The following is a 144179-nucleotide window of genomic DNA, read 5'->3' on the forward strand; positions in this document are numbered from 1 at the left end:
GATAAGTCTGTGTGTTTTGGCCTAACAGGTTCAGCGGAGAGGTCAATAGAAAGGTGGAAAATCTGGTTATGGCTTCTTCTATGGCATCAGTCCATTCAGCCTCTGGGTTTTTTGCTGGATACTTTTGGGGATTGGCTGGTGTATGGCTACTTTTATAGATGGCTCTCTCCTATGAGTGCCACAGATACTTTTGATGGGGAACGAATGGTTGCTGCTGACTCTTTGTTGGCACATGCAGAGAGAGGTTTCTGGTAAGAAATAGTTAACATTTGCCAGAATTGTCTGTCCAATTCTTTGGGGTTTTATCTGTAGCTTCTTAACCTTAGCCTTTTACTTTTTTGTGCAGCTGTCGTTCTTTTAGGGTAAGGACACACGAGGAGATTCAGGGAGATTTTGTCGCCTGGCTACTAATCTCCTTGTCTTTTGAGCAACTATCTCCCTGAACTGCCTCAGCGTTTTTCCCCATAGGCTACAATGAAAAGTCGCCTGCGCTAATGCACACACGGTGATGCGTTTTCAATAGTTGCCCAAAGTTGCCTCAGTGAGGCAATTTCAGGCAACTATTGAAAACGCATCACCGTGTGTGCATTAACGCAGGCAACTTTTCATTGTAGCCTATGGGGAAAAACGCTGAGGCAGTTCAGGGAGATAGTTGCTCAAAAGACTAGGCGATTAGTAGCCAGGCGACAAAATCTCCCTGAATCTCCTCGTGTGTCCTTAGGCTAAGGGCACACTAGGCGATAGCGCCGCGATTTGACTCGCGGCGACTTTTCGCCGCGACTTTTAATCCGCAATCGCTGGGGAAACTTTGGCGCTGGCGTCTATGGGGAATCGCGACAAATCGCCAGCGTAAAAACACACGCGGCGATCTTTTTTCTATTGTCTAGCGAGGCGATTTCGAGCGACAATAGAAAAAAGATCGCCGCGTGTGTTTTTACGCTCTCGATTCCCCATAGACGCCAGCGCAAAAGTTTCCACAGCGATTGCGGCTTAAAAGTCGCGGCGAAAAGTCGCCGCGAGTCAAATCGCCGCGCTATCGCCTAGTGTGGCCTTAGCCTTACCCTTAGGTATATCCACAGACAGGTAGATTGATTATAGATAGATGATACATTGAAGTTTTACCCTCACCCGACCCTAACCCACTCTCCCTCCACCAGTGCTGGCCCGCAGTTATCAGGCCGGCCCTCACATCACTAAGATAGATAGATGATATATAGATAGATAGTATATGGACAGATGATATATAGATAGATGATATATAGATAGATGATAGATAGATAGACAGACAGACAGACAGACAGACAGAGGCAAAATCAAAGGGCACATTATATTGTGCAATAGTTGTATATATATTCTATTGATTGGGCAATACATGTATCCATTACTCGTGTATATTTCAGTTTTACTGTGCATAATCTTTATAAATAAACCATGAGCATAACAAGTGTTCTAATCCGATGAATTTATTGCCTGGAGGTAATTTTTTGTGGATGTGTGAAAGTAATATTGGTCCATGAATTAAACTGATAGCAAAGACGTACCATGATGGCAACAAAAGCAAGCGGCTTACATTCATGGAGCTCATTAAAACAGTAGACACCAATAGGTAATTGTTATTCAAAGGAGTTTTAAACTCCATCTGAGAACTGGGGCTCTCACAGGTAAAGAATCAATATGAATCAACTATATCGATATAATTACCTCAAAGCACTGCGTATCTTGACAGCGCTATATAAATAAATGATGATGATGGGCTGGTGCTGAGAAATGCCAATATGTTATTTATTAAAGAATAGACTCATTTTATTATCATTATCCCTTGTTTAGGACTCTTATACATGGGTATTTGAGCTCCCCTGCGTTCTACAGAAGGGGAATGCAAGAAGAAATGCAGACCTTTCTTTCAAATGGCATTGTACTCTGAGGCTCAGGCATGTGCCGAACGCAGATGGAACACATCAAGTTGCATGAAATGCCTGTGAAAGAGGCCTTATACATGACACATTTAGACCTGTTTGCAGCAATTTATATGAATTGTTCATTCATATGTAATAGAAAAAACTCTCCAACACCCATCATCCCTCAGATCTATGTGGTAGTGCTGGAACTTGTAGTTTAACAAGAGCTGGTTAGAAAGAATTGTAAATTGCACAGTACAGAACTTGTCACATCCTTTTTTGTGTGTGTTTCCCCTCAACTCAGGAAGGTGCTATGATGGGTGCAGCAATGTTGGACATCTATGCCAAAATAATCAGAGAATTAAAAGGGTGGTTCGCCTATAAGTTATTTTTTAGTACCTTATAGAATGGTTAATTCTATGCAACTTTTCAATCGGTCTTCATTTTTTCTTTTCATAGTTTTTAAATGGTTGGCCTTTTTCTTCTGACTCACCGACCACCATCTAAAAATCAAGTGCTCTGTACGGCTACAAATTTATTGTCTTTGCTACTTTTAATGACTCTTTCTATTCAGACCCTCTCCTTTTCATATTCCAGTCTCTTATTAAAATCAGTGCATGGTTGTTGTTGTTGTTGCTGAATAAAAAGCTAAATGACTCAATAACAAAAAATGAAAACCAATTGCAAACTGTCTCAGAATATCACGCTCTACATCATACTTAAAGTTAATTTAAAGGTGAACAACCCCTTTTAAATATCATACGGTCCCTTTTGCTGCCTCCTGCTTTTTTCCCATCAGTGCAGCCTATCAGCATAATTTAAATTGGGGGTGGTGGGGGGGGAGGACTACAGGACACTAACTGGGGTGAAAAAATCTGAGATATGTAGAAGTAGCCGTTATGGTGGAGCAATTGTCTTGATCCCCCAAGTATTCAGGTGGTGTTATCAGGGAAAATATTTGTGTGGCAGGTATTAGTTTTGCTTACAGTACACATCAGAAATCTCCAGCTAGCTATCCTCCAGCTGTTGAGCTACAGTTCCCGGCTGTCAGTAGGTTTCCTGGAGTTGTAGTTCACCACAAGATGTATTAAAGTAAAAAACAAAAAAGAGAGACCGGTCAAGCTCACTGCTTATTCCTCCCTTTGCCAGGTGCTCAGTTGACAGTGTCCCCACTGTATCCAATAACAAAACTCAACGTAGACGGCACTTCTGGATAAAATTTAATATAAGAACGAACAGGTTTCGGGATCAAATCCTGTAATCATAGGTTCAAACTGATCCCGAAACGCGTTCATTTTTGTCCAGCTACCTGCTATATTAAATTTTATCCAGAAGTGCCGTCTACGTTGAGTTTTGTTATTCTCCACAAGATGAATGGTTGCAGTTTGGACATCCTTATTACTTTGAATGGGCCACCAACCTTCCTTTCAATAATCTCTACAAGGATATTGACACTAACACAGGCAGTAACCCAGTACTCCAGGCAGCATGACATTACTCACTGGTCTGGTAACATAACTGGTTTACATTATACCTTGTGGGTGGATTGTTAATGAACTGACATATATAGAATAAGAGATCTGCTTTAATCATATGGGATTTATTCATATGCAATAAATATAGCCTGGTCCACGTTGTCTACATTGTTGTATTCCCCATGGGGGGCGGTGTCGGGATCCCTGAAGATTATTTGCGGGGGGCTCGCTCGGCTGTAGGTACATCACTGGAATATTATTTGCTATATGAATGAGAAACTGTGGGAGACTCTTGTACCCTGGAATAAAGAGTGGGTCCGTAGTTTAAAAAGTCAGGGGTCTGGGGAAGCTGCATTTATCAGGAATGTCCAGCCTGCAGCATGAACTACAACTCTCACAGTCCGTCTGACAAAAAATATGTGGCAGTTGTTGCACAATATAGCATGTGGCATAAACAACTTCTGCCATCACACACTCCTCTTCATCGCCCAAAAGCAGAGACGGCTGGCAATGTGGGGAAACTACAGGCAACCTATTCGTCCCCACGAGTTGGCAGGTGTTAACCATTTCCTATCTCAAACCCCTGTGGACGTGTGTGACCAAAAGAGTTAATGTCAGCAGCTGCTTCAGCTGTGGTTACAGAGTCCCGCCCTAAAGTCAACATGACGTGCAGTCAGTGAATGGGGCACTGAGACAGGAAGGACGTACCTAACTCGTTAGCCGCCCCATTCCCCTCCTACTGCTGGGGCATTCCCACCTCCAGGAGGGACTTGTCACGTCCTTTTTTCAGTGTGTTTCCCCCTCCTCACGTTCTGCTGACTGGAAGCTGCTGTGAAACCAAATAGGCAAGAAGAAGAAGAAGAGTTTGTGCTGCTGTGCCAGGTTACTGATCCAGGAGCTTCAGTTACAAGGTAACAACACAGCAGGGAACATGAGGGTGACAGCCCCTGTCAGACACGGACTTGTCAGCTCACTGGACAGCGTGTGTGTGTGTGGGGGGGGGGGAGGATTGGTACATTCCTGTCAAACTCTGTTACATTGTAACCAGCGTAGCCTACTGTATGTACTGTACTGGGAAAGTGCTCTAGAGGCACACGCAAAGGGAAATGGCAGCATGTATGTCACACAAGGCATGTAGTAGTAGTAGCAGGGCTTGTGGTATTTCTAGAAATGCTATTTGACCTGGGCCCCTGGTATTTCTATGTGTATTTGTGCAACAGGTTGTGTTTACCTTACAATCAGAGACGCCCAGACTGCAACCTCTAGCTGTTGTTGGACTGCAACTCCCAGTCAGTGGGAATGCTGAAAGTTGTAGTTTAACAACAGTCCAAAATCGTAGTCACCTCGTCCTTCCTACGGTGCCCAGGGCTCTATCTCTGGGCCTGTGGAGCAGATTCACTTTGTATTAGTTGTACCCCTCCAGCTGTTGTCGAACTAAAACTCATTCAAGGGAGTGGGTGTGTTTTTTTGAGTTCATACATTAAATACTTAGGCACAGTTTTGAGCTGCTTAGCGTGTATTCATATACTGCCTATTCTTTTGCCAGATATTCAGCTGCAATAGATGATATCCAGAATGCTCTGGACCTCGGGTTTTCCAGATAAGGGATCTTTCTGTAATTTGGATCTCCCTACTTTGTCTAATAAAAAAAATCATGTAAACATTAATTAAACCCAATAGGATTGTTTTTGCCTCCAATAAACATTCATTATATCTAACTTGGGAGCAAGAACACAATACTGTTTTATTATTGCAGAGTTAAAAGGAATTATTTTTAGAGTTAGAGATTTCAGAGTTATCAAGGGTCGTCTTTCGAATTTGAATTTTCAATTTAAATTTTTTATGAATTCGAGTAGGGAGTTATCCAAATTCGATTAGAGTTTTTTTAAAAATGTTTTATTTGATTTTCGATATTTAGCATAGTCTGGCCATTTAAGAACTCAAATTCGACAATTTGCCACCTAAAACCTGCCGAATTGTTGTTTTAGTTAATGGGAGATGTCCAGGGATCAATTTGGAGTTGTTTGCAGCCTTCCTGACATTTGAGGTTTTTTTCGGAGAAATAAACTCAAATCGAGTTTTAAATTTTGAATCAAAGTCTATTCAAATTCAATTTGAGTTTTCGGGTCCATTCTATTCACCCGAGTTTAAAAAATTAGATTTTTTGGTCAAATTTCAAGTTCATGGGAGTTTATGGGAGTTTAAAAAAACTCACATAAATTAGAAATCTGAAATGTGATAAATCTGGCCCAACAAGTTCAGCATTTACCATTATGGGGAATGAATACCATCTTGTTGTGATACAGGTTGGCCATCACCGATGTGTAGACTTTTCTATTCTACGTGTGAATTATTATGTTTGTAAAGTGCTGCTCAAATGTGTCTATAAATGAAGGATAATAATAAATAATATATATTAGTATATTACATGCGCCTGTGAATATAGATTCTCAGTACTCAGGTAGGTTAAAATACTACTTTGAATAACAATGAACTGTTTTTTCTTACAGCCCTTAGTCCTATGACACACGCTGTATTCTCCGCCAGCATTTCCCAACTGGCAGTGAAGCAGCCAATCATAGCATTTCAGCCTAAAATGCCATCATTTTATTCACCAGTCTCTAGGAAAGACAGGTAGATTTCAGACAGAAATATGGCAAGTAAGTTAGTTTTTGTCTATATACTGTATATATATATATATATATATATATATATATATATATATATATATATATATATATATATATTCTGCACATGTGGCAAAAATCAAATGTGTTGGTCTTAAAAAAACACAATTGAACATAACTAGCTAATTGGCGATCTTAAAGCTTGAAGGTACAAGCAGGCAGAATAGTGGAATCAGTTGGCTTATATTTTTAGCTGCACTTAAACTTGTATATCAAACACATTAAAAAGGACCCTTGTTTAAGTCCCTGTGTGTAAGGGTCTGTCAGTATGTTAATCAGTATACTGTTTTGGGTCCTGCAGTTTTACCCTGAATGAACACTGGTTGCCTATGTTCCCTCTGCCATGTCTCCTCGGAATTTATTTTGTGAACCAATATTCCCATATGCTGATAAAATGTACCCCTTTCAACCACCCCCAGCCATATTGCATGTTTCTCCGTGTGGGCATTTAAAAAAGTTTTGCAAACTTACACTGAAATAAACAAGAACAATCAATAACATTAGTTTTGAAGTACTGTCATGGGTCCTTACTTACTAAAATTCAGTGTTGATGTGTTTTTCTAATATTAGTGTAAAGTGACGTTTTTCACCTTCTAAAGCAGCTCTCGGGGGGTCGCCGGCCCTGTAAACTCTTCTAAATTGATACATTTAGTTGATACATTTCTAATCTTTGGCCCTGCTAAGCAGAATCCCTGAGTTTCATTACAGGCAGCTGTTAGAATTGATACAATAGTTGCTAATACTCCAGAGATGCTGCTGAGAAATGTATCAACTAATGAGCTGCCACACTCAAGCACCAGAGACAGGAAAGTTAAACTTAGATTTTGGGAAAATGGTAAAAAAAAATAAAAATGGTAAATAATTAAAAAAAGTCTTTGGGGTAAATTTATCAAAGAGTGAAGTTCCGCCACCAGAGTGAAATTCCGCAGCTCTCCATTCATTTCTATGGGATTTTGAAAGGAATATTTATCAATGGGTGAAGTGAAAGTTCACCCTTTGATAAATACGCCTATAAAAATCCCATAGAAATGAATGGAGAGTGGCGGAATTTCACTCTAGTAACTTCACTCTTTGATAAATATACCCCTTTATTTCTGGGGAACAATCTGAAAACAATTGAACTGAAAAAAGCATTTGAAAGGTGAACAACCGCTTTAAGACAAATTTGAAGTTAGGAAATTAGAGTAAATCAGAAAATCATGAAACGATAACAGAAACATTATTTCAAACTAAAAAGTATGGTATAGTAATAGTAAAGCTATTTGGGCAGATGAACTTCTCCTTTCTGAATTTGACATTAATAATGTCAGCAAAATGTCAATAATTAAAAAAAAAAACTTGCATCACTTTCAACTTTGTACTCCAGATTTGAATGGAGAAATTTGGTACCAAATTAACTAAAGTGGTGTTCACTCGAAAAACTGCAGTATTCGTGAAATGGAGCATGACGTTTGTGAATTTGACATTCCAGTTTAACCCCTGTAATGTTTCTTCTGGTGGCCCTTCTGTTATGTATTAAGCCATAAGTAATCTACCGAATATTTTCCCATTTGTGGTTGGATCACTGGGCATAATGAAAGTGGCACAAGTCTTATTACACATCATTTTTGTTCTATAATTGAGCATGAAGGGATATGCTGGTATTTTTGTGTGAGAATCTATGCATATGATGTAATTGGTTTATTATTTTGATTGACGAAAACCGAGGAACATCGGTGGCTTTTTATTGTGTTTTATTGCCATGTTTTTCTCCAAAGAGTTCTGAAATACCTTGTGTGCTATTGCCCTTAACAGGTGTCAAAGTTTTTCAACTGTTACGGGCAAACCTGTACTCTTGGACACTGACACCACAGAAAAAAAAGAAACAACTTACTTCACCAGATAAAAGTTGCAACTTCAGGCTGTATGGCTAAAGTGACTGACCTTAGACCTTTTACTATTAAGTGAACTTTGTCAGCACCATAAAAAGATAAGAGATAATACCCTAGTACTTCAAAAGCATCAGAAATGTTTTCCTGATACAAATAAATATACCTGTTTTTTAGACATGATGGACTATTTGATGTTTAGGAGACATGTTTAAAATTGGTCATTGTTTTGACATTCCTATTGTGCCTTTATTTTAACTTTTTTAGGCTTTAGTTTGTCAATTTCTCAATAAGTGTTATTATATATCACATTGATGGCTCACAGTATGGATTGTGAGGTTTTTCAAATATTTTTGGTCAGCATTCCCCAAATACCCAACAATCACACCTACTGATGTCTACAGGAATTAGGCAGAAATGCCAGCATTGGTGATTTTGCCTGAAAACCTGAATCATATTTGATCTGCTCTACTGGCATATTCACACAGTGAAGATGGAGAGTAGGAGGACAAGTGCCTAAAAGAGAAGCTCAGTTTGGATACAGGTCCAAAGAGAAGATACTGAAATGTGAAGGAACTGTTTAACACCAATACTATTAATTCAAAACAACAGGGGTCCTAGATCAGAGCCTTAGGGTAGGGACACACTGGGCGATTTGGGGAGATTTAGTCGCCTGGCGACTAATCGCAGCGACTTTTCTCCCCGAATGCCTCCCCTCTCTCTGCGCCTGGCTAAAATGAAAAATCGCCTACGCTAATCACACGCAGCGATTCGTTTTCCGAAGTCGCCCGAAGTTGCCTCACGAGGAAACTTCGGGCGACTTCGGAAAACGAATCGCCGCGTGTGATTAGCGCAGGCGATTTTTCATTTTATCCAGGCGCAGAGTGAGGGGAGGCATTCGGGGAAGATTGGTCGTGGAAAGTCGCGGCGATTAGTCGCCAGGCGACTAAATCTCCCCAAATCGCCCAGTGTGTCCCTACCCTTAAGGCACCCCAAATGAGAGTGGATGGGGAAAGGAGGCAGAGCCAGCATGAGATTGATTAGGTTCAAAAGGATTGATTATAGCCATAGCATGAACTTTGACAAAATAGTATGGCCTAGTTGTATTAACCTTGTGGCAAAAGGATACTTTGCTTTTAACTGAGCCCCCGTGCAAACTCTACTTGCTATTTTGGTTCTTACGGCAGAGCCCTCCTTTATCAAGTCTACAGGGAATATTATGCTCCATATCCCTTTAAACTGGAGTTGAGGTCTGTTCCATTTTTTGCACCATAATAAGATGACTTTATTGTAAATGTTTACAATGTCATTGTTGATACATCAGTTGTTTTTAAATGTGAAATGATGAGGTTTATATTGGCACCTTGCATTTAACAGAAATTGCTGTGTCATTAAAGCCACGTTTCCTGGAAGCCAAAGCAAAATATCCACATGCCTGTGCTGAAATCTGAGAAAGCAAACAGATCACGTAAACTGTCGGTTGAAAATAAATGCAGCTGGCCATCTCTGCACAAGAGCACAAATGCATTGTTTCATTTAAACATTGATCATACATTCATATCGACTGAAGTGTAACGTAAGGGACGTTATTGGGCCTCATTGTGAAAGTGTGAGGCCGAGTGCAAAGTGCCATGACAGCCTGTTTCTCAGGTTGCACATTTAGGTGCAGGTCTTTGCACTTTTCACTTATTCCTGAGTGGCAGCCTGGATGTTGTATGTGGGCAATGCCTTAGTACCAGTGGGACAAGATGCAGGAGAGACTAGTTCAAGTATGACATCTCTTATTTGGAATGGTTTGGACCTCTGGCTATAAGGGCAGGGTTTTTTTCCATAAACTTTGCTTGGTGTCAGGGTTAGTAACTGATGAAACCTATTATCTCACTTAAATTCCTTTTACTGTCATATGGAAAAAAAAACAGGCATATTATACTTGCCCTCCAGACAATGACCATGGGTGATCACGTTTCCATCCCACCTCACCACATGTCCAGAGAAGAAAAATGGCAAGATGGAGTGAAGTGAAGGATTAAACCAGGCAGTTGGCATCAGTGCCGGGCCTACTAGGCCAGGCGCCCTAGGCAACCCGACCAACTACTTTGCCCCCGCCGCTCACGCATGCGCAGAAGGCAAGGACGCGCGAGTGCGCATGTGTCAACTACGTAGAATTGCGGCTACAGATTATGAACATATCGGTCCGAGCTGGGGGAAGGCGTCAGAAGAGGTACGTGCCTGGCGCCCCTGTGCCTTTGCGCCCTAGGCAAGTGCCTCTTCTGCCTACCCCTAGTTCCGGCCCTGGTTGGCATGCAGGGACTTGTTTTGTATCTTGCCATTCTAGTCCTACCTTCCAAGTAGGACAGAGTTACATTGTACTTTGACTCAAGCAATGGAAATGCCAAAAGTTTACTGTGTGGTACAGTAAGATAAAAGCTTCATGTTCCTGGGCTATGTTATGTAGATATTCATTGTGCTTGTAATTGATGTGAATAAGTCACAGCAAGTCCAACTTAATCTTTACATTAGTTCAATGCAGCCTACATTCATACGCACCACTTCTTATCTTACTGCATGCTACCCCTTCTACTATTCTTGTTCTGTTACTGATTACTCTCTGTGTGGATCTGTGGACTGAACCACACTGAAAATCCTCCCAGTTGGTGCTTCCTCACCGTTGATTTATTTCCTCTGCAGTTTGATTGTATCACCCACGGCTTCATCGATCTTTGTAATGTACTTTGCCAGTGACATTGCTGCATACAGTATAAACTCAGAGATGTTCCCTAATGGGGCCAGGCACATTAACATTGTGGCCTGGTTTACTCTCTAGCTTTGTCTACAACAATGGTCAGATAGAGTAGGGTCCAAATATCATATTTTCCAGGCAACTGGTTTTTCCCATAAATCACTCATCTTGTGATATATTAAAAACCCTTGTACTTTTTCCTGTTAACTAGACACCACAATAAAGTTAAAACTGGCAGTCATCTTTTTATGCCGAGTATCAAGGTGACAAATCTTTTTTCCAATGAGTTTTTCTAGAAATGAACGTGTAAGTGTTGGTTTATAGAAAAGCTTAAAGGTTATTGTAGAAAGCACCGCATGCAAAGAGGCCAACATTATTAAGCACGTAGACTAGCTATTGTCCCAACATTTCATTTGACAGATTTAGAAGAGCCATTCTCCTCACTTCTCTTCAGATGTGCGTCCTTGCTGTTTGGTTAGCCACACAATGGGCCAGATTCAATTCAGTGAGAAAAAGTTGTCTCATAGTTTATCAACAAAAAAAAACAAAAACATGAATGATATTCAATTCAAGGAGAAAAATGTTTCTCCTAATTCAGTTGCAGTTTTTTTCATAGACCTCTTTAGAGTTTTCAAGTGATAAACGTGAGACTTTTTCTGAATTGAATTGCATCTCAATTTGAATCTCGTTTTTACGTGCTAACCCTTTTTCTCACTGAATGGAATTTGGCCTAATGTTGTCATTCGTCCCTTAAAGGAGAACTAAACCCCCCACGGTCAAAAGTCTCCGCTGGCCCCCTCCCTGCCTCCCCCCTGCTCAGTGTTACCCCAGAATTGTGTGCAGCGGAGCTCACTGGCACCATCTTTCTGTGCTTCAGTATTCTTCGGGTTTTCTCCCTTCCCTTCAGCAATTTCCATCACTTCCGGTGCATGCTCAGTTGTCACGAATGTAGGATAGCTCCAACTGCACATGCGCCAATACATCGCTCACTTTACGAAGATTACAAAAGCACCAAAGATGGTGCCCATGATCTTCTCTGCACTACAGGGGACACAATTCTGGGGTAACACTGAGCAGGGGGGAGGTAGGGAGGGGGGCCACTGGGGACTTTTGACCGTGGGGGGTTGAATTCTCCTTTTTAACTAAAATGCTTCCTAACAGCTTTTTCTGTAGTTATAGCACCCATTTAAAAAATATAGACCATTCTCTATCATCCATCCATCATCCTAGCAGGAATTGTACAACGAAAAACTATTATAAGTGAGAGAACCTCATTTCTTGGAGACATGTGAGACTTATGTAATTTCAGTCTCACATTTCCCACACATCTTTAGTACTTGGCTTTTTAAATAAGTCACGCTGTTCCAAGTTTTCAAACAAGTGACCCCGGGTTCCAGAGATTACAGTTTCCTAGAGAGCAAACCAAGAAAGCAAACATTTCTTTGCCTTTGTCCATCTTGTTTTTAGAAATGCATTTTGTTTTCAGATGTTGTTTTGCACTTGCAGGATACTACAACTGAAATATTTCTCCAATCTAACATATATATTGATATCACCAATCATCCAACCTCAATACATTTTTCATGTTGGGTGAATAAAGTTCACACATCACACATCTGATGTAAAATAGTGTATATATTGTGTTAATTGCTTCCTAATGTAATTTTGCTACAAAATGCACCCTAGCTTTAATGAATTCACTACTGTAAACTGCACATTCCTGCCCAGTGTACTTCTACAATAAGCAGCCTGAGCAGAGTGACATCAATTGAGTCAGAATAGATTCATACAACCTTTCTTTTTCTAATCAGTGGGTGACGCAATGTCTTGAAGGAAACCTTATGCAGGGTAAAACTGTAAATTTTGACTGTACTGTGATATAACAGAATTTGCACAAAGTTTGGATGACTGATGTTCAAAGCATTTCTTGAAGTCCATCTATTTTAACATTTTCACCTAAAAAGTATTATCAGTACTAGCACATTTTCATGTTTTTCCTTTTGTTTCACCCTGGTAATTTGCCCTCCTCTTTCAGCCCCACCCAGTTTTTTCCCCTTTTCTTTCTTTTTATCTTTTGCATCCTACTACCTATCTTGCTCTGCAGTAGAACGTGTGCCACAGTTCAACCAGCGCCATTTTGAATTTCGAACCTACATAAACTGAAAAACTTTGCCCTCACACTTTAATGCCTGCTCAAGGAAAATCAGTAAAAGATAAACATTACTTATGAACATTATATGGAGAAAATCATCATCCCGATTTTGTTCAACCTTCTCGCCCATTTGTGCCTAATAAGATTTGGCCAGGAATATATGTTTGGAATAACCTAGGGCTTTGGTTACACATGCCACTTTGCCTCACTTTTTACTGACAGTTGTAAGTGACAAAGGTGCTGGATTTATCGTAAGACACAAATGCACTGTTATAAATGGGAGAAGGGCATTCAGATTTTGAGATGGCATAGATCTTTCTTTTCTCTTGATACTCTATGAGAAGTAGCAGATATGTTGCAAATATTCGGTTTCTGCATTTCCTCATCTTTTTGTTGGCTTTTATATGGTTATTCAGAAAAACAGTCACATGAACAACTGGGAAATGTGCTGGCTCCCGCATGTTTACATTTCACCTTTTCATGCTTGACTTTTAACTTGGTATCTTATTATTTTACAACAAATAAGGTGTTTAAGAGGTTATTTATATCACCTCTAAAATACATATGTTTGTTTTATACAGTGTTTTGGTTATATCACAGTTTGTAATGTTATATCAGGGCTCTGTAGATCAAGGAGCAAATATATTTGACAGTTAAACTATAAACCTTGGACTTAAAGAGACATTATGGGGCAAATTCACTAAAGGGCAAATATTTTCCTGAAAAGGCTTCGCCATACTTGCAACTTCGTTAATACACTTATGCTTAGGTCAATTTGAATAGGGCAGGTACATATAGGTCATATATATCTCTTTATTAGTGATGTTAGGGAAATTAAATGTTCAAGGAAGCAAAATAAAGACAAAAGAGATCCTCTATTTTCCTAGACATGTGCCCACCCTAAAACAAATGTGACATTCCCCTCAAATGGTTTAAAAACAATAATAAATCAAAACATTTTCAGAGTCACAACTTTTAAATATAATCCCACTTTAAAATATGAGAAAACATTTTTATAACTACGCGGCATACAGGATATGATGTCACCAAAATAATATTGAGGAGGATGTAGCTTCATCTTATCAGTTCGCTAGGTCTAAGCTGGCGAAGGAAACTCTGGTGAAAGGGGTAACGTAATGGAAAATTTACCCTTAAGTGAATTTGCGAAGTAACGGTCGTTCATCTGAGCAAAAATGCGTCTGGTGCATTGGCGGGAAACTGTTAGAGATGTACTCTTACACTAGCAAATTGTCCTCTATGCCTGTTAGTAAATTGGTGATCTCCCTGTGGATTGGATTTCTGTTTCACTGGTGACGGCCACTTCTCCCTTTAGAAAATCTGCATTTAGAAGAAGTCTATGCACCTGTCTACATGACATGCAGGGGAAGCTCTCAAAAGCATTATTCACCAGCGTCTTTGCTGAAATAAAAATTGGAACTAATCCTATTTTACATGCCAGCTTGGAGTGCGTCCAAGCATTTCTTGAGATTGCACAGTCAAACATTCACACGAGCTGGGTTTCCCTACAGTTCTGAGTTTATTTATACAAGATTTCTCATTTATCCAAGTATTTTTTGTTTGATCACTAGCATACCTTATTAAGGTTTTTGGTTAAATAAAATAATAGACACTCAAAGATGCCAGAAGGCAAGCAATGATTACTGCTTGCTGAAAAATGGAATGGGTGTGTGTTTATAGATAAGGATGCTATATTTAGTGTGTTAATGGATACTTTGGTGATTGATTTATGTTGTTGACAAATGTCTTTAGATTTATTGGCAAGCACAGCAGCAGTCTGGGACCTGCAAACCGGGTGTCAGTGCTGGACTATATGTTATGGGCAAGACATAAAGTAGGCTCCTGAATCTTTTATTACATAATTATTACATAATTAAAAACCTTTAGTGCTCTTTGCTGCTATTTTACTGCATTTTGTGCCCAAAATCCACCTGTGCAGTGAATCCCAGTTATGTATTTTACTACATGCACAGGGTGACATCAGCCTTTTCATAGATGAAGACACATGCATGTTTTATACAAGATACAAACATGTCCTGGGCCACAAAGCTAGGATCTTCTAGTGTTTTAACCTTGTGTTTTTCTATAACTTATTAATATCATATAATACATAATAAAATTCTCCGAAAATGATCACCCCCGTCCCAAAACACTGGATCCAAAAATCAGTTATTTGCATACATTATTGGCGCTGATTTTATTTTACACCAAACCAGATATTACAACCGCCATTTGTCTAGCAGTGCATCACTTTCTCCTCTGTCTAGCCAAATGCACTACAGAGCAGATCCGATAGGAGGAGCAGAAAAGCTCATTGATGATGTTCGGGAGTATCATGTGATCTGAATGTCATGGCTAAACACAGCAGAACAGGAGGTGCAATGCACTTGTGCAAGGCTTGGGCAGAATGATGCACTCGAGTGCCTTGAGAGAGTGTTTTTAGTGAAGAGAAGGAACATAGCGATTTTATATCATGTTATTAATTTTGTGTGGATTATAGACAACTGGAAAATCAATATCATGCAGACTGATGTAGTGGACACATAATGGACATTTCATTAATCTAGAATTGCTTTTGACTTTCATGCTCCTTTAAAGGCTCTATGTATCTGCTACACATAGTGAAGACAAGTTTGGACAGTTCCTGCAGTTCTCCCTTTCTTCTTCTTACTGCCTCCTGTTGGTAGTTGTGCATGGCTGTCCAAGCCTGGGGTTTCTTCTAGGTGATGTTATTTCTGCCCAGGGTTGTAGCAACATTTTGTAGGTGCTTAGGACCAGCTAGCGGTTCCCTCCTCTCGGATATGACTGCTGTTCCCTCCCTCCCCTCGGATATGACTTGTTCCCACCCTCCCCTCGGATATGACTGTTGTTCCCGCCCTCCCCTCGGATGACTGTTGTTCACAACTAAAGCTCTTAAAATTGTTATGCTACATTCATTTTTTATGTTTGTTTTATGTTTGAATGTTATCTCTTTATATCAATTCCTTTGTCACAGTTGGCAGTTTATGATCCTTGACTTTTGTTCACGTGATTACATACTTATGTTACATGGCCGGGGTAGTTGGACAGGCTGGCATTTGGCCTAGTAAAAATACATTGTTATATGTAAATAACTGGTCTATGTGTAACAATATCTGACTGTGGTTTTAGGCAAGCAATTAACCAAATATACTTATAAAGATGTGGTCAACCTTCACCCACAATTGGTTTCTGTGTTCTTGATTTATGAATATAGATGTATGTAGGAGGGGAGAGAGTTTGGTTTCATATGCATTTTCACACCTTTTTATATTGTTACAATTTGCCGTTGACACATTGTTTCCAGAAAGATTACAGTAACCATTATGTCAGTGCTGATATTGACTTTCCATTGTTGGCTTTAACACATATTAATACAAACAGTGGAACTAATTATGACTATAACAATTCATTAAATGCTTGACTGTGGATGCGGCTATGTAAAAGAGAAATGTATTGTTTAGTCAGACAAACAGTTGCTTTTCAGGTTTAATGTAGCAAATAAAATGAAAGCTTGATCCACGTCATTTGTTGAAATGGTGAATATAGAACAGTATGCATCCATTAAAGGAGAAAAAGTGGAAGTCCTAGAGGAAAGCAGTACAGAAGATTTCTTTTATTACAGAAACACTGCAGAATGTCTTGAGCAAGTTAATAGATTAGGATATTTTGAGAGGGAAACCTATAATTCCCGTTTTATTTTTTTATATGTCAACAGTCACTTCATCTGCTCCTTCCTTTCTTTATTATAATTCCTGATTGTAGTAAATGTTGTTACTTCCTGCTTTGCAGCTCTCTTGGTTTCCACTGATTGGTTACCAAGCAGTAACCAATCACTAATTTGAGAGGGGGCATATCAGTCATAACTGTTGCTTTAGAATCTGAGCCGAATACTAAGGATCAATTGCAAGCTCACTGATCAGTTATATGCCTTGTGGCCCCCCCTTAAAGTCAATGACAAACTCAGAGTTAAAGAGCAAAAAAGCAGTTAGAGAGCTGCAAAGCAGGAAGTCGTGTTCAGGCTATTATGTTACACATCCAGTCACTCCAGCCTTTATACATTACATTTTTGCCCAACTAACTATATTAGAAACATGTTTTTGTTTTGCACATATCTATTTACCCAGTTTACTTTACAATGAACTGTTCTTTTAACCTGTGAGATAAAGGGTAAAGGATCCTTCTACAGTACGTGTCGTGTAAAACAAACAATGATTCTGAGAGTATATATAGAAAATCCTGTCACAAAGCTACAAAGGCCTGCTCTTCTGTTACCAGAAGGGATACAAAGACTGTCACATGAGTAGCAGTGCTCCTCCACGCACACACTAAAAGATACCATTTTTAAAAAAAATCTAAATTAAAGTAAATATTTCGTTCCAAAGGGGTTTTGTTAGATATCCTTTGTTGGTATGACTTGAAAATGCAGCTTTGTTTCTTGTATAAATAGGAACTTAGTTTGGACAGTCAATAAAAGCTCAAAATAGAATTTTGAGAAGCAGAATAAACATGTGAATAAAATACTATTTTAAAGTTGCTACCTCTCTAACTTCAAGTCAATGGTAAAAGTAAAGGATGTTTTTGAACACAGGCTCACAGGCTATAAATACCCTGGATGCAGGTGGAAGAGCACTAATGGGAGAAAATTGTGTTCCTTAGTGCTGATTCAGAACTAAGGTACCAGTGTATATCTGTGCTTTGCACCACTCACCAAATTAAAAGACCTGGCTAGTGTACAGCAAGAGATTTGTAAGGATATTTAAACGCAAGCTGTGTGTCAGGCTGGCAGACAAGTCCTCTGAATCCTGCCAGGGAGCTTGTCATTAGTTGGCTGTATATTCATTTTATATAGATATACAGATATGGGATGTTATCCAGAATGCACAGGACTCTGGGTTTTCAGAATAAGGGTCTTTCCATAATTTAGATCTCCACAACTTAAAGGAGAAGGAAACCCCTGGGCGCAAAACCCCTCCCCTGTGTTGCCCCCCTCCCTCCTCCCCCCTGGCCTACCTGTCCCCCCGGGCAAATGCCCCTAACTTGTTACTCACCCCTCTGCGCAGGTCCTGTCCACGGAGTTCACGGGCGTCATCTTCTCCCATGCTGTCTTCTTCCTGCTCTGACCGGCGTCTTCTGGCGCATGCGCAGTAGGAGCATTTACAGGTACGGATCTCCTGCGCATGCGCCGAATGTCACGAAGTTTTGCGATTTCACTTCGTGACATTCGGCGCATGCGCAGGAGATCCGTACCTGTAAATGCTCCTACTGCGCATGTGCCAGAAGACGCCGGTCAAAGCAGGAAGAAGACAGCGTGGGAGAAGATGGCGCCTGTGAACTCCGTGGACCGGACCTGTGCAGAGGGGTGAGTAACAAGTTAGGGGCATTTGCCCGGGGGGACAGGTAGGCCAGGAGGGAGGGGGGGCAACACAGGAGAGGTGTTTTGCGCCCAGGGGGTTTCCTTCTCCTTTAAGTCTACAAAAAAATAATTTAAACAGTAATTAAACCCAAACGGAGTGTTTTGCCTCCAATAAGGATTAATTATATCTTAGTTGGGATCAAGTACAAGCTACTGTTTTATTATTACAGAGAAAAAGGAAATCATTTTTAAAAATCAGAATTTGTTTTTAAAAATTTGGATTATTAAGATAAAATGGAGTCTATGGGAGATGGCCTTCCCGTAATTCAGAACTTTGCGGATAATGGATCCCATCCCTGTATATGCACTGGGAATCATTTGGAAGGATTGACCTTAATGGACGGTTGTTTATTTTTTATTTTTTCAACCCAAATTTTTCTATGTAACTATTTAGGCATCACACAGTTTGCTGATAATAGTATTAAAATAGCTCTCAATGAAAAGTGGCCCTAATGAGTGAATAGGTTGTACTGAATTAAATGATTCCCAATTTGATGCTCCTATTCACTTATGATTGCTTTGTTCAGTTAAAAGCATAAAGAGAACTATAGAAGAAAAATGATGCATGGTCTCCCTCACAGTAATTCCTAAGGATGTGACTGGGCTAACAACTGCTTTAAAATCAAAGCACTCTAACTTCATGACAGCAGCAGGATTCAGTGGTTTTCTTTGTATTTCCTGCTTGTATTGTCTGTGGCGGTAAGGCTGGATTTTTTTTTATTTTGCATGTGATTCTTGCCTAACCACATACAGGTATAGCTGGCATTATGGGACACCCTTGAAAGGAATGTGGAAAAACGTGTATTGTTTATTATACACGTATGGTATCTGTTATCTAGGAACCCATTATCTGAAAAGCTCCAAATTACGGAAAGGCCGTTTCCCATAAACTCCATTTTATCCAAATAACCAAATCTTTAAAAACGAATTCCTTTTTTTTTTTTTATAATAAAACAGGAGAAAAACTCTGTGAATTGATTATTTCCTTCAGCCGTTAGTTTTAAGACTGCCTAGCTATCTAAAGGAAGCTGTCTTGTATTACATGTATTTAATAACTTTAAAGGGCAAAAGAACTACAAATGGGCCTTAATAGACTTCTTCTCTTTGTACTCTTGTATTCCTCACGAATTAGGCCTTCCTGCTATTAGGTATCACCTCATTACAGCACATGTGATAATAATATCATTCATCTTTCCTTTTGAAGCAAAACCATTTCTTGTTTGACCAGAAATACTACCTTCAGATCTGTGGCAAGTTTGCTCCTCCTTTTGCAAATTTATATTTAGGATGGAGGGAAGATATATTCACCTTTGGCAACACTAATCCTTTCAAAGACTGTATTTATATTATGGTAGATTTATTGATGATATACTACTCATCTGGTCAGACACCATACCCTGTTTTTTCAATGTTCTTACAATATAGTAATGCTAATAATTTAAATCCAAAGTTTTCACATACGTTTCATGAACATGCAATACATTTCTTGGATATAACTTTGTCATATGATAATAACGTTATCGCTATTCTGTATAGAAGGGAGTGTTCAGGCAATACCATCTTGCATGCCCAGTCTTCTCATCCTCAACATTTGGTTAGTAGTATACCTTATAGTCAATTCCTAAGGTTATGACGTATCAGTTCAGACTTTGTAAACAAAGGGATAGTTTTTTAGAAAGAGGCTACACAATAAAAACTATAATAACTGCATTTGTAAGAGCAACAAAAGTTGAGGGGCTCACACTTTTCAGTCAATGATGATTCTGGTCATTCTGTTACCAACCCCTCACCTCAAAATAAAGTTGAAAAGGTTTGTTATAAGCAGAAATAGATTTGAGGCTATATCCTGCATTCTAAGTTTTAGTTCTCAGTTCCACAAAATCAAAAGGACTATACAAAATAATTTAGCTATACTTGGCACTGACCCCATCCTTAACGAGATACTAGGCCCAAAATTACATTTTGCATGTAGGCACTTAGAGACATGTTGTCACCAAGCTTTATATGTAATTCAGAAACTACACCAACCACATGGCTTCCAACTAAGGGTATGTATAAATGTGGTTCTGCTATGTGTATTACCTGCAGTTATGTAGAAAACGTTTGCTTGTACTACATCAGGCAAAACATATGTTATTAAACAATATATACATTGCAATACCAAAAACATTATTTATTTAATTACTTGTAGGAGATTTCTTAAACAATATGTTGGACAAACGAGGCATACTCTAAAACAGTGATCCCCAACCAGTAGCTCGTGAGCAACATGTAAGCAGGTGCTTATTTTTGAATTCCAGGCTCGGAGGCAAGTTTTGGTTGTATAAAAATCAGGTGTACTGCCAAACAGAGTCTCCTGTAGTCTGCCAGTCCTCATAGGGGCTACCAAATAGCCAATTACAGCCTTTATTTGGCACCCAAGGAAATGTTTGCATGCCTGTATTGCTCACCAACTCTTTCTATTTTTGAATGTGGCTCACTAGTAAAAAAGGTTGGGGACCCCTGCTCTAAAAGAAAGAATAATGGGCAGATTTATTATGTGGTGTTAAAAACAGTGGAATCATTTGCCACACCGTAATATTTTTTGTGTTTTTTTTTTTAGCTCTTCCATGGGAACTTACTTACAAATAATGACAGCAAATGTGGCGTTCTCATGGCGTAAAATAACACACATCTTGATAAATTCACCATTGATTGTACACAGCTTTTTGTACTTTTTTCTGGCAAATTTCGTTTTACACAACAAAATAAATAGACCCACTAGAGAACATATACTGAGCATTAAGGAATCTACCGGTTATTTATCACAGGTCGAATTTTAGAGCTGTGTGAGCTTTTTTTAGACCTCTAATGAACTCACACCTTATATTTTTGGTTTCTTATTTCAGAAAATACTTGAATGTAAAAAACTCGAATCAGTGAAGTCAGGGTTAACAATTCAAAAATTTGACTTGATCGAGTTTTCGAGCGAAACCCACTGAAAAAAACTTGAACATCATGAAGGCTATTAACATCTACAAGTGGTTTAAGGGACCTCTTCCATTGACTCCTACATGACCGCAACAGGTTTTAGATGGTGTATTTTCAGGGTCTGGGTATAGTACATCTCAGAAAATTTGCCCCTGAGTGATTGGATAATTATCTGTGTATTGTGATTGGTGCCTTTAGCTTTAAATATTGTGCTTTGTGATTCTTCAGCCTATGACTAAGTGCACTAAGGCTTTTCCTGATTTGAGATGCTTTTAAATGATTGATAAATGATTTTTTATTTGCACCATCGGTTCAGTTTGTGCCAGCCTATCTACATATTAGGTAAAGTTTCTAGAACCTCCATTGAACTAAAGGTCTGCGTCATGTGCACCTGGATCCCCCAAAAATATTGGTGAGTTTATAATTGGGTAATATATATCAGATATTGGAGCTTTTATTATATATGCTTTTAACTTGAATGGTTTCTTATTTAAGAAAAAACTTGAATGTAAAAAAACTCGAATCAGTGAAGTCAGGGTAAACAATCCAAAAACTGGAATTGATCGAGTTTTCCGAGGGAAAAAACTTGAATTGATCGAGTTTTCGAGCGAAACCCACCGAAAAAACTCATGAATGCTATTACCATCTTGAAATGGTTCAAGGGACCTCAGCCATTGACTCCTACATGACCTTGACAGGTTTTAGATGGTGTGTTTTAGATTCTAGCTATTTCTAGGTATAATACATCTTGAAAAATTAGAAAACAAATTTTTGTGGAAAAACAACTCACATCTTAATAAATCTTGTGTATTGTGATTTAAAAGATCCCATACCTGTATTGTTGTGTGTGTATGTCTGTATATAATTACTTATTATAAATGGTTTCTTACTGAAATTCTGCAAATGTTATGATCCTCTAAGGCTGCAAACAAGTAGCTCACATCCATATGCAATAAGTAGCTCTCATCCATAGTAGCTCACATCACATGCAAAGAACAATGTGTCCTGGTCTGCAGTCTGACACCTGATATTGGCAAGTTCCTCCAATCAGTGGGGAGGAGTGTCAGGGACAGGTGTACAAAGTGCTAAGCTATAAAAATAGTAGTGTGATTGAGTGGTAATGAAGGTTACTGTTCACACAAATAGGCAGAACAGTTCTGATGCACAAATCATTTTCCTTGTTAATGCTGATTTATGGTCATGTGGAAAATGCTCCTTTTTTGGGGGGGGGATTGTTAACAACCCGTAGATTTGTGAGCAAATGACATCACCACTTCTTGCTCCCTGATGCAAGCAGTGGCATTAGCGTGCAATTCATTAGGCATTACATGCAAGTTGCAAAGATACAGGTTAGGCCAGATTTAACACTTTGCATACAGGACTCCCTATGCTTGTTTCTCCTAAAGAAGCAACTGACTCTCACCTAATAGCTTCCATTTCTGGCGGAGTGCAAATTGGTTCCCCCGAAAGGGATGCCATTTGTGCCTACATAGATTAAAAAACTTTCATACGTAAACGATCTATAATGTCTTGAAATTGTATCTTTACCAATGCTTGAATACATGCCAACTTTTCCAATTCACATATATAGAATCTTTTGGCAACACCCTGACCTGCAGAAACCAATTTCAGATCTTGCCCAACGTCTCTTCTCTTGGCAGCCCTACTGATTTTTAATTGAAGAAATCAGAACTGTCCTTAAAAAACTGGGGCATTTGGCAGGTATAGAAGTATGCAACTCCCCAGAGCATTAGTTAGATTCCATTTATCACTCATGGGCTGTACTGAAATCTGTGTAGCACACCATTTAGAATATTCTGTCCATTACTGTCCTTTAATTAGGTTAGCTTTTAATGTGAGCTTCATTTTGTTTAAGGTTTGATAGGGTAGGCTACAAGAAGCATACAGAGTTATTCCTGCTATAAAGACTTCCATTTACCCTGTATGATGCAGTTAGCTCAGCATGCTTCATCTGTGCAGGGCTGCTAAGTCACACCTCATCTGACATATAGTTAGAGAAAGAGAACTCGGTAGGAGGGCTGAGGGTGGTGATAAGAAAGCCCAAGGGAACATTTTCAGATCACAAAATGCCAAAGCACAGGATTCCTCTAACAATGGCATTGGTTATGTATATATTATTACAGTCAGACCTTGATTTTCAGTTTTCCTGAATCTTACAGATTTTTTTGTGGCCCCCACCAATTCTGATGCATTTCAGTGGTTGCTTTTCCTAGATTTTGCACCAAAATGTTGTCCTGTCTTTCTAAAGATGTATATCCTCTGTTTATAATGCTAACCTCATTCATATCTTGCCCTCGGTCCTTCTGTACACAAGTAGAGATGTACCGAATCCACTATTTTGGATTCGGCCGAACCCCCGAATCCTTCTTGAAAATTCGGCCGAATACTGAATCGAATCTGAATCCTAATTTGCATAAGTAAATTAGGGGTGGGAAGGGGAAAACATTTTTTACTTCCTTGTTTTGTGCCAGTCACGTGATTTCCCTCCCCACCCCTAATTTGCATATGCAAATTTGGATTCGTCCGCCAGGCAGAAGGATTCAGCCGAATCCTGCTCAAAAATGCAGAATTCCGAACCGAATCCTGGATTCGGTGCATCCCTAGTACATAGTAAATTAGTTTGCATACTTATTGCATTAGGTTATGCATCGGACTTTCAGAGAGGTCCTGAAATGGTGGTCCATTGACACAGTAAAGTAAATAAATATACTGTATCCCTTGATCACTTGAAGCTTAAAGCTGGCCACACATTCATTTGTCTTGTAGGTTGCCAAGCGAGTAGAACTCAACCTGATTTTGGCACCTGTGTAGTGGGCTATATTTGGACAGATCCAATCCTTGGCCTTGGGTGTCAATGATTGGATCCTACTACTGGGACCCATCCAGAGAGGACTGCATCAACACATCAATGTGGTCATTACTTAAAGGGATTCAGGCAGCCCCAGATGCCTCAAACATGGGCTGATAAAAGCTGTCAACTTAGCCCCCTCTTAACTATGGGGCTAACTATGTATGGCCAACTTTAGTTGCTTTAAAGGAGAACTAAACCCTAAAAATGAATGGCTAAAAATGCCATATTTTATATTTTTGAACTTATTGCACCAGACTAAAGTTTCAGCTTCTCAATAGCAGCAATGAGCCAGGACTTCAGACTTGTCACAGGGGGTCACCATCTTGAAAAGTGTCTGTGACACTAACATGCTCACTGGACAGCAAGCAAGGTTGGTTCTCTAGTACTCAAAAATAAACCCTAACCCCTCTCAGGCAGTACTGATCAGCTCTTAAATTCCATGTTGCTAACACCAATAGAGTTTTGCTTTATAATCTTTGCACCTTGAACTTGAACAGCACGTTCATTGCTAGGGGTGGTCCAGTGTTTGAAATATAAGCACAAAAAAGCAGTAGAGGTGTGACGTCAAGTGAAACCATAGGTGCAAGGTACTGTACACTAACAAACACTTTGCACAAGAGATGCAGTAGACTGTGTGCAAATAGAAATGCCTGCTGTTTATTATTTCATTCTCTTTAAAATTAAATGTTCAGCTGTTTGTGCCCAGAGTTTATATAAGTGCTTTTAAGATATATATTCAGTTAGTAACCATTTTAATAATGTAATATAATTTATAACAGAATGTTGTAACAACAAAACAATTCCAGTACAGTTTCCTGGTTCTATTTTATTACAATTGTATATTTGTAAATTACGAGAATATTATTCTCACTATATAAGAAGCACTAAAGGCTGAATGAATTGCAGTGTGGAAGAATCATATCAGGGGGGCAATGAAGGCTCCAATGGGTTCTAGGTGAACACCTAGATTGTAAGCTCTACAGGACAAGGACCTCTTTCCTACTGTGACTTTTAGCACATGGCACTTAATCTCTGTATATTTATACTTATTAATGACTAAGCTTGTTACTGATGCATCATTATGTTTGTCCACCCTGTGTACTTTTCTAGTCTGTAAAATTGTACGGCACTGCGTAATTATATAAATTTATACAAAAATACACATGTGCCATGCTGCCTGTTCCACTGGCGAAGTGGACACGTCTGTCATTGCTACATACTTTTTGGAGGCAAATATTGCAGTGTCTAAAATACAGCACAGATTTTAAAGCAGAAAAACTGAAAAAGTGGTATTACCAAGTATTTTGAGGGCCATTTGTTCCCAAGTCTAGCTTTCACCAACAGTACCCAATTTAGGCAGCTCTGCTTGTACTGTGGATCTGCCAGAATCACAGTTCAACCAGTTCCTATATAGAAGGGACTGTTCTGTTCTGATTGGCAGACCCAAAAGAGGGTGCGGCTTACTGAAAAATAGGTATGGTTTAATTAGCCTTGTCGTGTTCCCACAAAGAACATTTGGTTAATTACATGTTGAAAACCAGCAATATATAGTGAATAAAGTACCCCCTCTTGTAAAATATAAGGATATTATAAGTTACCGAGGAGTTTCATGACCATATAAAAACACGAGGCCGAAGGCCGAGTGTTTTTATACAGGTCATGGAACTCCAAGGTAACTTATAATATCCTCATATTTTACAACTGGGGGTACTTTATTTATTATAATACACAAATTTTAGTGAGTCATGTGACAGAAATTACATCACTACTCACCGTTTATAACTGATGACATCACTACTCACCGTTTATAAGGATATAATTTACAAGATATTCATGGCTTTTGTGTATTATATTAAAATAAATACCAGATAAACAACATTACCCCACATACACACTGGCACATGTTTGTTTCATTTGGGTTATGTTGCAGCAACATTTTTATTCTTTCTTAAATCTCTTATATGTAACAAAGTAGGTGTCATATAGACATGTCTTGTCTGGTTCATAGCATTATTAATAGACTTTAATTATCTAAATTATTTAGATAGAGACAATTATCAAAAGGTATATTTAAAGGGATCCTGTCATCGGAAAACTTGTTTTTTTCAAAACACATCAGTTAATAGTGCTACTCCAGCACTATTCTCAAAAGAGCAAACAGATTTTTTTATATTCAATTTTGAAATCTGAGATGGAGCTAGACATTTTGTCAATTTCCCATCTGCCCCTGGTCATGTGACTTGTACCTGCACTTTAGGAGAGCAATGCTTTCTGGCAGGCTGCTGTTTTTCCTTCTCAATGTAACTGAATGTGTCTCAGTGGGACATGGGTTTTTACTATTGAGTGTTGTTCTTAGATCTATACCAGGCAGCTGTTATCTTGTGTTAGGGAGCTGTTATCTGGTTACCTTCCCATTGTTCTTTTGTTTGGCTGCTGGGGGGGAAAAGGGAGGAGGGTGATATCACTCCAACTTGCAGTACAGCAGTAAAGAGTGATTGAAGTTTATCAGAGCACAAGTCACATGACTTGGGGCAGCTGGGAAATTGACAATATGTCTAGCCCCATGTCGGATTTCAAAATTGAACTATGTACTATATGTTTGCTCTTTTGAGAAATGTATTTCAGTGCAGAATTCTGCTGGAGCAGCACTATTAACTGATTCATTTTGAAAAAAAAATTTTCCCCATGACAGTATCCCTTTAAATCCGAAAATGTTATGTGGATTTACAGAGAAGCCAATAATTAGAATTATCTATACACTGTATATACTGTATATATATATATATATTTTTTTCACTTTTGTTCTCCTTTCATGCTAACCCAGGTGATTAACAGCCTTTATTTACCCATGGTTTACCCATTTCATTGCCTCTATAAGTTCTATTCTCTATCGCAAACAAGCGTGGTTAAGTAAAGTGCATAGGAGATTTTCAAAAGTTGCCATTTGTATTTTGTAAGCAAATAAAGGTGGCTTCATAAATATTTGGAATGCTGTGTAATCTATAACTTGTGCAATAACCTCTGGTATATTTGAAGGCACAACTGATGATTTCATTATTATGAGTAACATCAGAACTATGTTGTGTGCTGGTATTTTCCAACTGTCTGATTTTTGCAACCTTTAACTGTAGCTTTGTCTTGTTCATTGTGTAGGAGAGCAAAAAAAAAATCCATTTGTGGGTGAGAGTGGTGGCACAGTGTTTAGTACAGATGCCTTGCAGTGATGGGGTCCTAGATCACTATTTGCAAATGTTTGTTCTCCCCATGTTTGCACAGGTGAAATGACTCCTGATAAAATTAACAGCGGTGTAAGTGAATGTGATAGGGACCTTAGAGTGTAAGCTCCACTGGTGCAGGGACTCACAGGGTGATGTATAATCTTTATGCAACATTTTAGACTATATTGGTTGTAGATATATAGAAGAAGAAGAATCAAAAACATATACAAGCTTTGGACTATCCAAGTTACAGGTAGTTAAATCACTGTATTTGTATAAAGTTGTGAAGAGGCACTTGGACACACTCTGGTTTTCAAGTAATGCTTTAGGCACTCTCTGGCCAGTGTTTACATCTACAGTAAATAGCTGTGGTGATGTTAAGATTACATACGTATAAAGCAGCTTTTGCTGAATAAGCATGTTGTACACTTTTTTATTGAGGTTATTTGCATAACTGAAACATCTTTGGGTGTGAGATTTGGATCATCTCATAAACACAGTAATTAAGTGGTGACACACTATGACCTATGAGATGCTTTATGTCTATTGGTGGCACTGTCCAGTCCCTTTGACCTGTCATTATTCTTACAGGAAGAATAATTGCACAGATATGGGATCCACTATCCGGAAACCTGTTATCCAGAAAGCTTTGAACTATTGGATGGCCATCTCCCATAGACTCCATTTTAATGAAATAGTTGTTTAAAGGAGAAACAAACCCTTAAGAAAAAAACAGCCCCCTACCCTACATAGACCCCCCTCCCTTCTCCCCCCCAGCCTAGTTGCCCCCTGGGCAAATGCCCCTAAATCTTTACTTACCTCTCCATGCAGATTCTGTTACTGACCCTATCTGAAAAACAAATGCTCTGTAAGGCTACAAATTGTTATTGCTAATTTTTATTACTCCTTTCTATTCAGGCCCTCTCAGTTCATATTCCAGTCTTTTATTCAAATGAATACATGGTTGCTATGGTCATTGGGATCCTAGCAACCAGATTGCTGAAATTGCAAACTGGAGAGCTGTTGAATAAAAAGCTAAATATCTCAAAAACCACTAATAATAAAAAATTAAACCGAATTCCAAATTGTCTCAGAATATCACTCTCTACATCATTATAAAAGTTGATCAAACCCTTTAATCCTTAGTGGAGGCAAACAATGCTATTTGGTTTAATTCATGTTAACATTATTTTTTTTGGTAGGAGATTACAGAAAGATCCCTTATATGGAAATCTCCAAATCCCAAGCATTCTGGATAACAGGTCCCATACCAGTAGAATGATGCAGAAAATGCTTCTGTTTGTTATTGCCAGTTGGCAGAATAATTATTAAAAATAATTTTCTCAGTTTTGCCTTAAAAGGATAAACAGAATTCCAAAGGGCATTTTAATTACCTATTCCAGTTAAAATGATAATAATAATAAGATGACATTTTTAATACCAATATTCTGATGATAAAATTCAATAAGTGTTGGGCTTAATTAAGATTGCACCACATTGAAGCTGCATATTCATGTACTCACATATAATGCTATGACCCACAGCTTTGTGAATGATATGGAGATTAAATCTCAACGGAAAATGAATTTGAGTTTGCAATTAAAGGAGAATTCAACCCTTTAAGAAAAAAACCTGTACCCCCCACCAAACAGAGACCTCCCTGCCCCCCGGGGAAATGCTCCATACTTTATACTTACACCTTGGCGCAGATTCTGGCATCGGAGTTCCACGCAGCCATCTTCCCGGTCCTCGGCAAGCTGAGTGGGAGATCGGCATGTTGGCGCATGCGTGGTTGGAGCAATTTACTGGTTTGCGAGAACTGCACATCTGGGGTTGAATTCTCCTTTAACACCCTGCCATGCTCTTTGCAAAAGGTTGTACATTAATTTGTCCCCAGCAAGTGCACTGCTGAATACCTCCCAACATTTTGGAAATAAAAAGAGGGACAAAAAAGTTGTTGCGCTAATTTTTTGACCCCACCCATTTTGTGGCCACACCCCCTAATTACCATGTTCATTTTACAAAATTTGGCAGTTTGTGAAAGCTTGAACATATTTCTGTTTTTTTTTTCCAGTTATTACAGTTTTGCTAATGAAGGTGAATTGCCCTTTAAGCTGTGAGTCTAACTTTCCCCAAGGGACCTGTTATCTTATATTGTTACAATTAATTATTTGCTTATTTTGAAATTGTTACAAAAGTATCTTATCTGTTGCTGTGGCTGTTCTGGGCTCTCTGCCAAAAGCCAATTAAGTTAGAAACTTTCTGGCAGTTCAGTGCAGAGAAAAACAGGACTTTCCAGTACAAACGAGGGTCTGCGGGTTGGGCTGTCAAAAGAGGGACTGTCCCTCTAAAAACGGGACAGTTGGGAGGTATGCTGCTGCCATGTTGAGAATCTTGCCTCAGGCAGCAACACCCTGAGGGGTTAACAGGGGCAGCAAATAGTCACTTCTGTTAAATTAAGAATCCATTCCAGTTTGTGCTCTCAGCACTAGTGAAGTAGCCCCCCTCTACCTGCTTTGAAGCTAAAATAGTAAGTGAGGGGAGGAGAAAGGCACAGAGTCCTGAATCGCCCCTGGTTCCCAGCATTGTACCAAATGCCAGCTGATAATAGCACTCTTTTTCTTTTCAGTAGCATTGTTTTTATCATTATGGCAGAGGGAGTAAAGGACATTTGAAAAGGAATGATTTCTGCATGGTGGATAGCTCTGTGAATAGACATACAAGGAGAAAGAAATGAAATGAAAATATTTATTATTTTTAAAATCCAATAACCTTGTCAAAAAGAAAAAGATGAACAAGGTGAAAAGAGTATGAATAAAGGGTGTGTGCATTGTCAGACTTCTGAATGTACAGCCAAAAGCACAGATAATAATGTTAAATAATGCTGCTACAAGTCCTTTACTACGCTCCTCTACCGACCTACTACTTAACTCTTCTCTCATTACCTCCTCACATGCTCGCATTCAAGACTTTGCAAGGGCTGCACCCCTCCTCTGGAACGCTCTTCCATGGTCTGTCCGACTTTCTACCAACCTTTCTGCTTTCAAGAAATCTCTGAAAACGCACTTCTTTCGAGAAGCCTACCCTCACTCTGCTTAACTACCAAACGCAACACCATATTTTCACCCACTTAATTCGATCTTGCCCACACCTTGTGTATTACTCCCTTCCCTTTAGACTGTATGCCTATGCATAGGGCCTGCCTCACCTTTTTGTACCTTTATTTGCTACACAATATGTTGGCGCTATATAAATACATGTTAATAATAATAATAATAATGTACTTTTATGTAAGTTTGTCCTTAGCTGTGCTTCTATTCCCTGTTATAACTAACTGTTTCCACTCTTCTTAAAGTCCTAAAGCCATCTCCTGTTGCATACTTGGCATGTCATATGTAACAACATTCACATTCTAGAACCTTAGAACCATTCGTTCTTGGTTGTGCAGAGTAACATGGCACATAGATTACATTTTGCGCAGCACCAAACAGAATGAACAGGATTTGGCAGATGGTACTTAAATAATTTTGCATTTATAACACAGATAGCTTGTGGTTGGAATGGGATTTTATTTCTCAAAGCATCTGCAGATCACCTTATCTTCTTTCTTAGAAGTCTTGCTATAGAGGTCGGCTTCTGATGAAATTGGTAAAAAAGGAACTTACTGATCTTGTCTTAATACTGGCCATGTATCCACATATTTTTCTTAACTGAATCTTTCTGCGTCACCCATTCCAACACCTGTAGATTTTGGTATTTTGGTGCAGGAACGGGATCCTTTATCCTGAAACCCGTTATCCAGAAAGCTCCAAATTATTGCAAGGCCATCTCCTATATACTCCATTTTAGCCAAATAATCGAAATTTTCTGAAAATATTTCCTTTTTCTCTGTCATAATAAAATAGTAAAGGTATGAGATCTGTTGTCCAGAATTTTCAGGACCTGGAATTTTCTGGATAACGTCTACTAGAAAATCATGTAAGCATTAAATAAACCCAATAGGCTGGTTTTGCTTCCAATAAGGATTAATTGTATCTTAGTTTGGATCAAATACAAGCTACTGTTTTATTATTACAGAGAAAAAAGAAAAAAAAATAATATATTTGGATGAAAAGGAGTCTATGGGAGCCTTTCCATAATTCGAAGCTTTCTGGATAACGGGTTTCCAGATAACAGATCCTATACTTGAACCCTGTATGTGATCCAAACTAAGATATAACTAATTCCTATTTGCTTTTTTCAATGTTCAGATGATTTTCTAGTAGACCGAAGGCATGAAGATTCCAATCACGGAAAGATCCCTTATCCAGAAAACTCCACGTCGTCTTGAGTGTTACGGATAAGGGGTCCCATACCTGTATAATGGAACCAAAGCTGGCTAAGACAGGAGTGTCCATACTTTAATGTGAGGTCTACTTTTAGTGATGTTGTCCCATTATGATCTACATCCATAAAAGCATTGTTAGCATTCTGTTCTGTGGAAAATATTACTTATATATTATAATGATTTATGAGATCATTTAACAAACAACTATTCCTTATGTAGCCTAAACATATAAATATCTGAATGAAAAGCATGAAATAGGAGGGTGATTTAGACAAGCTGTTGACAGTGTCTTGAGATCTACTGATCACCAGCTAAAGGTCTACTGGTACATCCCGATCTACCTTTTGGGCACCCCTGGGCTAAGATGGCAAACAGGACTGACTGATGATATAAGTTTTTGCAGTGTAGGGTCTGGAACTAATTGCAACTTTGGCCATGTGCGGCTAACAAGATTGCTCTGTTAACATAATATAATACAATCTTGCTGTGTTATGTAATAACATATATTTAGCAGCTGGGGGTATATACCAAGGAAAAACTTCTTGTGTCTATGAATAATATAAATATAGATATTGGTATAGCATTTTTTTTACTGAAGAGAAAGCAAAGCAGGAGAGAAATAAATCTCTTTCATTCATGTCACGGATACCCTTGCTTAATCAGATATTTACATAACAGTACAAATTCCAACTTTTAAAATAAATATATAGTCCTCCCTTAAACCCCTGAACTTACAGTAGCAGGAAACTTCAAATGCTTTATGCTTTGGGAAGGGAAGCCCTCCTTTGAAAGGTTATGGAGATGAAAAGTTTGGCATAATAAATATATATTGATATTCCATTTGTTTGTTGCATATTCCTCAAATCATGGCACAAATATTTGTGTAAAATGTGTAAAAATGGGAGTTTTACCTTTAATTTGCCCATAGTGGGAGATGTAAGCTGCAAAGGAGATGTTATTAATCAGGGAATGGTTTCTTTGTTTGATGGGTTTTGCTGCCTGGCCCTGAAAGCTATAGTGTTCTGGAAGGAACAAGCAAGCCAGACAATCCATTCTAGTAGTCCAGTCCGCATGTTGGAGCTCATTTTTCACAGGAAGGCTGTCCTGTGGAAAGGTATTTAATTGTAGTGAGAGTGTTAGGAAGGTCTCTCTGAGCAGGGCACAGAACAGAAATGTTACCTGTCTGTGTTCGGAACTCCCAGAGGGGCTGGGGTGCTTCCTGTCACTGCAAGGAGCACAGGGAGATGTGACCAGGTGATTGAGAGTCAAAAGTGATTGAATAAAGTCAAAAGGTAAGACAGAACAGAGGCTTTTGAGCTGATATGCCGGGAGGGGAGAATCAGCAGAACTTAGGGGTATATTTATCAAAGAGTGAAGTTAATAGTGAAGTTCCATCACTAGAGTGAAATTCTGCAGCTCTCCATTCATTTCTATGGGATTTTTATAGGCGTATTTATCAAAGGGTGAACTTTCACTTTCACCCATTGATAAATATGCCTTTCAAAATCCCATAGAAATGAATTGAGAGCTGCAGAATTTCACTCTAGTGGCGGAACTTCACTCTTTGATAAATTTACCCCTTAGTGAGAAGCCCAGAATATTCCCGAGTGTGGAAGCCACCCTGTATGGTGAGAACCACAGAGGAGGGAAACGTTTTGTTGCGTGCTGTTGAAATGCTGATGGACTGTGTACCTGTGACTTTATGTTGGAAAGAGTTTGCCAAAATAAACTGTGTTTTTGCCTAAAGATGCGGTGTCCCTGTCTTTATGCTCCTGGTCCTCTGCTTACCTGCCTACCATAGCTAATTTCCCCCAAAAATTATGTGAACAGCCAGCCAGCTTGTCACAATATATATGAGAAAATAATTTTTATCTTCAACTTTCTTCTGTGACTTTTGGTAAGCTCTATGGGATGCTTAATAGTTCATTTTTGCTGGGGTTTTTTAAATTTTTTTTTTCGAGATATACCTGGATTATCAGTATGGTAATATGTGTTGTCTACTGCAAACAGCCATGCTGTGTGTCAGTAATGCATTGCACATTAAAGTCGAATTCAAAGTAAACTTTATTGTCATCTCAGCAGTATGAATACACAGTGAGACTGGACAATGTGGCTTCAGCTAGTACAGATCACAAAAAGGCACCTAGAATACATAATAAATACAGTATGTAAACATTTGAAATGAGCAATAAGCTGGAATCAACTACATAGAGTAGGTACATCTGTCAGTGACACACAGCATGAACATGTTGGTTGCAGCTGGAAAAATGTTAGGTTGAGAAACATGAAAAAAGGATAAAGGCATGGGCCCCAAAGCTCTCAGTCTGTGTTTATTTGGCGAGCTGAGAGAAGCAGGTCCACTCCCTTCTGCACATGAGTAAAGCTACTGACAAGTACAGCTACTGCCTCCGCTAAATGAAGTGGAACTCTTGAATACTGCAACCGCCTACTGGTCTCCAACATAAATTCATCAGTAAAGAATGGCTAATGGATCCTTTATAGTGAGGGATTGTTTGTTGTGTAAGGGGGACAACATCAAGTGCATTAAACTATGAAGCATTAAACATTGTAATACACAAGGCATGTTACTATTTTAAACTACTGCGAGACTGCAAGGTAATGCGTGCATGAAAAATAGAAAATCAGCTAAATAAACAGGTTGTTTTCCAACACTGGGCAAATGTACACCTGGCCATTACCCACTTTCCCAGTCGCTGCTGGTAGCACAATAAAAGTAAATATTTGATTGATTTAAAAATTCTGTGCTGTCAGAGCAGATTTTAAATGGCAGTTACTGTAGGTCAGATATATTGGTGTGCTCTCTTTGCCCAGACAGTGCATTAGAGCTAACTGCATGCAGAGAGACCAATTGCAAAGGAGGATAGTGAAAAGTAACTTGATAGTTTTACAAATGGTACCGCATTTTTAATTGTTTGTAGTTACAATATATTCTTATTTCCTTTAGACAAAGCTTATGTTACATTTTTTAAGCGATAGTTCTCCGATTATAGCCGGGCTCATCCTAGAGTGTCTGCTTGCAACCAGTTATGTGATGTGTACGCTACATTTGAGTTGCCTGTAAAGCTTTACAGATTGCTATTGGATAGTAAAGGGTTAAAGGCTGGTATGTCCATTTGGATGCATCTGTGACTTATTTGTCACTGTATACAATTAACTTTATATACACAGTACAGAGATCCAAATCTCACCAATCATGTAAATGTGTCTGACACATCATCCAGAGACTCATAAACCAAAAAGCAACCACTTGAGAGTATTAACTCGATTAATGTGTTTAATGCACTATCCCATGCCTTTTACTTTCATTAGTATTCTATGCAGTGTGCCCACATCTACCTCTGCTACAGAACTAATACCTGATAATTAGTGATGGGCGAATTTGCGCCGTTTTGGTTCGCCAGAAAATTCGCGAATTTCCAGCGAAATTCGTGAAATGGCGCCGGCGTCTCGTTTTTGACGCCGGTGCCCGTTTTTGATGCCGGCGCCTGTTTTTTTTTTTTACATCGGCGCCCGTTTTTGACGCCTAATTTGTTTTTTTTTCGGGCAAATTTTCCCGGGCGTTTTGCAAATTTATTCGCTGGCGGCGAATCGCGCAAACTCGTCGCGAATCGCGCAAATTCGTCGCGAATTTGCGCCTGCTGAAAAAATTCGCCCATCACTACTGATAATGTTTCTAATATATTTCATTAACAATAAAATGTAAAGAATGTTAATTACACTGTTTTGTTTTGTATTTTAGTTACTTCTGTTACCAGTAAAATTGGAGCTACTGGAAAGTCTATTTTCTGGTTAAAAAGGAATTTCTTCTTGTTAACTGATACTAAACCTGTTTACTAACACAGTGAAATTGAGAAAGTGCAAAATTCAGATGCAAATCACCATGTTTTTTTTTTTACCAAGGATTCCAGTGCTAATTGCTTGTGATACACCTGGATCTGGATTAGGGATGCACGGAATCCAGGATTCGGTTCGGGATTCGGCGTTTTTCAGCAGTATTCGGATTTGGCTGAATCCTTGTGCCTGGCCTAACCAATTCCGAATCTTAATTTGAATATGCAAATTAGGGGTGGGAGGGAAATCACATAACTTCGTAACAAAACAAGAAAGAAAAAAAAATATTTTCCAATTTTTCCTTTCCTGCCCCTAATTTGCATATTTGCATATGCAAATTAGGCTACAGTTCAGTATTTGGCAGAAAATATTCGTGAATTCGGCCGAGTCCAAAATATTAGAATTGGTGCATCCCTACTCTGGATACAAATTAGAATCTGTTTTGAGAAATCTCGCTTATGTTATGGAATACGTTTTTTACCCTGAATTTGTGTTTAATTGGCACCTACTGTATTGTTGAAACTGCAGAATAATAGAGCCAAAAAATGTTCCTAGGGAGCACAGTGCTACCCACACTGGGAGGGAGCTCCCTATTTCCCCCAGGCGGGCTTTACTAGTCTGCGCCTCTGATTGGGGGAAAATTTTCCTTTTGATAGGTGCCATTGCTTCCAGTGACATTAATAAGAGCTTTGGCATCCGATTCACTTAGCACAAGTCAGTTGTGACTTTTTAATGGAATTCATTTTATGTTACTCAGTGCACTTGTCCATAATTAATCAAAGCAGGGTGCATTGGTACCCACTGCAAGTACCTTTGTGAATAGAATCAATACATGACCACTTTTGTGTCCATTTATGGAATAATTCCACACAAAAATTAGAGCGCTCACCTGTTACTCCATCAACCTTTTCAGGTATCCGGTGCTAAACAGCATACAAGGCCCCCTGCGAAGAGCCAGTACAATTGCAACAAAGTCCAAAGTAGCTGTAGCACACAATTCAGTTTGGATAATGCAAAAAGTGACTTTTATTGGCTCATTGCAGACTTCAAAAACATGGCAACGTTTCGGCCCGAAACGTTGCCATGTTTTTGAAGTCTGCAATGAGCCAATAAAAGTCACTTTTTGCATTATCAAAACTGAATTGTGTGCTACAGCTACTTTGGACTTTGTTGCATTTATGGAATAATGACCTATGATAACACAATGGGCACATTTACTAAAGGGCGAATTGGGAGGGTTTTTTTTTTTGGTGAAAATTTTCCAAAATGACAATTCCCAACGAATTCTCCAATTTGCTAAAAGGCGAAGAGGACAATTCGATAGCGAAAGTTTTGCCCTGTTTTCGCCAGTGAAATATTCTAGAGAAAATCTGGCAATTTATCTAAGTGCGAATGGTACCCTTTTTGCCAAATTGTACTTCACCAGGTTCAGGCAGGCAAACTCCCATTATAAAGATAGAGCAGCCACTTTAAAATCACAATCTACATTGCCCTTTCCATGCTACTTTTCTCCATGGTGAAAATTCTCTAGAAATTTTTCCCCACTACTATTGTATGGGGAAATATACTGGCAAATTTTAGCAGAGAATTTACTCCAGGAGAAAATTCACCACATTTCGCTTTAAAAAGTAAGCAATGGAGATATGTTGTGAAAATACACCTGGTGAAGTGCGGTGAACTTTGGTAAAGAAAAAAATTCACACTTCAGTAAATGTGCCCCTATATATCATGGGTCTTGAAGAATTCATACATAAACAAAAGACAGAGACCAAAACATTACACACTGCTTGGAACATCTGCGGTCATTTCTTTCATCTATTTACATGCTAGGTTTTTTTACATCTTTTTGTTTTCTCAGTAACTTTTTATCCATATACTAAAACAAGCTTTACGAGAATAGTGACATTCTTTTTACTGAGTCTAGGAGCAAAACAATTTTATCATTTTTTAGGTTTGCTCTTGTGACAGAGGCCTGCTCAAGGTTGGTAAATAATTACCCAACAGAAACCCCTATTAAAGGCCCGGGAGTCAGTTTATCACTGCATTACAGCTCGTTTGCAATGGCCTTGGTGCTGGTAGCTATATATGGGATACATACAGGTGGAAACCTATTAAATTTTAGTTCAATGTGGGATAAATTGCTTTGGCAACTTGAATGCCCTAAGAAAGTTATGTCTGTGCGCACTTTTACACACATGTTTTGCAAGCCTGTTCTAGCCAGGAATGCCTACATGAACATTCTTCTTCTAGTACAGTAGTTGAGAAAATGTGGGGCAGGCTAAGTTAAGGAGGCCCATCCCGGGGGCAGATTTACATAGGGTCGAATATCGAGGGTTAATTAACCCTCAATATTCGACTGCCGAATGTAAATCCTTCGACTTCGAATATCAAAGTCGAAGGATTTAGCGATATTCCTACAATTGAACGATCGAAGGAATAATCATTAACGATTAAATCCTTCGAATCAAACGATTCGAAGGATTTTAATCCATCGATTGAAGGATTTACCCTCGAACAGAAAATTGTTAGGAAGCCTATGGGGACCTTCCCCATAGGCTAACATTGGCCTCGGTAGGTTTTAGGGGGTCGAAGTATTTTTTAAAGAGACAGTACTTCGACTATCGAATGGTCGAATAGTCGAACGATTTTTAGTTCGAATCGTTCAAGTCGAAGTCTTGGTCGAAGTAGCCATATTCGACCATTCGAAATTCAAAGCATTTTTTCTTCTATTCCTTCACTCGAGCTAAGTAAATGGGCATTTATCAAAATGTAAGTTTAGAGCTTAATTAATAAAAACTCACCCAAGATCTATTTGTTCCTATGGGATTTTTAGAACCATATTTATCAAATTGTGAGTTCTAACTTTCACTCATCGATAAATATGGTTGTAATCCCACAGGAACGAATAGAATATTGGTGAGTTTTTATTTATTATGTTTTAAACATTTTGATAAATCTGCCCTTTAGAGTGAGATTTGAAGAATCGCTCACATAGATACTCCTGGAAGCTCATGGAGGGTGACGTTTGTGGCTGACTCCTATTTGCTGTCCTAAATATTCTTGGAACTGTGGTTGATAGTGGGCGTAAGTTAAGCAGCTGAGGCGCAAATGGTTTTGGGTGCATGCGGCTGTGTATGTGAAAAGTATCTATTCCTGGATGCAAATAAAAAAAAATATGGAGTAAAAGGTAATAAAGAAAGAAAAAGGAATAAAGAAAGAAATTATAAGGTCTAACAAGAAACTAAAATGTACTGTATTTAATGGACATTGAAATCCAATGCAATGCAAAGCATAGCACTGTGGGCACAATTCAGCCCTGTGCTGAATGCCTACAGTTGGCAGATGATAAGTGCAGGGCCCTGTTGCTCATTGGTACTTCATAACTTTTGTCTGAATGGCAAATGCAGGCAAAGCTGTATTGTTGGGAAAGGCTCCAATTCCAGAACACAAAGACCTGTGGCCACAAGTGCAAAAGACATGGTGGTATTTGCTATTGTTTTGCACAGGGCACCCTGCCCCACACAAGGTAGACTAGGATTATTAACTCAGGGAATTCTGAACTGAAAGGGAAAATGTTATATTTTGTCACTACTGCAGTATACTGAAAATTTGTCTTACCTGAAATTTTCTTTTTCTTTAGTCCGAAAGGCAGCACATCTATGGGTTAATAGCACCTGAACCCAAACCTGGTAGGACAGAGAAAAAGCTCATTAATTAGGCATAAAAACCCCCCAGCCTTCGGCCCGCCCCTCGAGTGTTGATTTCAAAGCTCATACAGGAAACTAGACACAAATGATGCTCAAAATATTTTTATTAGGGAGGGAAATCTGTGCTGCCTTTCGGACTAAAGAAAAAGAAAATTTCAGGTAAGACAAATTTTCAGTTTTCTTTGCGTCCTACAGGCAGCACATCTATGGGATTTAGCAAGCTAAACATCCTGGGTAGGGTCCTGGACTTGGAGAGCTGTTTCCAGTATTCTACTGCCGAAGGCTGCATCCTGAGAGGCTGCTAAGTCTAATTTATAGAACTTTGCAAACTTGTGAATACTCGACCAAGTTGCTGCTCGACAGATATCCTCGATGCATATAAAAGATCTTTCTGCCCAAGAAGTGGACATAGCCCTTGTCGAGTGCGCTTTCAACTGTTCCGGAGGATCGTTGTAATTTATTTCATAAGGGAAAGAAATAGATTTCTTAATCCAAGACGCATAGTTGGCTTGGAAGCTTTTAGGCCCTTTCTTTTACCAGCAAAAAGAACAAAGAGATGATCCGAGTTCCTAAAAACTTTTGATCTTTCGATGTATACTGAAAGGCATCTGTGAACATCCAATTTATCAAGCGTATATATACTCCCAAAGGGATATGTATAAGAAGAGATCAGCGCCTGTGGCAACAGAAATTAAAAACAAGCATAGCGTAATACGTTCATAATATAGGATATCACCCCGTGCATACACTAGATGTTAAATAGGTGTATTCTCCCCTTTTCCTTCAGGTGACTGTTAGTGGGGCTTGGGACCTGGAAGGAGCGGCGAACCCTGAAGGAGGGACCAGAAAGGGCTTCTCGTTATATGCATAATACCACAGCAGTGGTTTGTAAGTAGGCATTTTACATAGAAGGTGGAGGCATTTCACCTCTGGAATACATTTCGGTTCACAGGAAAGGCATCGTCTTTTCTTCACCCCTATTGCTAATTTATCCCCCCACTAACAGTCACCTGAAGGAAAAGGGGAGAATACACCTATTTAACATCTAGTGTATGCACGGGGTGATATCCTATATTATGAACGTTTTACGCTATGCTTGTTTTTAATTTCTGTTGCCACAGGCGCTGATCTCTTCTTATACATATCCCTTTGGGAGTATATATACGCTTGATTTTGGACTTATATACAGTTGAGAGACTGTGAAGGGGTCGGCAAGAAATAATCTAAGAGACTGACATTTTTTAATTGGCTGCATCTGTAAGCTATATATTGTTTTTATTGTTTTAACATCCAATTTATGTAGCTTATGTTCTTCATCATTCTCTAGTGACTGTAGAAAAGCTGGGAGAATTTATATTCCTAGAAGGTGGAACCTTTGGCATAAAGAAAGGTAATGTTCTCAAAATCACCTTCTCTGGGAAAAAAACTGTAAGGAGGAACTGCTCCTAAAGCTTGAAGCTCTCCAACTCTTCTTGCTGATACAATCGCAACTAAAAAAAGCCGTTTTCCAGGAGAGGAATCTGAGCGGAATGGATTGAATAGGTTCAAAAGCATGCTCACAAAGTACAGAGAGTACAGCGAGAACCAAATTTAAATCCAAAGGAGATAGTAATACAGAAATCTTCGGCCTAAGTCTGAAGATAGCTTTAACAAACCGCTTGATTAATGGTTGAACTGCTATATTCTTATGAAGCATTGCGGATAGTGCTGAGATCTGCACTTTAATGGTGTTTGGTTTAGACCTTTGGAAAAACCGTCCTGTAAAAATTGAAGAATAGAGGATATCGATATACTTCTTGCAGCTAATTTCTTTTCTGAGCACTTCTGAAATATTTTCCATACTCTGGTATATATCTTGGACGTGAAAGATTTCCTTGAACAAAGTAATGTTTGAACCACTTCTTTTGAGAGTCCTTGGTCTAAAAGGCTCTCCTTGTCAAGTTCCATGCTGCAAGTCTCAGCCTGTTGGGGTCTGGATGTTTCATTTTCCCTTGAAGAAGAATATCTTCCCTGACTGGAAGTTTCCAAAAGACCCACTTGGATAGATCCATCAGATCTGAGAACCATGTCCTCCTGGGCCAAAAGGTAGCAATCATTATTACAGATGCTTGATCCTGTCTGATCTTTCGTAGTACCCTCTGTATCATGGGAATTAGGGGAAAAATGTAAGCCAGACTGAAAGTCCATGGAATCGACATTGCATCCAAGAATGTGGGGTTGTCTGATCTCCTTAGAGACTCGAAGATTGGAAGCTTCCTGTTTTGACTTGAGGCCATCAAATCTACCTGAGGAACTCCCCACCTCTGCAATAGTAGATTGAAAACTTGAGGATGTAGTTCTCACTCCCCTTGATCCAAAGATTTTGAGAGCATCTGCTAAGGAATTGTTCACCCCTTTGATGTGAACAGCTTTCAGGAGACTCAAGTTGTCTTCTGCCCACTGCATGATTCATTGGCATTCCTTCATCAAAATACTGGATCTGGTACCCCTTTCTTGGTTCAAGTAGGCTACCGTCACTACATTGTCCAATTGAATGAGGATTTCCCGATTCTTTATCAGGTGAGCAAATTTTAAGAGAGTCAGACGAACTGCTCTGAGCTTCCGAAAGTTCGACGACTGAATTTTCTCCCAGTCCAACCATTTGCCTTGGACTACTCGATCTGATAAATGGCCTCCCCATCCCTGGGCTGACGTATCAGAAACGGAGGCATCTGAAATTAATTTCCCACCGAGAATACTCCTGGACTCAACCACCAGCTGATTTCTTTCTTCAGTCTGGCAGTGACTCTGAACTTCCTGTCCAGACACTCCACTCGTCTGTTCCATTGGCGAAGAATTTCCTCCTGCAGAGGTCTCATATGAAACCTTGTCCAGGGAACTACTTCTATTGATGATGTCATAAGACCTAAAACTCATTGCCAGACGAATAGGAACAAAATGGCTGTGTCTGAGTTTTCTTACAGCAGACCTTAGAAGGGATCGCTTGTCTTGGGGAAGAAACACTTTCATTGCCCTTTCATAACCAGACCTAAGAATCTCACGGAGGTAGATGGTCGCAAATTCGATTTTCATTCGTTTACAAGCCAACCATGACTCGCCAACACAGAAAGGGTCAGATCCAGATGGTACTTTATCTGAGAAGGAGATGTTGCCTTCAGCAGCCAATCGTCTAGATATGGAACTACAAACACTCCTTGTTGTCTGAGGACTGCTGCCAAAACTACTATCACTTTCGTGAATACTCTTGGTGCTGAAGAAATTCCGAAAGGAAGTGCTCTGAACTGTAGGGGATGTAACTGATTGTCCAGAAAAACAGCTATCCTGAGATATTTCCTGCTGTTTGGATGGATTGGTATATGCAAATATGCGTCTTTCAGATCTATTGTGACCATTATGTCTTCCTCTTGAACAATGCTCATGGCTGACCGGATAGTCTCCATTCTGAATTTTTCTTTTCTTATAAATTGGTTGAGGTACTTCAAATCGATTACTAGACACAACCGACCATCTGCCTTGGGAACCAAGAAGACTCTGGAATAAATTCCCTTTCCTTGTTCTTGAGCAGGAACTGGTTCCAACACCCTTTTCTCTAAAAAAAAATCCTCTATGGCTTCTTCTAAAGCTTCTTGTTTGATGAGATTCCTCTTCCCCTGATTTAGACAAAATTTGTGAACCGGAGGAGTGTGAAAAACGATAAAATATCCTCTTTGAATGATACTGAGGACCCAGGAATCTGTTGTTGTTTCTGACCAAATAAGGAAAAAATAGATGAGTCTACCTACTCTCCCTTGATTTCTGGCATCAGCACTCTTTTGGTTTTGATTGAGATGAGTCCTTTCTAGGCCCCATGTCTGATGCGTTTCTGGACCTGACAGACCTTCCTCTGTTACTGAAGTCTCTTCTTCTGTCCCGATTTCTGAATCCTCTATTGAAAGAGGAAGCATTAGGGAGGGACTTCCTTGAAATGGGACAAAAAAACGGTCTCTTCTGACTCTTTGGTTTGTGGAAGGGTTTTTCCCTTTCCAGACTCTAAGCTTTCCATCAGTTTATCTAGCGAAGACCCAAACAGACGGCCAGGTTCAAACGGCATAGAGATTAACGATTTTTTTTTTTATGCCAAATCTGCCGACCATGCCTTCAACCATAAAGCTCTTCTGCCCACTGTTGACAGAGCCATGGTTCTTGCCCCCAATTTCAAGGTATCAATCGCTACATAACATAAAAAATCTGTGGCCAATTTTATGGGATACATCATGTCCAGAAGGTCGTCTCTTGAGGTACCTGCATCTATTTCTTCTTCCAAATTATTACACCAGAATTTTAGAGATCTTGAAACTGACACTGCCGACAACGCTGGCTTACAAATACTTGAGCCAGCAATGTAAGACCTTCTAAAAGCACACTCAGCTCTACGATCCATATTGTCTTTAATGGGCGATTGTTCTACCGGAATAGTGGTTCGTTTCGAAAGTCTGGCTATGGACACATCAACTTTAGGATCTAACGGAAACATAGACTTAAAACGTTTGGAAATGTCTGTTTTTTTCTCCGGATCTTGCCACTCCTTCTCCATTAATTAGTGGTTAAAGGACACCTTTATAGCAAAGTGGAACAAATTTTCATACGCTATTCGGTGCGTGTATGGTGGGAAAAGAGCCGACCGATATTGGCAGAAGACTTGGATCGGTTGATCCAATTGGGCTGATTGGTCTGGACGGAAAATTTTGATTGGGTGCCTTTGAAGGCACCCAAACATCGGCCATTGTTAGTGCAGAATCATCAGCTACAGGTAGAATTCTATTGTTTCTACCTGTTTCTACAGTGTGTATTGAAACGAACAAGTTTTCTTGGAAATAACTTTTCCACGAAAGATAGTAATTGTTACGTATATGGCCACCTTTACACTGCATTTTTTCCTGGTCATAAAATACACTGTGTGCTTTATTTGTGTCATTTATGGTACCAGTATTAAATGTATGTTTGCAAATGCAAGGAGTCTGACTGGTAAAATGGGAGAGCTGGAGGTGCTGGTGCTGAAGGGAAAATATGATGTGATTGGTGTGGCCGAAACATGGCTGAATGAGTCACATGACTGGGCAGTTAATATCAGTGGCTATACTTTGTTTCTGAGGGACAGAGGCAATAGAAAAGGAGGAGGGGTATGTCTGTTTGTTAGGCAGAATTTAAAAGCTTATATAAAGGAGGAGGTTATGTTAGAAAATGAGGGGGCAGAAGTCTTATGGGTGGAGTTTTTCACCAATTGTAAAGAGTCCAGCAAATTAATTGTAGGTATATGCTATAGACCCCCTAATGTAAGTGACGAGGAGGAGGCTAAGCTCCTGATGCAAATAGAAAAGGCTGCTAGTTTGGGTATAGTAATGATAATGGGGGATTTTAATTATTTAATTATTGACTGGAGCAACAGTACTGCCAGATCAGTTAATGGGAACACGTTTATAAACTTGTTGCATGACAATTTTATGGCACAGGTTGTTGAGGAGCCTACCAGAAAAAATGCTATTCTGGATCTAGTGATCTCAAATGACCCAGAACCTATAGCAAATGTGCAAGTCATTGAACCCCTGGGTAATAGTGACTATAATGTTATATAATTTAATGTCTGGTGCAAAAAACAAATATATACTGCGGCAACAAAAACCATGAGTTTTGGAAAAGCTAATTTTAGTGGCTTGAGGGCTGCCCTACAGAGCATTAATTGGGACATTAAGTTTTCAGCTAAAACACAGAACAGAAATGGTTGTCATTTAAAATGATATTAAATCATTACTGTTCTCCATTTATTCCCTTAAGGAGTAAATGTAGAAGCTCCAAGAATCATGTGGCTTAATACAGAAGTAAAGAAGTTAATAGGAAAGAAGAGAAAGGCATTTAATAACTACAAATCTGTTGGGACAGAAGCTGCATTTAATGAATACAAAGACTGTAATGAATGTTGTAAATCAGCAATCCAGAAGGCATAGAAAGGAAATGAAGAGTTAATTGCGGTGGAGGTGAAAACTAACCCTAAAAAGTTTTATTAAATATATTAATAGTAAAAAGATGCAGGTTGAGAGTGTTGCTCCATTAAATAACGGTACCAGTATGGTTGTAACAGATACAGAAAAGGCAAATGTGCTAAATCAGTTCTTTTCATCAGTGTATACAATAGAGGAGTCTGAGTTCCCAGGCTCACTTTATAGCTGCATTAAAGGAAAACTATACCCCCAAAATGAATACTTAAGCAACAGATAGTTTACATCAAATTGAATGACATATTAAAGAATCTTACCAAACTGGAATATATATTTACATAAATATTACCCTTTTACATCTCTTGCCTTGAAGCACCATTTCGTAACTCTATCTGTGCTGCCTCAGAGATCACCTGACCAGAAATACTACAACACTAACTGTAACAGGAAGAAGTGAGGAAGCAAAAGGCAGATCTCTGTCTGTTAATTGGCTCATGTGACCTTACATGTGGTTTGTATGTGTGCACAGTGAATCTTACGATCTCAGGGGGCGGCCCTTATTTTTTAAAATGGCAATTTTCTATTTATGATTACCCAATGGCACATACTACTAAAAAAGTATATTATTATGATAAAGGTTCATTTACATGAAGCAGGGTTTTACACATGAGCTGTTTTACTCAGTATCTTTTAATAGAGACCTACATTGTTTGGGGGGTATAGTTTTCCTTTAACGGCTCAGCTCAATCTAGTCAGTGGCTGACTCAGGATATGATTCATAAAGCTTTAATAAAAATTTATGTAAACAAGGCTCCAGGGTCTGATGGCATACACCCCTGGGTTCTAAGAGAGCTTAGTTCAGTTTTACACCAGCCCCTATTTCTGCTTTTCTCAGATTCACTTTCATCTTGTATGGTGCCTATGGGTTGGAGAAAAGATGATGTTAAAAAGGGATTACGATCTCAGCCTGGTAATTATAGGCCAGTAAATTTGGCATCTGTGGTGGGCAAAGTATTTGAAGGCTTGTTAAGGGACCACATTCAACATTTTATCTTAGTCAATGGCATTATGAGCAGCAATCAGCATGGCTTTATGAAGGATAGGTCATGTCAGACAAATTTGATTGTTTTTTATGATGAGATAAGTAAGATGCTGGACAGTGGGGGCCAGTAGATGTGATCTATTTGGATTTTGCCAAAGCATTTGATACTGTGCCCCACAAACGGCTGCTCTCTAAACTAAGGTCTGTTGGGCTTAATGAAGTCGTTTGCACATGGATAGGAAACTGGCTACAGGATCGGGTACAGAGGGTGGTTGTTAATGGGACATTCTCTGCTTGGAGTAAGGTTCTTAGTGGGGTCCCTCAGGGCTCGGTATTGGGTCCACTTTTATTTAACTTGTTCATTAATGACTATGGGGAGGGTATTGTAAGTAATGTATCAGTGTTTGCAGATGACACAAAACTATCCAGCCCAATTAATTCCATCCAGGATGTGGCATCCTTGCAACATGATCTTGACAACCTGGCAATCTGGGCAGCTAAGTGGCAAATGAGAGTCAATGTTGATAAATGTAAAGTCATGCACCTGGGATGTAAGAATATCCAAGCCACTTATACCCTTAATGGGACTGCACTAGGCAAATCCATTATGGAAAAGGACCAGATAAAAAAAATAAAAACTAAAAGGTTGAACTTGATGGACGTGTGTCTTTTTTCAACCTTACTTACTATGTTACTATGTTATTTGTACTAAAGCCAACTCCCTCCCATGGAAACTTGCCTTCTACAGATACTGACATCCAATGGGAAAAAACAGAATGCCTGAAAGTGGCTGTTAAGTGGGACCCAGATTCTGTAAGTGGCTTGTTTATCAAGGGTTGCACTATGCAAGAATTGGGTCCCATTCTTAAAGCACCCACGTCTGTTCTAAATGAAGAAAATGTAGATAAAATAGAGATGACTGTTAAGTGCTGTGTCTGTGTCATTATTTCTCTTGTACATTTAGTTTCTCTACTTTGATTTTTTATTTGTGCACTTCCTCAGTGTCTAGGCTACAAACACATCGGAGAGTGTAATGAACACAGGTAACCTAGAACATTGCGTCTCAAGTGTTTCCACGTTTTCATTTGGAAATCAGAGCTAATAAAATGTTATCGAGAGCTGCACAGAGATACGCAAAGTCTCATTTGGCATTGGGCAAAGTGTAATATTTGGATGCAGTCGCCTTGTTTTTTTTACCCAGAATGCAGGGTTCTTCTTCCCAGAATCATAGAGTTATTGCTGGAATCCATTTAAAATTCCGATCTGTTTCACCTCTAACCACTTTGACTATAAATTCTGGGGTCAGAGTCAGATTTTGATGCACAGGTTCATGCGTGATAAATTTGCCTTTTAAAATAGCTGACTCTGACACAAAGCTGCATGTGGAGAGACTGATTGCTGTAATTCTTTTTGTTTTTGGTACCGAATTTTTGATTAATCCTGTAATTTTTCCTGCATTTACAAATGGGAAAAACACCCAAAATCTGAAAGCTTCAATTAGAGAAATATTTTACAGTTGGAAAAGGGCAATTTATTTCTAAATGACCTTGACAGATTTTAGATAGTAAAGTTTTTTTTTTTAATGAATCAAAGTTTATTGGGGTTAAAATAATTAGTAGAATCCCTGATTTTTAGTGCTAAAAAATGCAAATCAGGTGAATGTTTGTAAATCGGCCCCTTAGAGTAATACAGTGTCTTGTATTGCAGCTTTGAGTTTGAAAGGCACAGTAATCTTTGTATGGACTTTGTCAGTTTTCCTGAACTCTTAACTGACTTGTTCTTTGATGGGTGGGGTGTTTGCTGACATTGTAGAATTACTAGAAAGCACAGCTCATGCATAAAGTTAATTAGAGACACCACAGAGTTTTGCATATTTCAATAAAACTTTACTCTCTAAGAAAACACCTTATTAGCTTTCCGTCTTTATGAACCCCCCCCCCTCCGAAGGAAGCAGTACAGATTTTGTATGCAGCCAGATGATGTACATATCTGTGTGTGGCCCTCCTAATGTGCTGTAATCAACTGGGCCCCTCTGGGCAAGTAATACTTTTACAGCATGTGCCTAACCTGTATTAATACAGTAACTGGCTGACTAGCTTTAACACTATGTACAGAAATATGGCACCTTATAGTTCCTTAACCCATGTGTTTTGTGTGTTCCCATGGTGGTTTTCATGTTTTGGCATAATATTCTATTTTGAACTGTATGGGAGATATTTACTAAAACATAAATTTATTTCAGCTTTTTATTAAGACAAAGTCGACCTCCCATCCAAGCATATAAATCATTTATCAATAATTCTTCTCAAAAAAGTCAGAGCGAAAAAACATTGCTACAAATCGAGCGTTAATTCAAATCGTATGACTTTTTCGTATTGACGTTCCGAAAACTCGACTCGATGAAAACCAGATCCCATACCTGTGTTTGAAATTCTATAAGTAATTTAAACATTCTGCTGGGAAGCCAGTGTGGGAATGAGTTGATGCAGCAATTAACTTTGCTGCCGACTTTGGTGAAACTATATATATATATATATATATATATATATATAGATATAGATATATATATATAATACACAGAATTATATTCTTATAAATGGTGAGTTCTGATGTCATCAGTTATAAACGGTGAGTTCTGATGTCATGTCTGTCACATGACTCACTGAAACTTGTGTATTATAATAAATAAAGTACCCCCAGTTGTAAAATATGAGGATATTAGAAGTTACCTCAGAGTTCCATGACCTGTATAAAAACACTCGGCCTTCTGCCTCGTATTTTTATATGATCATAAAACTCCTTGGTAACTTATAATATCCTTATATTTTACAAGAGGGGGTACTTTATTCACTATATATATTTATAGGTATGGGATCCGTTATCCAGAAAGTACAGAATTAGAGATGATTTCCTTTTTCCCTATAATAATAAAACTGTACTTTGTACTTTATCCAAACTAAGATATAATTAATCCTTATTGGAAGCAAAACCAGCATATTGTGTTTATTTACTATTCACATGATTTTATAGATATGAAGATCCAAATTAGGGAAAGATCCGTTATGCGGAAAACCCCAGGTCCCGAACATTCTGAATATCAGGTCCCATACCTGTATATATAGAATAGAATTCCTATATTACTTTAATTTGTATTTTTTTTTTTATAACTCATGTCCTCACCTTCTGCTTTTTTAAATTATACAGTGAAATTAGCACATTAGTAACTTCCTCCAGGCCTAAATGCAACATTATAACTCTAGCGTGCAACCAGCCGATACCTTCTTCATAAGCTCAGTTGACCGTAGCCTTTTGTTTGTAGTTATATTCTAAACCATCACCATGTTTGCTCTCTCGTTCGTCGGTTGTGTGTGATTCATGCTTGGGCTATAGCGTGCCTGTTCATGATGTTCACTTGCCAGTAGAACTGGTTGCTCAGGACTATATCATGTGACTGCTTTCATGGTTACAGGTGCTTGACATAGAGAAAAGAGTTTTATATGCAGTCATGCAATAACATGGACCTGCTGTCAGAACTGCTAGGAAGGTTGTGTGCCTGTGTCTATAAACTACATTCTATGTACCTCAGTTTCATGCACAATTGTGGTAGCTGGGATCTTTTATAACACTATATTCTTATTTTAACTCCATTTTGTTTTGCCTCTGGGGCTATTTCTGACTTTGCGGATATTACAATACTGAATTACTATTTTAATGGGGAGCAAGACTAGACTGACTGGAAGTTTTTATGCATTATTTTTATCTAATGTGATTTCTATCTTTATACAATACGTTACACATTTCAGTGAATCATGTCATACAATTGAAATCATTAATCCTTGTAAACAATGACATCACTAAGCCCCATTTCTGTATTTTACAGATTATTCATGGCTCTTGTATATTATTATTTATTTGATAATGCCAACTCACTGCAAATTACTTTCCTTTGATTCATTTACAAGAAAAATCAGTAATCATGGTTATTTCCAGCGTGGGCTGATCTGGATTCAAGTACATTAAAGAGTTATTGTAGCACCGGATAAGAGTAAATGAAATTCAAGCACTAAACACAAAAGTAATGTCTCTGTTCCGTATTAGATTGTTTACCAAATTTGCAAACTAAAGTGTGTTGTCACGAGAGGAGGCACTTGGTTGGGGAGTGGACTATGAATTGTAGCTCAGTTTTGTTGGATAGGAAACTGTCTCTCCTGCATGGCTCAGTAGACCACCACATCAAGGGTTGCCATCTGTCTGATTTTGACCCCGACAGCCCGGTTTTTTGAAGGGCTGTCCTGGTCAAAACTAGCTGTCCAGTTTTCCAAATTAGGAAGACGGTGCAGGATTTCTTATGATTGACGTGTCGATCGGCCAACCACCGATTCCCATGTCATAGCTGTGCCCTTGACATTGTGACCCACCCCTGCCATATCACAGACTCGCCCTCATTACATTGAGGCTCCCCCCCCGCCCGGAGTTCCACAGGTGGCAACCCTAACCACATCTGTATAGACACATTCCAGCTATATATCCCTATTTATACTACTTCTTCTGTGTTTTCATGCATACACACATAGATGGTTCAGAAAATGTCTGATTTTAGACCAATAAGATACATAGATTTCTTGCATGTTCAATAAACACAAGTCTAATGGGGTGCAGATCATCATTCTGAAACGATAAAGAAGGGAACACTAAGTTCTGACCAGTGAGTATACTTTTCATAGTTTCTCTAAACTCAGCTCTGAACATGGACCAGGACTGTGCACTGTGCAGGAGAATCAACCTTGAACCTGAAGTAGGCCTTCCGGCAATCTGCAGGGCCATAGATATGGAAATAAAAGCAATTTTTATTGAAAAAAAAAGTAGGGGATCCATAGAAAAGTTGAATGAAATAAAGATAAAATAACAAAATAGGCTTTATCCTATAAAAGTGCCCCAGAGCTTTTTGTACTTTTATACTATGGCCTGTTTAACACCCAATTCCAACATTACGGGTGAGTTGGTTTACTACCTATCTTGTGTTTTCATGAAGTCTTTATTTGGTGTCAAAACTGAAGGTCCCTCGCATAGAAAGTACCCGGTTTGCATGACTGTCCACTGGTTGCAGTGTAATCCAAGCTTTCAAGATTGTACCAGGAATGGGTCACAATAAACTGTCTGCCCCCTTGTAATATACCTGGAATATATTTGTTATATAAAGATTTTTTTCTCTCTTTATACTGAGTTGTAAGGGAGTTGTGGTTTATAGTTTAATTGCGGTTCTAAACTATTCTATTTGAAAAATACCACACCCAGAAATTATAAGACAGCATTCCAGGAAAATTCCGAGTTGGGACTCTGATGTCCTTTCCTTCATTTCATCATAACATAGGTCCTGACCACACCTCACTTTATTTGACACATTTGTTTGGTGATTTATATGCGATCATCAAGTTTTTCATGTCAGTCTGGGCTTCAGCTCAACAAGCGCAGAAGCCAGAGTTTGGTGTCACTGATCCTAGAAATAACTGATGAGCTTTTGAACCCAGAGACACACAATTACAAAAATCTAATTATAAATTCTCTGGTGAGATGCTACTTTGTACTAGAAGTTTATACCGCAACTGATACCGAACTGATTCATTTGATCACCAAACAACAGAAGTTGAAGCAGATCCAAAACCACCCACATATTTTATGCTGCAATTCATTCCAAGGAGGCTGAGATACCAATAACCCAATGAGTTCTGCATGGGTTCATGCAAAGGCTACAGCACAAACCGTTTTAGCTGTATCTCAGGATCTAGATCACTAGATTATTACCTTGTGTAAGCCTACATTTTCCTATTCATACTTATTCACCCTTAGTTTTTTGAAAAAATATGGTACATGAAAAATGACAGCAAGCTAGCTGTGAAGAACTTCCCATTGTCATCGCTAGAAAGCATGGGCAATAATCAGTAGGTTAATGGGTGAGCAATGGTGTTTCTTATTGGTATCATCGGGAACAGATCCATGGCTAGTAGTGCAAAGTTGCTGCTTTTTGGCAAAGTGATTACTTCATTTTACTTTGGATGACTTGATCTGCTAAAACTTTATGTACATTTACGGTGAAAAAAACAATGTTTGTCTGGGTATTTCTCCTTCCATCACTGGTCAGAGCTTCTTGTTCTGGGCACATGTACAGTCAACATAATGGCAACTTCGAACACAACTACAAGATGATGACTGGTGAACAGTTGAAGGTTTAGTCGGCATAGAACTTATGTATCCAAAACATTTATAAGCTATGTGTGATCATCTCTTTGACATGGCTGGAAACCTTATTTAACTTTTTATTTGTTGTTATCTTTTTTTAGTTATGGAATTCATGGCAGCCACAACATCTATCTCTGATACTGACATGGAGTTTGATAAAAATGTCCCTCGCATATGTGGAGTCTGCGGGGACAAAGCTACTGGTTTCCACTTCAATGCCATGACATGTGAGGGCTGTAAAGGATTTTTCAGGTGAGCTAAATATTAATGAAATTATTTATTTATATTTATTGTTATTTTTCCTTTAGTATTGTAATATACAAGGTACAATTCCCCCCCCCCCCCTATTGGCTACAGAGGGAGTTTTAATATACAGGTTACAGAACTCTGAGTTATCACCTACTCACCTCATTCTTTTCTGCATTCATAATGCCTACTTTTTGATTCTGAGGGAAACTCCAATATTATCTGTAAAAGTTCTGAATTTAAAATGGATATTAAACAAAACATTTGCTATTCAATTATACTTCAATAATACCTGTACTTCATACAATGTATAGTAGACAGAATATTAGGCTGTGTGTTGAAGTAAATGTGTAGATCAGTCTTTTTTAGACCTCTTCTGCTGCTCATAACCAGCATCCAGGTTTTACCCGTTTTAAACCTTACTTCTGATGTTACCAAAATATATCTTCACAGAAAAACGAATAATAATAACTGAATGCAATATTTTGTTAAATGTGGACATACTCTTGTGTAGATTTAGCAGTAGCTACAGCCAAGAATGGGAAGTGAATACTCTCAAACTTCATCAGCTTTTGAAGTAGAATCTAGAATTAAAATCAGAGGGAGCATTATTGCTTTTTAAATTGGTATGTCTGCTTTTATTGCTCACTACATGCATTGGAATAAAAGCCTGGTGCTGATTATATCTGACACCATATTAAGAACCATGCACGAACTGTACGTGTGTGTGTATATATATATATATATATATATATATATATATATATATATATATACTCAAATAGAAATGATGGACAGCACTCGCAGTTATCATTCAAACTTTGTATTAAAGAGTAAAAATTACATCACCATAAATGTGCACATTCATAGCAGCGACATCCAATTACTTTAAGCACAATAGAGTTCCTTATAAAAATAAATACAGATCATAATCTTTATTGCAGCCATGAGAGTGAAGTGTATTTAATTTGTTTATCCACCACTGTTCTCTCTGCTTTAATTTTAATTCCTGATCACCTCCTCTTTTCCACGGAGGTATCATTTCCAGTACCATAAACTGTAACTGGTCACTAGTGTGTCCCTGTTCTTTAACATGCCTGGAAAGTGGTAGTGCCAAATTGCCAGATTTTATGGTAGATTTATGTTGGGAGATTCGCGATTTAACTTTCTGAACAGTTTCCCCAACATATAGTTTACCACATGGGCATACAATCACATACACCACAAATTGTGACAAACAGGTGTGGTAGCCCCTGATTTATATAAAAGGGTAATATGTAAAGGGTAATCAGATAACTCATGCTCAATAAGCATTATAAAATAGAGAAGAAATATACAGTAGGACTATTTTTGAACCAAGGCCTATAGCACATTGATTTCAAACACTCATTTTTGAAGCACTTTATGGGGCAAATTCACTAAGATCCGCAGTTGCGCCAGCGACAGCTTCGCCGCACTTCGCCAGGCGTATTTTTGCCAGCGCTACACAAATTCACTAAAATGCGAATTTGCGCTCAGGGAGGCGAATGGTAGCGAAGTTGCGCTAGCGTTAATTCGTCAAGCAAATCGAATTTACGCTAGCGATGCCTCATTTGAATACGGCGCCAAGTTCAATGAACGTATATGTAGCAGCAAATACATTACACTACACAAGCCTGGGAAAGCTTCATAAAATAAAATAGAGTTGTTATTTTGCCCTATACATGTGCCCACTGTATAGTTTAGGTGCCATATGTTAGGAAATGTAGGGGGCAAGGAGGGTGCCCCCAAAAAAAATGTATGATTTTTTTCAGCCTATCACCCTTAAAAATGGAAAAGACGCCAGCGTTTTCTGGGACTTAGAAAAAATTTCAACTATTTTGGGACTTAGAAAATTTTTCAACTTTTTTTTTTTTTAATACTCCTTTCTACTCTATTGCACTTCGCCTGCTCTAACCCGCGAAGTAAACTCTGGCGAAGGAGGTCACGTTCAGAAAAAGACCAATGTTAGTAAATTTGCATATTTTCGCCCCCTTCGCCAGAGTGCAACTTCGCCAGCGTTAGGGTGCAAAGTTGCGCTAGGCTATCATCATCGCTGGCGAATTTTCGCCAGGGTGACTGATAGTAAATTTGCGAAGTTGCGAAATGACTTAGTCACTTCGCCCTGTAGAGAATTTGCCCCTATGTATATATTTGGAGAATATAAATATATGCGTGTGTGTGTTCAGAAATGCATCACATGAAGTAATCCTTAACCCAACTAGCTAGACATCAATTAAACTTGCCCTTGATAGTGGCTCATTTACTAGTTAGAGAGGCAGGGAGCATAGTAACATAGTAATTTAGGTTAGGCAAATAAAAACCCATTTGAAGCCTCTCCAATTTGCTTCAGAGGAGGAAAAAAGTCCTTCCTGACTCCAAGATGACAATCAGATCAGTCGCTGGATCAACTTGTACTATGAGCTATCTCCCATAACCCTGTATTCCCTTACTTGCTAAAAAGCCATCCAACCCCTTCTTAAAGCTATCTAATGTATCAGCCTGTACAACTGATTCAGGGAGAGAATTCCACATCTTCACACCTCTCATAAAAAAATTTTTTTTTTTAGCCAAACCTCCTTTCTTCTAATTGGAATGTGTGCCCTCTTGTCAACTAGAAGCATTAAAGCATTAGAGAGGTTATATATCTCCCCCTTATATATTTATATATAGTTATCCTATCACCCTCTTATATATGTCCCTATATATGTCTTGTGTTCTGACATGGTGTGACAGAATTCAACAAAACTTTCCAAGGACTATCCTCTCATCCAGGAGTAGGTCACCTTTTGTGCAAAACATCAGGTCTCTGCATGCAGTATTGTTTCATATACTGTTGATTGGGTCATGGATGGCAAAATAACTTTTTTTAAGGCCCATCTTCTTATCCAGGAGCTGGTCAACAATTGCTTCTTGTTCATAAAACATTGGGCTGTTAGTCTACCATACAACTCTGATTTCTGCATTCCATAAAGTATGGACAACAAAATATGTACCTAGGAGTTTTCAAAGCCAATGAACTTCACAGGTCTGATGATTTATCCAACAAGATTTCTCCAATATTAAGGATGTGCAGTCTTATTGGACAGATTTTCATGCATGGGATTTCAGCATAAACGTATGTCAGACTGAATCACAGCAAATTAAAAATATCAGAAATTGTTTGTCTCTATTTAGAAATGACTGGAATGTTTGAAACATTTCTTAGCAAGTTCCCCTAAATATATTGATATTAATTTGCTCTGAAGGCAGCTAGCCTTTACTGTTCCCCCAACAGCATGCAAGATTAATGGAAATGGACTTGGCATGAGAATGTAACCCTAATCCCTTTCTCAGTAAGCTTGATACTGGATCATGTATACCTGAAAACATGGATGAATACAGTGTGTCCACTCCCCGGCCTCCTTAACCCATTCTTCCAAGATGTTACAGTTGACCTGAGAATTTCAGTCCGCACGGGCATTCATCAAAATCTTCAGAGCATTTGCACATATGCGGCTTCAAGTGAAGCTGTGCACACGCAGTGACATTCCCCAGGCTGGCCTCCCTTCAGGTTGACAGCTCTGTATATGTGTGTATATACAGTATATATATAACAACAGAGGTTGCGGCACTCACAGGATACTCAAATCCTGTGGGTGCCGCAACCTCTTTTGTTATTTTATATACTCTTTGCTGCACCCAGTTACAACCTTTGCCAACAGTGTGCACCTTTGTGATCAATAAAATATAGTATAGTATATATATATAGAGAGAGAGAGAGAGAGCGAGTTGGAAAACAAATAATATATCTCAATATTTTTAAAGATGGTTGGAAAGCAAATAATATATTCCACTATTTGTAATAAAGGTATGACACGCAGAGGTTGCTTTTTTCCAGTGGATTTTATTTGTGAGATTAACAATGTGCTCTATGGCAGAATAAAGTCTTACCATTTTTTTGCTTCATAACAGCATAAGTGTTTTTTTCTAGAGGTTAAAATTGAAGTTTAAATTGTGTACTGTTGGCATTTTGTCTTGTAAGATGCAGCATCCCCACTGATTCTGTTTTGCCCTAAAATATTTTCTGGATAGAGGAAATGGAAGGAAACTGGAGAACATGCAGGTGCAATGCCTGAGATGTGCTGCAGTCAGTGAGAAGGCCTGTACTGTAGATGGGCTGGGTCACCCATAGGGACACCACATTATCAGAATTTTTTTTGTGTTGCTATATAATTCCTTTCAAAAAGGTCAGTTACTTTTATACAGGTATGTGTTTGCACACATAGAACAACGGGCTCCTAGCAGAAAGTTGGGTAGCTTTTTTTCCACAAACATAGGCCCAAATAAAAATATTTCTGTTCTACCCTAACACCAGCCCTACTATATTGTAATAGCTCTCTATTTAATGTCTTTGTCCACATTTTTACATAGATTTGCATATATATATATATATATATATATATATATATATATATATATATATATATATATATACTGTAGATAGCTGCCGTAATCATGCTTTATTCCAAAAATTATGTGAGTCCCTCCAAAAATGATATTGAACCAATAAATTAAAAAATTAGAATATATTTATTACATATTGACATATCAAACAGAGACCTAATGCGTTTCATGCCTGTTGGGGCACTTACTCATAGGCTCAAACTGCTTCTTCAGAGTGGAATGAAAATCACCTCTCAAATACTGTATATTCCAGTTTTAAGGATTTGTTATTTGAGATTCACATTAAGGCTTGTAACATACAAGGACCAAATGCAAATACCTATTATCCCTGTTAATGTATGTACCTTGCAGGAAGTGGCCTGCAACACCTGACAATACAAAGTTTTTTGTATGTATTTAAATATAATGCCCTGTTCCATTAACTGGGAAACATTGTGTGTTTACTTTAGAAGCTCTAATATAGTTTACATAAATGATCTACTATATATCCATGGGGATTGCCATAGCAAATAGAACCATTGCAGAATACAATAGTTTGAGTAGAAAAACTAAATGCGGGGGTCAAAAGTCATCCACTCCCTACAACTGAAATAGAAAGAAAGAAATATTCTATTTGCTGGTGCTGGGCAAATAGATATAATCTATAAATGCAAACAAAAAAGACTTTGTTGGCCCATAAATAATTACAGTATGTGTTGTTGCTTTGTTTATGAGATATTTGCCCAACCTGTATGGTTGTGGATTTCTATTACCCCTATTGTTCTTTATAATTAGGTAGGTGAGTACAGGTATCAACTGCTGGAATTCAGAAAGTGTTTTTTTCATTTGTGGAATATGGTTAGAAGGTCCTATGCCATTTTATATTAATTTTAAGTCATTATGAAGAACCTGCTTTATCTTTATACCATATGTGATCCCCATCCAGTGGCTCATGAGCAACGTTGCTCTCCAACCCATTAGATGATGCTCCCAGTGGCCTCAAAGACAGAGCGACTGCACCAATGAGGCTAGTTGAGAAACTCACCTCAGGTGGCAGTCCCGCAGGTTACCACAGGACAGCAAAAAAAAACACTCCTAGTAAATTTAAGAGCCGAATTTCTGGTTTACAAACCAAAACTACAGCTCTTCTAATACAGAAAGCGGAAGTGAGCTGTCTGCACTAGCAACGGGACTCCCCGGACCCCCTCCAGCACCAAAAAGCAGGTGCTTATTTTTCAATTCCTGGCTTGAAGGCAAGATTTAGATAAACCAAGCATTTAGTTTGCTGTCACTCCACATAGGGCTACAAATATCCAATCACAGCCTTTTTGAAACCCCAGGAACTTTTTGCATGCTTGTGTTCTTCAATTTCTTTACATTCAAATTAGGCTCACGCAGGGCCGCCATTAGAAATCACGGGGCCCTGTACAACAACATTTTCGGGGCCCCCTGGGTCCCAACTACCCTGGCGCCCAAGCCCTGCCTCAGACCCCATCCACTCCACATCACAGTTAAAAGACCACACAGACATCAGCGCTAAAAAAGCTATAGATGGTCAGGCCCCCCTTATATGTTTAAAAAAAAGCATTGGCGCCAGGGCCGCCCATAAAAGTTTTTTTAAAAAAAGCATTGGTGCCAAATGACTTCAATTCCGGCTGTTTTCGTTACTTCGGGTCTTTTTGCCGCTTCGGGACTTCAATTCCAGCTGTTTTCGTGACTTCAGGTCTTTTCGCCGCTTTGGGACTTCGGCTATTTTGGTAACTTCGGGTCTTTTCGGCGCTTCGGCTATTTTCGCGGCTTTGGGTATTTTTGCTGCTTTGGGAGTTTGGCTGTTCGGCTTTTCTGCACTTCTGTATTTTTGGCTGTTCGGATGGCCGCAAGATCTTCGGCGTTGGCAAGGGGTGCCCGGCTCTTTCTTAACTGCAGCACTGCCTGGGCCCGGGACACTTGTCCCCCCCCCCCATGGCAGCCCTGGGCTCAATGGTAGAAATGGTTGGGGACCACTGCTCTATAAACTGCAGCTTGCACTTGGCTGTTGCACTCATCTCCATCTGTTAATTGTGAGTCTGACCATTACCAGCAATCTCTGTAAAGCCAAATACAAATGCCATGAATGAAGAAGCAAAAACGGCAGTTATCCCATTAGTTCTGTTTAAAGTGCAGACATGAACAATACTTTAATGGAAAATATCAGCAAAGTTCTAAAATCATAGTCACCATTGTGCCTTTATCACAAAATGTACATGCAGAAGTGCACACTATCAAAACTTGTTTATGAAAGTCTAAGAAAATGAGTAGACGAGCACAGGCTTCAAAACCCACTGCTCTTTCACAAGCATCCTTATGTGTTCAAGTCGTACTTGAATGACAACTGAAGGGCTGCAGGCAGAGTATTATTAATCATCTTGTCCTACTAGCCTGTAGTCATCTTGCCAACTACTCTTTACCTACCTACATACACCATTCTAGGGGGTCCCAGTTTGTGCGGGGCTCAGGGCAGTGCCTTCTCTCTGCATCCCCTTTATGACAGCTTTGCAGTTGGAATGAGAAAGTGTCTATTATTCCTGATGCTTACAATGTTATCATTTCATTGCTTGGAACACTACCAAATGGAAGAACCCCAACTGGCTGACACTATAAGTAGTAATACGTTTCCGACTCCTCTGGCAGCGAATGGAGTTCATTGGTTTCACAGAAAAAAATCTTGTGTGTTGTTTTTATATTTCTAACCCCTGTTCATGTGTGCATTAACAGCATTGCTTATAGAGCGTAGAAGGTACAGTGTTTTTTTGTACTTGCTTAATTCTGATTTATAAATTGATGGGTAATTATATGGGTCAAAAATATGAGTAGGATTCATCCTTGGAGGCATGTTCCATTTGATTTCTTAATGCTGTGTTTATATTTCCAAAATTGACAGATGCGATAAACATACTGTAGCTTTAATGTTAACTATACCAACTGGGAAATGCCTCTGTCTGAATGAATTAAAGCCACAGTACATTACCTCCCTGTGATCAGTTATTTGGTTTGATTGATTGATTGCACATAAGTATTTTTTTAAAATTTCCCCTTGCTGATTTTCATCAACAGAGCACTTTGATTACTCAATTTTTATGGCCAATCTTGCAAACGATGAAACATTATTTTGCATTACAAGTATGTTGCTTACAATTTACTCTTATTCATCCATTTGTTTAATATGTTAAGGGTTGGTTCAAGATAAGACAATATTGAATATGTGGAAAGGAATAACACATTCACAGACTGATTTATGTAGGTGCACAAATGCAGTTAGCAGTAGCAACCACTCGGGTCTTTTCTTTATTTTCTAACTTGTAATAGAATGTTTTAACTAAGTGCTGATTACTACTAGAACTACACTTGTGCAGTTTAGCACCTATGTTTGTAAATTTGTTCCTCTGTTGGAGAGAATCTGAGAGATGTTTCCATTCCTTATATGTCTTATACTAAAGGGTCCTAGCTTTTTTCAGAATAATCCACTATATAACACAACAGACCCCTGTTCAAATATAGTATATTTGAAATGAAACTATTGTGAAAATTATTTAATATAAGCTAAATCATACTGATATAAATATAATCAATTAAAAAAATATTTCCCATTTCTGAAATAATCAAGTTTATCTTGACTCCTCTTTCAGCATCATCTTCTCTTCAGTAAGGAGTTGGGCGTTAGATTTTCATTGACGTTAGATTTTCATTGACCGTTAGATCCAATTTATGTTTCAGGGGGCTCCTTTTCTTAGCAGATGTATTAGCGCTGACTCAAATAACTGAAATAACTGATTCCAGCACAAATAAAATGGGTGTTTTGGCACAAATTCTGTATGTAGGGTATTTCTGGTGATTTTGATTCAGAATCCAATGCAATCACATCAGAGCTGACTCCTCCTCAGAATGATTGGTCAGCCAGTCTACTCTCAAGTGGCTGCATTTCTTTAGTGATTCATCATCAGTTATTTATATAGCACCAGCAAGTTACACAACACTTTTCATAAATTTTTATAAATTGTAACAGACAAGGATTACTGAATAAAAATAGGATCAGGGGACCCTGCTCTTTTTCCAACATGGGTCTACCGTAAAGCATCAGTCATTAGATTTCTGGTAGCAGGGGTGGACCATGGATAGAGGCTGCACTGTGAATTTCGACCATTTTAGGAGATGTCCATTGCTGCCAAATGTTGAATTATGCAACAAATACTGTAGTATCTCTTAAAACTACATAGGGATCACCACTGCTTTTGCCCATTGCATGGATGGCCAGCACACAAAGTTATCAGAAATCCTACACTGGAGATTGTTGCTTCTCTTATTTATTGTCTTTAGTTCCCTAGATTCTGGCATAAATGTCAAAAGTTCTAATATACACTTTCACACTAGTGATTAAAAGCTCTGTGGCTCCTCAGGAATGTTCCAGTGCAATACCAGAGAAATTACAATAGCATGTGCTTTCAGCAGCCAATAGTCCTTCTTAGCATTGCGGTGACTCCTCTACAAACACAAAAGTAGTTATTTTGAATCAAGTTGAAACTTTTGGAGATCATGATGTGGAACTAGCAATTGGCTAGCCAATCCTTGCCCTCATTTTGGGTTGAACTTGTTTTTCCAGCAGGCTGATGGCAAAGACGTTCTTTTATCTCTTGTGTACAGGAATAGTACTGCACCATCCTGGCACTCTACTCTGTTGTTGTGCGGTTGCAATTTTCCTGTTTACTTTGTATACTATTTTTATTTCTTCCTCTGTTAATATATTTAATTTTAATATCAAGAAATAGTTCAGTAATAACAAACATTTTAAATGTCTGCCTAAATTACTTAAAGGACCAGTAATACTAAAAATTATCAAGTTCAAAAGTATTCTATACCCCCTCTAACAATGCATCTACCCTGCACAATAGTTCTCTTCCAGTTTTCTAAAAAGGCGATAGGGCGACTTCAGTTGTGCCAGACACTTTCTTGGATGCTCCACAACAGTTCCCGACATCACCTACCCAAACCGGAAGCCAGTTGCTAAAGCTTTTAGAAAGGATTTTAGTTTTACTGGGCCTTTAACATTTTTTAACTTCCTTTTTAGATGCAGCACTGCAGGGCATGAATGGAAAGATGGCTGTGTACTGTTGTGTACATCTTTCATTTCCATTTCTAACATAGTGTGTGAGAGAGATCCATTTGTTGGTGCTGCTTGAGTGATACTATCTGGTATAGAGCTATACATTGAAAACATTGTTAATGCTTTTCTATTCACTTGTCAAATGTACAATTGACAAACTTCTTCCACGATTCATAATTATCTGTCCTATTTGTCCCACTCTCTGGACATAAGAAATCATAAAGGATCAATTGTGAATCAAGTCCACAGAACAGGACAGGACTTGACATATTTTTAGCATGGCAGGCAGTTTATACAAAATATATAGAAGACAAACCCCTGGTATAGTAATAAAGGTATAGTAATGTACCAGTACAGATATTGGGGTTGGGTGCCAAACAGCAAACATGCAGCTATAGGGAGAGGAAAACTTTTAATAAACTAAAATGGACTGGCACTGCAAAACTACTCCAATCAAAAAGGCCATGGTGTAATCCTTTACACATTTATTGCCTTAAGGCACCTCTAAATCATTAAACACATAAAAGACTTCTTATAGTCAAGTACATGAAAGACTTGTATACAGGTATGGCATTAATTATCCAGAATGCTTGGGAGCTGGAGGGTTTTGCATCACCATACCATAGTATGCTAAAAATCATGGAAATACAAAATAAACCCAATGGAATTGTAGTTAAAAAAAAATTTTGCTCAAAATTGAGTATATTGAAGATAAGGTTTCTGTAATTCAGAGCTTTCTGGACAATGGGTTTCAGGATTAGGTATCCCACACCTGTACTTTTACACTGCACCTTTTTCTCTGGAGTATTTTTGGAGTGCCAGTCCATTTGACCTCTTTACAATGTCAGCCAGTTTACTTTGCATATCCAGTAGCAACAGCTATAAGGACTTGAGGCAATCGGACATAGAATACTTAATTGGCTTGATATCAGGTCTTGTTCCACTTTACCTGCCTTTGTGCTTTTTACTGATATGCATGTTATTATCAATTGTTTCCATCAGGAGAAGCATGAAAAGGAAGGCTGTGTTCACGTGCCCATTTAGTGGTGAATGCAGGGTAACTAAAGATAACAGACGACACTGCCAGTCCTGCCGACTGAAGCGTTGCGTGGATATTGGCATGATGAAGGAGTGTAAGTAAATAAATCCAACTAAGTCATATTCATTTAAAGCCTGGTTTCCTGTCAACACAGAATATGGTAAATGTTAACTTTGATGTTAAGGTAGTGAAGGTTCGGGATGTAAAGGAGATGCATGGGTGATTAGGGGTAAGTAGGAAACATAACGGAGGCGTGGACACCAAAGGGAGGATGAAGAAAAGGGGACAGCATATTGTGGGGAGATGAAAATTGTGACTTGCGAAGGTGGCTACTTCTTCAAACATACATTTCCTAGTTGAAAGAAATATCTTTAACAGGCATAGTGAGTCACATCCCAAATGCACCTAAACTTGACATTTATAGAGGAATTATTTCTGTACCAATTTTCTGTTTAACAAAGCATAGTGGACAGTTTGGTTTTACTATATGCCTTTTTTTGGCAACAAACAAAGAGTGACATCATAAAAAATCATTTGCCTCCAGCGCCAATTTAAAGGTGAAGGGAAGTATTTTTCCGATTGGGGCTGCCAAATGTCAGGCACCCCCAAGTGATTGTATATACTTACCTGAAACTCCGGGCCGATGCTCCTATCGGCAGAAAACTGCACCGCCCGGTGTTCTTCCAGCGAGCACCACAAAACAATCCTCTTCCAGCTTATTCTTTCGCATGCACAGTAGAGCGAAAAGCCGAAGTTTAACTAAAAAGTCAGCTATTTCGGCTATTTTGTGCATGCGTCTGTCCTGGAAAATTTGAAGAAAGAGGAAGCCAGAAGAGGATGGCTCTGTGGTGCTCGCTGGAAGAACCCCTGGCCGGTGCAGTTTTCTGCTGATAGGAGCCCCGGCCCGGTGTTTCAGGTAAGTAAATACAATCACTTTGGGGTGCCTAACATTTGGCACCCCCAAGTGGAAGAAGACTTTCCTTGGGGGTAATGTAATATTAGCAATTTACACTAGGTCTAAAAACCCATAGAAAACAATATTTCAAGCAACTGACCAGTACATTGTAGCCTCTGATATGTTGCTATGGATTTAAAGATCTAAGACAAACTGTGTGACCTATTTGTGTGCAGAAGTTTGCTGCTATGATGTTCATTTGGTGGAGCTAGGAGCGGGCTAGCTTTCTGAAATGGCGTGGGAATGTAAGCCGACATATACAGTAAAGCTACTGTGGAAGAAAGTGCAGCAATAAAGCAGATATAAGTAATAACAAGATTAATGAACCATTGGTGAGTTCTGTGGGCCAGCTCATCTTGATTCTGTCTAGTAAAATACTGCAGAAACTTTCTCTAGTAAAAAATGCCTTAAAGAAGAAGGAAAATAGAACTGAGGGCACATGACCTTGATCTCATAGCTTACACCACCACTATCATCCTTATCTTATCTAGACTTCTTAAATCGGACAAAATATGAATATTTATAGTCAATCTAATACTATGGTCCACTGGCTGCATAACTTGTTTGTCCACATTTGATGCCAAATTGGAGTCAATCTGTTGGGTCTTGAGGATTGTAAGGTAGTCTCTGTTGTCTCCTTTTTTACTCGAATGGCACTACCGAGAGATATGTGATCACACTGTGACATTTCCAGAGTGGCAATTGTGCAGTTCAGCCCACAAAGAGATACTCGTCCACTTTATCACATTATTTTGCAGCCAGTTTAATTCAGAGTTTACTTCCAGCGCCAAATGATTAATTCAGTCCTTCTCCCTGTCATAAAATGCTTGTAATTCCTGTCTAAATGTATATTAATTTCACTTCCCACCTGCTGAGCATTAAAAAAAGCAATGGTACAGCAAAGTATCAGTTCTTCACAAAGAATTCTTTATACTTTAGTTAGCGTATAAATTAACTTGCTCTGGAATTAACTGGTAGCATTTAGCACCTGTCAGTAATGGTTGAGGAAATTATCACTGGTCAATTATTAATCTGAAGCTAAAAATAAAGCTTTTAGTTATCAAGTATCCAGTCTGTATACTCTGAAATTAATGGACATTTAAAACCATTTACCTTTTTTATTTTCCCTGTGAAAAACCTTTTAGTTGCATGTTGGACTTTGCTTTGTTATAAAGCCCATTTTTGCTGAATGTGTCTTCAGGATGCTTTGGACACATTCTAGTGCATATAGATTAGGAAATAACAGACTATAATTATATGACATCAGTCTTGGGACTAATTTTAGAAGAGGCACATATTAAATCAGACCTTGCATGCAAAGAAACCTGAAGATAGTTTTACCTTCCAACTGGGAAATAAATAATGTAAGTGCATTTTAATGCCTAGTATTATAAAGACTAAACTTTGTTATTAAGCTGTCATCAAATTTCCTTATGTTCATAGCTGTGTTGCAACAAAATAATTTTGTTTTTTTTTCAAACTGACTACAATTGCTTAGTGGTACTTAAACTCTCATAACAATGATTTGCATTTGTTGCAGCAGAAGTGCCCACTGCTTATATGCATATGTCATTCTCATTCTGCACAATTTTGTCCACGCCACAAATTTATAAATTTTTAGTTCAGTAAAGATAGAATTATCATACACTCAACAGTTCCTTTACCTATCTGTAATAAAAATACCTGTGCGGCGGGGTCGATCGCCGCATGGTCCAGTTCTGGCACCATCTTGCTCCTCTAAGGGCGCGCGCGCGCCTCCGTGTTTCTTAAAGGCGCAGGTGCGCTGGCGTGATGACGCCAGCACGCATTGGCGCCAAATTCAAAAGTATAAATAGTGTGAAAGGGCTTCCAGAGTTTGCCCGTGATAGAACTTTGTTCTTGTGGTTTCCTGAGCTTTGAGCGTCTGTTTCGTATTCTAATCTGATTATCCGTGTTTGACCCAGCCTTCTTTCTGACTATGCAACAATCTGTATCCTGACCTTTGCCTGCGTACGACACACCTGCCTGGTCACACTACTGGTGAAGCCAAGCCGAGACCAGGGTACTTGGCACTTGTTCTGGTATTGCGTGCCGGTCGTGACACTATCTTACTACTTGCAGAGATGTCAGTGGGGTCACAGCTAATTGTGGTAACACCACCTCCATAAGTGCATTGCACTCCTGGTACAACAGTACTCCACTGATAATCACATCTCAAGCATATAAGGTTTTATAAATATCCATGCAAATGAACCGTAATAATTTATTTTCCGAGTTCTGCGACATAATGACATTTACAGTCTTATCTAAAAAGCATTTAATCACCTGAGCTGTATTAGTGCATTTTTATGAGACCACAAGGTATGAACATGATTCTTCTGTTTATTTTAGTTTATAAATGCGTTTCTAAAATAGGGGGATATTAGTAGGGAATATTAATCATTTTCGGCACTCATATTATATGTAGTCTTCTGAAAATCTTGTGAACACTGGTAATATTTTTCACCACTTTAAGAGCTGGAAAAATAACATAAATGTCTACCGGAATGATGGCAGAATAAGTGGCTTTAAGACAATATCCCATTGCATTTTATGCTTTCATAGTCGTCAAAGCAAGCATTTTAATTGCAGCTTTCTTCTAAAGGAAAATAAAGAACGCCCGCCTAGTGGTTTTAGAGTTTTTGAAACCACGACTAAACTCACTTTCTATAAAACCACGAATAAAAATGAAATTGGGTCTCCTGTTCAATATGAAAAGAACTTTTATTATACGTCTTTTTATATGTGGGTGACAGGTCCACTTTAACTGTCTGACCTTTCTGTGTTTCTTTAGTTATCTTGACAGATGAAGAAGTCCAGAGAAAGAGGCAGATGATAAATAAGCGCAAAGAAGAGGAAGCGCTGAAAGAGTCCATGAGACCCAAAATTTCAGAGGAGCATCAGAAAGTTATTGATATACTTTTGGAAGCCCATCGGAAAACCTTTGACACCACATATTCCGATTTTAATCAGTTTAGGGTATGTGAATCCCTTTTTTACTTAATGTGGTGCAATCCACTTTATTTAGGAAGGATACAAATTGACATCATTAGATATTAGCTATAGCTTTATTTTCCTAGCACCATATTATACTCAGAAAAAACATTGTCACAGGTGTGCTGTTGATCTTTATAAAGGTGAATGGTTCAGAATCTTGTTTTTTTTTTTTTTTGGTTGTGCCAAAGGATAGTATAGGGATTCTTTTTTCATGATTCTAAAAGGGATTTTCCAATGTAGAAGTTGTGCCTCTTTGTAATATAATAACCCACCCTCTCTGTCTCTACCTTACTCCCCTCTCAATGGGCTAGGATTTCTGTAGCCCTTTCTATAATCAAATGTGAAAAGCCATCTTGTACCACTCACAAAGAGCTATTTTATTATTGCCCCTTAGTGGCCATGCACAGAGAGCATTTGTGTCTGGAAAGCAATGTGCAAACTACAGGGCTCCATTTTTGTGCTTTTTTACTATTTTTAAAATTGAATCTAGTAGCACATCAGGGTATACCTTGGCCTTTATTGACACATCCTAATATTCTGAGAATAGATGCTTTATTTACTTCTGTGTGGAAATAAATACTAGTGACTACCATTTCTCTTTTGCAGCCACCTGTGAGGGAAAATATATGTAAAAGGATCACTAGATCATCATCTCTTCATACACAAGGCTCTTCATCTGAGGATTCTGATGTCTTTAGTTCTTCTCCAGGTACTTCAGATTGCTTTTTCCCCATTGTAGACTGGCTAAACCAATTACATTGATAACATTTGTCTGTGCAGAGTAGAAACATGATCAGCCATTTAGATTGGTTAATTGGTTTGGTCTGAGAATGGAGTTTAATTCAAACAGATTGAGTTGACTTGAAACTTAGAAGGGCTACTAGAGTAAACCAAATGTATAATCAATAGAAGACATTAGGAGACAATACAACACAGATCTTCAGTGTGGGAAGTTAATATTGTGGGGGTATATATTAAAAAGCTTTTGATGGTTGAGTGGTGGCAACCTCTTTGGTCTAAAAATTGAGAGTGTGCAATGAAAATATAAAAATGTAAGCATGGTTGCACTTGATGATAAAAAAATAGTCAAATAATTTGTTGAGAAAGTGACATTGTTATTATGGAGTTTGATGAGCTTCCTTAAATAGAACAAGTCCTTACTTATGAAGTTTCTCTAGGTTAATACTGAGATAGCAATATAATTAATTAGCTAGTTATATGTTAGATCTGCCCATGGACAGACTTCAGCTGAAATGACTCTTCTGCCAATGTACCAGTGGTCCAGCCCCATGTGCTGACTGCTATCTTCTACTATGAAAATATAGCTTATAGTGGTGCAAGCTACTTCATATGTTGTTACATTGAGTTACTTGGTCACCTGTTTAGCACTGTTTAGAGATGGACGGAATTTCAGATTCTCCCTGGGGTTTCAGGTCAATGATAGATGAGTCTACTTCGGGCAACTTCAACAAATATGGAGGGCTTCATATGTTTTCCAAACAGAGATTTACATTACATTGCCAGTGAGAGAGAATTTAGAAGAGATTAGTCAGATGCAGAAGAGGAGCGATAAAACTCCTTGCCTGTCATTGCCCTGAGTGTAGAGGCAGCAGAATATCATCAAGGAAAAAGAATAATTAAATGTTCATGTTGATAGGGATATAATTTGGGTAATGAGTAAAAACGAAAGCTTATAAGCAGTTCTTATACTGGAAAACATGCAACAACAGCCAAGCACTAAAGAGTTAATCTGGAAGCTTCAACCAACTTCAAAACTGCTTTATAACCAGGGCCCAAAGTGAGCCTTATAGTTTTAGATAAAGGAATTAGATACATTTGCATAAATACTTACCTACCCTATGTTAAAATTTGTAGCAATGCTAAATGGTTAGGGGGTAACCTTAATAATGGCATATTGCTAGTAATCAAATAATTAATCAAACAATAATCCCTCTGCAATGAGGTCATATATCCGCAGACATGTGTTTTGTGTAATGAGTATATCATATAGATTGTGAGTTTAATTAGAAATGGGTATCTTCAAAACAAAACAACGATGGTGTACTAGATACTTCACAAGGTTATCATATTATATTACTGTATTGTTTGCTTATAGAGCATCAAAGATTCAGTGTATTATGAAGTATCCAGACTATCAGAGTATCTTAGAGTGCTCTCCGCATCATCATCTCTCTATTATGTAATGAATATAGACTGCATCTTTGCAAGGCACAGCTGTAAAAGAAAGAAACACGCTAGCCCTGCTTTCAGTTACAGCTGTACCTCAGTGCTGAACAGAATTAGAGAAATGAATGTTTACCAAACCTGGAAACTTAATGATTACGGTCACAAACTGTTCTTCCCTGTGGTAATTATTATTAGCCTTGCTTTACACAAAACCTATATTTATTTATACAACTCTTTTTAATTTCTTTTTTTTAATATGTGCAACCACTCCCTAGTGTTTGCATGTGCTTTACTTGAGGGCATAGTTTGTAACCTTGCCAATATGACTAACTCTGCGATTATCTGACCCTAACAGATTTATCTGAGCATGGATTATTTTTTTCTGGTTCGCTCTTTGGTGACTTTGGACATTCCCCTATGGATGGTACATCTGGTGAGCTGTCCATGCTCCCTCACCTTGCAGACCTTGTTAGTTACAGCATACAGAAGGTTATTGGATTTGCCAAGATGATACCTGGATTCAGGTAACCTTTATTAAAGGCCTCTATTTCATGCAACAAAACTTTCCAGGAACTCTTACCCATACCTTTGCCATCGAATTTGCTAAATTCCAAATATATATTCAAAAGTATAACTTATTAGGGCAGGTTTATCAAAATGTGAGTTTAGAGCTTACCACAGAAATATTCACCCACTTTCTATTCATTCCAAAGAGATTTTTAGAAGTTTATTTTTCAGTGGGTGCAATAGTTCACCATTTGATTAATTTGCCTCTAAAAATCTCATAGAAACGAATAGAAAGTGGGTGAGTTTTTCTGTGGTGAGTCCTAATCTCGCTTTCTGATAAATCTGTGCCTTAATGTTGAAATTCAGAGTTTAAAAAAAGACAAAACTTTAAGCTGAAATTTTCATTATTGCACGAACCACCTGGTTTACTTGCATTTTGAAAGAAAGAAACAAGTTTTTTATCACAAGCTTCTTTTTGAAGAAAAAATTGTTTGCTATCAAACATACTGTTTTTTTTTTTAATTAAAAAACGGTCTCTGAGCCCATATACATTATCCTACCATAAAGAGGAAGCCAAATTATTGAGTTACGTAAGAATAAAAGAATAATTAATCCTAACAGCTAGTGAAAACAGATACATTTTTATATATAAAAAGTGATCAGGATTTTTTCCTTTGTTATTGTAATAGGGACCTTATTGCAGAAGACCAGATTGCACTGCTGAAATCGTCTGTGATTGAGGTTATAATGCTACGATCAAATCAGTCATTTTCTTTGGATGATATGTCCTGGACTTGTGGCAGTGAGGACTTCAAATACAAAGTTGATGATGTGACTCAAGGTAAGGAACAATATACTTCAAATACAAAGGTTATGATGTGACTCAAGACAAGGAAATTTATACTGAAGAATATCAGGAACATTATTATGAGTCTTAGTTAAATTCTTAGATACTGCTGGAAGAATATATCATGCCTCATATTCACATCTCAGCTTGTTAAAGTTCAATAGTTAGTAACAGTGGGATGTAAGTGTAGGTCAATGTAATTTAAGACCGTTCTTATATGCAGTGGATTATTTTTGGTAACTATTCTCATAATCTCGCAATAACATACCATAACATAGTCCTGTATACTGTAGTTGTGCTTCATATAGGGCAATATTGCTGGCATAGATTAGTAGAAGTTTAATGTTTTCCAAAGGCTTATGCCAGAATTTATTGTTCATGTTCTATGGTTCCATTTATGGTACCTGTCTGGCTGGGCATGGCCCCAGTTTTGTCATCCCACGCCTATGACACAATAGGTGTAGGAGATGATATGCAAAGCCAATGCCAACCCCTATAGGCACATTTCTCAACATGCAGAAAGGCTGGTCACTACCAAAGCCAGTAATCCATCCAAATATTCAAGAAGAATGGGCTATACACTGCTTATGTGTGCACTATGTAACATTTATTGGACTCTTGTATAGTTGAGATACAAATTGTAATCGTTCTCAAAGAAAAGAATGAGACCCTTCTCTCTTGCAGACTGATTTTTTTTCTTTTGCCTTTTCACTAGCCTTCTGGGAAAAAGGACATTTTAGGTGTTCTGGATAATGGATCCCATACTTATTTATCATTGCTGTACAAAGCAACAAAGTAGCCTTAGTACTAGTCTGATGATCAGCATGATCGGTACTACAGCTGTTTGCAGTTTAATTTCCCCTTAGTTACACTATCATCTCCATTACCTGCCCTTTTCTTTTATTTCTTGTATATAGGTCTTACCCCTATACATTTATATGTAAACTAGAAGTATACTATAATTCATCAAGAAGATAAGTGGTCATTTAAAATAAGGAGCTATTAAGCTATAAGTATATAGTCATCACAGGACTTTTCCAGTAAAGACAGCTATCCCTGACTCAACCTCCTCAAAAAAGGCAGACGTCCAAAGGAATGTAAAACTGCACTATTGTGCAATACATTTTAATTAAACTTTGAAGGGACAAAAAAAAACATTCCACCCACTATATACATTTTTTTATCTTGTTTATTCATGATCATATTTAATATTTACAAGGAGAAAAGAGGCTTCTGAGCTGAGATATTCTGCCTAATTATAAGTCTCCTGCCAGACACACTGCGTATATTGGGAAGAGCACAGCATGTGGTGACCCTGTAGTGTTTACTCTGGACACACTTTTGTTTAATAGTGGGTGGAGTGATTGCTTGCCACCCATTAGTTCCAGTAAAATTTATTGTACAATAGTGTGGTTTTGTGTGCAATTTCCCCCTAGATTGGTGAACAGAACAGTATTGAAATTAAATCAGTATTATTGTCTTGCATTTGTTCTATAATTAGCATTCACACATTTTTATACATGTTATTGAAACCTTTATAACAGGAAGTGGGAAATGGGGGAAGACATCATAACTGGAAGTCATTCCATTTAAAGTATGTCAATACACTTCCTGTTCTGCTTCCTTTCATTTGCAGTTTCATTTGCAGTTTAAGGGGAATGTAATAAAAGTCGATAACGGAAAAACTATTTGCAATGCGAAAAGTTATGCCTTTGTGCAAAGAAATTTTGCTTTGCGTCAGTATAGCTTTTGCGAGCCCGGAAACTGTTTAGCGACCACGTCAAAAGATTACGACACCTTCAAGCACTTCTTAGGAGTGCGCAGTGTTGCTGCGTAAACATTGACATGACATGGTGACCTACAATATACTGGCAGCATTAAAGGGGTTAAAATTTAGCTAGTATTACAAAAACTTGATGTCTGTATTTTTCATTGGATAAGCTGAATGTGAATCGACATGTTGCCTAGTAATTGGCTTACCTAGGCAATACGTCTACTCACAAGTTTATCCTTAGCGTCATCTTTGTCAAGAGGTTAAAACAGAGATCACCACATAGGGGAACTACTCTCTATTCTCTTTTGTAGGATTTTACAGGTGTAATTATTAATGGCAGAACTTATACCTTGATAAATTAAGAGCAGCTTTTTTAAGCTATTGTTCTAATGTGGTACAGCATTTATCTTATTTTTGCATTTTAGCCGGTCACAACATGGAGCTGTTGGAACCTCTTGTAAAGTTCCAGGTTGGCTTAAAAAAACTGAACCTTCATGAAGAAGAGCATGTTCTCTTGATGGCCATCTGCATTCTCTCTCCAGGTTAGCAGCCTGCATTATTATTTGCCAGCCCTTAAAGGGGTAATTCACCTTTAAGAATTGATAAGAATGATAAGTTCTAAGCAACTTAATTCATTTAATTGATCATCATTGTTTATTTTACATAGTTTTTTTTTAATTATTTGCTTTTTACTTCTGACTCTTTCCAGTGTTCAAATGGGGGTCACTGACCCCATCTAAAAAACAAATGCTCTGTAAGGCTACAAATGTATTGTTATTGCTACTTTTTATCACTCATCTTTCTATTCAGGTCCTCTCCTATTCTTATCCCAGTCTCTTATTCGAATCCGTGCATGGGTAATTTAGACCCTAGCAGCTAGATTGCTGAAACTGGAAACTGGAGAGCTGCTGAATAAAAAACTGAAACACTCAAAAACCTCAAATAATAGAATGAAAACCAATTGCAAATTGTCTCAGAATATCGCACTCTACATCGTACTAAAAGTTAATTCATAGGTGAACAACCCCTTTAAAGCTTTAAAATATCCTTTGTGTTGCCGGATGAAGTTCATTTTAATTAATTTCCCTTTCTTCTGTGTTATTTTCAGATCGCCCAGGTTTGCAAGACAAAGGCTTAGTTGAATCACTTCAGGATAGTCTTTCCTCTATTCTTCAGACTTACATTCTTTGTAAACATCCACCACCGGGGAGTCGTCTCCTATATGCTAAAATGATCCAGAAACTGGCCGATCTGCGCAGCCTAAATGAAGAGCATTCCAAACAGTTACGTTCTATCTCCTTCCTGCCGGAGCACAGCATGCAGCTCACTCCACTTATGTTGGAAGTGTTTGGCAATGAAATCTCTTGAATTCACTTAACTTAGAACTTTTCCTTTAACTACGAATGTAAGTCAATTGCATTGTATAGGTTGTAATTACAAAGTTGGGCCCTAATTCCTTCTGGTTTCTGCTCTGGGATATCTCTGGGAGTCTTTTGCAATCACAAGAAAAAATGGGCACTGTTGTATATAATGCATGGTGTAAAAACTCTCATCATGACATGCCAAAATGGTTACTGTGCTATGTGTATTTCGCCGCAAATAAGGTGGTTTTCACGCTCTTAACTTTATATATTATAAGCTTTGATTGGTGATGTGCCTTCTTGTCAAATATGTGAATTTAATATATTTGGCTATAACGTGCCTAATCATAAAAAAAAGCCATTTCCTGCACATATGAAGTTGCAAAGGACCACAGCCCTTTACTAAATGCTAACAGGGTTCCCAGGGCCTTTAGCCATTGAAATATCTGCACTAGTCTGGATACCTTTAGCACCAGCACTCTAAAGCTCCCCATAGACGCGACGATTCTTCTTGCCGAACGACCGATTTTAGGGAAGCCCGACCAATCCTTCGAAATTATCGTGCGGTTATTGGGATTCGGGAAATTGATCGGCCAGGTCAAAAAATCTATGTCGGCCCCAGTGCAATCTATCTATGTTTGCAGGGCCAAGCAGGCAGCTCCCCTTTGTTTTCCTGGCAAATTGGTCTTTTTAGTTGATGGTCAATTCGTACAATCGTTCTGAGAAGATCGTGGTCTCACGATCAGGATCTGATCTTTTAAAAATCTCAACATCTATGGCCAGCTTAACCTGCACCTTCACTCTACTCTTCTGTGAAGTCTCTTTCTAGAACTTTTTTTTTAACCAAAGAAAGAAAAGATGGTCTAAGTCTACACATATATATATATATAAAACAACACAAAAATATGTCAAATGCCTGGGTGCAGGTTTCTTTGCTATTTGGAGATATATATATATATATATATATATATATATATATATATATATATATATATATATATATATATATATATATATATATATATATATATATATATATATATATATAGGATATATATAATATCAATCATTTGCCAATATGTATGAATATTTTTGAATACAATATATTTTAAGAATATATTTATAAATATATTTTGTAAAAGAATTTCATTTTCCAGCAAAAACATTTTAAGAATTTAAAAAAATTCATTGCCTTAGTGTACTATGGCAAACAAAAATGACCCTTGTTAAAGCGCCTTACTTTTTTGTGTAAGAAGTCCAGATAGAGCTAATTACTGACCTTTTTAAAAGGTACTTTGTCATGTATTCTTGCTCTCTTTGAGTGCACCAATGTTCTAGAATGGCCAGCACAATATGCATGGGACATATGAGCAGTGTCTCTTGAGAAGTGTCTGTTATATAAAGTCCCATCTATTTAGCTCCTTTCTAGACACCCTCATGTGTTTCTAATGTGTACACATGAACATAACAAGTGTTTTGATGAGGCGGGCAAATGGTGGGGCTTGTGCCATACTTAGTGCTGAGGGGTGGTTTTATTTATTATACAATAAGTATATTACTACAGGCTAGAATGGTGTATATTCAACTTTTACATGGAAAATCCATCCCAACAGATCAGTGTTCTTTACTATTTATGTATCCTGTTGGGAAATTAGAGCATGTTCCTTGATCTGCCAAGTGCATGTTCTGTCCTTACCTAGACCAGGCCCTGTATCCACTTTATTCCGTTATGTAAAACTAACCTTACCTTTTTACTGTTCCGTTTCATTACTATGACCAACCCATAATACAGTTTAGTATAGTCATATAATTTACTATGTAGGCTAATAAAGAAGCTGAGCTCTCAAAAGATCTGTCTAAATGAAGTGTGCTTTTCATGAAAGAGAAATCCACCTATAAACCAGAGGCCCTTTGTCGATGAACTCCAGTTTAAAGGATTTAAAGGCTTTGTAGGAATTCATATAACTGAAAATAGTTTTGATATCCCTAATACACATGCCAAGTCATTAAAACCTCATCAAAAGACCCTTTGCTATATGAAGACTCCTAGGATTATTTGCTACCTGATAGAAAGGCTGCTACTTACTTATTAAAACAAAAAACTAACCTTAGACAATATATAAACCTTTATTGCCTTACTTTCTGTGCATGTTTTAACTGCTATAATGTTATTTAATTATAAGTAGGGAGTCTTAGAAAATAGATTACAAATAGCCCTACATCTCTTACAATGTTATCAATGTCTGTAACAGCAATCTTTTCCCAAAGTGTTTTTGCTAAAATGCCATAGCAGGATCCAGTGGGTTATTCACCTACACAATGCCAAATATAGCTAATGTGCACAGTTTAAATGAAGTGGGGGCTCAGCTGCTTAATGTGGTTTCCTCTTATGTACTGAACCTTTCAATTTTCAAGCACGGGCTGAATTATTTCCGCTGGCGTCATGAGCCATTTAACAGCTGCGAAGGGCCAATGGGACAGAAGCAGCTTCTTTCAATGCATACAATGTTAAAGTGGAAAGCATTAAGGATAATGTATTGGAAGATTTATATAAAAGACAGAATTCAACATTCTTGTATGAGAGTTATGCTTAAAGAGATACTTTTTTTAAAATTCATTGGCGTTCTTTGCTGATAATGACACCTGATTTTCTGATCCTGACTCACTGGAAGTCAGATTTTAGCTGCATTCATCTCGCAAAGTGCACAGCTAGCCGACTTCCCGAATGTTCCATAGTGAGTCAGACCAGAAATGTCAGGTGGTTGTATAATCTAAAATCAGGAGATTTTTTTTTATATTGTGTCTGTTGTTTACAAGTACATGAAGTGCTTAAAGTGCTATTTTGTCTTCAGTATAGATCATAGAGCTATGGAATGTATTTTGGTAGGCCAAGGATAACTGACATGAATGTAGCACTACTGGAGCCGTATTGCATTGCACTGGGCAAGTCTAGCAGTAGCTGTGAAATCTCTATGGAGAAACGGGGCTGAGTCAAGCACGCTATTCACAAAACAATGTGGATGTCAATGTCTCATCGTTCCAACAAACCATGAAAAGAATGGCTGCAAAATTGCACATGTTGAAGGAAAAAAAGATATAATCTTAGTATCTAGCTGCCTGAAATATTTATTTATGAGGCATCTCCATAATTATATATATATATATATATATATATATATATATATATATATATATATATATATATATATATATATATATATATATATATATATATATATATCCAGACAAGCCAACAAACCACACTCTCAGGTCTTCTTATCGTGAAAAAAGTTTTTATTTTAAAGTTTCGGCTTCCAACTTAAGCCGTCCTCAGGAAGTGGTGGCCGAAACATTGAAATAAAAACTTTTTTCCCGATACGAAGACCTGTGAGTGTAGTTTGTTGGCTTTTCTCGACATTGACTGTTTTTTTAGTGCACCAGCTCATTGTTTGATTGTGCAAGGAGTATATAGTTTAACTATGCTGACATAGATCAGTACTGATGGCAAGACAATGCTTAGTGACTTTAAAAACAAATAAGACTCAACCCTGCACCACTTGCTGAGTATCTCAAAGAGGATATAAAGGATTCAGTTGTGCCTGAATCCGGCAGAATTCCTCAAACTGAGATCATCCGGAACAAAAACATAAAAAAATATAGAGGACACTATCCTCTAAAAACCATATATGTACATTGCACTTTATTAAGTGCCCCAGGAGTATGTATACAGCTACCTAGGTATAGTATTGGAGGATGGATTATTTATAGGTATCAAAAAGTACTCTTTTAAAGAAATAACCATTTTAAAGACTTACAAACAGAATTTTACTAGGAAAAACATTATCTTATCCAAACTATTTCCTGACCAGCAAACAGATTTAAATACAGTGTGTTCTCAATATAACCTTTCTCCCTTGATCATTGATTTAATCATAAACCATTAAACAATTTAAATTTTATCCACTTGAGGGCAGTGTATGCAACCAGAATACAGACAACTTCACTGCATACAACTTTAATTTTTAATTGATGTTTAATTTAATGTTAGATTTCAGTAATAGACATTCATATTTTTTGGAGGGAGGAATGCAAAGTTCCCCCATCTTAACCCAAATCCTTAACATTTGGATTTGGCTATATACAGAATCCTTTACAAAATATTTGCCTGAATTATTAACCAAGTCTGGACCCTAATTTCCATATTCAGATTTGACAACAAGAAAACAATAAATAATGACAGCAATAAAAAATCCAAATATTTTTAGAAAAGAATTGTGCCATCCAGTTGTCCAAAGCTTTAAAGTCACATGACTTTAGATCAAGGGTTTGGATTAAGTTCAGCTGAACACATAGGATCTCAAATCTTGAATGAAGTGCCAGGATTCGGCCGTAAACAGAAAAATTGTGTATAAGAAGATAATATAACGTAGCCATATCAAGCTCCTGGTGTTCCGAGGGAAGAACTTCACTGACTTCTTTGTGTGATCTAGTGATGAGTGAAACTTGCTTTTGTCACTTCACCAAGTGCCAAAAAATAAAATTCATAAAGAAATTCTTTAAAAAACTATTTTTTCAGCAAAACAAAATGCACGGAGAAATGATACTACTACTACCATTGATGTTTTTTTCATGTAAAAAAGCTGATTATCCAGTGAAAACAAAGACACAGAGAAAATCGAATAAGGTTTTTTTCTGCGTTTTTTTTCTTTCTTTCGTTGGTATTGTGGATAAGTGGCCCAATAAAACATGGAGTAGCACTGACCTGTAACAGCAGAAATGTAGTTTCCCAGGACAGCATGCATATATATATATATATATATATATATATATATATATATATATATATATATATAGCGCGTTGGTAATGAAACTGACCTTCAGATCTGTACAGCACATCTAACAGCTGCCATATTTATTGTAGTAGAGATGTATTTATCAGGCATGAGATATGTGAAACACATGGCACCCACCATTGTAACCATGCGATTGTGAAACAAAAGCCAGTATGCATTTGCTTGAGTGCCATAAGCTACAAGTAGCAGGCCATGCCATAGAGCAGTGATCCCCAACCAGTAGCTCGTGAGCAACATGTTCCTCTCCAACCTCTTGGATGTTGCTCCCAGTGGCTTCAAAGCAGGTGATTATTTTTGAATTCCTGACTTGGAGGCAAGTTTTGGTTGTATAAAAACCAGGTGTACTGTCAAACAGAGCCTCAATGTAGGTTGACCATCCACATAGATGCTACCAAATGGCCAATCACAGCACTTATTTGCCACCCCAAGAACATTTTTCAAGCTTGTGTTGCTCCCCAACTCCTTTTTCTTCTGAATGTTGCTCACAGGTTCAAAAGGTTGGGGATCCCTGCCATAGAGGCTGCTTGAAATAGTCTGTGCTTTGTAGCTTACTGCCATATTGACTTTTGTACATTTTGGTTTTAGAAAACTATAAACATCTATATAAGTTATATGTGCCTTTCTAACTTGCACACATATGTCATGAAGTCTTTCTGCCCTGTTCTATCTCAGCTTCTTTATGGAGGCCTTACACTAGTGTTGTCACCTTCTGTATACTAGAGTTGTATTTGATATATGATTTATGGGAATTGTGTCTAAACAACTCTGCCGTACAGCTGATATTCTCTTGCTTATGTCTAGGGACTCTGTGCCAATGAGTCTAGTTGAACACACCTCAGGTGGCAGCGCCAACCAGGGGAGGCAAAAAGCATCTCCTGGTACCTTTAAGAGCCTAATTTCCATTTTTTAAACCAAAAATGTGGCTTTTCTAGTGCAAGAGAGTGCAATTGCCCCCTGGTCCCCCACGCAGGAAAGATAAGTGGGCGAGGGGGGGCAACATTGCAGGAGCCTCCTCAAAAACGCCCCTGCTTACAGTATGTCCATGTAATAAGAATTTTAGGAGAGAATTATTTATACAACAGATGTTTCTGTAACAGATATATTACACTACTGAACACAAACTTGAAGCTAAGAAACATGACGGAAATAAAAAACTGGATATTTTAAGAAACCAGTACCTCTGTGTGTGTGCTGTTTTTAGAAAAACTGCTCCCATCAGCAGGCAATATACGTTTAATAGCACGTTTGGTGACTACGCAGAGCACAGCTCTCACTGGCATAAGGGGGCCTTGGGGCACAGAAGATATAACTTTTAGGGGGAGACAGCTGTATAGTGGGCAAAAAACGAAGCACTTTATTTTTTGCACATTGCCCCCTGTTATATTGAAGAATTTGGGGCAGATTCACTAAAGGGCGAATTGTCACCAGCGACTGCTTCGCAAACATTGCACCACCTCGCCAGGCGCAAATTCACTACCACCTTTATCAGCCATTATCAGCCGATCATTGGCCTGAGGGGTGTGGGCAAACAATCAGTTCTTCTCTATTTGACACAACACCTTGCTGACTTGCTGGGGAAGGATCTGCTCATTTGGTTTCCATATATGAAGCCAGTTCTGCTCAGATCACATTAGGAGGAGATTATGTCTTGTGTGACTATTGCCACTTTCCAGCAAAGTCCTGCATGCCCTTGTACCCAACATCATGTAATGACAATGGTTTATAACTGTGAAGTTAGTTATAGAATGGTCAGTTCTAAGAAGCCTTTCAATTGATTTGCCTTCTTCTTTTAACTCTCACCAGTCTCTGATTCAAATCAGTGCATGGGGTAATTAGGACCCTAGCAACCAGCTGAAACTGCAAACTGGAGAGCTGCTGAATAAAAGCTAAATGATACAATAACCACAAATAATAAATATGAAAAGCAATTGCAAATTGTCTCAGACTATCACTCTATCAGACTAAAAGTTAACTCATCGGTAAACAACCCTTTTAACTGTTCTCGTCGCACATTAGGCAGCATTGTAGGTAATATTCGTTGTATAACACAGTAATATGTTTAGGATATGTGTTGCCAGACTTCTGTAAATAGGGTTTTTCTTCCTTGTAAATATGCGATTTCGCTCATGTGGATTATTCCTTGTAAATTCAAATAAAAGTGAAATATAATAACTAAGATGCCTATATCTCTATAGAGGATACGTTTTTAATATATTACAGAGTTGTGTATATTTTACAATTCTCTGTGAAGAGAGGAAAAAGAAGTATAATTCTATTTTGTTGCCGCAGATACTATAGATTGACAGGTTATGCACTTTATAAGTTGGCGATCGAAAAAGCAACGTTATGTCACAATGCAGAATGATTACCGCTAATATGTCGATGGGAGTCTTTCTTTTACAATAGATGTATCATAAAATAATCTGATGCTTTTGTCTGTGCGATGCTGTTGATAATAAAGTGTGTTTATTCGTGGCTCTTGTTATTATTTGACATGATTCCTGATTTTTCATAATACAGATGAAGAGTAAGCCTTGGGGTTTCAACAAGTTCTTTTTTCGGTATTTTTAATTTGTTTTGACTAGGGATGCACCGAATCCAGGATTCGGCCATGATTCTGCCTTTTTCAGCAGGATTCGGATTTGGCCAAATCCTTCTGCTTTGCCGAACCGAATCCTAATTTGCATATGCAAATTAGGGGCGGGGAGGGAAATCTTGTGACTTTTTGTCACAAAACAAGGAAGTAAACAATGTTTTCCCCTTCCCAGCCCTAATTTGCATATGCAAATTAGGATTCGGTTCGGTATTCGGCTGAATCTTTTGCGAAGGATTCAGGGGTTCGGCCGAATCCAAAATAGTGGATTCGGTGCATCCCTAGTTCTGACCCTAAAACCTTTAGAGTATTAAAAAATGTGTAAAGGACCCTAATGGGGTTATGTAATAAAAGGCACTAAGTTTGCCCACGCGCAGTACCCTACAGCAACCAATCAGCAGATAGCATTTACTGGTCACCTGTTTAAACGCAAGCATCTTATTGGTTGCTATTGGTTACTGCTCTTGAGCAAACTCAGTGCCTCATAATACATATGGGAATAAAGGAGAAGGAAAGGCTGAGCTTACTTGGGGGTGCCAAATGTTAGGCACCCCCAAGTGATTGTGTCTACTTACCTCACACCGCGGGCCACTGCTCCTATCAGCAGAAAACTGCACCAGTCCGGAAGTTCTTCCTGGAGCACTAAAGAGGGCTTGGCTTCTTTCCTCATGACCACAGGGCCACAAATGTAGAGTAAAAAATCTCAGTTTGTTAGTTTACATTGAATAATAAATATCTCCTAAAGGCCCTATGCATTTGTGCCCCTAAAGCACTTAGTCATGGACTGCGGCTAAACAAATTTCCTTCTGGGTAGTAACCCATGGAAACCAATGGATGAGCAGTGTTTATATATGGCATCCACGTGTCTATGGAACTTGTCTGGATCTGTCTTTAAGGACCAAACTAAATGTTGAAGTTATAAACTTTCCAAATGGATCATGGAACATCAGATGAGCACATTTCATTTGCTAAAATTTTTAGAGGCTGTCCAAGGGAGCCATCTTCTACTTGAGTTCATACAGTATTTTGATAAGTGGCCTGGAAAGGTCCTTTGCTAATGTAACACCAATAGTAATGGTAATCCAGACTTACATCCAAGTCATTTCATATTCACTAAACGTACTTTCCTTTGTAAAGCATCTCTGTATAACATGTAAGGAACTTCTAGTAGCTTTAATTCACAGGCAAAGTGCCCTCATTCTAAATTACTACTCAGGTAATACCTAAAAGTGATGTATGGTTTTTATGTACTTGACACTTTTTAAATAAATGACATTAGAACATTTTTCTGTAACATGATTCAACATGGTATAGGTTCCCATCACTACAGGTGGGTGGTTACAGAGACAAATAACATGGTTAGGTATATGGATAAGATATGTTACAGAGAGAGCACTGCCAAGAATTATAGCCAGACTTTTCCCTGAATGGATAGGAATGAATGCCATTAGAGTTTGTTTATTTCTGCCTTTTAGATCATTAAATCAGAATTATGGTTATTTTTACATCAGCATGTTCTAGCATATGGAAGAGTGACTTGCCCAAGGACATTATGAGTTGACTCATGAGGTGAGCTGAGGATTCAATGAGTTCAGTGATGTATTGTAAGTGTAAAGAATAACAAATTAACTCTACACCTGGGGGCACATTTACTTAGCTCAAGTGAATGAATAGAAGAAAAAATACTTTGAATTTCGAACGTTTTTTTTGGCTACTTCGACCATCGAATTGGCTACTTCGACTACGAATTGAACGATTCGAACTAGAAATCGTTCGACCATTCGATAGTCAAAGTACTGTCTCTTTAAAAAAAACTTTGACCAACTACTTTGCCAACTGAAACCTACCGAGGTACAATGTTAGCCTATGGGGAAGGCTTTCTTGCAAATTTCTGATCGAAGGAATTTCGTTCGATCGATGGATTAAAATCCTTCGAATCGTTCGGTTCGAAGGATTTAATTGTTTTTGATTATTCCTTTCGATCGAACGAATAGTGGTAAATCCTTCGACTTCGATATTGGAAGTCGAAGGATTTAACTTCGATAGTCGAATATCGAGGGTTAATTAACCCTCGATATTCGACCATTGGTAAATGTGCCCCCTGGTGTTCTGTCAGGAATAAATAAGTATGTACATCTACTGGATAGCTGAACTATCTGTGTGCACCATATGAATATCTTAATTGTTGAATAAGAGAGGTGCAAGCTGTTTTGCCTTACAATGAGCGACGTTTTTCACCAAGGTTTGCCACAAAAACGACTCCCATAGACCCCAATGGGTGAAAACATTTGTCGTGAGTCTAAAATTTGTCACGCGTCAAAAACATAGACTTCAATGCATTTTGGAAAATTGTCACCGTTTTGTGAATTTTTGGTGAAGCGAAATGGGTCAGATTTGCCCATCACTAATTCCTAGTGATGGTGAATTGCCAAATTGCTCTGATTATTGCACTAAACAATTATATGTACAGCTTGTACCAAAAAAAATTACCCCAGACTTTGTTTAAAGGAGAAGGAAAGCTGACAAGGCAGTTTACTGGCAATATATTAGCCAAAACAGTGCAAGTTAGAACACTATATATTTTTCTGTAGAATGCTTTATCATACCTAAGTAAACATCTCTAGAAGCTCTCTCTGTTTGTTTAGAATAGCAGCTGCCATATTAGCTTCATGTGACATCACCTCCTGGCCAAGTCTCTCTCTGCTCACTCATAGGTCTTCGCTCAGATTACAGCAGAGAAGGGAGTGAGAGAGAGAGGAGCAAACTGAGCATGCTCAAGCCCATGCCCTGGACGTTTTAGCTGAAATAAGGAAACCTAATACAAAAGCCCACGTGTACACAAAAGAAGGAAACAAATGTGGTGTTTCTTTTCACAGAGGACTCAGAGCAGCATTACTTTGAGGGGTTACTGGTGTATATAGACCTTTCTGATAAAGCTTACTTAGTTTTTACCTTGTGTTTTATTTTGTCTTGTTTCCAACACCAGAAGTACCTACCTTGCCTATCTTTGCTTGCCTTGCTTACCGAACCTGCAATTAGTGCTGAACTTACCTACCTTGCCTTGCTTGCCTGTCTTACCTATTACCAGACTTGTCTGTTCTGCCTCAATATCCGCTTTAAGGTGGCCATACACATTACAGTTATGATCTTTCCAATCATTAATTTTCATTACAAACTTTAAGAGCTGAAATGTACAGGTAGAAACAATAAAATTCTATCTTTATCAGACTACTCAGAAATATCCCCTTTGCCAAAGTCCGGGCGCCTCCAAAGGCATCCAATCAAATCCATCTTGGACAATCGGCGAGACAAACAAGATGTTTTCCAATATTGGCACCTCGTCTCCCACCATACACACCCAAAATATTGCACGTGTTTGGCCACCTTTAGGGGTATAGGTTTTAAAGGTTTTTTTCTACCATGACTAAACTCACTTTTTTTAAAAAAAATTCCCCTCATTTATTAAAAAATCTGAATACAAAAGTCTAAATGAATAAAAGCTTGAAACAAATACAAATGTGATAAATTCGAAATCCTTGTTTTTGTAAGAATATTCAGGTGATGGCAAGTGAAAAAAACCTCGCTCCCACTGACTACTATATGACCTCACACTGAAGAATTTGTTTAGAGTGTTTCTTGGTTTTCACGTAATAAATCGAGAAAAAAATTAGTGGTTTAGAGGTAACATCAAATTTGATTTGGGTAAAAGAAGAAAAAAAATACTAACTTTATTAAATCGGCCCCTTAGAATGATACACAATTGCAGGTGCTCCAGCCACCTAACCCTATATGTCCTAAAACAATGATAGGAGAGTACTGTAGAATAAAAAAGAGAAAATTACAATTAAAGGCAGACAATATTGTCAGTACAGGTATAGGATCCCTTATCCGGAAACCCGATATCCAGAAAGCTCCGAATTACGGAATGGCTGTCTCCCATAGACTCCATTTTATCCAAATAATCCAAATTTTTAAAAATGATTTCCTTTTTCTCTGTAATAATAAACAGTTGCTTGTACTTTATCCCAACTAAGATATAATTAATTCTTATTGGAACCAAAACCAGCCTATTGGGTTTATTTAATGTTTAAATGAATTTCTAGTAGACTTAAGGCATGAAGACCCAAATTATGGAAAGATCCGTTATCCGGAAACCCCCAGGTCCCGAGCATTCTGGATAACAGGTCCCATACCTTTATAATTTACTTGATTCATAAAGAACTTTTCCCTACACATTTCCCTTAAAACTAGTACTGTGAATAAAGAGAAGAAATAAAATAAAATAAATGACAAATTAAGAGAGCAACCTTTTTTTTTCAATCATTATATAGGAATTTCACCCCCAAAGTGTCCCTAAAAGCTTTGCTTAATATGTCCCTCAATGACCAACAATGATAATTACCTTTGGAATGGCAGTAGGACAATGAAGAGGGAGACCCCACTTACTGCAGCACATATTCATGATGCTAATTAAGAAGAAAGTTCCCTCAAAAAGGGAGAATTATGTAAATGTATGTAAAGGTAGAAGTATGCTTTAACCCTTTAATCAAAGACTGTAAAAAATGATCTCTGTCTATACTATCACCAATTTTATACTTGTGCCTGATATGAAGAACAGAAAATACTTTTTCTCATACAGTAACTTTGCAGTTCTTCTTAATTCCATTGCATTGGTCTCAGAAACACCACATTTAGGAGATTGCACAATGCGTATTCGCCCCAAACAGGAAGCTGTCTATGTCAGAAGTCACTGAGCTCATTCAATCATTTCCAAAATAACATTTCATAATCTGCACTTTTACTGGGTTTTAGGGACCTGCTGGGGGTTTCCAGGCTCTATTCGCTTGATAGTTTGCCAAGCTATGCCCAGAAATGAAAGAAAGCCATAGAAGGACCGAAAGTCTGGAGTATGATGTACAATAGATTTGATGTGACTCCTTTAACAGTAGTGTCCATACAACTTCTCCTGTTACTGAGAGGCTCTGACTATTCCCTTTAATTTACAGTAAGCTGCAGGTGCCAAAAAAGGAACTTTTGTGCAATATTTTGGAAACGGCGTGCCCAGTGAATTGGGTGGGTCATAGATTTCAGTATCAATCATGTTAGCACATTTTAATTAAAAATTTAGGATGAGATGTTGTTTTTTTATGTTGTGTTAAGTGTTTGCATGCACATTGTGTTGTGTGCTCCTCTCTGTATCCACAGTGCCTGACACACAGTGTATAGGGTACATTGACTCCCCCTTTGGTTTTATTATAGTGGGAGGTGTATTATCTGCTGTCAAGTCATAAACAATACAAACCTATCAAAATTCAAACAAATGTTCCATCTAAAGGTAACATGTATGTACGCAGTGCATATGAGGGGCCACACACAGTTTGACATCCTTTTCATTGTTCCGATCATCTATTATGAAGCATTGCAGATTGAATTTTTAAACCTGCCCCAATCCCTGAACGAACTTGTATCCATAAAACATAGATTTTGCTCATGATTGGCAGACCACCTTACACACACAGGTAATCCTACAAAACTTTGTTTGGAACCTTTGGCATTTGCCCTATTGTAACTCTTATCAAATTGCCATCTACATAATAGTAAATATTGTCATTTGACAACCTTTTACGAATGAAAATTCAATATAGCTCCATTTCATGGAAATGAGAAACTTACTAAATATAATCAATTAAAACTTCTGACAGTGTCTGAAATAATCAACTCTCCCCCTCTCAGCATATGTCTCTCTTCATTTCCTATTCATCGAAGAGACGGTTTTTGATTGACCATCAGGTTTAATACATTTTTTGTGGGACTCCCTTTGCCGAGAAGATGTATTAAATCTCTTTCAATTATAAGCGACTCCAGCACACATTCTGCATGTGGAGAGACAGGATTTGTGCTGGTTTGTTATTTCAATGGCGTTAGCTTTAATGTATCTTCTAGGCAAATGGAGACCTAACTGTAAATTAAAATCTGGCTCCTCCATGAAGAGGGAATGAAGAGATACAGATGCTGTGAGGGCGATAGGGTTCCTTATTTCCTTGAGGTGAAGCTCATATTAAATCTGACTTCTCTGTGAAGAAAGAATGAAGAGAGGTAGGTGCTGTGAAGGGGATAGGGAAGAGTAAATTGATTATTTCAAAAACAGGACTGCATTTTTAATTGATTCAATTTAGAAAGTTTATTTGTGAGGTTGTGTTACAAAAAAAATGTATATTCCAAATGCAACAGGAAACAGGAAGAAGTGTAGGAGTAAAACACATAGCAATGCCCTGTCATTGACTGTTGAAACCCAGCATGTATGTGTGCCCTTGGTTTGTGTGTGAGCACAATGGGGCAAATTTACTAAAGCGTGAAGCGGCTAATGCTAGCGCAAATTCACCAGCGTGACTTCATTTCGTTATTTCGCCGATTTACTAATGGGTGCTGACGTAAATTCGCTAGCGAAGTGGACCTACTCTAGCGCTACTTCACACCCATATGCCAGGTGAAGTTGCACTATGGCAAAGGGACGTAACTACGCTAATTCACTAACTTGCGCATTTTACTGAACGTTACCTCTTGCGCCAGACTTGCCTTTGCCACCTTAGACCAGGCGAAGTGCAATAGAGTAGATAGGGCTTGCTTCAAAAAAAAAGTTGAATTTTTTTCTAAGTCCCAAAAAAACTTGTGTCTTTTACTTTTTTAAGGGTGATTGGCTGAAAAAGATCGTAAATTTTTTTGGGGGTACCCTCCTTCACCCCTACATTTCCTAACATATGGCAACTCAACGATACAATGGGCACATGTATAGGGCAAAATAACAACTCTATTTAATTTTATGAAGCTTTCCCAGGCTTGTGTAGTGTAATGTATTTGCTGCTACATATACATCTATTGTACTTTAACTTGGCGCCGTATGCAAATTAGGCATCGCTAATGTAATTTTGCTTTGCTTGACAAATTAACGCTAGCGCAACTTTGCTACCTTTCGCCTCCCTGAGCGCAACTTCGGATTTTAGTGAATTAGCGGCGCCCTGGCGAAGTGCGGCGAAGGCGTCGCTATCGTATTTTCGCCGCTTAGTGAATTTGCCCCAATGCTTCCTGGGTACCAGAGGGAAAGGCTTTACTGCTTAAGATGGCAGTGTTTCATCAGGAGATTATGAAATGTGATATGTTTTTACAGAGACCTGCAATGTTCAGGGGTAGAATGTCCCTTCAAATTGTACACTATGGGGCCTATTTATTGTGCTGTGTAAAACATTGGAGAAAAACATCACTGGTGATGTTGCCCAAAGCAATCAATCAGCAATTTGATTTCAAAAGTCACCTACACGTTAGAAAAGAAAAGCAAAGAACTGATTGGTTGCTACGGCAACATAACCGGTGATGTTTTCCTCCAATGTTTTACACAGCGTAATAAATAGGCCCCTATATAATGTAAAATATTTTGCAAACCTAAGGCGAATAGGGACCAGAAACCACCAGGACATTTAAGAAATCCTTATAGTGCTTTCCAGCTGGTGGTTGAACCAGAGATAAGAATAGAAGATAATAAAGTATTGTCAGCACATAGCTTGCTGACTCATGAGGCTTGTGATCTGAGCCTGATTGTAGCAAATCCAATCTGCACTAACACCCAGTCTGGGTCAAATCAAAACGATATCATTGCCATAAGTCTGTGGCAAATTTAGTACAGCCATGCTGGTTATTAGTGGTGTATTGCAAATCACAGCAAATCAGACCAGGTGAAATATGTCAACGTACTGTATATACAGACTGGTTGTACAGCATCCTTAGGCAACTGCCACACCAGGTGGATTTTAAGCCCCTACACTCCAATCAGATTCTTGAAGGGATTCTGTCATGATTTTTATGATGTAGTTTTCATTTCTAAATTACACTATTCACACTGCAAATAATTCACTCTACAATATAAAATGTAATTCCTGAACCAGCAAGTGTATTTTTATTCAAGTTGTAATATTGGTGTGTAGGCAGTAGGGTTGCCACCCGGCCGGTATTTTACCAGCCTAGCCGGTAAAACACCACCCAAGGCCGGGGTTGGTATTACAAATTTACCGGCAATGTAGCTGCCGGTAAATTTGTAATACACTTAAAAAAAACCCGTGGCCTGCACCCAGCCTGCTCCAAACTTACCTTTTTCCTGGGCTTCTTGCCAAATTCGCGCGTTTCGCTCCGCCCCCTTTGACGTCACAATCCGGCCAGCCAATGGCGCACCCCGGCCCGCCCCCTTTATCGTCACACCCCCGCCCCCTTTAAGACCGCCCCTCCACCTGCCGGTAAAGGTTATTTTAAAAGGTGGCAACCCTAATAGGCAGCCATCTCAGATCATTTTGCCTGGTCATGTGCTTCCAGAAAGAGCCAGCACTTTAGGATGGAACTGCTTTTTGGCAGGCTGTTGTTTCTCCTACGCAATGTAACTGAATGTGTCGCAGTGGGACCTGAATTTTAATACTGAGTGCTGTTCTTATATCTACCAGGCAGTTGTTATCTTGTGTTAGGGCACCACTATCTGGTTACCTTCCCACTGTTCTGTTGTTATGCTTCTGGAGGGGAAAGGTTGGTGGGTGATATCACTCCAACTTGCAGTACAGCAGTAAAGAGTGACTGAAGTTTATCAGTTTATAGCACAAGTCACATGACTGGGGGCAGCTGGAAAACTGACAATATGTCTAGCCCCATGTCAGATTTCAAAATTAAATGTAAAAAAAAATCTGTTTTCTCATTTGAGAAACAAATTTCAGTGCAGAATTCTGGAGCAGCACTATTAACTAATGACAATATTCCTTTAATGTGCCTGCACCCAGAACCTCTGTGTTGGCTCAGGTGCACAGAGAGGATTTCAGCTCAAAACATGCGGGTATCAGAATCCACTCCATGTGCCTGCACCCTGGGCCGACGCAGTGGTTTCAGGTGCAGGAACATCAGAAAGCTGATAGGAGAATGGGAGCTGAGAATCCACCCGGTGTGGCTGTATCGTATGGTTAAAGTATTTCATTTATACAATAATTTGTGGGGATTTAGCAAAACACTTGGGTAATGCTAGAACAGCAAAGAGTTTATTCTAGGTCTAGTAACTTGTAGCAACTAATTGGAAGTTTGCTTTCAAACAACACATCAGTAAATTGTACCTGGTGGTTGGTTCCTATGGGTCGCTAGTAATGAAGCAAATCTATTATCTGCTATTATATTACGCAAAAATGGGTTTTAGGCAAGGGATTTATCTAATCTTCCAGCAGTGAGCATTCAGGTTTCATAGTAGCACAGTGCTCCATACATAAGCTGCCTGGAATGGTACAGGCTCCTGTGTTGGAGAATGTTAAAAACGCAGTATAACTTTGTGTAAAGTTCCAACAGTGTTGGGAGTTGCTACAGCTACCTGTTACCAGCAGGTACTCCAATAAACCCCATCTTCAGAAGTGCCGTCTGCTTCCTTGTAATCAGTCAGAGCAGACTTGAAGAGGGGAATTTCAGTTGCATTGAGTCAATTTGCTTGTGGAAATCCAGAAGAAAACAGCAGCTGGTTTCCTAACTTGCAAATGAGGTTTTCTAAATGGTAAGTTTTATTGGGAAATTTGCTGTAATAAATGATATTACCACTTGGGGGAAGTGTTGCCTGCATTTTGGCAAGAATCCTTAAACTCAATTATGCAGGTGACTGGTTAATACTCTCTCACCCCAGCCTTTAATCTTCTGTTGTTGTGGTGTGCTGTGTGTCAGTGTTTATTCTGCTTCATGGACAAATAGGCTGGAATACCACTTACCTTCAGAAGTTTAGGACCGTTAGCGTGTATTTTTTTAAAAATCATTTATAGATACCTGCTACTGCGATATTTTCGTCAGCAAAGACACCAAAGTGATCGACATTTCCATCCTCTCCCATGATCTCCGTCTGCAGTATGATCTGAACTTTGCCCCAGGGAAAAACGATTGGATCAGCCCAGTTTGGATTGTGTGTGGTTGGCCAAAACAGGCAAAGATCTGCTCAACTGACAGCCTCACTAAGTAAGGAGATATTACAATGTATGCCCAGATTAATTCCCATGGGAACATCAGGAATGGTTATCTTGCACTGCTCCTCTAATTCTCTGTCTGTATAATCAATATTTATATATCCAGTACAACATTATGGGGCAGATTTACTAAAGGGCGAAGTGGCTAACACTAGCGTCAATGTGCTAGCATTACCGCCCATAGGGACGTTGCCAATTTACAAGCGGGCGCCTATTCACTAGCGAAAGAAATAGACACTATCGTTTATTCGCACTCTACCACCAGGCAACTTTTTGCTCTGACAAATGGACGTTACTCTGCAAATTTATTAAAATGCAGATTTTACTGGACGTTACCCCTTTCGCCAGCTCAGACCAGGTGAAGTGAACTGGAGTACATAGATCTTCCTCAATCATCTGCTACTTACATCATATTATGTGAGTGGAAAAAAGCAACAAAGTTCAAAAAATGCTGGCGTCTTTTCCTTTTTTCAGAGTGATAGGCTGCAAAAGTCCTAAAATTCTTTTTTGGGTAACCAGTTTCCCCCATACATTTTCTAACATATGGAACATTAACTATACAGTGGGCTCATGTGTAGGGCATTATAACAACTCTATTTTCTTTATTAATGTTCCCTGCACTTGTGTAATGTAATGTATTTGCTGCAACATATAACATAAAGACCTCCATTCAACTTTGAATTTCCCGCCGTATGCAAATTAACCTAGCGAATTTGCGTGAGGCAGAAATAAACGCTACCGCATCTTCGCTTTGAATTGCTCGCTTTGCCAAAGTAACGCTATAGAAAATTTGCCAGCGTCCGGTGCCAAGGAAAAAACTCCACATTTTAGTAAATTAGTGTTGTTTGAGCGAATTTTCAACTGGCGAAGTGTTGCGATGTCTGCGAAGCGGACGCTGGTGAAATTTTGCCGGTTAGTAAATCTGCCCCTATATATAGTTGTTGGTCACTTATAAATCCATTTAGTTTTGATGATATTATAAACCTAATAAACCTGGAAAGGTGGCTCAGTTCAAAGAATCTGATTTCCATCACAGACACAGGTACCTACTAATATACATACTGGTCATCTGGATAAGTCATATCCACTTGTCTGGGCAGACTCTTTAACTTCAGGGTCTAAGATCTGATCTCATGAGGATCATGGGCTAGAATATTGTCAGGGCTGTCATTTAATACCTGAAGTTCTCCTGAACCTTATCCCTGTTCCAGACCAGTATAATGTCCCCAAGCTGATGAATCTTGGAAAGAATGTACAATCTACGGAACAGTACTGTTTTGATGTTCCTCTAGGGCTGGGAATTCTATTTGCATCCTGTTGATTACATGTCACCCATAGCCATACTGATAAGTGAGTGTTACACCCATGGTAACTGTGCATATCTTATAAGTCCTTCACCAAACGTGAACTTGTGAGATAAACTCACACCAACCACATACTAGGAGTTACCAGCCACAGCCCACCGTCCATTTCTGTTCTCAAGGTCCCTCACTAATTCTGTCAAAGTCATTTCTTACATTAAATATTTTACCTATTCGGATTTAATCTTTTTCATGGAGTTTATGCTATATTATGGCATCCGAAAAAAATAAAAATTCCCTTTTTTCACACAAACACCATATTTATTTTGTATTGCTGAAAAGTGTAAAATCATTGCTTAGTCCCAGTGTCAGACTGGGGTGTTTAGGGCCTGCCATGACAATGGCCCCCACCCCATTTGCGAATTTCCCCTTCTGCCACCAACCTATGCCTACACCCAATTCCTACACCCAATTCCTACACCCAATTCCTTACACTTTGTGGTGCTCACCGCATCATATTCCTTACACTTGCACCCCCCACATGCACATGCCGTGTTGCATCACTTTTATTTTGCCCAGGTGGAGTGCACATGTTCCAGACAAGGAGCAGACCTGGGTCGCCAGGGCCCACTAAATTTTTTCTCGCTTTCCAGCCAGCCCAGTCCGACCCTACTTAGTCCCATATCAAAATAGTTAGAATAAATAACCCCAGTACTGGTATCCTGATAACTGGGGCTCTACATAAATAGTATGTCATTATTTGACTGCAAGATATCTATACTGTAGATGCGGCTGGGCGGCATACCGGCCCTCAAATTTTGCCACCCTACCTCGCCACAAATCTGGGCCTGTATATATATATATATATATGAATAGTTGTGCCGTTTGGCATATAACTAGTATACAAATTCAGATTATTTTTGCTAAGTTTTTTTATATTTGCAAAAAGAGTTACAAAAACAAGCAGCTATGTAATTAGTATGTAAATACTGGTGATATGTACAAAATAATTCAATTGCTAAATCTTCACAAAGGCTTATTGACATTCTTCTAGCCTTACCCCAGACTCTTCTGGCAGAAAGTACCTCACCCTGTCTGGTTTAAATCTTCCTCTTTTGGTAACTCCCTCTTTTTAACAAGAAATTAATTTGCGTGGGAGCCTAGAAGTGTTTATATGCATTCATCAAATCTGATTTTACTTTGCAAAAAAAAAAAACAGTTTTGACTATTTCCTTGTATAATACACTAAATAATTTTTGTATTTATGAGATTCTTACATATACCACAGGCTACCCTCCTGTTCATCCTTCCCCATACAAATAAGGGATTCATTAGCTGATCAATTTGAGCGATTCAATGTTTTTTCCTTAGAAGACTTGATTCATTCAAGTTTTCGGGTTGTTCACATTAAATTCACTGATTCGAGTTGTTTCCATTAAATTGGAAAATATTCGAGTTGTGAATTAATTTGAGGTGTAAAAAAACCTCAAAAAGTTCTAAAATTCAACTTTTGATAAATTACCCCCTTAATGTATGAAGAGCATTCTGGATAACAGATCCTATACCTGTATTTGTTGATGTCAGTGAACAGACTCCCTTGTACAAAAGTAGGACAGTGAATAAGGAATGAAGAACCTGTGTGGAGAATCCCCATTAAAGATGGCCTTATTAATGCTTTTCTTCCAGTTCTCTAAAGTTACATGGTGTTAGCCATTGGACAGAAAACTATGAGTAGAGTGTGTATTTTAGAAAAGCCCATGGGGAAGCCACATCTTTGAATCTCCAGTCAAAGGGGTAGATTCACTAAAGGGTGAAGTGGCGCTAGCAACTTTTCGCCAGAAATCCAATCTGCATCGCCAATTCACTAACAGGCACAGACAACAATTCGCAAGTGAATGGGACCGTCGCTAGCGAATTAAGCTATCTGATCGTATATGCTACTGCTATGCCTGTAGTATTCCATTACTGATAAATTTGCCTACCCACATTTCAGAGGGTGAATTGGCAGTCCCCTGGCTCATCGAGACTGGTATTCTTTTGCATTACATCACTATGGGAGATGATAAGTAAAGTTTTTTTTGAATAAAGTAACCCCGATTGTAAAATATAAGGATATTATAAGTTATCGAGGAGTTTCATGACCATATACAGGTCATGGAACTCCGAGATGACTTTTGGGGGCACATTTACTTAGCTCAAGTGAAGGATTAGAATAAAAAATACTTCGAATTTCGAAATATTTTTTTTGGCTACATCGACTACGACTTCGAATCGAACAATTCGAACTAAAAATTGTTCGACTATTCGCCCATTCGATAGTCAAAGTACTGTCTCTTTAAAAAAAACTTCGACCACCTACTTCGCCACCTAAAACCTACCGAGCACCAATGTTAGCCTATGGGGAAGGTTGAGGGTTAATTAACCCTCGATATTCGACCAATAGTAAATGTGCCCCTTAATATCCTCATATTTTCCAACAAGGGGTACTTTATTTATTATAGTACATAAGTTTTAGTGAGTCATGTGACAAAATGACATTACTACTCACGGTTTATAACTGATGACATCACTAGTCACCATTTATAAAGATAGATTACAAGATATTCATGGCTTTTGTGTATTTTATATATATATATATATATATATATATATATATATATATATATATATATATATATATGAAGGCTTGAGCACACACTTAGAAAAAACTTCACCTGGGTGCAAAGACAGAATGACTTATATAGTAATAGAATGCTGATGCACACCAGGATTTTCTTTTCAAAGTTACTTTATTTAATCGACGTTTCGGTCCACGTCTGGGACCTTTATCAAGACACATTTCAATACAAGTGAACACATTATATAGAGACTCACCCATCTGTGACCCTTCACCAGACCACACCCATTTCCAATTACACGTACACATGGGTTAATACGTGTAATTGGAAATGGGTGTGGTCTGGTGAAGGGTCACAGATGGGTGAGTCTCTATATAATGTGTTCACTTGTATTGAAATGTGTCTTGATAAAGGTCCCAGACGTGGACCGAAACGTCGATTAAATAAAGTAACTTTGAAAAGAAAATCCTGGTGTGCATCAGCATTCTATTACTATATATATATATATATATATTAGGGATGCACCGAATCCAGGATTCGGTTCGGGATTCGGCCAGGATTCGGCCTTTTTCAGCAGGATTCGGATTCGGCCGAATCCTTCTGCCTGGCCGAACCGAATCCGAACCCTAATTTGCATATGTGCATATGCAAATTAGGGGCGGGAGGGAAATCAAGTGACTTTTTGTCAGAAAACGAGGAAGTAAAAAATGTTTTCCCCTTCCCACCCCTAGTTTGCATATGCAAATTAGGGTTCGGTTCGGTATTCGGCCGAATCTTTCACAAAGGATTCGGGGGTTCGGCCGAATCCAAAATAGTGGATTCGGTGCATCCCTAATATATATATATATATATATTTTATATATATATATATATATATATATATATATATATATATATATATATATATATATATATATATATATATATATATATATATATATTGAATATAAAGCTCCCTGCTCCAAGGCCCCAATATACCAAAGCTGTGATATAGAACTCTAGAAAGAATGTAAGCAAGAACATATGGTCACCATATAAGATTGCAAAAGGGTCCTTAGGTCAAAGTAAATTTGTATTATTAACTACTTAGATCGGTCTCAATATTTTTGTGATAACTGATATATTACGTTATGGCATCCTCCACACTTGAGTGTTACTGTAAGCAAACAAAACCCATAGTTGAGGATGAACAAACGTATATCGTATTTACAGTATATCATATCCTTGAAGTCAGCCCAGTATGCGAGGCAAATGTAGTGTAGGAGATGAGAATGAATCTACTGGGATTTATATGATGGGCAAATGTACACAAGATTTGGAATAAAACAAATACATAATTGATATTCTTTACTAAGATTTATGATGCTATTTAAAAGGAAGTATGGTTAAGAATGAAAAATTTACTGTATACTATTCAAAGTTATAGAATATTATTTTCCGTGGCTGTATTAATGTTTATTGAAATCTTCTTTCCTATAGAGTGCACTTATTCCGAGCAGTTATGTACACTGAGTAAGCCTACGCAAGGAATTCCTTCCCTGTAGCTTAATTCTTTTGTAACCTGTGGCACAGATAATGAGTTTAACACAGGCTAGAGTTTAATTCCTGGTGTCCACATCCATTCAGAATCCATAAACCATATTTTCATTTAAATAAATAATACTGTAGTATGGCATATACCCTTCAACACTTTTTATATTACAGGCATGGAATATATTTTTCCAGAATGCTTGAGATCTAAAGTTTTCTTCATAAGATTTATTTCTGATATTTGGAATACTTATACCTTAAAGGGGAAGTAAAGTCTAAAATAGAATAATGCTAGAAATGCTGTATTTTGTATACTATATATAAACATGAACTTACTGCACCAGAAGCCTAATTAAACAAATGATTTATGCTTTCAAAGGTGGCCACAGGGGGTCATCATCTTGTAACTTTGTTAAACATCTTTGCAAGACCAAGATTATGCACATGCTCAGTGTGGTCTGGGCTTCAGTTGGGAGGTTAAGTTTAGGGATCGTCATAAATTAGAGCAACAGCACAGGTCAAATAATATCTGGCATAGAAGCCGATACAGCAAGACTGATTAAAAACAGAATATGCAGACTGCACTGGGTCTACGGATACTAATCTCGACATGGTTGCCAGCTGCTCTACAGGGAAACAAACAAAGCTGCTTGAGTTCTGGGAAGTAAGGTGGGGGGTGTATATAGTTTCAGTGGGGGTGTGTGTGGGTATGTGCGCTGGGATTCATTTAGAGGGGTTGAACTTGATGACTTTGGTCTTTTTTCAACCCAGCTTAACTATGTATAGATGGTAGTTATACCTTCAGTTGATATCTCATGCATTTCAGTAAATAAAAGTCTTGGTTCAATGAAAACATTCATTACAATGGTTTTCAGAATACTGTTGAAGATCAACAGGTAACGTAAAGCAAATGTACTGTATAAACCGTGAGTCTGATGGAAGTACCCAGTACAAATCTTAAGACACCTGTCACGATTTGAGAGCCGCCATCATTCTCTAAATATCTTCCTCAAGGTATACACTACTCACATACAGGCCACCATAGATTAGGATCATTCTATACAAGACCTAAGAGAACTTGCTGCTGTTAAGGGTGGTGAGGGTAGGTAAGTTACAGATGGAGCACTGAAGTCACCCTACAGGTGTTTGGTCATGCCTTGTAGTCTCGCCCACTATTTATTACCTGAGGGCTCCCACGGGAAATTATTAAAATCCTCACACGTCATGGATTATTTACAAACATAGGTACTAAATTTCAGAGGTGCGGTTGACCGTTACAACTAATCACATTTTATTTTCATATTCCCATTTGTAAACTAATTCATAAGAAGCTGATTGGTTGTTTTATAGTTTTAATGGGAAATTATTAACCAGATTTACACACTGTTGGTGTTGGTGCATTCTTCCAGGCAAATTTGCTCAGATTTGCGCGGATCTCATACAGATAGAGATAAGGACTGGACTGGGCCATGGCAGGACATTCACCTTTTTATTCTTAAGACATTCAAATGATATTTGTCCTGCTGAAAGAATCACAGAATCAGTTTATTTGCTGAATTACTGTAAATATTCAGTATTTCCCTGTATTTTGCATAATTCATTCTTCCTTCTGTTGCCCAGTCTCTGTTGATGGTTACCACTTAGTACAAAAAATACAGATCCATTCAGATATAAGAAGCTGTATACTGTGTTGGACCAATTCTCAGTTATTTCCCCCATGAACATGCTTTGTGTTAATTTTAACACAAATGTGTTGGAAAGATAGTTGTCAGGCAAATCCTGGCTCACTAAAATGAGACTGTTTTTTTTTTTTTATAAACAAAGCCGCCATTTCCAGGTGGTTCTTTACTTTTGAATGTTTTTAAAAAATCTCTAGAATATTACACATGAATTTGAATCACTGTTCAGATGACACAGTATGGTATGAGCTTAATATAGTCTCCTGTCCTCAGGGCCATTAGTAATATTTCATCCAAACATTCCAGTCACATGTTCCATCCTGTTCTTTACTAACAGAAACAAAGAACTTACAAATTAAATACAGACTTCCACTTTAATTTAAAAATAAATGTTGGAAATGACAAATAAGCAAACGTCAAACAGGATGGACATCTATTGCCTCAGGAAGGCGAGGTCATAATATTATAGGATATGTGTGTATTTTTTACACACATTTTACATTTTATCGGCAGCTTTAGGCAAGAGCTGTATGGATGAATTTGCATTTGCCACAGAGAACTAAAGTCTGATATTGATGGCCTCTTATAGGGTCAATGTAAATAGAATAATTATTTTGATTTTGACCTGAAAATTCACAAGTCACATGGTGCTCACTGGAATAGGAGACAACTGAACTCCTTACACTCTATCACATGCAAATATTTTTCATCTCCAGGGCTCTTGAGTTTTAACAAACTTTATTGACAGCTAATTATCTTAAGTAGTCAGGCACACAAGAATCTGATGACTCCCCAAAAAGTATGTAGAGTTCATGTATGGACTAGTGAAAGTAGATTTGTACTGTAGATAAGATAAGAACAACCAGTTATATTGAGTATGGGGTGCTGTTTGTCCCAAATACATTCTGCATACAAAAATATTCCTAGTACACCGTCTCTCAGGGTACTTAAGTATTTGTGACCATATACACAGATAAAAAATATACAATATACCTATTTCTATATAAGAATGAGAACAAAATCGGATTTGTGCACAAAAGGATATCATTATATAACAAAATCCATTCTGTCAATCTTGCAACCTGTCCCAAAAATGTATAACATCCATGTAACAAATGCAGTTATGTTATGTAATGCCTGCTATAGAGGGCTCCCTCTAGTGTCCACTGTGCTGCACAGCAATAAACATGAACAGAGAAATAGGTATTTTGTATACTGTTTATCTGTAAATACAGTCACAAATGCTTTTGTACCCTGAGAGACATTCATTCTGTGTACTAGGCATATTTTTGTACAAATGTATTTGGGACAAACAGCACCTGAATTGAGCCCACTTGGACTGTCAGCTTCAGTGTAAGCTTCATCTTAACAATTAAGCTGCCTCTACCAATGATGTCCCAAAATAAAATTTCATTATAGCAAACTTTTAAGACCAAATTCACCTACAACTTTTTGTCTGGACTCTCTTCCACCCTACTGTCTAGTCTCTTGGGTGTTGAGGTGGTGGGCATGATAAATAGTGATGGGTGAATTTATTCGCTAGGCACGAATTCGAGGTGAATTTGCGCGATTCGCCGCCGGCAAATAAATTAGCGAAACACCCGCGAAAATTTGCGTCAAAAAAACAGACGCCGGCGTCAAAAACGAGACGCAGGCGACGTTTCACGAATTTTTCGCCGTTTCGCGAATTCGCCCATCACTAATGATAAACAGTTGTGTAGGTTATCCTTATGGGAAGTGGCAATAAATGCCTTCCAACCCCCACTACAAAACTTTTGACAACTGGGAATTAAGTTCATAGCTATGTGCCTATTGGTGTTTTGGGAAAAAGCTGAGGACAAATAATAAGAAATCCATGGATTGGCACATAATTTGGATTTACTTGTTATTTGTTTCAGCGAATTCAAACAATTACCCTGCACTTCAATATTTGGATCGGCTTGTTTCCTTAATGCATGTTTTATGGCACTTATACATAATTTTGGTGCCATTGTTTATTTTAGCTAGGACACGGTGTGTTTGCAATTTTTTTAGACAGCACAATGAAAAATAATTTTTCTGCCAATCAGAAAATAGAATGACAACCAAAAAAAAATGTACAGTAACCTTCCCACTCTAACAGCGAGAGTTAACTGCTTTCTTGTTACGGTCACCTCATTGCTATTTGTTTGATAACTGATTTGAAATTAAGAAAAATAAAGCTAAAGCAGATGTATGTGGGACAAAAATAATTTTGATAATTTTTTTCCATAGCCTTGGCTCAGTTGCCACCTTCATACCAGGGAAGATGCAACTTCAATTATTATTTGCCCAACATTTGTGGTAAAATAAAAAAAAAAAAACTCCTTCACAATTACCTTAGGATTTAAACCTATTTTTCTTCAACAGGTAGGGTTGCCACCCGGCTGGTATTTTACCGGCCTAGCCGGTAAAACACCTGCCGGGGCCGGTATTACAAATTTACCAGCAATGTAGCTGCCGGTAATTTGTAATACCATTTACAAAATCCCCTGCCTGCCAATGAAAACATACATTTTTGTCGGCTTTGGGCGGAAGACCAGCCCCTTTTGTGACGCTACTCCACATGGCCAGCCCCTTTTGTGATGCTACTCCCCATGGCTCCGCCCCTTTGTGGCACCCCTAATCGGATCCGCCTCTTTTCGCATCACGCCCCGCCCCTTTCTTTTCCGCCCCCCCGCCATGGCCGGTAATTTTTTTTTTTTTTAAAAGGTGGCAACCCTATCAACAAGGCACCCTTAACTTATGCAAACAATCCTCTCCACTGGATATCACAAATAAACCTTTCCCAGGTTAATATTACTCTTCTTTTTCTATCCCCATATTTTTACATTTGGCTCCTCTCCCACTCATTCCCATGCTATATTGCAATATTGAACTGCTGTTATTTTAGGGGTAAAACTCCAAATTCTTGAACGAGATAGTTTGAATGCACTCAAATATTTATGAAAAATTATCCACTGATAAAATGACAGCCAATATACAAGCAGCATATCTCTTGTTTTTCTCTAGCTCCACTATAAACCATCTTGAACATACTGACTATGCCAAATAAAAGATTGGATCATACAAGGACCATCAACTAAAAAAGCATGGAACTACCAACTGTAAATGTATTGCTCTCATTTTAATGCAGTTTACGTTAAACCAGTAGAACTATGGGGTGCCGTTTGTCCCAAATACATTCTGTATACAAAACTATCCCTAATACACAGAATGAATGTCTCTCATGTTATATAAGTATTTGTGACCATGCACAGATAAAAAAATATACAAAAGACTTATTTCTATTAAAGAATGAAAACAAAATCTGGTTAGTGCACAAAAGGATGTCATTATATCACAAACTCCATTCTGTACAGTTTAACAAGCAATCTGTCTCACAAATGTATAACCTCCATGTAACGGACACACTTATATGCAGAGTTACTTACAGAATGAATTATGTAAAAACAAAGTTGAACATAATATATAATAGTGTAACTAACTAGTTCTTGTCAAGCTAGATTTGACTGACAAAATAGATATCTGTGACAGAAAGCAAGGTTTTATAGTACAGGATTCATTCTTTCCACAAAATGACAGTTTTGTTTCACAAAACAGATAAAATAACCATTCTGTGAAGCAACACTGTCAGTCACATTCCTGAACCAATAAGAGCAAAGCTTATTGCCATATACAAACAAGATGAGAAGTGGCCAGCTCTGCTCCACATGGCTAAGGCAAAGTATCTGACTTGCTATAGAGGGCGCCCTCTAATGTCCCCTGTGCTGCATAGTAATAAACATGAACAAATATGATCATTTTAGGTGATATGACTATTCTTATTGTAGTAACCTGCTTGTGTGGCCATTTTGGTTAAGGGCATTCCTGCTGTTTTGCCATTATCTTATGACTTACTCCTGTTCCTCTTCCTGTCTAAGCTGAGAGCAATAATGGGACAGGCCATACCCACCTGCCATCTTCTATTAAATGTACTAGAAGTTACTGTGCTTGTCTGGCTGCTTTGCCTGACTCTGTTTTGTATATGATAGTTAGACTCCAATGTCTCCTCCTAGCTGTAATCTTGCACCAATTAGCTTGTAGTAGTCTCTTAATAATGTGCTTAGCTATAGTTCAACTACTACATAATAGCTTTAGCCAGAGACTTGGGACTGATCATGTGCATCACACATTGTGTATAGTATGATGTGTAGGTTATATGAGCAGCTACTCCTGAGTACTGTGTGTAAACAAAAGACTTCAGGACTTCAACTTCACCTCCTTTCGTGAATTCGGGTCTTTTCACCGCTTCGGGACTTCAGCTTCGTCTTTTTGGCACTTCCGCATTAGGTAATATGTGAAATGGCCGCATGGCTCGGGCGCTCGTAAAGGGGACCCGGCTCTTTGAAAAATGCAGCACTTCTGGGCCCCCCTTCAGGCCCGGAACACTTGTCCCCCTTGCTGGCGGCCCTGGACATGCATGTGACATGGGCGCAGTTGTGCTCTCTGCTCTAGTGTTGTGCCCCCCTCGACCCACTCTGATGTGAAAGGGTTAAGCACTGGGCAGGTAAGGGGACGGCATCATTAGAGTCTTTTGTTATAAATAAATATAAAGCATTGTATAGCTTGTTGCTTCTATATAAATAGATTATGATCCCCTAAAATTGCCCCTGCCTAAATGACCCCCTTTTGTTTAAACACAGTACTCAGGAGTGGCTGCTCATATAACCTACACATCATACTATACAGAATGCGTGGTGTGCATATGATCAGTCCAAAGTCTCTGGCTAAAGCCATTATGTAGTAGTTGAACCATACCTACCAACATTTTGGAAATAAAAAGAGACAAAAAATTTTTTTGCATGTAGTGCAGAATTTTTTTTGACCACACCCATTTTGTGGCCGCACCCCCTAAGTACCGTGTTCATTTTACAAAGTTTGGCAGGTTATAAAAATTTGAAAATATTTCTCCTTATCTAAACTGTTAAAATTACTTATTTTCTTATCTCAAAATTGTTACAAAGTATCTTAGTTGCACCTGTTAGCTGTACTGGCCTCTCTGCCAAAAGCCAATTAAGTTAGAAACTTTGTTTCTTTTTCTGGCTGTTCAGTGCAGAGAAAAGAGGGACTTTCCAGTATAAATGAGGGACCTCAAGTTGAGCTGTCAAAAGAGGGACTGCCCCTCTGAAAAAGGGACAGTTGGGAGGTATGTGTGCACATGATCAGTCCCAAGTCTCTGGCTAAAGCTATTATGTAGTAGTTGAACTATAGCTAAGCACATTATTAAGAGACTACTGTACTACAAGCTAATTGGTGCAAGATTACAGCTAGGAGGAGACATTGGAGTCTAACTATCATATACAAAACAGAGTCAGGCAAAGCAGCCAGACAAGCACAGTAACTTCTAGTACATTTAATAGAAGATGGCAGGTGGGTGTGGCCTATCCTATTATTGCTCTCAGCTTAGACAGGAAGAGGAACAGGAGTGAGTCATAAGATAATGGCAAAACAGCAGGAATGCCCTTAACCAAAATGGCCACACAAGCAGGTTACTACAATAAGAATAGCCATATCACCTAAAATGATCATATTTATGTTTTGCATACTTTTCTTTTTCTACAATCATTATAAGTGCAGCATTATATTTCTCAGCCATTTGTAAGAACTTCCATTTATGAACCTGTAGTGTTTAACAGCAGCTCTTTTAGGAAAGGTTTGTTCATGTTTATTACTATGCAGCACAGGGGACATTAGAGGGCGCCCTCTATAGCAGGCCAGATACTTTGCCTTAGCCATGTGGAGCAGAGCTGGCCACTTCTCATCTTGTTTGTATATGGCAATAAGCTTTATTCTTATTGGTTCAGGAATGTGACTGACAGTGTTGCTTCACAGAATGGTTATTTTATCTGTTTTGTGAAACAAAACTGTCATTTTGTGGAAAGAATGAATCCTGTACTATAAAATCTTGCTTTCTGTCACAGATATCTATTTTGTCAGTCAAATCTAGCTTGACAAGAACTAGTTAGTTATATATTATGTCCAACTTTGTTTTTACATAATTCATTCTGTAAGTAACTCTGCATATAAGTGTGTCCGTTACATGGAGGTTATACATTTGTGAGACAGATTGCTTGTTAAACTGTACAGAATGGAGTTTGTGAAATAATGACATCCTTTTGTGCACTAACCAGATTTTGTTTTCATTCTTTAATAGAAATAAGTCTTTTGTATATTTTTTTATCTGTGTATGGTCACAAATACTTATATAACATGAGAGACATTCATTCTGTGTATTAGGGATAGTTTTGTATACAGAATGTATTTGGGACAAACGGCACCCCATAGTAGAACAACATCAATAGTATAGCTCATTGCCCCCCCCCCCCATGGTGTACATTTATACCAGTTAAAAACACAAAGCTTCACTGAGGTCAGTTAGGGGCACATTTACTAAGGGTCGAATATTAATCGATCGATCAAAGGATTTTACTTCGATCAAAAAAAGCTTAGAAAACTGATGGGGAAGGTCCCCATAGGCTTACATTGTACCTCGGTAGGTTTGTAGTCAAAGTTTTTTTTAAAGATACAGTACTTAGACTATCGAATAGTCGAACGATATATAATTTGAATCGTTTGAGTCGAAGGTCGTAGTAGCCTATTCGATGGTCGAGGTACCCAAAAAAATACTTTGAATTTCGAAGTTTTTTTCATTCGAATCCTTCACTCGAGCTTAGTAAATGTGCCCCATAGTGTAGTAATAAGCCAGAGAAATGAAAATCAGATATAGCAATGCATAAATGAATGTTGACAGACACCAAAGAACAAAAATTGCATTTGTTTTATATTATAGCAGATACTTCCTTAATAACATGCTATGTAATTAATTACTTTCTTGCCATTGTAGTCTTCAAATATGTCTATGTGGTTTCCTTTTTAACCAACTATCACTAAAAATAAAAATAAAAACCAAATGATCTAACTATAAGAGAGAAGTACAGATAATTTAAAAAATGTGGTGCTTTTTATAGACCAGTGGGTCATTTTCTCACTGTATCTTCACTGAATGTTAACACTAGCTGGGTGTGATACTATTAACTGTCCTCTTTTGGACCATTCAGACTGATTAGTGTCCTGTCTTCCAGCCATATTCCGCACAAAGCCTTGGAGGTACTTTAAGTACACCACCCGCATTGTCATTGCGTCTTCATTGTTTTTGTTCTACTATTCCAGCCAGGACAAACAGTTTCATACCTAGAAGTTGCTTGGCTCCATACCAACCCCTTAAATCTTGGGAATAAGACATTTTTCATAAAGGGTATCCCACAAGGCCCCTAATAACTCCTGGGACCCCAGTTGGTCACAGGGTCTGCATCCTCTACAGTTACTGTATGGTCCTGACAGCACACAGTGGAGATCCCTGGACACCATCTCATTCAATAGATCCCTGGACACCATCTCATTCAATAGATGTCCTCATCACTCTGATGTCTACTGTCATTTAGGGAAGAGTGCAAAGTTCCAAAGGAGCTAAATGATATATGCTAATGAATTCTTATTTGCAGCCTCCAAGCTTGTAGGTGGAATAATAATGAAGAATGTTATGCAAGAATCACTGTGGAACAGATTTGTTGATGTTCTCCAGCAAGGCCAATGGTTCTATTTTATAGTAGGCCAAAGTATCAATATATTTCCCTAGTCTGGCCACAACTACATCCTTTTTCTAAATTGCCTCTCTTGCAGAAGGAAAATAAATATTTTCTTTGCAGTTTTTTGAGAGGGCATGCCACCCACATAATTATTATGAATATTGGGATCACAGCACTTAGGAGGTTAGTTATCAAGGTTCGATTTATCTCAGTATTTTTAAGTTCGAAATCTGAGCAACTCCAATTGCCGGAATGGACCTTATTTATGAAGATAAAATAGGGTCGGGCAAACTTCGGAGCTTTCCCCGAAAATTCAGAATTGTTTGTGGTTTCTGCGCAAAATACTACGAAAACTACAGAAAAATAACAAACTCATCGGATATCGGTACGGACATCAGCGCAGACACTGGAACCTTCCACATTGATTTATACAGGACCTCGAGAGCTTTTAGATGCCGGGGTTACGGATTCTGAGTTTTTAGACCTTCGGACTTTAATAAATCGATAAATTTGTAGGTTTTTTTTTCTTCTGAAAATTACGTATTATTTGAGGTTCAGCTATTCGGACCTTGATAAATAACCCCCTTAATGTTCAGGGTTATGATAATGCTTTTGAAGCCAAAGGGATTATCAATAAAAATTCAGTTGTCTTAATAATTTAATATTACCCTTTATTTTGGAAGTTTTTTAGAATCTCAAGTAATTTCAGTGCTGTACTACATGTGCAGTATTGTCATTTTCTGTTGTTTGATAAGAGTTTTTGATCTAGATAGAAGTTTAAAAAGGCCCCATTTTACCAAAAACACCACGACAAATGTAATGTAATAGGGTGACAACTTTGTTGTCATGTAATCCATGCCAACCCATCAGCAGGTAACAATAGCTGGGCTCCTGTTTGAAAGCAAGCTTTTGATTAGTTGATATCGTTTTTTTTACTTTTAGATTAAACCTGGTGCACAAAGCTGCAAGCCTTGCCAAATATTGCATTCACTTCGTTTCTAGACATTTTAGAGGTTTAAAGAAATCGGAGAAGCGTACAACTATTTAACCTTTGATTTCTGAATTTTTTTTTCCCCTGTAACAAAGGTGACTCCCCATGGGACATATCGTGAGAAATGTTTGTCTTTCCCTCATTTTTCTGCACCAGTGGCACGAATCACTATTCAGGTAATTCATAGTCTTTGAAAACAAAATTGGTGGCAATACAAGCTAACTATCTGATATTGCCTGACTTTTTATCTTTTAGTTTTTTTAGTTATTATGTAGAGAAGAAGTGGGTGTTAAAATCCTAAACTGCATAGTTTCCACTGTTTATGGTTTTTCTAAAGAATAACCGCAAGAGAGATCTGTTCAGTCTGTACTACTCTCCCCGTACAGGACCAGAGTTTAGACCAGAGGTTTGGCAATGCACCTGAGGCCATTATTGTGTGGGGGGCTTGGTTGGCAAGTTACATAAATCACTCTGTCTTCCCTTAAATCAGCTCCTCAGAGATTAAAGAGGGCTAAAGATAAAAGAAAATAATTTAAGTGACTTGGTGGAGATTGCTGGAATTTAAAGAAACAGAGCGGTACCAATCTCTTATCTAAATGAATATATGCTATATCAAAGGCACTTGCTATCTTAAACTTGAACAACTCTCCCACACCCCCACCTGCCCTTCCCCATTCCCCAGCCCTCTGATGTTTACTTGAATTTCTCGGTTTTCTATATTGTTTTACTACAATAAGAAACCATTTTATTGATCCTGCTAGATTGTCTTCACTTGGTGTTCCATACTATTGTAAAACTTCAATAAAAATCTGAATTTGAAAAAAAAAACAACGTGAAGTGAAAAACGACTTTCTATGATAAGCAGATAAATTATGCAATCCATATGAATGAGCGGCAGCACCGTGGCATCTATGTCAAGGCATGCCATGTATTAACAAATAAAAATTGTAGTACGGAAAAAATAATACTGTATGCAGGGCCACAGTTAAAAAGAGGGAGAGCCTACAAAAGATAAATAAAAAATCAGAGATGTCCAAATCCCATCAACCTGAAGCAAGAAGTATGAATTTTTTGAAAATCCACTTTCTTTTATTAAGGCCAGTGAGACTTTGGCTGTTGTTGTGCTATACCTGAAGGGCTGTTGGTTGGGCAGTACTAATATAAAGTGGTGATTCTTTCACCATCTTGTCCTGCTATACCTGTTCTCCCCCACTCCTCTTACTAACAACCACTGTACCTTAAGCAGCCCCGGGCCACTTGCCTCTGATTTCACCACCCTAAAAAGAGCTCTGTCTCTAAGTAAATGAGCAGCACCATTATAATTGCAATGTTTCACCTTCCAAGACCCAATATTTGCACAGAAAGGGCCATCATAAAGAAATGAATAATTATGAATTGGGATCCCTAGATATTCCATAAATCTCCATATTGAGTAGAAATAAATTACTCTTACCATACCCTATGGAGGCTTGTGTCACAAAGGGCAACTTTGCAGAGGTAAATGAACACCAATGGAATTTCTAAGCATAATCCAATATGTTGCACATGCCCTGTTCTGTAAGGAATCTGCTGGGGTTGATGAAGTTTGGAAGGTGAACAATGGATGGGTAGCAGAGAAAGATATACTTAGGGGGTTATTTATCAAAGTCCGAATTTATCTCAATATTTTCTGCTACAAACTGTGATCAAATTTGCTTTGCGTGAAAAAACTGATTTTCATGTTTTTTACAGATTTTTCATTCGATTTTTTTTGGAATTTTCACCTGAAAACTCTGATTTTTGCCCGAAAACTCCAAAAACTTTGGGGTATTGCACAAAACCCAGCATACAATCACTGGGACTTCTCCCATTGACCTATATGCAACCACGACAGGTCTGAGAAGCTGGATTTTCTGATTCTGGCTTTTCCATCCTCGGGGTTTAATAAATTGCGAAGAATTTGTGATTTTTTAAAAGTCAGATTTTATAAAACAAAATCACGAATTTTTCGTGATTTTTGCATTCGGTGTTTAGTAAATAACCCCACTAATGTTACCATTAGGTGAGAGTGGCCACAGTAAATTACACCCATTGTATTTGTTATTGTTGAGTTAGGCAGGGCCTTTATGGTATAGAGCTGTATATTTTAAGTCTAGGGGAGTTGGAAGGCCACCCTTTGTATTTATTCATGTCTGTCCTTATTTGACATCTGGGATGGAACACTATATACACTATACTGTGCTGTATAATACTAGTTTCAAATACATATCCAAACCCATTATATTTTACAGCAGACAGCTAAGGAGGCAGAAGAGAGAATGACACAAATAGTAAAAAAGGCCACAACGTAATACAGAGTACTTCTATTTACCCAAGAAGCTAAATGAGTGTTAACCATCCCTATCTTGGTAGTCATTAGCTGAACCTACTCAGTGAGCCTATCCTTTGCATTAGTTAGAACAGAGTGGACTAAGCACTAGTTCTGACTCATGCGTAGGATTGGTTACTTGACACCAATAATTTAGATTTACTGTGACTTTTAAGGTTTTGACACAGGGGCACTTTCTCCACAGGTATATTTCAGCTGGTTGCAAAGTACCTGAAAGTACTATCTTTATTCACTTGTTTGGTACTGGAACTTGTCTGCCCCAAAATCACTAAAGCATTCCCAGGCTGAAAAGTACCAGTGCCAGTGCTATCACAGGTTCCCCAGGAAAGTGGATGGGAGCTGGTAGTGGCAGATTTGGATGCTTAACCAGCTCCAAAAAAAAGTTTGGTCTAAAAACCAACTCAGCTGCTCTCATTGAAGCTTTGAAGCCTACAGATTAGAGACATTTATCATGCACCTGAAAGAGGTTCCAATGGGGAGATACATTCCATTCAAATGTCGAGAGAAAAAAACGTAAAGAAAAATTAATACCGATGAATGTGACAAAATGTGCATAAGAATGTGTTGCGGTAAAAGGCATATTTCTGGCTTGAGTATTTATATTGTTCCAGAACTGCAGTTCAAATACCAAGTAACATTCTCTCACGCCTACTTATGAAAACACTAAAAATAACTAAAAAGCTCCACTAACAGATTCCAGAAAGTAAACTGATCCCTTCTAGCTTTTTTACTTTGATATAGTTAGTCTGTTTGTAGTGCTCACAAAGTAAAATTCAGTAAATTTTAAATGTAAGGCATATTTACATATCTAGGGCTTAGCTTTCTCTATACGTGCAGTTGGGGAGCACCCAGTGATCACATCCACTAAATGTTCCTTGACGTTTTTTCTCTGGGAGTAATCGTTTTAGATGAAAGCAACCGATGGCATAAGATTTTAAATGCGGTTGCACCATCCTGAAAACGTTCAAACGAAATGCCCCACGAGCGTAATGGATGGAGAACACATGAAGGACTGCACATGACATAGCAACCTTTCTTTTGTTCCCATCCATTGTTGGTCCATTTGTGGAGGTGTGTCTGAAAACCATGACAATAAGGATATTGGTGCCTAGATATACCAAGCCTGCTGTCCATGCTTTTATAAAATGTGTGTCTTTGTGGAGAATGAGAGGTGAATTAATTATTGATAGTGAATAATTAAGTCACGTTTCAAGAAGTGATGCAGAAGAAGGAGACCTACAAGCGCCTCACACTAGCACTAAACACCCCCTGAAATTGAGGACAGGAGGCCAGTGAAGTGAAGAGAGGCTGGTGAGACTTAACCAAGCTCGTGGTCAGACAGATCCGGGTCATGACAGACAGTGGAGATTCAGAAGGATTAGCAGGCAGAGGTCAGATCAGGCAGCAGACTGGCAAGGATCCAAAACAGGTTGAGTTATAACCAAAGAAATCAGAATAGTTTCCAGAGAAGGGCTAAGCGTAGGCAGTACACCACAACAACCAAGTGCCACCATCAGGGCCAGAAACTCTTTTAAGGGGAAAAGGACGCCAAAGTCAAAGCAGAACTGGCATCAGAAAATGCACGGGTTGTTTTGGAAAGTACGCAAGTTGTGTCAGAATGCATGCATTGTTGCATCAGACCTTGTGCAGTGCCCCTTCCTTTCAACCCCAAAATATATTGCCTCTAATGACTGTTTGTTACTAGTTGTCAGCTGTCCTTTGGCACAATTAGAATCATAATTGCAATAAGGCCACTTTAGATAGATGTCTTCAGATGCAACATGTGGGACATTGCCATTATGGTTACTATACAAACCATATAAATAGTAGGGCTAGTGTTGTTACTATATTACCAGTGTACTATGAAGAGCTGTAACACAGGGACAGTACTGTTATGTGCAGAATATATAAAGATCTGAGATAGCTCTGTTAAGATCTGTATAGAGTGATGCGTTGCATCTATTAGTGATGGGTGCACTCCTCAAGATACTGTATCTGTCTCACTTCACTTTCGCTTGCATTTTATAAACAAATGATTTAATAACCATTTGGAATAATTAAAAACAATCCTTGTACTTGCATTCCTCCTGCTCATGGTTGAAGAGAACGATGTATTCAAACTTGGTGTTATTGAATCAATAAAGATCAGAGCAGAGAGACAATGTCAGGTGTCCCACTTAGGGTTCCACCCCACAGTCTAGGAGACACTGCCTTACATTGAGGTGCAGTCACCATGCTTAAAGCTCTGGTCTGTTGTATGCAAGTAGCCTGTTTTGTTTCATGCAAAGAACCATCGTTATGCTTAGCATGTCGAATCGCTATCTGTTAAAAGCAACAAACCCACATACTATACTGAGTTATTATATAGGGAGGTATTCAGTACTTCACACAAAGAATGTATGTAATTGTGCTTTTGCCTTTCCCATGTTTACATTTTTGAAATTTTTAATTTGTTATATCAGCAGTCAGCCCTTGGTAGAAATAGTTCACAGCCCGTTGTCCCTTACATTATCCCTGCATGCCTAACATAATGTACAACATTTCTAGCTTACTAGCTTTAGTTCTCCTTTAAGCATTGCCTTTTTGTTACTGACAATACATCTAAACCCAATTTGACAGTGTGGTGCAGGTATAAGCTCTTCTTTAGTCCTCTCAAACTAATTTAGTTTATACTGTTATTTTATGGGTCATTTTTCCCATACAATCTCATTCCAGTAGGAAAACCCATTAGCAAAGGGGAATATCTAAGCCAACGCTATAGCAATCCTATGAGATTTAACATACCTCATCCCATATTGGCCTATTAGAGAATCATCAATGATATACAGTTGATTTGGCCAAAATGGAGACAAGGATCCATGCTCTCCATGGCTGTCTTTGTAGTGTTCCAAACATTCAGGCTGACAGTCTTAGGACCTGGAATTGCAGAAAATGAAGAGACTGCATTGGCAAACATGGTTCCTAAGGGAAAAATGAGTCTTGTTGTAATTTGTTTCCAGTGGTTAAGACTACAAATAATTACTGGAGGAATAATATATCCTGATAGCCTTTACATAAGTATTAACATTATACCTGTTACAAACCTGTGTCTACTGTAGCAAATGTGGGCAGTAATGAGGAGGGAGCTTCAAGGTTTGGAAATCACCTACTGCCATGCTAAGGTGGAGGTATTTGGTATATGTTATGGGTGAATCACATTAAACTGATAGACTGGTACAAAATGCAATATATTGCTCCATCTGTGCACCCCCTATAACCCAGATCTAGAATGCTATATGCTACCCCCTTATTATATTCAAATGTAGAATACATGTTACATATCTTTTATCACACAGAAACCCAGCTGTTGAGAGAGAGGTATGTATGTATAGTGATAAGAATGCTGCAGTCATGGCCCTATATCCCCAAACCATGAACCTTTCCTACCTGAGGGGGCTGGTAGCCAATATCTTTCTTTTTTTATAGAAACACTGGAAATCTAGCTACAAAATGATTCTCAAATACAATTCTTTTTCTGTTTCTTAATGTTATTTAGGTTGACCTTTACCCTGGACTGAATGGTCCTTAATGCAATATTTATACTATAGCAAAAAGTATAAACGACTCTCCTTGGTATAAAATAATATGATAAATAATATATCTTAAATAATTCAGATTAATTTTGTGTACATTGGTTTTCTTGAGAAAAGGCCATACTGGGATTGATACTATGGATGACTACAATGGGATTTAGTAAGACTTTTGAATGCCCTGTTACTTCCCCTGTCCTCAGTAATATGTTCTTTCTGACATACATCTTAACCCTGTGGCAAATTATGGATTTTTTGTCAGTTTTAATCTATAAAAATAATTGCTCCATATGCATCCATGATTACTCAGTGGACACAAACTTTGCTACTAACTACAGTCAGGCCCCAGAGGAAGCTATTACACCCTAGTGTAAGCGCTGCTATACAGAAGAAACTGCTAACCCAGAGTAAAGTACTATACAGAGACAGTGATGCCCAGTGGAAGAGCTGATAAACAGGAGAAACTGCTTCCTTAGTGTAAAGTAACGACCCCCAGTGTAAGTAAGCTCTGAAATATAAAGGTAATGACTATTTCACCGTAGCATAAAACAAACTACCTGTTTAGTCTCACTGTGATCAGCATTTCCAATATCCTTGGTTCAGATGGGCTGCAGTGCTCTCTTCCATCCATCCACACAGTTGATCAAGACCTGTGTCACAGTCATGTTGCTTACAGCTACAATAATATTATATTATAATATAAAGCAATGCTATTGCTCACATTGCACGCAGATGGGAGTATTTCTAATGATGTGTAAATGCCAAGACAATTTCTCAAAACTCTTGATAGTATCCCTCTGGTAAATGCTATGCCACAGCTGAAACCTTCAATGTGAGTCGTGCAGGCCGCTAAAAGTGAAAGATTGTAATCTGTCTTGATCAGCATGCTCAACTATGATGACCGTTCCAATGATATTTACTCAAGTGTAAAACCTCTTTGCTTAGAATTTAACACCCAACAAGAAAATAAAGGAAAAATAAGTACAGATATGGGAATGCCACTAGATCTGCACCTAGGGCCTAGGGTTGCCACCCATCTAGTTTTGACCCAGACAGGCCCGTTTGCAGAAGGGCTGCCTGGGTCAAGACTGCCTGCCCAGTTTTCCAAATATGGAAAGCCGGGCAGGATCCACCTGGATTGACATGGCAAAAAACAATTGATGATTGCCATGTCATAACCCTGCCTCTGTGAAAGCACTTGCCATGTCCATGATTTAACAGGGTCGCTCTGTGATGCCCCCCCCGTGATGTCAACGGTCCACCTTCCTGGATCACAGGCCAGTGAAAGGTGGCAACCCTACCAGGGCCATATTTGCCATATAGGTTCCCAAGGACCCATGCTTAGGAAGGCTGCTTTAGGGGCCCTTGGGTGCCTATAAGGTAAAGAAAATTTATTCCAAAAAAGAAACCTCCCCAGTTTGCAAATGGAAACTTGCGGCTTAATCCGGTGGCATAGCTGAGGAGTTTGGAGAGGGGATACTTTCATCCATTTGCAGTGAGATTTGCCAGATTTAAATGGTATTCCTTTTACCTGTCCTTGTGATATATTTTAGGCTGAAATACAGTAACTTTGATTTTGTTACTGGGGCTCTAATGTAGTTTTAGTCTTACTTCTCTAAAATAAGAACTGTAATGAAATGTTTCAATATTTTATATTTTCTCAAGGGGCTTGCTTGTGAATGGGGCATTACTTTACCTTCTCCAGGAAGTCGACTGTAATAAAATGTTGTAATATTTGTTTTATAATAATCTTCACGAGTGCCTTACAAGTGTGCCTGCTGCTTAATTCCATGCACAGAAATATTCGCTATATTTGTTATTTGCTCTTATTTATTGGAATGGAAAGTGCTTCCTGCATGCCACTCATTTCTTTTTCCAGTAAATCTCTAGAATAACAGTAGATTTCTCGTGCATGACTGAGTCATTTTTTATTCCCTTCCAATGGACTGGTATTTCAGAACACAGCTTCACATCTGACAAAAAAATAAATGTAAAAAAAAGTTTGCATGACCTTTAAATTGGTCTTTATTATTTTTATAAATTTTGTTATTTAGATTTTGAATTATTTGTTCTTCAACCTCCTTTCTGATTTCCAATCAGGAAAAATCAGCCAAAAATCTTTTGCTATTTGAGGTTAAAATTGTATTGTTATTGTTACGTTTTATTACTTATTTTTCTGCTGAATAAATTGCTAAATAATTGTAAGATGCTAGAAAATAAAAGAAGACCAACTGCAATTTGACTTAGACCATCAATGTCTACATCATATTAAAGGGGAAGTCCAGCTTCCAAACCAAAATTTGATAAAGAGGTCCACATAGAAACCCCTAATATATCCATCATCGTTATCAGTTTCTTCAAAAAGTATGAATAAATGCCATTTTCTATGCTGAAATCCAGCTGTTTAACAGTTCTTTTCTTTCTGCATCATCTGAAATCCTGGCAGGGAGGACTAAAACACTGATGTTACAAATTGTAATCACTTCTCCTAAGCTTACAGACAGCATGCAGGAACTATATAACCCACAATGCATTGCACTGTGATTCCTTTTTGTGGTATTTATACAAATGGCCTGTAGATGTCACTGTGCTCACTGTTCATACTTTCTATACAGCTTGTGGTGTTAGAGTTGCTTACTAGTGATGGGCGAATTTATTCGGCAGGCGCGAATTCGCGCAATTCGCTGCCAGCAAATAAATTCGAATCGCCCGCGAAAATTCGGCTGAAAAAATTCACCCGCGTCCAAAAAAAATTTTGCCGTTTCACAAACTTTTCGCCATTTTGCGCGAAATTTGCGAATTTTCCGGCGAAACTGCGCAAATTCGCCCATCACTATTGCTTACTGTTATGTAATGGCTGCAAATTCGCCCATCACTATTGCTTACTGTTATGTAATGGCTGCATGAGCCCGCTAATAAAGCATTGTTATACTCTACTCATCCTCAGCTACCAAAACATAACAAATTGGCGACAAGATGTCTCTTCTACCTCTGCAGCAGCCTGCACCTTTCTCCCAAACCCTGGTGAGCCTACCATACCTTTTACTGCTTGGATCCGTATGTTTGAAAATTACATTATTGCTGCTGACCAAGGGGAGATTTCTGCTGCTAGAATGCGTGCTTTACTTATTCACTGCCTGGGAGCAGAGGGACAGCGTATATTCTATACATTACCATTACCTGATGATACTTATGAAACTGCTCTTACTGCTATAAAGAACTTTTTTGTGCCAAGAGTAAATGTGGTTGCTGAAAGATATAAATTCCGACAACGTGGACAATGTAATGGCGAATCCACAGAACAATTTGTAGCAGCTTTGAGAGAGCTGGTTGTTACCTGTGAGTTTGGGAATCTAACAGATGAAATGCTAAGAGACCAAATAGTGGAAAAAACCAAACTCACCACCTCGCATTAGCGAGAGACTGCTCCTAGAGCAGGATTTAACCCTTGCAAAGGCTATTACAGTTGTTAGCCAAATTGAAACAGCAGTGGCAGAGGCTAAAACTCTCAGTCAGGGAACTGCTGGAAATGTACAGATTGTGAATTCAGCACTGTGGCCTAATAATGTACAGTCACAGGCAAAATACAGTGGTAAGGAAAGGGATTCACCTACACTGCAAAACCGTGCAGCAAATACAAATAGAAAATACTGCTTTCGCTGTGGTTCTGCACAACACACTGCAAATCATGTTACATGTCCTGCAAAAGCTAAACGGTGCCGCAGATACAAAAACGTAGGACATTTTGCTTAGGTCTGCCGTAGTTCTGCTAAAGATGTTCATGAAGTCACTACTACAAATGTTACAGTATTAAGTGTGAATAAAGCTGGTACATTTATTCCAGACAAGTTTATATGCACATGTCAGTGTCAGTACTGTTTCTGCTGACAAGGGACACTCCATTAACCTGATGCTTGATACAGGTTCAGCTGTTTCTATACTACCAAAGGATATTTTCTTGAAATACTTTGCAAAAGATCCGCTTGTTGCACCTGCCCTGAGACTGGTCAGTTACTTTTAGGATCCAATTCCTGTGTTTGGTTGCTTGCCAGCGACTGTAAAATTTGAATCAAATACTGCAAAATGTGACTTTTACATTGTGAATAAGGGTACTGCTATACTTGGAAGAGATCTCTTTGCTGCATTAAACCTACAATTAGTTGATGGTCTCATTACTACAGCACTAGTGCCTGCCACACAGCCAGTGTCTAAAATTTCACCACAAAGCAACACTTCACTGGGTTGTGCAAAGAACTTTGTACACAAAGTTAAGTTGAGACCAGATGTAAAACCAGTACCATTCCCTGATTCAGCATGGGAAAAACTTGCTATTGATATTGTGGGTCCTTTTACAGATGCTCCTATAGACTGTAGATTTGCTATAACCTTGATAGACTATTACAGTAAATGGCCTGAAATTGCATTTGTTTCTCATATAACATCAGCTACAATAATAACATTTCTGACTACAGTCTTCAGCAGAGAAGGTAATCCAAAGGAGTTAATATCAGACAACGGACCACAGTTTGTCTCATATGAGTTTGAATCCTTTCTGAGTGAGAGGAATATTGTGCACAGGAAATCTTCAGGTTATTACCCACAAGCAAATGGAGAAATCGAGCGATTCAATAGAAGTCTGAAAGAAGCACTACAGACAGCAAATCTTACTGGGAAATATTGGAAAGTATCTACAACAGAGTTCCTACATAACTACAGAGCAACGCGCCATGCAACAACCCAATCATTTCCAGCTGAATTATTACATGGCAGATAGATGCGCACTAAGTTACATGTTGCAGACATCAAACTTCCACAAAATACTGTGCCTACAAAATCATCTACTGCTGACATTGTGAAATGTCAACAAGCCAAATGCAAGGCTTATTCTGACAGAAAACGTGGTGCAAGAGAAGTACACTTTCAGCCTAGATCTTTAGTCAGAATTAAGAAACCAGGAATAGTGAAACAAGGACAATCTAAATTTACTACACCACTTGAAGTGAGACACCAGCGAGGACCATACACATATGAACTATCTGATGGACGCATATGGAATGCTAGTCGTCTTGCTTCTGTTAGATATTACTTTGGAGAAGCTCCATTTGATGAAGGACATTTGACTACTCCTGTCAGCTGCAATAGGCCTAAAGAAAGTGAACCTATAAAGCGTACTGTGAGAATCAGAAAACTACCTGCATGGACCATGGACTTTTTGATGTGAAGAATGTATAATATTGTTTTAAAATGCATACTGTTTAATTGTTGCTGTTTATTATAGTTGTCCAAATGCTTTCCTACTATAGGGGGAATATGTGGTGTGGTGTATACAAATGGCCTGTAGATGTCACTGTGCTCAAGACTTATACTGTACATACTTTCTATACAGCTTGTGGTGTTAGAGTTGCTTACTGTTGTGTAATGGCTGTATGAGCCTGCTAATAAAGCATTGTTATACTCTAACCATACTTGGCTACCAAAACACAACACTGTTGATACAAAGTAACAGTAGTCAGCTAGCTCAGCAAAGTAGTCAGAGAGCAGGGGGCTAGGCTTAGGGAACTGTTCCAAACCATTTCAAATCATGAAAAGTCTACATATTTTTTAATTAATGTATATTGCAAAGTTGCTTGAAATTGTATTTACTTTTCAAAAAGCTTAAGTTATGTTTTTGTGGAGTTCTCCTTTAAATTTAATTTTAAAAAAAACATGGTGACTTGTGTCTGTTTTATGCACTTTGGCCCCCCTAGTTATAAATAATCCCTACTAATGTACAAAATATTACATTTTACATTAGATTCCCATCTTCTACACTAGAAGATCATAATCTGTAGGTAGGACCCCAAAATAGGTTTAAAATAGTGAAAGAAGTAATATAGGTATGAGATCCCATATCTGTAAACCTATTATCCAGAAAGTTCCAAATAAGAGGATGGCCATCTCCCATAGGGGCAAATTTACTAAAGGGCAAAGTGACTAACGCTGGTGAAAAAGAGGTAATATAGGTATGAAATCCCATATCTGGAAACCCATTATCCAGAAAGTTCCAAATTAGGAGATGGCCATTTCCCATAGGGGCAAAATTCGCCAGCGTGATGTCATTTCATTACTTGGCGTAACTTTGCTAGCGAAGGAGATAGACTCTAGCGCTACTTCGCATTCTTACACCAGGCGAAGTTTCGCTCTGGCGAAAGAGCGTTACTTCGCAAATTCACAGAGGTGCATTTTACTGAACGTTACCTGTTCTGCCAGTCCTGCCTTCGCCAACTCAGACCAGGCAAAGTGCAATGAAATGTATAGGGCTTCTTCAATTTTTAGTTTTTAGTCCCAAATAACGCTGGCGTCTTTTGCTTTTTTCAGGGTGATAGGCTGCAAAAGTCCATAAATTTTTTTTTGGGTACCCGGGCTCCCCCATACATTTCCTACCATATGGAACATTAAGTATAGACTGGGCACATGTGCAGGGCATTATAACAACTCTATTTAATTTGTGTTGTGTAATGTATTTGCTGCAACATATACGTCCATTCAACTTTAACTTCCCACCGTATGCAAATTAGCCAACGCTAGCGAAACTTCGCTTTGCTTGGCACAGTAACGCTAGCACAGCTTCCCCAGAGTTTGGCGCCCTGGATGCTACTTCGTATTTTAGTGAATTAGCGTTGTCCTGGTGAATTTACACCTGGCAAAGTGTTGCGATGTGAGCGAAGCCCTCGCTGACAATTTTCGGAGGTTAGTCAATTTGCCCCATAGTTTTAAGCAAATCTTATTTTTCCCTTGTTTGTTATAGTTAATACAGGAGCTTCATGTTATAGCTCCCATCCTACACAGCTTTAGTCAGGTGATCCCACTGGTGGCCAGTAAATGGGCAACCATATTTGGGAGTTTTAACCTTGAAAGCAGCAAGTAAGTTGCAGGTAAAACTTGTCTGTGTGTAAAATGTATAATAAAGCAATAGAATTCTTAATGAATCAAATGAAAGTGAGTGTAGGACTGGCCAGAAATGGGATGACTTTGACGTAGTTGGCCAGCTTAAATATATTGCAATATATGGACAGACATATTTTCCTAGTAGATTAATGCAGTAACCCCCATATGTAATATAAGGCACTACGTTTTCCCAGGAGCAGTAATCCATGGAAACCAATAAGATGCTTACATTTAAACAGGTGACTAGTAAATGCTACCTGCTATGGGTTACTGCCCCTGGGCAAGTGTCTATTATTACATAACCTTAAAAATGTCTTATATAAATTAATAATGAGTTGAGTGCAGAAGACCTCTTGTCTTTGTCTGTATGAATGTTGTGGTCACACCCTCGTTACACCTAATGGTTTACAATTTAGTGTTGAGGACAGCTTCCCCTTTTTTTGCTATTTGTTTTTTAAGTTGGAGTTCACCAATTGATCGATACGTTTCGATAAAATTCCATAGGAATGAATAGAATGTGGGTGGGTGTTTATACAGTGAGCTCTTATCTCACCCTTTGATAAATCTGTGTAATATTGTAATGCAGGAATTTATTTACACTCCAAAAGAATTAAAGAATCCCTGGGGCAAGGGGATAGATCACTGTGCATATACTGATTATACATAGTGTTTATGCAGAAAAGGAATGTTTTTATACTCACTAAGCTCATATATATTTAGTACTTAGTTTAATACTGCTGCAAAACAGGGAATAGTTTTCCGTTAACAAAAGTGCAAAAAGAGCTTACGGTGCTGTTCACGGATGTCATTCCAATCACCAAGCAGTATTTCATAGGATATGCTATATTTTCCTTAGTATACGTGAGTAATTCTCATATCCAAGCATTGGCTTTAAAGAGAGTGTGGAAAGCACTGGGTTGGGTTCAGCTAAAAAAAGCATAGGAGAAATTCCTTTTTATACAGCTGGCAAGAAATTATTTTACATTTCAGTTAAACACAGCGAGAATTTTTTTTTGTGAACCTGTGATAACTTTCTCCCATTGATAAGGATGAAGGAGGTTGAGGATGATCTCCCTCACTTCCTCTGTGATACCAGGAATTCATACCACACCCTCCCCATCTGGAGCCTGACATCTTTTTGTGCTGTAAACTGCATCGGTTTCAAAGAAGCCACAACTTGTAGTTTATGAACTCTAATGATCTTTCTGCATACTTATCTTGTGATATGTGTGACATTATGGGCCTCAACATGAAACTCAAGAAACAAATTCTACCTACTCGTCCTTTTTGTATTTATTCCTGCTTGTTCAAAAAAAAAATTAAAAAAAAAAATATATATATATATATATATATATATATACTGTATATAAATTTATATATTCATATATATATATAAAGAGCAAAAAAAGCCAGCACAGCTCGTTTAAAAAGTCTTGTTGCCTGGGTGCTAACAGCAAAATAGTAATGTATATCTGGAAACAGGCGAGCACACACAGGTCTTAATTGAAAAACAAAAGGTGTTTATTAAATAAAAAAAGTTTTTTGTTTAATAAACACCTTTTGTTTTTCAATTAAGACCTGTGTGTGCTCGCCTGTTTCCAGATATACATATATATATATATATATATATATATATATATATATATATATATATATATATATATATATATATATATATATAGACAAAGGCTATTATATCATGGTGGCAGTACTTTTACTTCTTTAGCTGCTCACAGTAGACAGATGAGCATTCACTTTATAAGGGTAGTAAAGTACAAAAAGCAGAAACAAAAAAGCGTTGACATTGACCTTTTCTGGACCTTAAGCCTATTATCAATCAGAAAAAGAAATGGTGAATATAGAGTGCACTTAAGGGAAGTCTTTTATGGTTTGGCAGAAACGTGGAAAGGGTCAATTCAGACAAAGGCTAAGACAGTCTGGATGGTTACATAGAGAATGCAACAGAACATCTAGTCATTCCTGACCTGGAGGTCAACAATCTCTGATATGCTATTTTTTTTTCAAAATATTGGATTTTAGCCACTTTCTTAGGCAGAACGCTGTTACACTGCAGTTCTTTGCCTCAGTTGGGACCTTGCAGAAGTGTTGGAGGAAGGGTTTCCAGACTGGCCGCCAGTGGCTCTTAATCACAAACAGTAAATCTATTACAATGGGTAGTGCACCCAGTATACTAGATTCCTCAAAGGGTGCTACAAGGGATTACACCAGGGTTGCTAAGCCCTGAACCCCGCCGGCACTCGCCAGGCCTCTGATCCGACTCCCCCGGTACCTGATGCGCTGAAGGTAGGTTTAATTTATGCATCTTGGCAGGTGGCGGCAGTCCCTGTGGGCAGGGTGTTGAGGTGCTGCCATTCGAGGGGCCCCACATAAAATTTTAACAAATGCATTGAAGTCAATAGGCATTTATCCAAATTCATGGTCTATGGTCATTATTTCCTTGTGCCTAATGCACTGAAGTCAATGGGCATTTACACAATCTATTTGATACTGCCCCATCCTCAGAACCTTCAATCAGTTAATCAATTTCTCACATATAAACCGAAATGAGATTTTAAATCAGTGAGAATCAAAACAAGAGCCGCTTTACTGAGTGGGTTATTTACTAAACTCCGCATGCAAAAATCTCAAAAAAATTGTGTTTTTGTTTTTTTTTTTGTTTATAAAATTTGGACTTTTCAAAAATAGTGAATTTTCCGTAATTTATTAAACCCCGAGGATGGAAAAGTCTGAATTAGAAAATCTGGCATCTCAGACCTGTCAAGGTTGCATATAAGTCAATGGGAGAAATTCCAATGATTTTTTTATGTGCACTGGGTTTCGTGCAATACCCCGAAGTTTTTGGGCAAAAAGCATAAGAAATCAGAGTTTTTGAGTGAAAAATCTAAAAAAAAACCGGATACGTTGGATTTTTTCCCGCAAAGCAAATTTTTGGGTAAATTTAATAATAAACCCAAGCTGATTTGATCGGAGCTTGTTGCTGAAAATGTTGAGATAAAATCGGACTTTGATAAATAACCCCCTATATGTCCCATAGTTCAGCTGGGCCTGTTGTCCCTATTGTTACAGCCTGCTTTAATGGACAGGGGCACAAACACAAGTGAATTGTACCAAAAGCACCTAAGAGAAAATTTGAGAACAGTTGTTCTTTAAAAAAAAATAGAATTGTTCATGTTGTGTAAAAAGATGTGCTGTGTTATATCAGACAGTTTAGGAATTAAGGAATGGTATTAGAAGGATTTTGTTCTCCAGATTTCCTGAAGGAATGTATCCCAGAAATCACACCTGTTTTATAGCATCAGTAATTTGTGTTTTGTAAAGTTTATTCTGAGAATATATTAATTTGACGTCCCAGAGTGAATCTGAGTTTTTGGCAGCATAACAATTCTGGAAGGACACGCGATATTTTGAAGATAGTCCATGACTGGAGCCCAATGACTGGTAAAGAAATGTAGGGAAGCAGGGCAGGAGGACGATAGAAAGGTTGGCCCCATCTAGGGTTGTCATCTGTGCGGATTTGACCCAAAAAATTGGTTTTTCTTTGGGGTCACAGCTACCTGTTCGGGTTTCAGCCTTGTTAAACCCGAACAATAATCTGGCCAATGACCACCTCTGATGTCAAAACCATGCCCACTCATGCCACCAAATGTCATAACCACACCCTCATATGTTACTGCTCACCCCAATATCATCACCCTACCCCCTGGCTTGGTTTTTGCAGAAATCAAAGGTGTGAACCCTAGCTGCATCCCTTTCCTTGGGGAGTAATTATCCAGGGGAGTCTAACCACGGGCTGGGAAGTTACCTGGGCAGTTGGCTTTGAGGTGGTGGAGGACCAGGAGCACAACTGCCTCCATACTAATGGGATTGGAAAGCCAGTTTGTCTTGACTCTGAGCCCCAGGGGTGAAACCGACCCAGCCTGTTTGACTACGCTACTTGTCTTATCCTGAACTGTACCTTCTGTCCAGAGACTTTGATAACGATCACGCCCCCTTTGCTCGTCCAGAACCTTTAAGACCTGTCGGCATCCAATTAGCTGAGGGCTCCTCCCGAAGTTAAAGTGATACTGACACTTTCCTATAAAAATCATAGGAACGTGTCAGTATGAAGAAAATGCTGCACACAAAATATTTCCCATCAAAGCCGCCCCAGCCCAGCAAACCCGCACTCATCCGACCCTCCGACCCACCTAAAAGATCTCTTCAACTGAATTGAAATGCTGACTAAATCTCTTCAACTATTTCCTACATCTTCTGGTTTGCTTCACTGACGCAGGGCTGGGGGTGGCGCGATCCTTCCATTGGCCGATTACATATCACAACTGGACTTAAGCCTATGGAAGGATCGCTCAGCCCCCAGCCCTGCATCAGTGAAGCAACCCGGAAGATCAGTCAGTGCAGGAACCGATTCGGCTGAGAAAGGTGCGCAGGGTTGGGGCGGATTTGCGGGGGGGGCCTTTGCAGGAAATATTTTATGTGCAGCATTTTCTTCATACTGACACGTTCCTATGATTTTTATAGGAACGTGTCAGAATCGCTTTAAAGGCGGCTGTTAAAGGCAGAAGCAAGAGCCGAGACCAGGGAGCCTAGCACTGGTTCTGGATTTAGGGTGCCGATTGTGACACACGGTCTAATGAAGACTATCCTATTTTTTGGTAGGATCTCTCTGAGAGAGAAAGATTATTGACTGAGTCATACAGCCAGTCTTAATTGTAATTACTAGTGGATAAGTCTAGCCTAAAAATGAACATTTTGTCCTTACGTAAGATAATTAAAATGATTATTAATGATGATTAATTATCCAGTGCATAAATTGAATCAATGTTAGCTAAAAAATATCTTGTTGTTCCATGTGGTTACATCTTGATTAAGTCTTTAATCAACTGAAAATATATTGCATTATCCATTCTTAGCTTTGGGACTGAGAGAAGTTTGTGAAGCCCCATAAATCCTGGAATCTACCTTTGGGGATATAAAGTAGACAAATAGAGGAGTTGTTTAAAGGAACAGTGAACATCCATTCTGAATATAAAGGCTGGCTGTATCTTTAGAACCAAACAAGTAATGACTTTCTATGTGGAAATACTGTTGAATCAATAGAATTCTATTAGGCATGAAACAGATCTAGATTTAAAGGTAGGATAAGCAGGGTGGTATTTTGGATCCTCGTATTTTGGATCCTCGTCCTACCACTTAGGGAGTAGAAAGCATCAGTAGGCTTTCCTGTGTACTGAATCCAAATGAGAAAAAGGTAGACAAAGAAGAATAATACATAAAGGAATACAAGAAGAAGGATAAGCAAGGAAGTAATGACAAGATAATAGGTAACCAAAGAGGTCAAAGTACAGAGGACCTGTGATCCAAGGTTTCTTTGCCATCAGCTTTGTTTGAGGCGACCATCTCCCTCATGCACCCTAATGAACGTTTGGGAAAGATAGATTCTTATTGAAATCAATGAAGTGGAGAGTAGGTTTGAAGATCTTAGATATACAATATAGCATTATGCCAGCATAAATTCTGATTTTAAAAACAAGAGAACTTAATGGTTAAAAGCAGAATAATTGTAAGTACCCTTCAGCTATATTACCTGCTTTCCCATCATGTAATGAAATAATCAGTAAGGCACCTACCTACTTTACAGTTCTGCCCCCTCAGCCTGCCACACATGCAGCAAAAGTAGAAGATGGCCGAATGGAAGCATTGGCATGCAGGGATTTCCAGACCATACCACAACCTGTTCAAAATTGTTTGTGTAACAGAAGTTGGGGCTGCAGATATTTTAGAAATGAGAAATTCGAAATAATCTTTCCTTTATTTACCTTGCTGACAATGAATAGCTTGTTCTGGAAAGAGTAAATGATGTGGTGTGATTTGTAGTCAACATTGTAACTGAAAATAAAAGAAAATCTGGGAAATAAAATTTCCATTGTATTTTTTTTTTAATATTTATTTTGCATTAGTATTATACATTTCTCAATTGCTAGGCAAGACTTATAGAGGAGGGGGTTCCTGACAATGCAGGATGGCTATCTAATGACAAAAAAGTTACATGCAACCCCCAGCTAATATCTCCTAAACATATCTAACAATATGATATGCCCTTTACTTCGTTTTATTTTTGTAGTATTTTAGAATTGTCATAAATTTGATTAAATATGTTTGGAGTGTGAATAAAGGTAGAGCAAACATTTGTTCATATTTGTATTAATCTGTTACCTGTAAAAGGGGAGCTAGAAATGGTAGAAAGGGTCCTATTAGTACTAATGTTTGTGGTGATAGATCTAAATGTATCTCCCCCATTTCCTAAAGCAACTAATTGAAGCAAACATAATGATTGCAGAGTGTCTACATAGATGCAGGGTGTAAATCTGAGTTAGAAAAAGTGGTTGAGTTGTTGAAGTGTGAGGGAGGTTGAAGTGAAGGGAGATTCAGAGAATCTGGAAATTCCTGAAGGTGTGAGTGGTAGTTATGGGTGAGGAAGGGAGATGGAGGTCACGTACAGAGCATCAGTTACATACATACATTCCAATTGTTCTGTTGATGGGCTGCTGGGGGGAAGGGAGGGGTTTATATCACTCCAACTTGCAGTGCAGCAGTAAAGAGTGACTGAAGTTTATTAGAGCACAAGTCACATGACTGAAGGTACATGGGAAACTAAGAACATGTCTATCCCATGTCAGATTTCAAATTAAATATAAACTAATCAGCTTTTTTGAAAAAAAGATTCAAGCTGGAGCAGCACTATTACCTGATGCATTTTGCAAAAATAAAACATGTTTTTCCAGTGACATAATACCTTTAATATTATTAATAGCAATGAGTCAAATGGCCAGCCATTTGCTAATCATGTGGTACTGCCTTCTTATTATTTTTTCCAGCAGCCTATGATATGTTTAATTTAATCTGTTTTTGTAAATGTTATCTTTATATGCCAGATAATTCTGTGTGTGTATTCGTGTGTGTGTGTATGTATTACAAAACATGCACGACAATGAACTTCCCGGCATAGTATGTGGTGGTGCTTATCTGGCCATTCTTCCCAAGCACTGTATTCTGCACTTTTTTAGGCACATTACATACTGTGCATACATACATAGTGTAACTGTTGAAACTTTTTTTCCCACCAAACATTATTTAGTGCTCTGGGAATTCATTTAAGGCTTCAGAAAAGAGGAAATTACCTGACAAAGTCATAATGTTTTCAAGAAGCTTGTGGTAGCACGTTTCCTGTCCTTAATAATTATGCCACTTGGCTTTCCCTTAGAATTATGGCAGTCAACATGAAATTCATTTTCTCACTTTTAAACTGTTAATATGGAGTTTACTTCTCATCAGTGTTTTCCATTGCTTTGAAGGTGAGGTATTTGATGATCATTGATTACCAAATACTGACTAATAATGTATGTAGAAGTGTGAAATTGCCCTTACTCTTGCCCAGGGGTCCCCAACCTTTTTTACCGGTGAGCCACATTCAAATGTAAAAAGAGTTGGGGAGCAACATAAGCATGAAAAAGTCCCTTGGGATGCCAAATAAGGGCTGTGATTGGATATTTGGTAGCCTCTATGTGGACTGGCAGTCTACAGAAGGCTCTGCTTGGCACTATACTTCGTTTTTATGCAATCAGAACTTGCTTCCGAGCTTGGAATGCAAAAATTAGGCACCTGCTTTGAGGACACTGAGAGCAAAATCCAAGGGTTTGGAGAGCAACATGTTGCTCACAAGCTACTGGTTGGGGATCACTGCTCTTGCCATTACTCTTAAAGGTTTGGAAACAAACACACACTTCTTATCAGTGCAGGGTAATGAAACATTTTGTACATATAATACTATTAATGTTTTTGAAGCCATCTATCAAAAGGATGGATTTATTTTATTGTCTTGAAGAACAACCCAAGTCCCAGGCAATCCATAATGGGTTCAATACCTGTAAAAGAGTGATTGTGTGAATGAATCCTACTGTCAATACTGACCTAATTACTTAGCATAAAAAGAGCCTGAATATTTTTCTGGGTATTTCAGATACACCCATGATTTTACAGTTACTCCCAGCAAGCAAATATTGGTATTCTTTTATACAATTACATGGTCCATTTGAGTCATTATCTGGAGTAAAGCAACCAAATGTTTGTCGTTCTTTACAAATTAATTCACTGCTTGTTCTACCTAGAAAGCTTTTTCCACAGTTGATTGTTGTCTCTTAGTGAAGGATGGGGCATACGCAGTGCCATTTTCAGAAGGACAAGCAGGCGATACATTATATACCATTGGATATGATCTGGTAAGCTGTATGGGGTACACGCTATATTCTAGCAGATAGTATCTGGATATGATCAGTATGGGGTACACATTATATTCTAGCAGATATGATATGCATATGATCTGTAAGGGGAACACTATATTCTAGCAGATAGTATCTGGATATGATCAGTATGGGGTACACATTATATTCTAGCAGATATGATATGCATATGATCTGTAAGGGGAACACTATATTCTAGCAGATAGTATCTGGATATGATCAGTATGGGGTACACACTATATTCTAGCAGATATGATCTGGATGGGGTATAGGCAGTACATTTTTTAGAAGGACAAGCAGTAGATACACTAAATGCTAGCAAATATGATTTGTAAAGTATAAGTTATGGATGAGAAACTTGAAAAAGACACAACAAGTAAATTGTGGTTCTTTGGCAATGTACAGCTCTCCTCCTGATACTGATCTACATCTTCCAACATGTTTCATCACTGGCTGTTTGCTAGGGTATGCTTGAAGTTGTGGTTCAGTTACAGCTAATGAACTAGAGTTGCCAGAGACAGACATAAAGCCATATGATATAAATGGTATCATAAATATTAACATTTTTTTAAACTCACGATTTATCTGTTGTCTTCTCAGCTGTTTTATGTGGCCTTTCTATTCTTTTTCCTGTGCTTTTCCCTTTTGACAATCTCCTGTTCTGTCTTTATCCTCTGCTTCTATGCCTATACTTAATACAATTCTATAAATAAAAGGACTAGAATTGATTGTGTGCATTATAACTTCTGGGGCTGTGTTTGCAATATAGGTGCCCAAGGGTGGATGTTAATAAATCAAAAAAATCCCCATGTCTAGTGCTGGGCACTGGTTGCTAAATCTGGAGTTGGACCTGATGAAGAGTACCTCCTCTCTTTTGCAGTCAGTGTAAAGACTGTCCTGTACATATGCTGACTGGGGAGGGGGTGGGCAGAGACCCAGTGCCCAGGGCAATACCAGACATAAACACAGTACTGCTTGGGTCATGCATACAGGTGTTGCAGGACATGTGATGGAACCCAAGCCCTACATAGCAGCCTACTGGGACCAAATACTTGGGTCATGCTCAACGCCACATGCAGACATTTATTAACAAGGGAGGACTGAGACCATGTGAAGACATTGGGGGTCATTGAGGATGCAGGTATGTAGGGGCAATAATAAGGAGACCCTGTAGCTCTGGAACCCATGGGTCTCTAGATATACCCCTGAGACCAGTACTCTCAATATATATGGAACAGGATCTGGAAATTTGCAACCCCAGAGTGGGGATAGTATTTTGACTGTCAATCAGCTTTTTTGCAGGCAATAGTTTAGATGTAAAAGTGCAACTTGAAATATATAAACAACATTATGTGTATAGAATATAATTTATAACAATATACTATAATCTAAATATTGCTGAGTTAACAGGCTGTGCCACATGTTAGAACTGAATCTGAAGGGGTATGTCCCTTTAACATGATGCAATGCAAATATTAGGAAACACAACAAACACTAGCACAGTGAGCAGTGGCATTTTGACAGTCTGACAAACAAAGATCAGAATCATCAGGGACGAATCTAAATCTGTCCATAAGGTTTTAATTAAATTAATGTTTTCCCTGCCAGAGATGAAAAGAGCTGGAGCTCTAAAACTGAATTTCTTTATGTCTATTTTTAAAACCTTCTTTAAAAGTCACTTATGCCTCTGGGGGATTTTTGTTGAATGAATTTCTGTACAACTATTTCTGCCCTTTGTTCAAAGTCATTAAAAAACAAGACATTTGTGATGATCTTTCATGGTACTGCCAGATGTCAAAGGTTATTGAGTATTGTGTTCCAGTTTGATTTGTATAGGAACTAAATTTAACATATGGCACATGAAGTGGACCTAAGGACACATTGACATGACACCACATTCCAAGGTTTGCCAGGTTGCCATGTATAATGAAATGCTGCTAAATGGGCCGCCCAGCATTATTGATTATTTAGGGACATGATTACATTTATTGTGTTAGACAGAACGAAGCACCAGTTAGGTTACTCTCTGTCCAGTCTACAAGCAGTAATCCTATAGAATAAGAAACGGCCTGTTTAGGTTTTTTTAAGCAAACCATCTCAGAAATTGCACAACAATTGGAATCATAAGTTTGGTTTGCCCTGCTTTGGCCAATAAATTGTGGGTGATATGCAGTGGGTGGTGCATCAGCATATAAGCCACAGTCACTCCTGTTGTTCCAACAGTTTTTTTGCTTTGCACAAATGATCAGAACAATAGAAAAGGGTCCATTCTATGGGGCAGATTTACTAAAGGGCGAAGTTGGCTTTTCTAGCAAAAATTCACCAAAAAGACAATTTACAGGGACATCACCAATTTACTAAACAGTGAAGCGGACAATTTGATAGCGAAAAAGATAATTTTCGTGTCATCTTGCCAGACTAATCAGGCAAACGATCATTACTAAGTACAAACTTTCCAATCTGTTACCCTTCAGGATATACCTGGTGAATTGATAAGATGCAATATCCTTGACACTATTATGTCAGTGACATCATATCCTGAATGCCAAAAAAGTCATAAAATAAGACAAAACACTGGCATTTTAATGTGGGATATTTTTAAAATTTGTAACTGTTAAATATATGTTTTTTAAAACGTTTTAACCATTTGAAGCTCATGCCACATTTGTTTTAAGGATGGGTTCATGTCTAGTACAATAGAAGACCATTTTTAATAACAAGTGGCCACTTCCAGCAATTCCACCAACGCCACTAATAAAGACATATATATGACCTGTATGTACCCGCCTTATATTATATATGGAAAAAGTCAGAATCAGAAAATCCGGCATCTCAGACCTAGTGAGGTTGCATATAAGTCAGTGGGAGAAGTCCCAATGATTTTTTGATGTGCAGTGTGTTTCGTGCAATATCCTGAAGATTTCTGCGTTTTCAGGGAAAAAAGCACACAAAATCTGAGATTTTGGGTGGAAAATCCCAAAAAAATCGTGAAATTCAGATTTTGTCTTGCAAATCACATTTTTGAAAAAATCTAATAAATAAGCGGAAAAAACCCTGTGCGGATGTAATTGGAGTTTTTGGCAGAACATGTTGAGAAAAATTTGGACTTTGATGAATAAACCCCTTAGTATGATGTAGAAAGTGATTTCCTGAGACAATTTGAAATTGATTTTCTTTTTTTTATTACTTGTGTTTTTGTTGTTTATCTTTTTATTCAGCAACTCTCCAGTTTGCAAATTGATTTGAATGATAGACTGCAATAACAATAAATGTGCAGCTTTACAGAGCATTTGTTTTTTAGATTGGGTCAGTGACCAACATTTGAAAGCTGGAAAGAGTCAGTAGAAGAAGGCAAATAATTAAAAAAACTGAATTGAAAAAATGAAGGCCAATTGAAAAGTTGCTTAGAAAAAAAATGTTGCTGCTAGAATTTACTGGTTTCATTAAGGGTTATGCTAGAAATGCAGGCCCAGGTAAGTACATTAGTCTTCCATATTCATGACTCATAAGCTTTTCTGCTTTATATTTGTTAGACATCTGGCATCTACTGTTGCCTCTTCTTCTAAATATGTTGTCAATCACAGGGTGACTGCATTTGTAACAACGCATAGCTAAAAACAAATGTATCTGTATTTAAACCAGCATTTTATGAAAACATATTTACAGTGACGGCAATGTGTATACAAGACACGGCCTAGAGAGAGACAAATCCTAGGTGACATCAGGGAGCACTTCATGGCAAATGTCATGTCGTTCAAAGAATAAAGCATTTTTCTGTTTTGCTAACATAGTAACTGGAATTAACAATATATGGCTTAATGTCAACGTTTTTGTTTTCACGGTGTTCTCTGTTTATTTCATTTTCTGCCAGAGCAGACAAACATGTCTCCTTGTTTCTGAATGAAACAAAGGCAACCGGATCTTCCCCCAAATAGTTTCCAAAGTATCCAAAATAGATTGCTGTTCTGCAATGTTTGGTGAAAACAGGAAACGCCATTCCTTCTCTGCATTAATGTTCACTCTGTGTGGGAGAGGCAAAATAATCAGATGTTCTTTATTTTGTACATAACACCACAAGCCCACAAGCTTTACTAAGTGAATCCAGTTCCATAGAAAATTGAATCCTGTCTGTGTGTGCCTCATAAGGGTAAAACATCAGCAGCATGCCCAGTTAGCATTCTTTATGGTCTTTATGCCACATATCACTGCGGCATCAATGTACAGCATTAAAGCTTTTCCATATACAGGTATGGGATCCGTTATCCGGAAAACAGAAAGCTCTGAATTATGGAAAAGCTGTCTCCCATTGACTCCAAATAATCTCAATTTTTGAAAATGATTTCAGTTTTCTCTGTAATAATAAAACAATAGCTTGTACTTGATCCAAACTAAGATATAATTAATCCTTATTGGAAGCAAAACCAGCCTATTGGGTTTATATAATGGTTACATCATTTTCTAGTATACTTAAGGTATGAAGATCCAAATTACGGAAAGATCCATTGTCCGGAAAACCGTTGTTTAAAATGGTATTTTTGCAAACCTAGAGTCCTTGTAGATGATAAACTTGGCTGTAGCAAGCAATGCCAGTCAGCAGCATCAAGGGCAAATAAGGTCTTGAGCTGTATTAAAAGGGGCATAGAGTCAAGGGAGGAGGGGGTCATTCTTCCACTGTATAGAGCACTTTTAAGGCCCCATCTAGAATATGCCGTACAGTTTTGGTCTCCATCACTCAAACAGGACATTATTGTATTAGAGAGGGTACAGAAAAGGGCAACTAAGCTGGTAAAAGGTATGGAAAATCTTAGCTATGAGGAAAGACTGGCCAAATTGGGGATGTTCACATTGGAGAAGAGGCACTTAAGGGGTGATATGATAACTATGTATAAATATATAAGGGGATCACATAATAATCTCTCTAATGCTTTATTTACCAGTAGGTCTTTCCAGATGACGCAAGGTCACCCATTCCGATTAGAAGAAAAGAGGTTCCACCTAAATATTCGGAAGGGGTTTTTTACAGTGAGAGCTGTGAAGATGTGGAATTCTCTCCCTGAATCAGTTGTACAGGCTGATACATTAGATAGCTTTAAGAAGGGGTTGGATGGCTTTTTAGCAAGTGAGGGAATACAGGGTTATGGGAGATAGCTCATAGTACAAGTTGATCCAGGGACTAGTCATTTTGGAATCAGGAAGGGATTTTTTCCACCTCTGAGGCAAATTGGAGACTTCAAACTGTTTTTTTCAACCTAACTTACTATGTTACTCTGTTTAGCGCTGCTTGAGAGCTGCACTAATCTTCTTGGACCTTTTTTTAGCCATTCAGACTTATATAGGTTTTTGAATTATTTTTCTAGTAATTGTCCGAAAAACTGTCATTTTTAGAGTTATTGGAGGTTTTCGTGTTTTTTAGAGCTTCAATCAGTGTTTTTTTCCCTTTGTACTTTTTTATATATTCGGGTGTTTTTAAGAACTTTCATGGCTTTTGTGGTTTTAGAGAAAATGAGTTGAATCGTGGTTTCAAAAAGCTCTAATACCACTAAAATTTGATTTTTGTAAAAAAAATGGGCCTTCACGTGTCAGATATAAGAAAGTGTATTCAAATTGAGTTCAGTATCAAAGTGTGTACAAGCCAATATGGCCAATTCCCATTTGAGATGGCCCTAGTGCAAGCCATACCCTGAATGAGACATTAAGCTCAGATCTCTCAGTATGCTATGGCTCTTTAAACTCACCCTCTTTTCTATTTTCCAGGTACAATCTATTTTAATGTAGTCAGGATGTTTTCCTGATTAGACATTTTTATCATTAGAATATAACTATATCCAACTCCACCATCCACCTCCCATATACCACTGGCTGCCTGATCTGAAAATAAAACTACAGCTACAGAAACAGTTTTTTTGGATGAACTAAAACAGAGTTAGAGAAACGCAATGCCTAAAACTGTGGTTTTATTACATTTTTCCTTCTGCAGCCCTCAGTTACCAGCTTATACCAAGCCCCACATTAAGGGTCTTTGAGTCAAAGACAAAAACAACTTGAGGTTTCAAGGGAGACAGGAATGTTGAAAGTCATGAACAACGATGGACAGACAGTAGAATATACATGAAGACTTGTGCAAGAATCTGAAGAGCAAAGCCAATACTTGGCAATGATAGGGAGCCTGAGCAGGACTGGACCGAATAGACAGGCCATCATTATTTGCTGAAGATCACTTTTGTACCTTCACTGGAGCCAATTCTACTCACACCTACATGGCAGCACAACGTTTCACAATCTTTTCTGCCAGCCATGCATTTATGGGAGTTTGCAAGCAGATGTCCACAACACTGGTTGAGAGTTTGCCATGCATTCAAAGCTACGAACAGGATGGAGCAGGTGTAGAAGCATGACTGTAGCAGGTGAAGAACAAGACAGACTGCAGGACAAAAGTGAGTGTAAAAAGAACAGGACAAAGTGGGCGTAGATAAGGGCAGGAAGTGATGAAGGAAAAGGTAGGACTCACTTTAGCGATAACCCTAAACAGCCAATAAAACTGCTGAGATTTTAAACGCACATTGGAACACTCTAAAAACCTCTTGTTTTATTCCAGTACAGTAATTGATACAGCAGTATAAGCTCCAGGAACTAATATTAGGGATCAAAAGCATGACAATGGCACAGGCGTTAACATTCCATATTATCATTGCCCTGCCAATTTAACCTAGTAGGAAAACCTCCCTTGTGGACCATGGCGCACAAGTAACCTTACATATTGAATCATTAAATCATGAAAGTTTGATATTGATATGTGTTCTGAATTATGCATATATAATGATTTTTCCACAGCTGGGTCTTCAGGGAAATGTTATAAGTTATGAAGAACCAAGGCCATACTGTGCATTCAGGAGCAGTGTCTGCAAAACAGCAGGTTAGCACAGCAAAATAACAGATTCTTGGCTGCATTCTCACAGTCAGGGAGAATCAGTGGAAAAGGGAAATTTATGAGTATCTTTATTTCTTAAATACCTCTTGAAAACTGGCTTACACCCCTTAAAATATCCCAGCAGGAAGAATAGCATATCCTCATGCCATAAATCACCTTCATTCTAAAGGGATACAGGTAAGGGATCCGTTATTGGAAACCCATTATCCAGAAAGCTTTGAATTACAGGAAGGACATCTGCCATAAACTCCATTTTAGTTGAATAATTTATTTTCTATTAAGATTATTTCTGTTTTCTCTGCAGTAATAAAATAGTACCTTCTATTTGATTCAAACTAAGATACAATTAACCTTATTGGAGGATAAAAAAACCTATTGGGATTAATTAATGTTTATTTTTTTTTAGTAGAAGAGTTATAAAGACCCTTTGTTTGAAAAACCCAAGGTCCCTAGTGTTCTGGATAATAGGCCCATAACTGTACTTCATTTAACTAGTCAGTTCCATGTAATGGAACACTAATAATCTTGAATGTGGCCCCATATTTGTTGCCAAAATATCAGTGGCTCCCACATGAAATGCTTCTTATAAAAGCCATACATGAAAACTCTCTGTTCACAAATTCAGACCTTAGTAGCTAAAAAGCTGGAAAACAGGAGACTCTTCATATATTCTATAAGGCTCTTTACATATTAAATCTACAAGCATGACCTCTTGAAGGTGCTGGTCAGTCCAGATGAAAGGTCCCACTGGAGTGTCCCTCATAGTTCTTTACTATCCCCCCCCCCCACTTATGACATAACCCATTGTTTAACCAGAGGTTCAAATGTACTGTAGGTGCTGCATAAAACATTTGTTTGTGAGGTACGTGGTTACTTGGAGGACCCCTTCAAAGTGTGATGGGGAAAGGAGACCTTCCATCCATACCTTCCATTTCTAGGGAACCAATTGACTGTCTTACTGATAATTCTCGAGCTCCAGTGCAAAAACCTGTGTTCAGGTGATATATTGTTCCCTCACTCCTCCCTGTCTTTTTAATTCTCCTTAAGAGGGTGGAATCTTCCTATTGGTACCCTTTTGAATGCATAGCTCATAAATATCTATAATGAGTTTTCTGCATACCACTGCCTACCTCTAATTGAGACAAATGGTGGAAAATGCAAATTTTTCTCATTGTTAAACGGTAAGCTTTTCAGTTGTGAGTGCAGTATAAAGTGATATGGCAGCAGTAAAGCACTTGGCATACAAGATAACATCTGACATTGTACTTTGAGCATGTGTGTAGGTTCTCAATAAGAACATGCATTGTGCTGGCCTGGGCTATAGACTGAGGTTAGTGCATACTCACCACACTGAGCTTTTTCACACACGTCTCTCATCGTAATATTCTTGCCACAGATCTGCTGTGCGCACCTGGAGGATGCATAGTCTTATCAGATGACAAAGCCTCATCTTGGCATCCAGCAGCTGTTGTGGTTGAGAGAAATGAGATTGAGCCAAAAGGCTCGATTACATTTTTTTTTTCTTGTGAAAGGGACAGTTGCAAAATGAGGCAGAATCTATGAATGTGGTTTTTTAATCCTCCCAAAGTTTGGCTTTTCCAGACCATAATATTCTTCAAAGTTCCTTCCACAAACATACACTTACGTTCTCAAGAAAACTATGGTAAATGCACCACAACTTGTAGTATCTGCAGAAGATTGCTTACAGTTAACAGCTTGCTGCAAGCCTTCACAGTAGAGCTTAAACTTTATGAGACGCTGCATGGTGAAAAATCTATATTGGGGTAGGTACAGGGGCGTCACTACAGAGGAAGCAGACCCTGCAGTTGCAGAGGGGCCCAGGAGGTAGGGGCCCCACAAGGTTATAATTCATAAACAATTTCAATAAATATTGGTAAAACAGGTCAACCTTAAGACATTTTAGGAGCCTGAAAAATAATTTGCTATGGGGCTCAGTCATATCTAGTTACGCCACGATTTATTGTTAAAAAAAAAAAGCTGAAGTCAGACATGGTTAATTGCGCAGACAAACTTGGTGGTGTTAACAAACTTCAGAGCTGGCATACTTGCTCTTTTTATAGGGAAACAATCTACAATAAATTCTAGTTTTTACTTTACCCCACTTTTTAGTAAGATTTGTAGTTCCTATCAGTTCCCAGTCCTCTACTTTTTCCCTCTCTCAACAACATTTCCCTTCTCTTTATTCTTACTCTGCCCTTTACCCTTTCTCTTATGCATTCATCCTTTCATCCTCTCCTTTTGTCCTTTTATGACTTTTCTATGGTTTTTTTATCTTTTCCACTTTCCATTCTACTTTTTCAGTGTCTTGTCGATCTTCTTTCTCATTTCTCTTTCTTTACTTCTTTTCCCTTTCCTCGTTGTCTTCTTCTAATCCCTCCATTCTTTCTCCTTTTGCATTAACTTTTCTCACTTCCATTTTCTATACACCCACTTTCTCTTGCTCACCATTCATTTTTTTAAACCCTACTATCACCCTGCATACTCACCAAAGGCATTGCTGTGTACTGGCCTACCTTTGTCTACCAGGGCTGGGACTAGTAGTAGGGATAATAGGCATATCCTTAGGGTGCTACTGGGGTGGGTGGTGAAGTGCAATATATTAAAAAAAATATTAAACAAAACCCTCCTCTACTGCTGAACAGAGTCCACCCTGGCTTCAGAAAAGTGCAATTGGGAGCAGCCCTTGGGGTACGGTAAGTGAGGTGGGTGGCAAATGGGCATAGGACAAAGTGTACTTGTACTGGGTGCCAGTACCTCTTAGCCAAATTCTGTTGTCTACACTGGAGCAGTGAAGGCCACCCAGGTTGGTAAAATAGGCACAACAATCTTAAATATCCCTCCTGACTGACAAATCCATGTGTGATTTATGGTAAGTACATCCAGCATACATCAGTGTAGGGACTCATAAGTTTCATGACCCCTATGGCTTCATTCCTTTACCAGTGCCTCATTTCCTTGTTGCTGTTTTAAAACCCATGTCACCATTTGTATATGTAACCATATTGCACCCTTCACTACCCCCACCCCAGTAGCACCCTAAGGATGTGCCTATTTTGCCTACGCCTCTAAATACCAAGTTCATTGGCCATATCCATATATGGCCATATCCTGCAACACTGAAACATAGTTCCTTGCAGGTGGAGGTCCTTCCTCTTTGGCCTGTACCAGTTGATCTGGATGGATGATCTATTGAGTCTGGAGTCAAGGCCCCAGAAGTGGTAGGCCCTAAAGGGACAATCCCTTTAGAGAAGCTGGGGAGCAGGGGCCCTGTGAATGAGGTCAGCTAGTGTTCAGGGTAGCAACTGCTGTACCACACTCTAGAGAGAGTGAATCAGTGAGCTTTAGTTCCCCCTCCAAATGAAAACCCAGCATCCATACACACACCCTTCCCTACTTTCACATAAATTCTATATACCCATACCTATACTAACTATTAAGTTTAGTATCACAATAGCCTTTGATATTATGTCTGTCCAAAAAATCATCCAAGCCATTCTTAAAGGCATTAACTGAATCAGCCATCACAACATCACCCGGCAGTGCATTCCACAACCTCACTGTCCTGACTGTGAAGAACCCCCTACGTTGCTTCAAATGAAAGTTCTTTTCTTCTAGTCTAAAGGGGGGGCCTCTGGTACGGTGATCCACTTTATGGGTAAAAAGGCCCCCTGCTATTTGTCTATAATGTCCTCTAATGTACTTGTAAAGTGTAATCATGTCCCCTCGCAAGCGACCTATTCCCAGAGAAAATAACCCCAACCTTGACAGTCTACCCTCATAATTTAAGTCTTCCATCTCTCTAACCAATTTCGTTGCACGTCTCTGCACTCTCTCCAGCTCATTTATATCCCTCTTAAGGACTGGAGTCCAAAACTGCACTGCATACTCCAGATGAGGCCTTACCAGGGACCTATAAAAAGGCATAATTATGTTTTCATCCCTTGAGTTAATGCCCTTTTTTATGCAAGACAGAACTTTATTTGTTTTAGTAGCCACAGAATGACACTGCCCAGAATTAGACAACATGTTATCTATCCCCTAGATCCTTCTCATTTAAGGAAACTCCCAACACACTGCCATTTAGAATAGGGTTACATTAGTTTTAGGCAGGCAGGTGGAAAAACAGAAAGAGCAACAAACCACAGTAAATACATTATTAAAATAGGAGATATTCATATGTCCCAGCCTATATGTGTAGCATTGTCTTTATGTATAACAATGATGTAACCTAGTCCTGACTCAAGTGATTATGGGCAGAGACATGCAAATGAACCCCAGTGCATATAGATTTACTTTAACACTTAAGAAAGCTTTTTTAAAAGTTAATATAACCTAATGTGACATCACCACAACCACGTTATATCTGATCAAGTTATACCTGGCTTATGGAGGATTTTAGGAGTTTGTAAAACAAATATTCAAGCTGATACAATCATTTGCCCAGAGACCACGTGGAGAGTGTTGTACAACTAATATACATTTCCAGATGTCATTTGTATATTTAACCAGCAGGTGGCACTCAAGCTTAGTATTGCCTGCAGCTGCCTAGTATGGAATTTAAGAAATTCCAGACACATTACGGATTTAGAATTCCTCATTGCAATATGACAAAGGGAGATATTTTTTATGTTCACAGGTTGAATATGCTTTTTTTCTCCTGCAGCAGAAGAGAGCCGAGGGCTAAAGCTTATTAGAACAAACATGACACAAGATTTCTATACTGTACATGCGATGATATAAATACTGAACATAATTCATTATGCCTGAAGGAGATATCTATCAAATCACCAGGGTAAAATCAATGCATATTGATTAAATACGTATATGACGTATAGACATATATAAATACGTATATAGAATTTACTTTACTGAAATTATGGTTTGGAAAAACAATATTCAAGGACATACAGTAACTGTGCTCGCTCAGATCCTCTCTTATAAAGCAGAGACCTCTTAAGTCCCAGGGCAGAGATCCCTTGTGTAAGCTTGGGCATGTGCATGGGCAGTATAATAAATTAATTACCATTAACATTGTTACCATTACGATGAAATGGAAACCTACTTATTTTAAAAAGTTATTTTTTGGTTATTTTTACCTTCTGTGTTTGGGGGATATATTTAACAGTTCAGAAAAACTAACTTTTTAAAATTGTTTGGCAATCTTTAAAGGTTATGGTGAGCTAACTGAGTTACAGCACATGCAAGAAAACTGTGACTATACAGTAGAATTTTTTATAGAGATAGCTCGATCCTCAGCCATGAAGCACAACAGGGCCGCTGCCTATTGAAAGACAGGCTGGAGATACAGTGACAGTAACAGGAATATAGAACATTTATTTGACTTCTTGATTTGACTTCTTTAGTGTACGATTCAGCTTTTTCACGTAGACGGCCTTTATAGGAAATTGTAAGCTCAAAATACATTTCTGTGACTTTAAAAACAAATTCAAGGGCAAAGTGCAATGGTCTTTGCCAGAATGCAATATTTTTTCCCAGAAGTCCAGAAAAATTGCAAAAAACTCTATGTGCAGCATCCCTTTCAACCAGCTGATCTGCATATGACCCCTTCTGTCTTGCCATTGTTGCTTAACTTATCCTCTACCTCCTTATTAACACATACTTTCAGTTACCTTAAATTCTGTCTCACAACTGCTGGTGTGTGATTCTACAAGTAACTAAATAGACAAGAGTCCTCTGCACTCAACCCATTATCAATATATTTAAGACAGAGACATTTTGTGCATACTGCAACTAAAAAATGCCTTACCCTTTAAACAAAACAATGATTGTTTGTCCATATATTGCAATATATTTAAGCTGGCCAACTACGTCAAAGTCATCCCATATCTGGCCAGTCCTATGCTCAATTTTCATCTGATTCATTAAGAATTCTATTGCTTCATTATACATTTTACACAGGGACTAAGTTTTACCTGCAACTTACTTGCTGCTTTCAAAGTAAAACTCCCAAACTTGGCTGCCCTTTTCTAAGACACCAGTGGGATCACCTGACTATAGTTGGCGGGGGTGGGAGCTACAACATGGAGCTGGTCACTGCTACTGTATAACTATAACAAAGAAGGGAAAGTTGTGCTCACCACTATTTTTTAAAACCATTAGGCGGGAGTGCAATGAGTTTGTGACCACAAAATACATATAGACAAATACAAGAGTCCTCTGCACCCATTATCAATATAATAAGGACATTGAGACATGTTGTGCATACAGCTACTAAAAAATGCCTTACCCTTTAAACAAAACAGGGATTGTTTGTCCATATATTGTAATATTCAATCAAAGTAATCCAGAACTGTGCTGGCTTTTTTTAGATGTTTTTTTTTTTTAGCAAAGTCCAAACTAGCCTTTCTATTATTGATGCTTATGAGTGGCTTGGACCTTGCATTGCAAATTGTAGATTTTGCTACTCCTAATATTGAAGCAATTTCTTGGATTATATTTTTCTGTTTTTGCAGTTTAAGGTTGGATTAAGCTGCATGGAGAGCTCCTTTGACCACATGTTGTCTGTTCACAGCAAAATCTTCCACATACGAGCACCCCCCCCCCCCCCCTCAAATCAACTCCTGGCCTTTTATCTGCTTTATTGATAGACATAATGAAGGAATTGCCCACACCTGCCCATGAAATGGCCTTTGAGTCAATTGTCCAATTACTTTTGAACCCCTGAAATCAAGTGATTGTGTTAAAAAAAGGCTTTAGTTCCTCCTATTTTTATGCAATCTTTTTGTTCAACCCACTGAATTAAAGCTGAGAGTTGTTTCATTTAAAATTCATTGTGGTAATGTACAGAACCAAAATTAGAAAAACGTTTTCTTTGTCCAAAGATGTATGGGCCCAACTGTACATATAGGAGATGTGCAGAGGAAAGGGTTCCAGGGAAATGTTTTTCACAGTTTAATATGTTAGTGATAACTTTCATGTAGCTGGGAGTAATAATTTACATACCATCAGCACTCAGGGTATGTGGTTGAAGGGAATTACAAAAAGTTCCCCCACATGCACCTGAAGTAGAATGTTACAGGCTTGATAAAGAAAAGATTAGCTTTCTAGAATCCTTTTGATGCTGTCTCCGTGTGTTTTTAAATATGCCATTTGATGATTTTAGCTTATCTGCTAGTGTCACCCTCCTCCATATCACTGGGGCCTGTATGCTATCACTTGGCACGCTTTAGCAGAACTTAATGGAGTAACAGATTCCTGATTGTGTCAACATGGATACAGAAAAATCACCATGGCTATAACCATTAACTTCTATTTATGCAAGGACTTCACAAAAATGGATCTTCTCAGAGTGGAATAATAATTCTGACTCTATAGATTACAATCTTCATTGTGGTTTCTTGGCTCCTGCATAAGTACAGTTCCCAGAATCTCCCCCAGTAATGATCTCAAGATACTGTAGATCCAAGATTTCCCACTGACATTTAGAACATATATTGATTTGTTTTGTAATCTATTATTATGTTTCTTAGTTAATATTGTAATGCACTACGTTTCCTACTTTTTGGTCGTTTTCATTGGGACGCATTTGCCTATTTCTCTTTTTGTCGGGGTGTGTAATTTTAAAAAAGAAAGAGAAAGAAAAGAACCTTGTTTGTGACTGTATAAAATTCACCAAACCTCATATATTTAATACACACTTTCCTTAATATCTGTTTGTCACAATTATAAATGCTACGTAGTTTCAATCTGTTAAATTAAAGTTAAACAAGTAACCTGTTCTGCTTCAGGTACCCAAATTGATATTTTATTGTAAATCTCAAGGGTAAACTGATAACACTGGGTTGCACCAAAATCATACTTATATTGTCATATTAATTCACTTCTTCGAAGTTTGGAAAAGGACCGCTGCCAACCATAAGGGCTTCATGCAGGAGTTGGGTGTCAGATAACCATTGATAGTTAGATCCAAAATATCTTATAGGGGGGCTCCCTTTGCTAGAAGATGTATTAGAGCGCACTCTATTTTTAATCACCAGACATCATGTTCCTCTACATGCAGAATTTGTGCAAAAGGCAAAGGTTATTTTGTTAGATTGTTTGTACTGGAATCAGTTATTTGAGTGAGCTCTAATTCATCTGCTAGGAAAGGAACCTCCCCTATAAGATATATTGGATCTAACTGTCAATGAATATCTGACACCCAACTGCTGTATGAAGAGAGAATGAAGAGAAACAGATGCTGAGAGAGGGATAGAGAAGATAAACTTGATTATTTCAGAAACAAATGCAGAATATTTAATTGATTGTATTTATTTAATTTCAGTATATGAAGCTTATATTAAAGGAGAAGGAAAGGCTGGAGACACTTAGGGGTGCCAAACGTTAGGCACCCCCAAGTGATTGTAGCGATTTACTAAAAACCCAGGGCCGGAGCTCCTATCGGGAGAAATCTGCACTGGCCCCGGGTTATAGGAGCGAGCACCATGGAGAGATCTACTTCCGTCTTTGGGCAGCTGTAACTTTAAAGTCGGCTTTTTCGTTCAAATGCGCATGCGTCAGTCCGGGAAAATGTGCAGCTGCGTGAAGACGGAAGTAGATATCTCCGTGGTGCTCGCTCCTATAACCTGGGGCCAGTGCAGATTTCTCCTGATAGGAGCACCGGCCCTGGGTTTTTGGTAAGTCGCTACAATCACTTGTTTGGCACCCCCAAGTGTCTCCAGCCTTTCCTTCTCCTTTAAGGGGCACATTTACTTTGCTCGAGTGAAGGAATAGAATAAAAAAAACTTAGAATTTCGAATGTTTTTTTTGGCTACTTCGACCATCGAATTCGCTACTTCGACCTTCAACTACGACTTCGAATCGAACGATTCGAACTAAAAA

The 144179-nt window shown here is 38.4% G+C and overlaps 1 protein-coding gene across 1 annotated transcript; it reads left to right on the forward strand.

Annotated features, from left to right (window-relative positions):
• The first annotated feature begins 4115 nt into the window (after positions 1-4115).
• vdr.L (vitamin D receptor L homeolog) lies at positions 4116-74534 on the forward strand. The gene is made up of 9 exons (XM_018247519.2): positions 4116-4284; positions 52571-52721; positions 63298-63428; positions 67102-67286; positions 67911-68013; positions 69847-70015; positions 70688-70839; positions 73045-73161; positions 73728-74534. The coding sequence occupies exons 2-9, from the start codon at positions 52573-52575 to the stop codon at positions 73985-73987; spliced, it is 1266 nt and encodes a 421-aa protein (XP_018103008.1). The 5' UTR covers positions 4116-4284; positions 52571-52572; the 3' UTR covers positions 73988-74534.
• The last annotated feature ends 69645 nt before the right edge of the window (positions 74535-144179 follow it).

This window comes from Xenopus laevis, chromosome 2L (genome assembly GCF_017654675.1).
Source record: "Xenopus laevis strain J_2021 chromosome 2L, Xenopus_laevis_v10.1, whole genome shotgun sequence".
Lineage (NCBI taxonomy): Eukaryota > Metazoa > Chordata > Amphibia > Anura > Pipidae > Xenopus > Xenopus laevis.

Coding starts and splice junctions, on each gene's coding strand:
- vdr.L (XM_018247519.2), top strand. CDS start 52,573: ATGGAATTCATGGCAGCCACAACATCTATCTCTGATACTGACATGGAG. Junction 70,016..70,687: donor AAGATGATACCTGGATTCAG/GTAACCTTTATT, acceptor TTATTGTAATAG/GGACCTTATTGCAGAAGACC. Junction 70,840..73,044: donor AGTTGATGATGTGACTCAAG/GTAAGGAACAAT, acceptor TTTGCATTTTAG/CCGGTCACAACATGGAGCTG.